Source organism: Scomber japonicus, chromosome 13 (genome assembly GCF_027409825.1).
Source record: "Scomber japonicus isolate fScoJap1 chromosome 13, fScoJap1.pri, whole genome shotgun sequence".
Classification (NCBI taxonomy): domain Eukaryota; kingdom Metazoa; phylum Chordata; class Actinopteri; order Scombriformes; family Scombridae; genus Scomber; species Scomber japonicus.
The window spans coordinates 20,080,024-20,207,478 of NC_070590.1; the positions used below are offsets into that span (position 1 = coordinate 20,080,024).

Here is a 127,455-nt window from a genome sequence, read left to right on the forward strand (position 1 = left end):
AGTCTGTGAGACTGTGTAGGCACAGTGGATTGGCACACTTTGAAATGTGTTTGGTAGAGTAGAAAACTCTTTGGTGCATAACAACTGTAGCTGCTCAGAGGTAAATAAAACACACGCAAATGATGTGCTGTGTTAGCTGAACTTTGAAGACTATAATCCATTTGCAGTTTGCATTTGCAGAGTTTAGGATTCAATCATCAGCCTCTCCACCTGTTGCCGCTTCCCCTCTATCACACTGCCTACATCAGCAAAATGTCCCTTTTTGTGTGATAAAAAAAACAACTTTGATTTCAACTTGAATAGCATGAATCTTCCAGTTTGTCTAATGCAGTTTGAAAAGTGAATCATGTAATCAAGATTTCTTGACAGGTAGCAGGGATGTTCTAGACATGGGGCTGCACTGGGTCACTGTTTTTAGGATTTCTTACATACAGTTTCTGTAATCTTCACCTTGAATATTAGTTTCATTCAAAAAACAACAACAAAAAAAACAACAAACAATGACAGCATTACATCTCATCTCAAATACAGTAAATTGTACACCCCATATGCATTTTTACAAGCATACAAAGTACAAAGCAAAGGTCCAATGGCCATGATTAAAATAAAAACATTAATAAATATTGTCATACAGATTATCAAAGAAGGAGTAAATTCAGTCTGAGATACAGCTCATCCCAGGGTCTCTAATAATGATGAATAATGGTCTAATGATGAGGAAATGTTGGTTGACATTTGACTCAAGCACTGCTTCTGACAGCACTGTACCATGATATCCGTCTATAAACATTTCAAACTGTTTATGCCTATATTTTTAGGATTTAACATGTCTGGTCCTCCAGGTATAACTGTACATCTTCTCTGGGTTATTTGAATTCACTGTGTTGAACATGTTAACATAATTTGCAGATGATACAGTAGTTTGTCTATGATCTCACTAGGTCAGCAGTTTTTTTTGCTATCAAGGACTTGATGTTCAAAGAAGAAGCTTTTTAGTCCAGAGAATGTAATCTCAAGCCCACCATTAAAGATTTGGCTGCCAATTTCAAATTATATACACTATTTTAAGATGTGTTGATGAGCTCCCCTTGGTTCAGGACACCTCTGCAAATTCATCCCTTTACTGGATGGTAGCATATAAAGACCTGATTTTTCAATTTAGTCCATGACCTGTAAAGCAATTCATGGTACAACCCTGACTTATTACTGAGTTGTTATGTCCCTGGTGCACCTTGATGGCTCTCAGGTCTTCTCAGCTGGGCCTACTGACTGCTCCAAGGTCCAGTCTTTAAACTAAAGGTAATTCTGAAGTTTGGGCCAAATACAAAGTGTTTCCAGAAATGTCAGACTAACCACAAACAATACATTCTGAGAAACTGCCTTTTTTGTAAAGCATTTTGTGTTATGTAATACACTGCACCCTACTGTATGTTTCAATATACTATGACTTCAGCAAAAAATGTAATACATATATAATTCCAGTTTTTGTAAACAAGGCAAATTTAATGAATACAGGCTTATATCATGTCTCCATTTTCTCCCTGAAGAGATATCTAAAAAACTAATTGAAATCTCATTTTGTTGACTCTTTAATGTAAAGTATTAACATGCACTGTTATACATGGAACTGCCACTCTAGACATATACATCTTGAAAACAACTTTATGGAGAGTGTTGGTGATGGCTTCTTTGGGTTGATATTTTCCTGTCTCAGAATGAGGGTGAGCAGCAGTGTGATGCTGAGAAACACCTGTGAGGGAGAGTGGAAAATGTTAAAGGGTAAACATGCTGTGTATATTTTATTTATTGTAGATTTACTACCAGACTAATCGCCAGTCTCACCTGTTTAAGCATCAATTACATAATTCACCATGCTCTTTAGCCCGACACCCAGCTATGTGTGGTGGTCTTCACCCTCTGGGGAAACCCCTGAGGCCCAGCTGCAGGGTCAAAGTTGAAGTCCAGTGCCCCCCCATCCATGAGGGTTTCATTTAGGACAGACTCCATGTCACATTCAAGCCTCTCAATAGATACGTTATCCAGGTCACTGGGTAGCCGTTCCTGATGATGATGATGATGACCGTGTGGATGAACAAGTTGCCTGTAGCCATTGCTGCTGCTGTAGCCTGCTGTGACATCATTAGTGTGTGCTGGGTGACCATGGGGCAGCTGCATGCATGTCCTCAGGCTGGTCATTCGAGGAAGGGCCCCTGAAAGACTAGTCAGACTGGTCAGGGGGATCATGTTACAGCTATTCAAGTCTCGTGAGGTTGAAGGACCCTGGCTATGAATAACTTGTGGGCTTACATGAGGAACTGTGTGACTCTGAGGAGGATTCATAATTTTTACTCCATTATGTCCACTCACTTGGCTCTGACTGTTGTAGGTGGGCAAGAGACAACTTCCCCTACCAACCTGAGGCACCAGTGAATCCCTGTGGGGCATCATGTCTCTGTTGGCATCTGCATCTGAGGTCAGCAGCTCTTTGAGAAGGCCAGCAGGGGAGATATATTGATTCTCATAAGCCCCATAGCCTGGCTTGCTCTCTGGCAGTGTCTGCATGGGGACAGGGGACAGGGAGTTCATCCTCACCTGGCCATACATGCATTTATGGTAGTCCTGCTGTTGGCGCAGGCTCAAGCTGGTGGGGTTGTAGGGGCTAGTCTGAAGCATGGCAGCATTTGGGGAATGTGAGGAGTCTGAACCAAGTTGGGGGTTCTTAGGAGACAGCAGGTTCAAGTTATCCAACAGGCTCTCCATGACATTCTCTGAGCCGTGTTGGCCCATGGATCCAGCCACCTCAGACAGGCTGGGCAAGGGGGCAGTAATCTTGGTCCCTGCCCCTCCAGGATACATCATGTGGCTGTCAGATTCCCCCAGGTCCTCCTGTTCAGAAGGGAAAGGTGACCGGCGACCACTGAGCGTGCTGGCGTCAGAGCTGGTACGTGTCCTAAAGGAGCTCCAGGCTTCAAAGTCCTCATTACTGTGGGAGTTTGGGCTTCCCAACCAGTTGGAATACTGGGAACCGGGGCTGCCTGCTCCTCTCTCAACCCCTTCCTGTAGAGCCATCTGGGTATAGAACAACATGAAAACCTCATAAATGTTCCTATAAACTATACCAGTGTATTATTAACATAGGCTAAAATTAATCTAGGTTCAGCAGAATTGTGAGAAAAACTATACAACTGAAGTACTTTCAGATAGTTGTTATACAAGTGTTCATTAATGGGGACTGTACCTTTTTCTTTGTGGCTCTTCCTCTGCTCTTGGCAAACTTACTGTTGTTGTCCATGGAGGTGGCTCTACGTCGAGGTGACTTCCCATTTTTCCCTCCCTCTGGGTTCAGCATCCACCACGAGCTTTTCCCTGTTCCCTCGTTCTGTATGCGCACAAAGCGGCTGTGCAGGGACAGATTGTGTCTGATGGAATTCTGGATGTAAAAAGAATCATTTTTAAGTTATCTGAGTGTGTCTAAAAACGCAGCTTGAGGCATCAAAAATAATTAGGCTTTCTGTCCAATTTTTATTTATGTTTTGATGAGATTGGACAATACAGGCAGGAAAGCAATGTTAGGGGGTTATCCCGCTTTTCAGAGGGAGGTTAATGAGAAGGTGTATTAACTTGCATATTTTTACAGAGTGGAAAACATGGGGTTAGTTGGGTGTGATGTCAAAGCCAGCAGATGAAACAGGAAATATGCATACCTCCACAAACATTTTGTCCATTTTTAAGCTTTTTCTAATTTCTCTTAAGGCTCTCCAGCAAAAGACACTGGTCACTTGGGCACAAGGGAGTCAGAGGTGGATGGGACATATGGCGTCATTTCAAAAAATAAATACATGGTACCTTTCTAGCCACATAATATGTATAAGTTTACCATAGTGTGAGACATTTTGTTCTGTCCAAGAGGAAGCAGCTTAGAGTAACAAAAACCCTTCTCATCAACTTTACAGACTGGTCGTAGTTGTTACTAGGCAACAGCGGTTGCAATTACAAAGAAAAATCATGAACAACAATAGCAGCTAGAACAATGTGCTGCTGGTGTACAGCTAGAGGATGGTTTTATGATGGTGAACCAAGTAAAATTTGGTTTCAAACAGAGTGAACTCAAAATGACCTAACTGAGCAGATTTTTTTTTGTATGATCAGAGCTGGAAACTCTTCAGGGTGACACCATTGGAGAGGAATGGAGGACTTGCTGAACCTGCATCAAAAATGTGACTCAAAGGTCATAAAACCTTTCTTTTCATTTAAGTTGTATGACTCTTGCACAAAGTTGGCAGACAAAAATTCATTTTTATTACAGAACCTTTGCATAATCTCTTCTTTGCCTCTCTGCTGTGGTTTTACTTCAAAATCTCAGCTTTTAAGTTCACATTGAAAGGCTTTTGCCATCTTTAAATTGCTTGTAGTCAAAGTTATGAATTATAACTGTCCTTTGAGAAGTGCAACATTCGAGATACATCTAAATGTTATCTATTTTGCTCTCAAGAAATATCAACTCACCTTTCTGAATGTGTATTAGAATGTAAGAATAGCAGAAAATGATAGTTTGAGGCCTCCTTCAGTTACTCAGCTCTGTTAGGGGTTAAAGCCAATGAAGAAAAGTACTTCTAATAATAAAACACTGTCAAACCCAAGCCTGGCCTTCATCCTGACTGAATTTATTAGGGTGGTCATTCTATTCCCTCCTCACAGTGGGTGATAATCATGTTTCCTGTGATTTCCACCTAGTTTTATCTGCACATCTCTATTCCGCCCTTCTACCAGCAGCAGCACTTCTCCATTAAACTGAAAAAATAACACAGAGAAAGCCAGTGAAAGCAAGTAATTCAGAATATATTCAGATTCACAAACATCTCTTGCATCGCTGTGAATACTTTTAGTTATCTGACAATGACATTATAGCTGACAAATACAAATTAGATGGAGGTCTTTGTTTGACAGCTACCCTACAAAAAGAGCAGATTAAATGAAAACGCTCCTGAATAGGACAGACTGTATTACTTTGGGCTTAACCAATGTGATCACTTATTTTTATTTTCTTTGCATGCGGTCACAGTTGTCCTTGAGCTAACATGTATACACCTAAAGCCCCTATTCAGTCTGCTTTCTCTAATGCTATGTTATGTACCCTAAAAAGGACACTGTGGTAATTCTCTCAGGAAGAAAAACAAAGATGGTTGAGGAGCACACAGACGTGCTGTACAGTTTGGTCTCTCTGGACAGAAAAAAATCTCCCTAATATGAAACTCGTTGCTGTGCTGGATGCTGGGTACAATAAAAAAGACCAAAGTGCAACACAAGACATACTAGCAGGGAATTTCCCCCGAATACCCATGTGAACGCAAAAGCAGCTCCCTGCAGTTAGTAAAGCCAGATGTCCCTAACCACAGAATTCAACAGGGATATACAAAGCATGGAGATAAAGACACTCACATTCAAAACAATAGACCGATTGTCTGAGTGAGTCTGAGTGAGTGAAATGTTGGTCTTGGGTTGGGGTTAGGCTTTTTGACGAATGTAATCAGTGCATATTAATCATTGAATTATGATTCCTACTGTCACCTTAAATATGTGTTTGGCAAGTTGAAGAAGCATCTCAATACAATCATCATCGTCATTTTGATTTACTACCCAATTTTTTTATTTGAAAAAAACAAAAAAACAGAAGTAACTATTTCACATTTGAGGTTAGTGTCATAAAGTGGATTAGAAAATGGTTCTTTATTTTATGTGGCAGTGAGTTAGACCAGAATGATACTTCAAATGACAAAAGAAAAAAAAAAAACAGAACAAGCTTTAAACTATTGTTCATATGGGGGCACTGAACCAAAGCAAGCGCAACCTCAAATGGCACATCAACAGTAGCTTTGTGAAGCCTGTTCTTAACAGTGGAGGCAGTGGGCTATGCGAGAATGAGGATTTTTTTTTACTCAAAAAAGAAAGCGAGGGGAGGTTACAGAGTTCGTAGTGAGAACGGGGAGGGTGACATAGTGAGATGTTTTTGCTGTGAGAGCTGGGGTCAATGAGTTCACTGTGTGCTGAACACGAGCTTCTCAGCCGGCGCTGACAGAGACATGCAAACAGGTTGGATGGAGCGCGAACAGGGAGAGAGAGAGAGAGGGAAAAGCATCAGATGTGACGTGCTGGGTCTGACTGTCTGCTTTCTGACTCACCAAAACAGAAACCCCCCAACACACACACACACACATACATACATACACACACACGCCTCTCTTGAACTGCACTCCTCCCTTCTCTTCCACTGACTTTTAAATAAGGCTTCCTGTGTCAGAGGACATCCTGCACATGCAGAGACTGAGGTGGAGTATGCACTCATTGCATGGCCAGAAAATGCAATGTTCCATCTGTCCCTGTTCTTTTAAATCATGACCTTTTCTCTCCTTTTACTCTCGTTTTACGTGATCTCTATCTGTAACCGAAGACAGGAAATGAGTGATTAGTGGTTGACCTGAGATCCGAGCAGTGCTCTGCACAAACTCATTTTGTAAACTAACTTTAATGGCACTATTCAAATGACAATGTCTGACTTGCTTACACACGGCTGAGATCACTGGTGATATGCAAATGTCTGCAGCCTCTGATTAGTGCCCACAATAGATCATGGACTGCATGACTGGGCCCTGGGAAGGGGAATTCTCTGCTCAGCCTGGGATAATCCTTGTCTGAGACAGACCTCACCTCAGCCCAGAGAGAACAAAAGATACTGCCTAACTAATTCAGGAGGTGCCCCTCTCTCACATTATGTCTCTGAAAGCCCGACCCAAGGTGGCCTATATGTTTCATTGTTGCTAAACTTCTTTATAAAACGCATTGTTATGGTCCTCACTTTTGAATGACTTTGAAGTGGTGAAATATGTGCACCTGTAACTGCATGGCACGTTATATGTTATCTGACTGTGTGACATTACGAACTCGATTAACTTTATCAACTTATTTTGGTGACCAGGGGAGTTCCCAGGCTCAGATTACGGAGGCCTTTGAGTGACGTAACTGTTGAAGAGATAAGATCTGTTGACTAATTCAAGCAGCATTTCAACCAAAGTTTGCAAAGGAGTTAAGCTGCATTGCAAAATACTGTAATATATTGTGAATACATTTTGATGTGCTTAAATTTCATTTAATTTTCATAGCCAATTTTGCATCATTCATCACTTTGTAGCAACTAAAAAATGTATTTATATTATTTATATTTGACAAAAACTTGCCCTGAAGTATAGAATAAGTAACACTGGTCCTAGGTCAGCTGGTGCAAGGACACTGACATGGGAAAGGTCTCTTTGCCTCTGACAAAATCTATTTTCAGATGGCCTCAGAAATGCCACATGTTGGGCTGCAAACTGTAAATGCAATACAGCAGAAACCTGTTGCCTCTCTGTAGGCCAAGTGATTGTAAGTCCACCTGCTGCTGGTTTTAAGCAGACCTGCATTAGATTATAGAAAATCCACCACTCCAGTCAAATGATCTCAAAATCATTTATGATCATGAACCACATGAAGTGATCCCAGCAGTCATCTTACAGGGAGGAGGTTTAATTCATCTAAATTTTTTCATTCTCTTCAGAGAACAACTTCGACATCAGACTCCTCCTACTGGACTTCACAACAGTCTCATTGACACAGCTGCTGTTTCTTGTGTAGTGAAGCATGAGGCTTGCAGTAACGGTCGTGGGATAAGTAAATAAACAAGGCCCAGTTGCAGGGACAGGTGCAGACACAGTGAAAGTGGCCTCACTTGCAATTGGTCCAAAGGTTTTACACAGTGCTAGCCAGATGCAACCGCAGACAGGACAGAGGATCCCCCTGGAGACTCACTGCTGGAGACCAGATGCTACTCAAATCAGTAACTGCTTTTATATCAGCGATGAGGCCTGATATACAGTTAGTGATGAAAATCTTTAGGGAAAAAATAATTACTTTAAATTTGCATCAAGTGGCCTCATGTGGCTACAATTCTTTAATTTTACTACAATCTTACAGTGATTTAGTGTGTTGTATAACCTCTTTTATTTCTAATCAGAACTTCATTGACCTCAGCTGCTAGTGCAACCACCCTGCATGCATTGTTTATATGTTGCTTCTGCCCTGAGGTTTTTAAACAAAAGTTGTAGAGAATGAGGAAACACGTGAAACAATTGGTCCATAAATCAAAAATCACACTAACAGTAAAATAAGGAAGTATGCTAATCTCTTTGGCTGGAAAAAAAAAAAGTTCAGCTGTGGAAAAAACTTCTTGACCGGTTTGTTGACCATCCACGTGTTGGCCGAGCCGTGCAGGAAATGAATTAAATGAACGAGCCTTCTGCTATCGGGTTGATTGTGTAGCTCACAATGTCAATGCATATACTTTCCTATTAAAAGTTGCAGTGTGTAGAATTTAGTGGCATCTATTGAAATGGATTTGGCAGAAACATAATATAATATTCAGGGGTATGTTTTAATTATTGTATAATCACCTCAACATAAGACTTGTGCTTCATTACCTCAAATTGAGCCCTTTATATCTACATAAGGAGCAGGTCGTCTTCCACGGAGCCCATCATGTTTCTACAGAAGCCCAGAACGGACAAGTTGAACAGTGGCTCTAGAGCGGACCTTCTGTGTTTTACCTACGTTTTGCGGCCACCGTATTTTTCCTACATTCTCGGGTGTGGGGGTGGGCAGTTCAGTTTGTTGCAATCTGTAACCTCACCACTAGATGCCACTAAATTCTACACCAAACCAGCGTATTTTTTTTTTTTTTTTTGCTATGGGTGTGCAGTGTATTTACACTATGCTACACACACCGGCAGTGTAACGACACGCTGACTGTCTATTCTGTGCGGAGGCCCTGCACGTTTGGAGTTTTTTTCTAGTTGCCAAGAGTTGAAAAATGTCGAACTCTGGGTAGAACGTAATGCCCATCACTGTCACTTTTACCCAGCTGTCCAATCACATTAGGGGAAGGGCAGGACAAATACCACCAAGACCAGTGCTGAACAGTGACAACAATGGACGTTACCCAAGTTAGCAGGTTCTGTCAACTTCAACTCTTGAACCAAATGATGGTGCACCACTCACCAAGATGTTTCCTCACCAACAAAATCTCAAAACCCACACAGACCGGTGGGTCCTCTCTCCCTACATGCTTCATCTAGACTAGAGTAAGTACTCTAACAAGTGCCAACCATTTTTATATTCAGTATTTGTTGATAACACAAACAAGCACTTGCAACACATAAATTAACCGTACTTCCATGGATATTCCGTATCATAGCGACCAAAGCGCCTAAGCTGAAAACAATGCTGCATCTCCAAAGTGCTCTCAAGTGCTCCAAGCTGGAGATGCTGGAGGTGGACATACTTCCTTAACGCCGGATGGTATAGCTCAAATCAGAGTCACAATATGAATGATTCTTTTCCTGGTATCAATATATACCACAATACATCATCAATCTTGTAAAGAATATAAACTAATTAAACTGATGTTCTGTGCTTCTCACTGTTGCCCATCCTACAGAAGTCTTTGCACATGTAAAGCAAAAATGTCAATTAGTAATTTTGTTTTTTCATAATTAAAATATGGTCAGAATAATTTATGTTTTAAACCCATGAAGCATGTTCATATCATGACGGTACAATTCTGCTGAAAGTCAAAACACAATAATGTTTACTTCCTGTCCCTTTCATCTTAAAATGTTAAAATTACCCATTCTGTGACTTTAAGAGTGTACACACTGCTTCTTAAAATGACACTTAATCAGAACTGTTACCTTTAATCACTGCTGTCGTGGCTACCACTACACAGCAATCAGATATCTGGTGTAAAGAAGAAAGTAACAGTGAGCAGCACATGCAGAGATTACAGTAAAATGACAAGCCACTTCCTGACAGTGTCTTCCTGCGTGCACCCCTCCCCAGCTTTCTCTCGCCTGACCCAGGAAACGCATACAGAGTTAAACATGAGAGTGATACAAGAGTTTTCTGTTACGGGGCGTTAAAAAGACGGCTGCAGAAGAAGAGCAATCCAGCTCAATGTGGAGCTTCTCATCCTGTTATGGCTCCAAGCACAATACAGGCTACTTCATTAACACTGAGCATCAAACTGAGTGACCTATTTCTGCAATGGCTTCAAAGTGAGAGCATGAAAAGGAATGGAGAGCTTTGTGTGAGGAGTTCAGCTTTAGATAAACAACTAGGGAGCAAAATGAGGCTGATAGACAGATAGATAGAATTGAACATCCTCCTGTGATGTGCTAATGACTAAATGACATACTAGAATCATACTTAAAATATTCAAGGTGATTAAAAACTTGATTGTTAATCTTTCTAAGCCTAATCTTGAGAGTGACACACATTCTTTACACACTTTACAGGGTAGAAAGGACAACTGTTTTTTACAGGATTGGCCGCTAATCCCAATTACTTTTGATCCCATCCCTCTTTCCTCACACCACAGGCTATTTCTTTGCATCAAGCCTCCCTCAGCACCCATTACCCTTTAAATTTTGCATAATGGATTTGAGGCCAACTTCTTTTTGTGAACATAATATAGAGGGGGGTTATTATCCTGCGCAGACTAGAGGACAATGCAGAAACCCACATGCCACGGATTCCACAGACTCACACATGTGTAGACAGCAGACTGTACACAGGCCTCAACCCACAGACAGCCAGTCAGCTCAGCTGACTGCTCCCCTCCTTCCCTCAAGTCACAGTCGCTCCTCTTAAAAAGCCCCTGCCCCAAGCCTCCCTTTTCTTCATGGGGTTACTGGAAGCTTTCAGTGGGCCTCTTAAGTTCAGGGCAGTCCTCCCTTTTTAACCTTGTGATCCCAAGACAAATAGCTGGCAGTTATTCAGGTTTTTTTTCTCACCACTTTCAGTAGCTGGTGTCTCTTATCATAAAAAAACATGATTAATTTACCACCTACCTAATCCTGAAAATGGAAACTGAAACTAATCTGGTTTAATATGCTAGTTTAAATAAATAGAAATGTTAAAATACATTAAAAGAAAATGGATTTCAAAATGCTTGTAGAGGAAAACAGGAGTTAACAGTCACATTAGCAGCGTAGTGGTTTGAGCTAAATGCTAATGCTGCTCTAATGTTTAACATCTGAATTTGGCCAGTGGCATACTAACATTTGCTAATTAGCGCTAAACACAAAGTACAGCTGAGGCTGATGGGAATATTTTGCAAACCCAGTGACAAATCCAATCCATTATGTGATAATGGCACTTTAAAAAGATATGGAATCATCAAAATCATTATGTCAATCCATCCAAAAGCTGTTGAGATATTTCACTCAAAACTACAAATCTAAACTTCACAGTGGCAGAGGAGGTATCCAGGGATCACTGAAGTCAGTAGGATTCATTGTCACAGAATTATGAGTGTTTGTTCAAAATTTGGTGCCATTCCATTGAGTAGATGTTTAAGTAGATATTTCACTGGACAAGTGAAAACATTGACAGGGTGGTGGCGCTAGAGGAAAATTCAGAGAATTACCAAAGTCTGAAAGATTTATCTTCTGAGGACCACGATGTCTGCAAAAAATCCATTCAATAATTGTTGAGATAGTCCAGTTTGGACCAACGCTGTGGACCACCTGACAGACTGACATTGCCACCACATCACTAACATGGCTAAAATAACAAAAATACTTTCTGTAGCAAAACACTGCTCACTAGTTATCTATAGAGACAATTCAATTATTGGTAGCATTTACCTTCAATCTGCATAATACTTGTATATTCAACTGAAGCCACTGTAGGACAAATGTTACTTAATGGTACTAACGTTTACAACCATTCATATCACCGGAGGCCTGTACTACGAAGCTGGATTAACATACCCAGGATATCTCTCCGTTACCTGGGTTGATTTACCCAGACATTCGCAATCTAGGATAACCGGTACTACGAAGCTGGTTATCAGCTCGGTATTTGAACCCAGGGTTTTCCAATCTGGATCACTGCGCGCTCACATAAAGGGGAGGTGTTTGCAGCGTCTGACCAATCACAAACATGGAGAAACTCTGCAGAGCAGACTACTTTACCATGGAGGAGCAGACAATTATTCTTCATAAATATAAAGAATTCAAACACATCATCCAGGCCAAAAGCAACACTGCTGCTGCAGCAAAAGCCAGGAAGGAATGCTGGCAGACAATAGCTGACTCTGTTAATGTGTAAATTCGTGAGATTTTACAATATTAATAAATTGGACAACATAAACGGACTCTGATCACATAATGTCACTTTATTACGGCACAGACGTTTAGGGCAGAGCGCATCCTCAGTGCCCTTCCTTTCATAGAGACATTAAGTTAGTTTAATATTCAACATTCAAAATACAAACCTATTATGCGCTTCAACCATTTGAGTGAATGATGTCAAACCAACTGTATAACATACAGACTAATATCCCTCATGTGCCTCAAGGATTATTTTTTTAATATATATTTTGGTCAATTAAAAAATTGCATCTATCCCTAAAAACTCTTTCTTTCTTACTAAGCGCTCCTGTCACCAATGTTAACAGGACCTTTTAAGAATGGGTAGGTCATTTTCTAAGAGAACTGATTGGTCAGGAGGTGGTGCTTTTGTACTCATTGATCTTTTATCCAGAACATAACCTGCTCCGGAGCAGGTTAGCCGTTCAGCATAAGTTACCATGGTGATTTACCCCGGTAAGAAGTGAACCAACTTCGTAGTACGGAAAACCCAGGGTTAACCCTGAAGTTATCTCGATAAGAGAAAATCCAGCTTTGTAGTACAGGCCTCGGCACTTAAACTTCAGCAGTGGACTAATGCTTCACAACATCTACTGCACGTATTGTTGCAGGCACCCACCAAAACTGCTTACTCTGGTGCCCTTTAAGCATTTCATAACCTCTAAAATTTTGAAGACACAACAGATAAAATACTTTCTTGCAATTTACATGTTTTAAAATGAGCACCTCAGACCCTGAGTGCCAGTTAAACTCAGGGGTGCTACTTCCTGTTCCATCACAGAAGGTCACAGTTCACTGAGAAAAACAATGGCAGTAGCAGTAAAGTAGTGGTGAAGTACCTTACATGCTGTGCACTGCCAGTCACAGACCCACCAGCATCCCAGGGGAACCAGTCTTCCCAGTTAGTAGGGGCCAAAGACATCTTTATCACCAAGCTGCCACAACATTTTTGGAGGGAAAACAAAAATCTATATGATATGAAGGAGACAGGAAGCTCTGGAGGCAACAGCATCGCCCTTGTCCTGCCCTCCACCCACCTCCACCCACCTCCAGTTTTCTAGGTGGAGCCGTATAATCGCTGAGGTTCAAACTCAACGCCCTCCACCCACCATGAGGTCTGTGCCTCCTCTTTCTATCTGTCATTACAATCAGGGATACTCATGCATGTGGACTATAAAGTAAACACATAAGCCAGGGCATGACAAAAACATAATATCAAGCAGACAGATTTTTTTCAGTCTGAAAAGAAATGGAAATATATGACTTAATGTAGAATTATATGCACAAACATGATCCATATACGCTCTTCCTTCTCCCCTCCTCTTTTTCCAACCCTGACCCTCATGTTTTGCAGGGCGGGGATGTTAACACATGGCACTGTTTTCCATCCACTTGGCAGGAAATGCATCATAGTTCATTGTGGGGGGACTGTCATGTTTTTTTAACAGGAAAGTGTAAAAATAACTGTTACTCGGTGGTTCCAAGGTCCGGCGAGCATGCCAACAATGGAATGCAGAGGTTGAAGTGGAGATGTGTTGATTTTATATTAAAAGGTAAACAGGCTTGACCTGTTGTTTTTGATTAAATGGGTATTTGAATTTTTTTGGGTAGCATTGCACATCCAAGCTACTGTAGGACTGCAGTGAGGTACAGAGTGCCTGCATTATCATTTTCCCTCTAACAAGTGACTAAATTCAAACAAAAAGAATTTTCATCTCAAATATTATAAAATGAAACCCAACATCAGGAGATGTAGGGTCCAAGTTCAACTTCAACAAATCTGCCCTGCGGAATCTTGAGTAAGTCCTGTAAGCACCAAAAGAATTTCATGATTTGCATATCATTGATTGGGATTTATTGGAAGTGAATCAGGGCAAATCTTTTGTCATTTAAGTGCAAAAATACGGGATATTTTTGAAGATATACTGTTGGGGCTCAATGTGCTATGAAGATAAAACAACCAGGCCAATATATAAAATAATGTAACTGTGCTCGGACAGTTTGGGGCCATTGGGGGTTTTGAAAAGTATTTAATTCCCTGCAGGTCATGGAGTCTACATACAGGATTACATGAACCCCACAACTATGGCTGGTCTGTAAATCTTATTTAAAATAAATGATCATTTTACCTCAATAGCAATAAATGTTGCAATGATTGTGTCCTTTGTTGGCTCACTTCTGACAAATTTGTCCTGTTTAATTGCAGTTTACCAAGTTTTGCATAATGCAGCATTAAAATTGATCGTAAAATTAATTAAAGTAAAATAAAAGAAGTAATAAAGTGGTTTAAAATGTATTATATATGTATTATATGTTGAGACTTGAAGGAAAATTGACATGAAAGGTCTGTAACTCTCTGAGCTCCTCTTAAACAAACACCTCCAGCAAAGGCCTGAGAGAGGGCAGAGAAGGAAGTGATGGGATAAAGAGCAGCAATCCCTTTCTCCGAGCCGTAGCATCCGCTGAGGAAATTCTAGAAGACAGGGACACAAAGATATGAGCGCACAGCTCAGGAATGGAGGATGTTTGACGTTGTTCCCAGCATCCCCTTCTCCCAGCCCCTTCCCCTCCGACACACTCCCCAACACTGATTGAGCTGTTTGTGTCGCCTCCTGTTATTGTTGAGGGAGCTGTGCACAGTTTACTCCACGCTAGCAAAAAATGTGTGTGTTCCCACCAACCAGTGCACCTACAGTGTAAGACAGTGTAGGATGGCTGTACTTGAAGAACTGAAGAAAGACTAAGAAAAAGAGGAAAGGGAGGTTTAGCAGTGCAACAATTTATAATACCAGCTATGATCACGCTTCTCAGGCGGGGGTGTTAAAACAATGGAAACTATATTTGATTGAGGTTCACAAAGGCATTTCCTGACATAGCTTCAAAATTACATCTCACAAGAACAGAGGGGTGACGGGAAGGGCTGCAAAGCTGACATATAGATCTGACTCAAATGTTTTGGCGTGTGCGGGTTTGAATCTGCTTCAACTTTTCATCCAAATTTGACATTCTTTGTCTGCTTTTTTTCTCTGTTAATTTCTAACCATTGTGTCTGAGTGATTTCCTCACCTCAATATTAAGACCTGCACAAAGCAAAACATTAACCCGACATCTTTCCAACTTGTCAGCATGAACAATTCTCTTGTACTGAATATTTCCTGTACATTTCCAGGCTTTCAAATTTTAGGACTGTACCAGGTTTTCCATGACTGTGGAAACGCTGCACAGACCATGAGTCAGTATGTTTTGTAGCAACACTGAATAGGCTGTTCCCGCCAAGGAAAGGCATATCTGAAATCTGTGCTGGGCTGTATTACTGCATGGAACTCAGTCAAAGCAGATATGAACCACTACTCAACACTTGCTCTCAGTCAACAAGTTGAAAAGAGTAAAAATAAAGCTTACAGTTGTTCTCTGATGCTTTTTGTTTTCACAGTGCTCTCCTTGAGGGATATTCAGTATTCTCAGTCACATGTGTAGGATGTTTACTGTCACACACGCTGCTTTAGAGCTGTATATTTCCTCCCTGACACAGCAGAGAGGCCGGTCGGCTGGCTGCTACCATTGCCAGAAGAAACTGCTCCAAAACTTCAAAGGTTAGTGCCAAAGTTCATCAGCCCATATCAAGAGTTACTGTTTAACATTTCATGTTCATGGACCACACAAAATCGACAAAAATATTCAACTCTATCTCCCAGATGGGAAAATGGGGAAAAAGGACCCACTATCTATCATAAGATGTGGTAGTAATATTTTTTCTGCATCACTACTTTCTCCACATATGAAATATACTGATGTCATGTGGGATTTAAAGATAAATCTATATACAGGTCGGAAAAGTACTGCTGCTGGTCAGTGATGTCACAGCAGGTATTATGATGTTGGGAGATGAAAAAACGTTGCCATGACATCACTGACTGGGGTGTGGTGTTTAAACTTTGCATAGTAGGAAAAGCACAGGTCTTAATAACAACATTAATAAGGATGGCTCTGTACAGTAAGACGACAGTGATCTAGCATGTACAGTATCAGGGCCCTGAATAGTAAATGTAATTCAGCCATCATTTATGTGACATGTCAAATATTTCTTCAGGGAGAAAAGTCCATTGAACCTCTGTTTGGTATAATACAACTTTTTCAGTATTTGCAGTGAGAGTATTTAAGTAACTTTTTTTTCTGATTTTAAAAAAACAGGACTGCAAAGAAAATGAATCTGCTCCCTACTTCATGTGAAAAAGTGTAAAACGTGCATCAGTGGAAACAGCAGAACATTGGTCTGCTGGGAACCTCACTTTCTGCACAATTAGTAGAGCAGAAGAGTCCAATAACTGCTTTGTGCAGATCTGCTGCTAAATGCATTGAAGAAAACCTTTACACTCAAAGCATATAGTAGGAGTTAGTGTATTCTTTAAAAAGCTGTTGTACCTTCTTGCAGAAAATGTTTTATGTTTATGTTTTCATGAGTGCTCTGCCTTGTTTAATCTCCTAAGATTTAAAGGGGTTAAAAGTTGTGTTACCATCAAACCATCTCAGGTTAATGGATGCTTATGTGCAGGTGACACTCACCTTCCAGCCCGCGGAGCTGTTACTGTCTCCTTTATCCTTGAAGTAAGGCACACTCTTCACCATCCAGTCGTAAATCTGAGACAGTGTCAGCCTCTTCTCAGGTGAGCTCTCTATCGCCTTGGTAATCAGATCAGCGTATGACATGTTCCCCCAGGCGTTACGACGGGACGAGCTGCTTTTCCTCTGGCCAGCGCCACTTAAGGGTGCAACACCAGGAGGAGGCACCTGTTGCTGGGGCGGCAGCTGCTGACCCGAAAGCTGCTGCTGCTGCTGCTGCTGGTGGAGCTGATGATGAGGACGAGGATGATGATGATGATGTTGGTGGTGGTGATGTAGATGCACATTATTTCCTTCCCGACACTGAAAATCAGTGCACGGTAAAGGTGGCTTCTGGTCCGCGTACTCCTCATAGTCTTCCTCTAACAAGCCGAGGTTACTGGTGAAATCGGCGTTTCCTCCCGGCTCCTGCTGGACAGACGGTGCCGGGGAGGATGTGTTAGAGCTGGCGGGGTCGACGAGCTCCGGGCGGGGCAGCGGCCAGGTGCAGGACCGCGGGCGGGAGAGAGGCTCAAAGTCCGGGTCTATTTCGACCGGCTGTCCGTGTGGTGGAGGTACCTCAGCCATGGCAGGGTCAAAGCGGGCTCTCACTGTCACATAGACACTCACATAAACAATATGAATGTTAATTGACGAAAGAAAAGGGTTAAAATGTTGTTTGACGCCAACGACTCCAGTCACCCAGGCCAACAGCAGAAAGTTTTGTAACTATAAAAACAAAGCTGGTTCGTTTAAGATCTACTCTGACGTTCACACCATCCTGCACTGACTCCCCAAACTCTCAAGTCTGCCGCTCTGTCAGTAATACCAGTGCTGAGTCTGATGCTGCATTCAGGGTCCGCTCACAGGCTCCGTCTTTTGGCTCCTCTTAACGACGCATTGAAGTGCAGTTTGGTCGGACATTTGATGAATAAATGTACACTGTTTGAAACAATATCTGCATCATATATAAAACTGACTCATTTAATGCATATTGTTATATTTTCGAAGTTTTGTCATCTTCACATTTGTGAGGAAATTTGAGAGACTAGACTACAATATCACCTAAAGTGGGCAATTTCTTAAAATTGTTTCAAAAGCTTGTTATTCCAACACATATGTCAGCAACTGAAGGCACCATGGAGCAAAGGCGCAGGCATTCATGGACTCCCTCTAGTGTTTAGATTTCTTTTATACAGTCTATGGTTTAGACCCAACCTTAACTTAACATAACAGTGGGAACAGCTTTCATTTGAATGGTCTACCTTGTTCGTTGTGGTTCCCCACCGTAAAACGTATTTACAGGAACACTATTTTTAGAGTTCTGGCATTTGTGTGTGGAGTAGCTAAGCATTTCCCACAAAATTGACAATTTTAATTTTTACAAACAATCCACTGGTAAGTGTTTTTAGCCACTTATTTAGCTTATGATTTTGATATCCCAAGAACTGCCATCATTTACTTACGCTTATAATTGTAATGGCATCACTGTAATTATAGGTTGAGCAGTTATATCCACTTTCCAAAGACATGTAAAAGCAAAGCAGAAGACATTTTTGGTAACGTATGTAGGCCCCAGCCATATTAACTTAGAAATTGAAGTTCTAATTTCCAGTCTGAATAGCGATCGTGCATCGCAGCTGTCAGTAGTGCCATCTAGTGGATTACTTGTATATTCAAAAACAACAAACCGAGCAGTGCCAGGTGTCTGTCCACACGAAAACACTTGCTTTGTCCTTTATGTGGCGCACACACGTATAAGGTGCCAACATCTTATCATGCCAATCACCACTGTGTTTAAGGAAAAGTGAACAAAATGTGGAAATGGCGTGCTTTCAAATGCCAAGCTCTCATTTTCCACGCTTCCCCAAACAATAGATTGCAGAGGGTGTTTATAGACCAGTATGAATCTGTGTGGTGCATTGTTAATATGTTTTTTAACTTTAAAAGCACTTCCCTTGCAAAGGGCACAAGGTTCAAGGTCTAATTAGGCTCCTACTGTGAACCTGATCTGAGGTCCTAAGTGCTGCATTAAAGTCATAGTTTTTAAACCGCCTGCCTGGGAAAACAGCCATTAATCATAATCGCAGCAGTTTGTATTACCTTTGACATAAAATAATACAATAACTGTTTTCATCAACTGCTTCTTTCAATGTGACATACTCCACCAATACATTCAATTTATGTCCACAAATCTAACGCGCCTTTAGATACAAAACTAAACAACTTATATAAATATTTAAATCAAGTTAATCAGTCTAATTTAACAAGTCATTTGTACATCACTTGATACCTTCATTGGTTTTACACATTTATCATAACAAATACGGTGTGTTGACTGTTGCCTTTCATATAATAACTTTATGATCATTATGTCAGACACTGAAATTCATAAATATTAAATGTTTATTTGATTGTATCTTCTAGTCACCTTTTGACTGCATTAGCATTGGACAATGCACATAAAGTGTGAACTAATGAGTGGAAGACTAGTAGCCACTGAAATGAGCAAAGAAATCCATGACAGTACTTTTGCTTACTTTACACTTTTTGTATATTTTGTACAAGCACTTGTATCAGTTTCTCCTCCGTCCTGCAACAAGCCAGTGTTGAAGTGATTAAACATGTCTGATCAACATTTTAAAAACTTAAATCTGTACAATATTTGACACCGGGTCTCCTTGAAGAGTCCAGAAATCCAAGCCTGGTTTCTAATGGAACCTGACAGAGGAAATGGTTCTTGCTGTTAAGTGTCCACTTTCAGTGAATGTTGAAAACATATTTAATCTTCCTAAGTTTAGTTGAGGTAAACATCAGCTTCCTTGAGGACATTCTGTTTTTGATGAAAGTAGTCTCTGAACCAGGAAATGTGCTCTTTCTTTTGCTGGACAGTCACGTAGGGGTTTCTGGACAGACCAGCCACCACAAGCTCCATGAAGTGACGCACTGGTCCCTGACGGGGGAAGCCCTCCTCCAAGTGTTTATCAAGGAAGATGTGCTCATGGAACGGGACACTGGCTTCCTCCTCAAGCCCTGACACAGAGCAAGAAAACACTGTCAGTGTATCCCACATCCAGCCGTTTGTTTATATTCAACAAGAATACAGCATTCATTACTCACCAGCTTCATTGTCAATTGGGTAGTGCCACACTTTTCCCTCTTTGGTCCACTGGATCATTTCCTCAAGCACATTGCGGGGTTTGTGGTTGGGCGCCTGTGACAACTGATGAGCAAAGTCTATGTCCCAAAGAGTGGGCCTCGCTGAAATGCAGCATCATGGGCAAAGGTCAAAGTCAAAACATTTTGCATTGTGATATTAAATTTGTCTAGGAGAGAAAGAAATGTGTTAATGAAGCTCTATTCTCTTTACAATAGTTCATGTTAAAATCACACAAATCAATTTGAGCAAGAATGACTAACTTCTGGAGGACTAAGTGGAAAAGGTAAAAACTTTCATCACTTGAACACAATAGTGAAAGCTACATGAACACTATAAATCCTCCACTGTGGGCAAGCATAGTCATTGAAGTAGGCTAGGCCCAGAACAATCAAAATTAATTATTACCAACTGCTGAGTCAACTCCTTCTTCATCAGTAGGGGGGGAGAAAATGTTGAGTCTTTTCCCCGAGAACAAGTTCCTCCTGAAAAATTAAATCTCAAACATTAGTTTCTCCTCGGCATAAAACACACTGTTAATCAAAGATGTGATGAAATGACATACCTTCTCCGCACACCTTCCAGCTCAGAGATTCCTCTGTCGTGTGTGTATCCTCGCCCGTCCTCGTCAAACCGGATCTGATGAGCTGGCCAAGCTTTGTGTTTGTTGGGGCTCCTTCCTACCTTCATGTCAGCGATAATGTCTCTGAGAAAATATTGTTGTATTAGTGTTTATTAGTATGTTCATTGTTTACATTTTTTGTCTGTGTATATCTGAAATTTGCCGTCTAAAGCTGAATCCAACTACCTTGAGAGTTTAGAAATATTTTGACCCTGTTTGAAATTAATTATAACATCCTAATCACACACTGCAAGATTTATATATATTGAAAGAGCTGAATTTATTAGATGCCATGATGGAACCGAGTTTTCTTGGCACATCTATGGCTTCACCTAACTGCATCAAAAAGACAAACTGTGGACTCATACCCCAGATTGTTCATGTCCCCTTTCTTCTGAGCTACAGTGACAGACTCGTGCTGCCTCAGCTGCATGAGCAGCTCAGACTCAGCCTGGCTGCGGTTAGGCAAAGTGGAAGCAGCGGCAGACGCAGCTGCAACCAGTTCAGGATCCAGACTCTCACTAAAAAAAAAAAGAAGCAGAATAAACAGAATAAAGAAAGGCTGAACTCAACAGATGAAGAGGGACCAAGGCTTCAGATATAGACTGTAAAGGAAGATGTTCACAGGTGCAAACTACAGCTGAAATAATCAAACTTGCAATGGAATCAACTGCAGAGCAATTCAGATAAATGCGATGAATGCTGAGACAAAAGTCACCAACTTAAAGAAATGCAGTCTGGTGAATAACCTTTCCCAGTCCAGACTCACTCTCACCTCTGTGATGAAGCCTCCTCTGTAGCCTTTTGAAACATACTGATGGTGCTCTCCATAGCGGCAGGCTTTGGCTTGGGGGTAGACTCATAAGTCTGCTTCACTTTCAAGTTTTTGAGCTTCCTCTTATTAGTTACTTCCACCTTCATGGCTCCAAGAAGGTCAAGGAGATTCTCCTTCCCACTCTTGGCTGCATCAGTGTTTTCTTGTATTAGCTTTGCTGCATCCTGTCCAGTTATGACATCTGTCTCCACAGATATATCACCACCATCTGTCTTTAACACTACTGGCTCCTCCCTTTGTTCATCCATCTTGATGACTCTGCTATCATCTTCAGCTTTTTGTTTAAAATCAGTTGGAGATTCTGTCTGCTCGCCCTCTTTATCCACATTTGTTTTCTCATTTTGATTAGAGGGGGAAACATCTTTCTTTTCACAGAGTCTGAATGAACTTGTGCTGAGGGCTTTGACTCCACCTTCATTAGCAACCCTATGAAAGGAGAAAAAAAGGTAATCAGAATCTTAGGATCATAGGATTATCATACTACAACAATATTCAATAATAAGACATTGCATTTGATTGTTGGGAGATTTTGTCACGACGCAAATTGAATCCCACATCCACACAAGAGAAAGACACAAAATTAATATAGCTCTATGCCAACCCGTAGAGCACGGTAGCTTTTTAAAATGATAGCAATGTAAAACATGAGTAGGTCAACTGTATATGCATTTCATCTCCAACTTCATACACACGTTACCATGGAAACGACCTACTACCGCTGGAAGCAATGTCAATCAAATCGTCCCTCCCACCGGTGCAGCTTCAGTAAGCTCTCTCAGCTTTTATGGCATCTTTTATGTCATTTTTCAACAATTACAAGTGTACATTGTCAGCGTTTAAATGTAGTATCTCTTTTCAACAGAAACACAGCACTAAACCGCGCAGTGAGGAGCTAACGTTAGGTAACATTCAGACAGAACAAACTCACTTAAAAACTGGAGCCGCAGCAGTGTTGCATTTCGCTGGCAGCAGACGCGACTCACATATAATAACAGAAGAAGTCCGAACCGTGTACACAGTCCGGAATATAAATCTATACATGATTACTTCTTGTCACGTCCTTCCCCCACGCTCCAAACGGTCGTGTCCGTTGCTTCTACATAAGGTCACCCCCCGTAAACTCAAGGATGAAGATGGTTCCGGGGTAGATTTTGGGTAGCTTAGATTAGAGACGGTATTCTCCGTGGAGAAATAATAAATTCAATAATAGTGTAAAATGATTTGATTTAAATATTTGTTATTTTCCCTTGAAAGTACATTTCTTTAATTTATTTTGTACTCGATTAGTTTTGTAATACACTTGAGGCGGTAACGAGCTTGGAGTGTAGTCTCGCGATATCACAGCCGGAACGTGACTCAAAATGGCGACGGAATACAAGCGCTAATTCACGAACGGGGGTTCTAGTTGCGATCCGTGAATTAGTTAGTTATTTATATCGGGAAATGGATATTTATAGAGAGGAGTTAGCTTTGCGAAATAATTATTGTTGCAAATCTCAACATTGACTGTTTTTATTCGTATTAGTTCCTGCTTTACCTCAGAAAGGAGAGGACAACTTCACACAGGTAAAAACGTCAACGGAAGCTAAGTGACTAGCATGCGAGCTAACACATTTCAAATTTAGCTCACTATAAGTTAATATTGAAGAAATATGCAGTCTCCAAGATCCTCTAAATCAACTCCGCTTTTTTTCATTTTGCTGTGGTGATGTTGCACTTGAGTTAATATGCTTTTTTGGTGGCTTGTGGTCCATGTACGGTTGTTGGTTGTTATTCCGTCAGAGTGGTTAACCCGCTTTCCTTGGAGCTCAGTTTGTTTACACACATGAAGTCTAAAAACCCATTTAAAAGTGTTCAGGCCTTCATCTTTCTGTTGTTATATTGTTAAATAACACCTAATTCCAGTGGATGTGAGTCGGATTTTTGACACTGATTACAGAAACCATTTCTTATTGTCATGTGTACAATAAACCTTTATAAACTGATGTATTAAATTCAAGATATCATTTCAAATTATTTTATTTTATTATTGGTCCGTTTTCACATTCATCTCAGAGAAGAGTACATACACTGAGCAAGGTGACATCTTGTGTTCAGCAGTTAAACTTTAAAATAAACAATATTTACATTACAGTATTATGTCATTTTTATTGGGGATAGGTCTTATTTTAATAATTTAAACAACGTAATTAAAGTTTTTTGTGGCGAAAAAACATCAGAGGCAAGTTGTTATTCAGAGTAGAGGATTTTAGACATGCCTGGAGTGGGTCTTAAGATCTTGTTGTGTTGTATGGGGATATTTAACAGCAGCATTCAAGTTCTGCCACAAATACAATTATAGAGTAAAAAGGAATTGTATTTAGGTTGGGATGTAACCACTCCAAGACCTAAACATTATTGTCTTAAACCATTCCTGTATAGCTTGCTAACATACATGTCAAGCATGTTATGGGTTATTTTCCTTGTTGCATTGATCTTACTAATACCTGCAAGTTAGAGAGAATAGTTGCATAGCAAGAGGCTTCGACCACATTATATCATGTTTTGGTTCATGTGTGAGTGAGTGTCTGTATGTGTTTGCTTTTTTGTTTTTGTTTTTTTGGATGAGTGTGTAATTTTGGATCAGACTGTTGAGCTTTCTACGTGTTTCCTCACATACTTACTGTCAGACACAAGCTGGCATATCATTTGTGGCTTTTTCAACAGTGTGTTTTATTTCAGCTGTGGAAACCTGTAGCTCCTTCAGTGTTGTATTTGGCCACATGGTGGCATCCCTCAGTGCTGCCCATTATGCATGAAAAACATCTTTGGTGATGACTTTAGGCAGATACATAGGATACATCTTTACATCTGTTTTAGGCAGAATCATATTGTTTCCATTCTTTTATGGTTGGACTTCCTATACTTGCACTGATGGATATTCAGTGTCTACAAAGGTTGACAAATTCACTAACTAGCTGTTGGATCTTTTTTTAAATAGACATCATTTATTAAATTAGGAACATCCTATATTAAAACTTGGGTCACATTTGGATGTTTTTGATGAATATCTAAATGATAAGAAAATGATCAGATCCAACGAAACTTGCACTCTCTCACGTTAGCATGGGTCATTGGTAGTATGGATAATGCTTTATAAGATTTTGGTGAAATAACAGTGTCTCAAAGAATACGTGGAATACATTTAGGTGAACTTGAGCTTGTGTGTTCATGTGGGATGTTATATTCACAGACCTGTGTACTTTTTGTTTTAGCCATGGCGGAGGAACGACGGCCAAAGCAGTGTTCAGTCGTCCTGCCCACAGAGTCCATGAAGGCCATGGCAGAGTCTATGGGAGTGGGGCAGTTACAGGAGGAGAGCTGCGTAGCCTTAAGTGAAGAAGTCAGCTACAGAATAAAAGAAATTGCGCAGGTAAAGCACAGATGATTGGAGCAGATATTATATGGGTCTGTAAATTATTCTGAAGCCACATGCTTGAATATCTTCATTTATATCATACCTGCTATATTTAAATGTTGTTCTTTCATTTCTCCTTTTTACACAGGATGCTCTCAAATTCATGCATCATGGGAAGAGACGTAAATTAACCACCAATGACATAGATAATGCTCTCAAACTCAAAAATGTAGAGGTAAGGAAGAACTTCCATACATGCTTTATTACTTTAATAAACCTCTTAAAGGATGCAATTTGAAGTAAAACATACAGTGGATCCTCTGCTGTGGTTTCTTTTTAAATTCTGCATTTTAAGTAAATTCCTTTCTTTATAGCCCCTGTATGGATTCCAGTCGCAAGAGTTTATCCCCTTTCGCTTTGCAAGTGGTGGTGGAAGAGAACTTCATTTCTATGAGGAAAAGGAAGTGGACCTCAGTGACATTATTAACACACCACTCCCCAGAGTTCCTCTAGACGTATCACTCAAAGGTACACGAATAATCAGTATAACATGCTGTTATACTCCAGAAGATGGTATTTCAATTTATTTTGACTGTATGATTTTTAAGCTAATACATACATATTTTTATTTTAACCCATAGCTCACTGGTTAAGTATCGAGGGAATGCAGCCTTCTATTCCAGAGAATCCACCACCAGGTAAGCCCTGTTTAAATGGTCTTATCTTAAAACACAAAAAATGTATGGCGGGGAAACTTACTCTAAAGTTTTATTTACTGCTTTTCAGCATCAAAAGAGCAACAAAAAGCTGAATCCACAGAGCCCCTTAAAGTTGTCAAACCTGGTCAGGAGGAGGAAGGTACGATTCAAGGCAAGGGTCAGGGAGCAACACCAGCTGATGGCAAAGGTCTGTAACTTATTTTGTAGAAAAAATATTAATATTATCAGTATTAAAACGTGTATTTTCTCATTCTGTCTCCATACCGTCCTTCCCTAATCCTTTATGTGCATGTTTTACTCTTTTAGGAAAAGAAAAGGGTCTAATAAGGTTGAAGCCACGCAGCACACATGAACTGTCTGTGGAACAGCAGCTCTACTACAAGGAAATAACAGAAGCATGTGTTGGCTCATGTGAAGCAAAAAGAGCTGTAAGTTTTGCCTGTCTCTCTCTATATATGTTTTGTCAATCTCATACATTCTTAGTAATAATGTAATTTTGTGTGTGTGATTTTTTTTTTCCTTTCGTTTTGACATTAAATGAAATAGTGGGGATTTCATTAATAAGCTATACGTAAAGCCCCTGAAAACTTTCAGGTTTTAAGTTTTTTTCTCTGACATTAAGTATTCATAACTAAGTATGCAACAATCAGATTAAAGGTCAGATGTAAACACCCTTAGGTTTTTACATATTTAGGGCCCCATTTTAACGATCTGAAACGTGTGGCGTATCCAAATCCACTTTTGCTATTTTAACGGCGGAAAAATGGCCACTGCACCAGGCGCATGGTCTAAAAGGGTTGGTCTTAAGTCCCCTCATTAATCATAGGCGTGTTTTGGGCGTAACACGTGGTAAACCAATCAGAGTGTCATCTCCCATTCCCTTTAATATCCAGGAGCGCTGTCACTTTGGCGGATTGCTATTATAACAGCACATTTACCCAGCAATGTGTTTCAATAATATAACATGAGTTACTTTTGCTGAACAGAAAGTTGTCTGATGAGCTGCTAACCTCACATTTAATTCATATAAAGGAAGAATATGGAGATATAACCAACCAGTCTGATGAGTGTAGAGGTGTGCAGCAGCCTGGTGTCATCAGCTGATTTAATAAACAGTGATCAGCTGTGCGTAATGGCACTGCGCTCTGTGCAGCATCAGAGGCTACAGACTTTCATAGATTGTTAGGACTGTCTGCTGCAGCACTCTCCATCTTTTTTTACAATACAATTACAATCTCTGAAAAACTCACCAGGACTGTGTAGGTGTGGTTTGATCAGTTTTTAATTGACATTGGTCTGTCAAGCAAAGCATTCAACTACACAACTGTCATTTGATTTTGATTCGAATGTTTTGATTGGTGCACAGAAATATGTCACCTGAGTATAATAATAATAATAAATCACCTTAGCCCCATCCAATTAAAACAGGAGAGACAGAAACAGGGACTTAAAGTAAAAGAATCAAATAACTTTGCAACATGTAGCAGCAAACATGAGATTGACAATGTAATAATACCAGGGTTCTTCCAAAATATGAAATTGTTGTTCTGACCTTGTCATGTCACTTTTTTTTGGATAAAGGATTCCTCTTTTTTTATTCAGGAAGCTTTACAGAGTATTGCTACAGATCCTGGACTCTATCAGATGCTTCCAAGATTCAGCACATTTATTTCTGAAGGAGTAAGCATCTTTTCCAACTTTCCCTTACATTTTGAAGCATGACTTACCTGAGTACCTAATATCCAAGTATATCTCTGCTCAACGCACTGACTTTATGTTCTTCTGAAAGGTTCGTGTGAATGTGGTGCAAAACAACTTGGCTCTACTGATTTACCTCATGCGGATGGTCAAAGCGCTAATGGACAACCCCACCCTGTACTTGGAGAAATATGTGAGTGGAGAAAAAAAAAAGAAATTTGATGATTAAATTATATAACACTTAATTATATAATTAACACTTACTTTTTATTTGATATTTTCTTTTCTGCTTTTCTTTATAGCTGCATGAACTCATCCCGGCTGTGGTGACATGTATTGTGAGTAAACAGCTGTGTTTGAGACCAGATGTTGACAACCACTGGGCTTTACGGGACTTTGCTGCTCGCCTCATGGCACAAAGTTGCAAAACTTTCAGTACTACGACCAACAACATCCAGTCCCGTATTACCAAGACTTTTACTAAGGTGGGTATCTGTCATGCTTTTTTTTGTTGTTCATGAAATAGAGGCTTTAACTAATTCATGTATAATTATAGATGGAGAGAATGAGGTATGACTGGATCCTATTTAAAATAATTCATATTAAACTGTAGGCATTTACTAGGCCAGTATATGTCATCTGTCTGGTCATGTTGTAGATAAATGTTATCCTCCCTGAGTTTGTGTGTAGAAGTACTGTTTGTGTTTTCTCATACTAAACCTGACTTGTTTTCACAGAGTTGGTTGGATGAAAAAACTCAGTGGACGACACGTTACGGCTGCATCGCTGGACTTGCTGAACTAGGACCTGATGTGAGCGTGATTTTGTTTTGTCGGTTGTTTCTTGTTTTCTCTCTGTCCCATTGGCACCAACCTGCTACTTTTGTGCTCTGTAGGTGATCAAGACATTGATCCTTCCTCGGCTTTCTGTAGAGGGTGCTCGCATCAAAGCAGTGATGGAAGGACCGGTGGTCTCAAACATTGACAAAATAGGAGCTGACCATGTTCAAAGTCTCTTACTGGTAAGAAATCCAAGTTCTGTAATGCATTGAAAAGACAGACGATTTCCTACTGAAAGTCGTCAGTAATTGTTTTGTTTTTTTTAATTTGTAGCAGAATTGCGTTTTCATATATACAAAATATGCTTGTTTCATTGCCTTTTCAAAGAAACACTGTGCCAGTGTTATTGCCAAGATACGACCTCAGCCTGACAACGTAGAGCAGTATCGGACAGACTACGGTTATCTCGGGCCCATGCTTTGTTCCCATGTAATGAAGGCCAGGACACAAGCAGCGCTGCAAGCTCAGCAGGTCAACAGAACCACATTAACAATCACACAGGTATATTTAATGTTTATTAAGTATAAGGACATTTTTGATACAACCACAGAATAAATGGCATTTAAATAAAGATGATGTGATGTCATTTATGTCACCTTCTAGCCTCGACCCACCCTCTCAGTCTCGCAAAGTGGGTTAAGTGGATCGACGGGGCCTCGCACTCCCAGCATAATTAAGGTTCCAAGCTCTCTCACCTTGATGTCTCCTCGACCGGGGACCCCATCACAGCCATCTCCCCCGGCAACAAAGTACATTGTCATGACAACCAGTGCAGGAGCTGCTTCAACTCAGCAGGTACTTTGATGTTTTTTGCATTCATTTTTCATCAACATAGTGAAACAATGTATTCCATCTTTTTTTTTTTTTTTTTTTGTAATTCTCTTTTATTAATTGTTTTTCAATACAAACAACTTTATCACATAGGATAAGAAATGTACCATACAAGTGAAATAGCACAAAGACAAAAAAAAGAAACAGACCCTACCAATAAAAGTAAGTTAAAAAAAAAAATACCAAAAACAAATAAATGAATGAAAAATTAAATAAATAAAAGAAAAAGAAGTCAGGGGGTAAGCATTATCATCATCAGAAATCAGCATACAACGTCATTACATCTCCCAATGTATATCACATTATCCTTATAAAGTATTCCATCTTTTTACATGTATTTATTTTCTCTCATCTTCAACTTAGATAGAAAAGATCATTTGTCATGGCCTATCATTGTCTATAGTGGGAAAAGAAGACTGTACAAAGACCTACCTTTGGAAACTACCTGTGACCACTCCAGGGTTGCTGCTCATGAACTCACACTTACCTCTTGGCACCAAAAATTAATGCACTGTTAAGGATAAGACAGAGGCTATTCTTCTTTCCTGTTATCACTAGGTTATGGTTATATAAAGCGATTACATTTTAACTGGATCAGAGAATGTTTGTCCTAAAAGAAATCAGCCCATTCTCAAAGACCCACTACACTGTGGTCTTGCAGATAGGTTTAGGGTTAGCCATACCAGCAGGCAAAGACCGCGCTCTTCTTAGGCTAAGGTGTACATGCAGTTATACCAACTACTGAGGTAGTTATGTTCACATTAGATAGCCTTAGATTGTAGACATTTTTACTTTAACATGCTAGAGCCACACAGGTGTTAAAAAAAGAAAAAAAAAAGAAGCATGAATAGAAGAAGTACCCAGTGCGACACATCACTGAGATCCATGAATTACGCTAATTGAAAGTGAGGTGGAAAACTACTGAAGGGAAAGACCATTGTTTGGGTTAATGTTTGACATCACTAAGTTGACATGGCTTTGTATTGATGATGTGATAAATGATGATATTCACATTTTTAAAGTGGACTTGTAGAAGTGTATTCAAGTGATAATGCTGCAGCGTGTTTAAATGTTTTGACATGTTACGTTCATTTAAAACCTGTCGCAGGATGTGGTGTTTCAGCAGTGACAGTAAAGATGTCATTAATATGCATCTACTGTATTTTTTAATCACTATGCGAAACAAGTGATCAGTTCGGCCCCATTTGATAACTGATGAATGAAAAAGTCACCGTTCTTTGCTTGGAACTGGACAGCTAACAGTAACTGTTATTGAGACCTCAGTTTTCAGATTTAAATTGATGGTACTCTCACACTTACATAAAAAAACTTCACAACTCTTCAGCATTAAATTACATCTGTCTTTTGGTCTTCCTTTCAGGTAATCACCATCAGCTCTTCCCAGTCTGCCTCACCAGTCACTAGCACTGTTCCCAGCGCCACTTCAACCTTGCAGCCCCTGGTTAAACTAGAGTCTGGCAGTGGCCCTGCACTGACAGCATCACGACCTATGCAGAAGTACATAGTGGTATCTCTGCCCTCGTCTGCCTCTTCCTCTTTGGAGAGTAAGAGCTCTGTACTACCAACCTCAATTTCCTCAACTCCTCTAGAAGCAGGGATGAAGCTAGACCGGTCCGAGTCTCCTGGAGCGAGCACACAGTCGCCACACTGAGACTTATAGGTGGTGGAGATTTTTTATCACGTTGCAGCGGCTGAACACACAAGGAGGTTTGTTTGGGCTGAACTTACAGGGGTAAATTCTGGAATGGTTTGAGGGGGGGTTATATGAACCCTTGACTGATGACAAAGAGCAAATGTGACCAGAAATTGTAAATATGTTAATGCCCATGAAAATTGAGGTCAATCTGTGACAACTGTAATGTTTCAGCTTATATTCTAATTGATTTCATGTTCTTTTTTTACTCTAAAATAAATCAGATTTTGTATTAATTCCTTCATGTGGGTGTGCGTCTATATTCCTGTTTTAAGAAAAGTATTATTCTATAGAGTTTGCCATCAGCAACGTTCACTGTTATTTCACTGTTAATATAGTATAATTGTTGTATTTACTATACATATCATGCATTTTCATTTATTGTTACACAGGAATTCACACAAGGGCAGCAATGCAATGCAATCCACATCAATGTGAAGTCGGTACAACAAATGACCTGGAGGTGTGGTCATTTCAGAACTTTTTAATATTTTCAGAGGAAATCTGTGAATAGACATTTTTCAAAACTTGGGCTATTAGTGTAAAAATTGCACCAACAATCTGAATTGTCTACTATATACATTTAACAAATTTTAAGAAGTTATTTTATTTTTTTAAGGATTTATTTTTTACTTTATTTGAAAGTGGGTAGTGGGTACCTGCAGCAAAGGTCCCTTGCTGGAATTGAACCAGGGACACTGCCTTTCTGTGGCATGCACCTTAACCACTCAATTACCAAGGTGTGCCATGAGATTAACATAAATTGCTCAAACAATTATTCTCTGAAACTGGTTTGTAGTCACTGATCTAAATCCCATGAGTGGTGCAAACCAGCAAAGAGAATATTAACACTTAAACTTGAATGTGTGAGTGGCATTTCACTAGTGGAGCATCATATATCGTTGAGTAGTTCAATCAATATTAATGCATCATTTGTTTTATTTATTTATTATGGTGTATTCAATAGGAACAGATACAATATACATAGACAGGCTAGAACAACTGTCTGATGCAAGTATCACAGTGTTTATAGCTAGTGCTAATGTGCAACACCTGTTCCTAGGAGGGCTTTCGTGAAGGTTAGATTCAAGGATTGAACTTGTCATTCAGCCATGTAGGTACATGAAAGAATGAAAAACGGTTACTCATTTCCCGGTGAATTAAATATAATCTATTATGTACACATGCACATTAATATACTAATATAGCAATTGTGTGTGTGCATACATACATATAAATACACACTACATATCTACATACATATACACAAATACGTGATAAAATAAAGAACATCTGTAATAAAAATGAATGTAAGAACAAATTAATTGCACGGTCAGAAAATCTTCACATGCCAAGAGGCATTACCGCAGCAACAATGTAGCTGAAAAGTAACTACCGGTTGTAACTATACAGTATCTGTCAGATAAATGTAAATATATCACTCTAACATGTAAAGGAGTAACAGTATAAAGCAGCATAAACTGGAAATACTGGAGTAAATTAAATACCTCAAGGTCGTACTTCAGTGGATGTAATAATTATAGTAAATTTAAATAAATTTAAATAATAATTGAGTTGCTTGTGCAGAGTTCCTACACCGGAACTCTTTTTTTTCTAGGATACAACCATACACTGTATAGGATACAACGCCCTATGGCAAGCCCAGAGCCGCTCTGGGTAAGCCAATCAGAGGAAGAGTAGGGCGGGACATAGCAAACCTAGGGTTAAAAAAAAAAAAAACTCGACACAGATTTGTACTTTGCCCCTGGGGACAGTAGTCAGTGTAGTGGGCTCACTGTGCTACTTGAAATAAAAGTTCAAACCCTGCTACTGTTGCTTCTGCAGACATGAATTTCAAAGTCCGCCCCGCTGCAGCTGAAGACTGCAAAGACATATCGAGAATGATAATGGTGAGTGAGTAGTGATAATGGAGAGGTGGAGTAGTGGTGTGAAGCTAACGCTAGCTCCTCAAAAAGCGCTCCACAAGGAAAATTGTAATTACTAGTGGACGTGCTTTCAAATATGTTTTAAAGCTGTTATCTCGAGAAAACGAGCTTTGATATCTCAACATAAAGAGATTATCAGCGCCAAAAGGTTGTTTCCTGTTATAACTTTTATAATGTTTATCAGATATCAGCAGTGCCATGCCATAATTAAGTAATGAGGTGAGGAAGCTTTCTGAAACAGTTGTGTTGAAAATGATTCACTGTTTGGAAGCAACAGTCAAAATGGCGACATCTACTGGGCAACGTTGACATTGCTTTTACATGTGATGGTTCAGGGCAAGATCATGGGCAAGATGTCACGAAGCAATCAATATACAACTCACCACTGTTATCACTTTCATGTTTTTGTGCCACATTTTATTCGAAAAAAGTTATAAATTTACCAAAAACTGTCCCAGTTCGTGGATGTACAATTATATGGTGATAATTAGCCTAGTAGTTTGTTAGTAAGCCTCATAGTTACCCCAAATTAATTTTTATAAACTGATAAATTAGTGATGAATCCTCTCTGACAGTCATAAAAGTGATCTTGAAGGCTGATGGTGTGATCAAATGAACCAGATACTCATTTTCAAATTCCCTGTAATTAACTCGTTATCTTGAGAAAACAGAAGTTTATCACCAGAAATCAACCTTTTGTTTTCATAAGATAAAAGAAACCGCTCTTGTGAGAACACAAGCTTTGTTATCTCGAGGTCACGTGTTAATTATCTCACGAGCTCCAGGTGATTTCGCAAGCACAGCCATTCTCGGCTTCCATAACACTTGTTATGTTTCATTGAATTAATGTCCCTTTGGTGCATGTGTCAAATGGGACATAAATACCTTATTGTATCATTTTTTCAGGAGCTGGCAGTTTATGAAAACATGCCTGACCAAGTGAAGATATCCCATAAAGGTAATTTTGATTTATTTGTAGAAAAAAAAAAGAATAGCAGGATTTGTAAATATACAGAGAAATCTTCCTTCAATCTAAGTGTCGTTATTACTGTAATAAATTCTACCAATAATGTCTACTTTGAAAAAGACCTATAGTATCACCATGGCAGTATGTAGAAGCGGTACTGGGTCTGAATGTTTATGTCTAATCCATGTGCAGATAGTACAAGTTGCAATGTGAGATTAGATATTATAGAGTCAGCAGTGCAGCGCAGCCATTGATAATAATAAATAGAGCGTGCTAATGAGTAACAGTGATGAGATTACAGTCACTTTGATAAACAGGAGCACGCACAAATCCAGCAGTGGTAAATCCTCAATATATTGGGATCAGATCCTTTATAGAAAAGATGCAACATTGAGGTTGATGCACCTCAGGAGACTAGGGCAAAAAAAAGTTTTGTCATTTTAAAGTTTTAGGTTTATTTATTATTTTTAAGAGTTAATCTCATTGATTTCTGGCTTCACACATACATCACAGTTCATACATACATGTAGTCTGTTTAAAAGGTGCCTTCCTTGTTGAGTTTTTTGACCACTGGCAGCAAATAGTTTGTCGTGTTGATGTGCACACACACCACACACCACAAATACAAGCATGACCCAGTACACTTTCCTTCTGAGCATAATTCACATCAACAGCTCATGGCAGTAAAATATGCCAATATATGAGAAATGGCATAGAAGAAGACTGCAAGTGGACACAGGTGTGGAAGTTTCAGAATAAGTATTTGCGAATGTATTATAAGGTGGGGAATGCATTTAACATTCTTATGAGCTAACCTAGCCAGAATAAACCCCACAGATTTAGATGGAGATCTTAGAGATGTACAGTAGGAGGATGGGATTCACAGCTGGAGTAATGTAATTGCTTTACCAAGTTGTAAAAACTTTTCAATAATTCAGTAGTTGTCTCAGGTATTTATATTTTTGATGCGTCACTTGGAAGCTGGCAATGGTCACATAATTTTTAGTCATGGAAAGATGAAATGTTCCTTTGTTGATTAATGATCTGTTTTATTTTACTTCAGAATTGGAGCGGGACGGTTTCTGCCAGAATCCCTTCTTTGAATGCCTCGTGGCAGAAGTACCTGAGGAGCATAAATCTAAAGAAGGTGAAGTGTTGATCGGGGCCTGCCTTGTCAGCCAGCTTTGAACTTGTCGGCATGTTATACAGATAATAAAGGAGCTGCGTCCTTGCTATTTAGATATGCTCATGTATTATCCAACAAATCATGATGACTACTCAAGTGCAGCCTCATAAATCATCAGAATAGGTGTTGTTTGATTCCTTTTCACAGCCGATACTAACAATTTTTGAATTACTCTGGTGTTATTCCTGATTTACTTTTTGATTTATGCCCATGTAGGATTCACAGTTGTTGGATACGCCCTTTACTTTTACACTTACAGTACATGGATGGGACGATCAGTATATTTGGAGGACTTGTACGTGATGCCAGAATTCAGAGGTAAAATATGTTAACAAATCTTGTAATGTAATATTTGTTTTTTGTACTTGCTTACGTCTATGGTATCTCCAAATTATAATTTCTCTATATTTACTAAACTTAAAATGTTGTTATATTTATTCTTTTACAAATGAAGTAAGTAGGTCTTATAAAGTAAATATTTTCAACCTCATGTTTTTTCTTAATTCCCTCAACAGGAAATGGCATTGGCAAAGGTTTAATGTGCAAAGTTGCCAAGGTGAGAATGTCTTTGTTGACCATTAAAACAGTTTTCAAGGAAAATAGGATTTTTCACATAGTTGTGCTGTAATTGCTCTTGAGGTGAAACATTTGGTTTTTTTCATTGTGATTTCTGTGAGTAATGTCATTCTGTGTGAGGAATAGGTAGCAGCACATTATTAACTAAAGGACTGTCCTTTTCACTCAGGTGGGAAAAGACAAGCAGTGTGTGCGACTGCAGTTGTCCGTGTTGAACTGGAATACACCTACTCGAGACTTCTATGCTGCTAAAGGAGCTCAAGACCTCACTGAGAGCGAAGGCTGGCATTTTATACGTTTTGACGGACAAAACCTGGACAATTTAGCAAATGACGCTCCTACAAATTAGAAGTTTTATATGAAAGATATGTTCCTTGCTGTGAAAAAGTGGCTGGATTGTTGTCTGCTATAAACATTCACCCTTAATAAGACAAAGTCAAATTAAGCTTCACTCTCCTCGGTTCCTCTTTCCTCTTGTCTTACTCCTGATTTAACAAAATTATATCTTGATAGAAAATCCCTTATTTTTACTTAATTAGAGCAGATGATTTAAATACTCTAATTTCAGTACCTTGAGAGAGAGTACCTTTCAGTTCTTGAGAGGCCACTGCCCTTAAGGAATACTGTTGCCATGAAGGCGTATACATTGTCTGCAATAAGATATATGTTACATGTCATTGCCAGAGCATCACACTGCCTCTGCCGACTTGCGTTCCTCCCATAGTGCATCCTGGTGCCATCTCTTTCCCAGGTAAAAATTATGGACCATAATTCAGCTCACTGTCATGACTTCAGTAGTCGTGGGCATTTCCTACTTTATTTAAAGCAGTCAATGGAGAGGGAGATGTGCCAACAAGCCAAAACTTGATTACTTTTATGAATTGGTCTCATTTTAAGATGAATACATGAACTGAGCAGAAAATGAACGCTTGTCCATCACAGTGCTCAACCATCTTGAACATGACTTGATTGGTATATAACAATTGATATTTTCTGTATACAAACATTAGTGTAAAACAATGTATGTTATTACAGGTGGATCTAATTAAAATTTGTAGCAAATGCAGGATTTTGTAGCAATCTTGTCATCAGTTATGGGTTTATTTATGACAAATACAGTATATTTATTGTCTTAAATTGGCGACATCATAATCCCTCATTGATATAAATCAACATCCAGATTTTTGTTAATCAGTCACTGAAAATGTTTATTTGTATGTAAAACAGAAAACTGCATGAATATATGTAAAATCACAGACAAGAAAACTATTTGATATATCACTTGAAATATAAACATTTGCCAAGAAATGCATAAAACCTAAGGGTTATAAAATCAGTCTACATGTGAACACTAAATAGCAGTGTAAGATGATCTAATGATTAAATAAATCTGTTACTGTATATGTGTTCCTAGTCATAGTAAAAAAGTTAAACAGATGCTTTTGTCTTGAACCTTAAAAAATGATACAGTTGTCAAAGATTTAGAGATCAGAGGACCAGATACACTTTGCATAACTTACTTTCTTGCAACTTTTTTCTCACAATCAAGTAATCCTTTGTTATCAATAAGATAAAAGCATGGAAGAGTAACTAGTGTAAAAGTTTGGTTAAAAGTTATGTATAGTTATTGAAATACTGGGATTCCCAATACAAACTGGACTGGTTACATGTCAATATGTATTTTGTATTGTAATTATTATGTTGCAATTTCTCTTGATACGCCCACAGTAAGTTACTGAGGTACATATATGGTGGGATAGTGAAGCATCTTTTGGATCTCATAAATCTCATATAAAGCAAATATGTCGCACTAAAAGGTTTAGATACAACCAGTTAATCCCCCAAATCGGATCATGATTACTGTTGTACAGTGCATTTTCCAATTGAAATAGTGTCCTCTCATAGAGCATAAACTGTTTCCTCATTGAACATGTAATCAATCCATTGAATTGACTTTTACCCAGTCCGTTTTCCTCTTCACAGTAACCTCTCAGACATATGCATTTCTATCATAGTTGCTTGGGACAGACTGAGACATTGCCACAGTTGACAGCACATGTCCTCTGGAGGAAGGCTGGTATGGATACGGTCTAAAACACAAAAGAAGTGTTGCAGTTAATAAAATATGCCAATTCTACTATATCAAGTGAATTAATATTGGACATTTCAATTGCATACTCACATTTTATCATTGGGTGTATTGATTCTGCAAGCACACAGCAGACATGAACCACTACAGATGGCAAGTGTGGCTGAAGACCAACCGATATACAAGCCCTCTCCGATTTCATACCTGTGATATAGTAACATTTAACATATGTGTTTTCTATGTATTATTATTTAGTTCATGGTAAACAACAACATCACTTTGTGCTATTCAGCTGTTGTTCTGTCTCTCTCAACTCAATGAAATATGGATGCAGTTTGTATTGACTCACTTAGTCCCTGGATAAAACTGGTCAAAGAACTCCTGTGTGATGTTGGCTGCGTACCAAGACACTGCAATCATCGTGCAAATCCCTACAAAAAAAAAAAAAAAAAAAAACATGTTTACTTTTGACAAGTGGTATGTTTTTATAAATGCAAACTTTGCACACATTTAAAAACAGGATAAATAACAACATAACATATAATATTGAAACCTAACATATGAATCCTGGAGTTGTAAAGTTATAGTGATGTAAGAAGTAAAACTGATCTCAATTTAGTTGTAAGGAGTGACTGCTTATTTACAATCAGCTCTCCTCTAATAGAATACTATTACTATGCAAAGAAAATAATAATAAAAGTTATAATACAATTTAAAAGCCTCTCAAATTTGATTAAAATTACACCACTGGTTTAGTATTTGTATTGGGGAGTCTGTGGTTGATAAAAAAGAAGAAAGGTCCAAGTTACTCTTCTGGCAAAAAGTTTAAAAGCCTTCATTTAGATGGCTATATCATGGTCAAATTATTAAAAAAAAAAAAAAAGAAAATACTTGTGCATTATCCTTGTCTTCATTCTATACATTTTATAGAGCCATCTAGTGGTCATACTTTGCACTTGTCACCATTGAGCTCATTGGCTTTCTGTTCAGGTATTTGCAGTTATCTTGTATCCACAAAAGGACAAGATGTGACCCTGAAGAATGCTGTTTGTCCCGGTATAAGTGGGTCTGTTTCAACATGCACAAGTATCTTTTAACTTTTAGGCAGATGAGTGCCTTCTTATAACTTTCTTCTACACTCAGGACCTTTTCTCTCTGTTGTTTTTAGCTGTTTGGCTTTAGGAATGCTGATGTCAATCTATTAGACATTAATCAGCCCCAGTGAGTGAAGCCCAGTTTCTTTGTTGATTCTTTGATCTTTCTAAAACCACCAGAAGATGAAAGTTATTCAGTGAAATATCTTTACTTCTACTTGATGAATTGCCACAATACTTTGTTCAGTCATTCATGGTTCCCAGAGAATGAATCCTACTACCTTTGCTGATCTCCTGAAATTTCCTGAAGTATATCAGCAGGACAACATTTTTAGAGTCAAATTGAATTGCAATGAAATTTGGTACAGATAATCTTTTTTCCCAGAGGACGAATCCTAATGATTGTTGTTGATATGTTTGCATTTATTGGAATGTCTTGATAAAAATGAATTACCCTTAAATTTTGATCAGATGTCCACATGTCATGAATTGAGTTTGATACCTTGAACTTTCATCTTGAACCATCATCAGGTAAAAATTTTTAATGTGGTTTATGACGACATGCCTGCAAAATGAATGAAATTCCCACCAATCTCAGCTATACTATGTATTTATCACTAATAAGCAAATGTTGGTCAAATGGTCAACATAGTAAACATAACTTATTATCTTATCTGTGGACATACCTCTTCCTGATATTACTAGTCTCCTCTCACTATGTAGCTTTTTGTATTTTACGTAGTATGAATTATTCTGGACTTATTGGATAACAATTCATTCCCTTGATAATGACAGGTTTGTTAGAGTAAGGATAACCTTTTGAACTGGTGACCCATTCTCTGATAGCTTGTCTTCTGCAAACAGAGATTGGAGCACTAGACATGTTTGCCTATCCAAGTGTTGTGGGTAATGATGGGGCTTGATTCTCTTTCTTAAATACATTTCTCGTGAGTCTCATGTTTCACAGTACTTCCAGAGACTAAGCTAGTGTCCAGGATCTGGACAATTTCAAGTCTTTTTTAAAACAGTAAGCCTTCCTTCATTGCACACAAGAAATATTAAACTTCTGACGAAACATTTTCTTCATGGTTGTTTTGTTACATTGCTAATTGCATCCAATCCCCTTGTCTTTACCCTGTAGTAAAAAGAACACTCCTCCAATTGCAGCAATTCTCCCCTTCAGGACGTAGTTTTCTCCTCCTATTTTAGAGCACTGCATTCCTGCAAGAGTAGCCACAAGCCCAAATGTCCCAAACACAATGGAAGCAATCATCAGTGCTCGGGAGGCCTGTATGTATCCTGTGCACAAACATAAAAAAATACAATAATGTGTCCCGGTGTTCCATGCAGACATATTATAATGTATTTACAGTGAAAGAATTTAACACATGCAAATGCAAATGTATTATTTACATTAACGTTGTATCTATAGCATGACTATGTTGCAGCGATATGGGTTTGAGCCCTGTAGACTCTCATTAGTACTGATGCTGGTTCTGTGAGCAAAGTCAGAGCCCTGTAACAGGCTCTATCGAACAAAACCTGTACAAAACACTTGAGCCACAATTCTAGAAAAAATATTGAATTCAGTCTATCCAATCATCTAGCATTCACCAAGAGATAAACAGTCACAGTTGTATATACCTCTATAGTTTCAGGACCATAACCTTTTAAATCAACAATGATATGAAATGTAAATATATGTACTATGTTGGGGGTGTGACGAAAAACAAAACAGAATTAGCTCAGTATCCAACCTTGATCATTTCTGAGTACCAACCGAATGAGAATAGTAGCAGACACACTGGCTGAAACTAAGCATGGAGAATTTGCATTTTCCTTGCAGCACAGGTAGTTTTCCCAAAGTGGCTAACAGGTTCAGACAAATAAAGTACAAGTTGGACATAAATATCAGCTCTTAGAAATCAGTTTAAATGACCAATTAATTTATGAGTGTCATTTGGTCTGGGTTCATTGCAGTTGTGCTTGCTTATCCTCCTGTTATATTACCCCTGTTCACAGATTATAGCCAGTACAATATAATATTCCTGATAGATTTTTAAAGGGATACCAAGATGACATTTAGATCAAGAGTACATGGAAAAAAACAATGGCAAGGAAGAATTTCTCTGTTGTGTTGGATACAGTGGTATGCCATTCAGGAGAATTCAGTGTTTGTTGTAAAGGTCAAACAGTTTTTTATTGTACATAACACTGTCAGCCCTTTACACCTTGGACATGAACTAAGCTTTTTTCTTTGTGCTCTGTTGCTACAATAAGTATACACCATTTATACCAAGCTGCTTAATAGTAAAGTTTCTTGTGTAATGATTGTTATACCACTTCTTCAAAATGAGTGGGTGGATTTGGATTTGAGTCTAATAAGTAGTCATCCATACCAATAAAACAGTTGCTGTCAGCCACATACCATTAAGTGCGAGCAAAGATGGAAAATCCCGGCAGTTGTGAACTCCTGTAGAGTCAGTTGCACAGGACATCCATAGGTTTTCATAGATGGTTGATGTGGTAATAACGTTACCATCCACTGTAGAGACTCTCCAGTATCGATTTGGAAGTGCAACGCCAACCATCAGCCAGCCAAGGAAGCCCAGGAAGAAGGCAAAAGCTTCCACTATCGCATTCATATTTCCTTGTTTTATCTATCCAACCCGTGTAGAGTTATCCAGAAAAATGAACACTAAATACCAACGTTGACTCTCCAAGCTATCTTCCTATACACATGTGGATTTGTTTGGCCCAGCAGACTCAGTGTACAAGACCAATTCTCAGCAACCCCTGTGCTAAGATGCTACAGAAAACTACAAATCAATGATTAATTCCCACTTATGAGTTCCCCTATTATTCCCAACTCTATTGAACCTTTTCAAAGACTCCAAATGTTTACCCAACTTAAAAGACAACAGAGAGGTGAAGTCCAACCTTCCAACCTGCTTACAAACGTCTATAGACTTAAAGCTATTTGTCACCTCATGACGTTTGCTTTGAGCACTGTATCAATAACATCAAACCGTTATTGATGGGATTCAACTCACGTTTTGGCTCCTCAGTTCACCCTCTGGATAAGGGATGATGGAAATGTGTGTGGTACATGGGGGTGAGGGTGCATCACCACAAACTGACCCGCAGATGACCAGGTGTTCTGCCCTAAGATAAACTTATTTGCTTGTGTGATAGCTGACCCTAAAACTCTTCATTCATTCATTCATTCATTCATTCATTCAGTAATAAACGTATTTCTGGTTATCAGGCCTGTATCATGACAAGGAAACCACAATTTTACTTGAAATCTGACTTTGTTGTAATGGTTTAGACCTAAACACACCACCAAAAAACAGACTTAATGTGATGTCAACCTCAAAGATATTTTTAAAGACAGGTTTTAGTGATAATACTGGATTACAATATATTTTTAATAACCTATGCTTAAGAATGAACACCACTTCATAACAACTAAGAACAGCAAGACTTAACTCCTTATTGAATACAGCATAACAGTGGTAAAATGGCAGGGGTTATTGAAAGTCCACCTTTCATTGCATTAAATACAGTGGATACAATTAAAAATAGGATAAGCAGTAAAGAAAAATTCAAAATGAAATGTAAAAAGAATCACTCGAACAATGCACTGATAATTTTATAGCCCTATGATAACATTTGTGAGACTTAATGTAATTCAGCACAGCACCAGTACAATGTATAGCATGTAACTGCTTTGTAAATGCTCTCTCTGACACAACCTCATCAAAAATAAACTCAAACTACACAACTTTTTGGATTGAATTAAACAGCTGCCTCTTTTTGTCAGCACAGGAACTGAATTACATAGTATAATCATTTGAACTCTTAAAGTAGTTTATGCCTTCATTTCAGTCAGTATGATGCTATTGGTTAGAAAATGCATACTCAGCTATTACATACAGCTGAATCAGAGAAAAAACTGAAAGCTTAAATGATAATGGGAAAAACATTGCCTAAGCAATGTCTTATTCATTTCCAGTAACTACCACCTTTTTTAACAGGAGATATTACTTTGATTACTTTTCAAAGATCCTACTAGGCTATTAGACAATAGATACATTTACTTTGACTTACCTGGAAGAGCAAAAAGGGATGGAAAGTCACGGCAGTTATATATCCCTGTTGAATCACTTGCACAAGACATCCAGAGATTCTCATAGATTGTGGAGGTTGTAATTACGCTGCCATCTGTGGTGGATTCTTTCCAATACTGATCTTCTAGTGATATGAAAATCATTATCCAGCCAACAAAACCAAGGAAAAGTGCTATAACCTCAATGATCTCTTTCATCTTGAAAGATATTTTCTATTAATAATTAGCAAAACGAGATAGATATTGCCTCTGTAAGGAGCTCTATTCGCAACTTCTGTATCTGATATACATTTTGGGAGTGTGAGAACTGACTCAGGATTTTTTTCTCATGCACTCAAACCTGGACTAATTTGAACATTGATTTGTTGGTGGTGGCTACATTAAGTCTGCTATTCCCGCCCAAAATTGATGACATTTCACTTGCCTGAAATGTTACCATAGAAATGTAAGTACAATGAGCATTGTTTTCCCTTCTTCTGATTGGCAGTGCAGATAATTTAAAATACTTGTCACAGCTTTAAGGCCAGTAATCAAAAAAATCAAAAAGTTTAAATGTACTGGGATCCTTTGGCACTGATGGCTTTAACACGCTTTTTAAAGCTTTTTCAGGAAACTATTTACAATTAATTGTTTTATTTAGTTTATTATATTTTATTTATTTGTAGGATGTGTGTGTGTTTGTGTGTGTGTGTGTGTGTGTGTGTGTGTGTGTGTGTGTGTGTGTGTGTGTGTGTGTGTGTGTGTGTGTGTGTGTGTGTGTGTGTGTGTGTGTGTATGTGTGTGTAAGTGTAAATATATGCTTCACTAAATAAGTTAATCAGAGAAAGGTTTATCTAGTCATAATCTTATGAAGTGATGTTCTTGTCATAATCTAGGTTTACTCTGTGGGTATCATTCTTTTTGTGGTTATTCACATCATCTTGTCTTCTTACCTGCATTCCCTTTTGAGGAATTGGTAGCTTGTGATTTTAGGGAGGTCATTTTAAGCTCCATAAGCAAATACTTATGGGGAAATACTGAATAGAGGGCTGAGCAAATCCTGAAAGCTGTGTAAAAAGCAGTTGGTGGGTGATTTATTGAAGGCAGAAAGTGTATTATTTTAGCACTGGTTAAGCATTAACTAGTCTGAAGCAGGACAAAAGATGCATTCTTGCTCTTTGTAAATACATTTTTTATACTGGAGCATATAGATTTAACAATGATGTCTGTTTAGTTGACATAGTACAGTACAGCTATTCTAACACACCCTTATTATTTATTAGTTGTCTCTATACATTAAGCTACAATTGGAGGTGTGGATTAACAAGATACTACTGATGCATATGCAGTACAATCATGTATTCCCTTTGTATTTACAGCTGGCCAATATTCTGGAGATATTAAAAGCAGAAACTTGCCAGATACAGTCTGTATCTTATCAAACGTGAATTCTCTGCAGCCAACCATTAATCAGAAGCACAGTTCAAAGTTCTGTCATATACTTGTACTGTATACAATATTGAACAGACATTCAGGCTTTAACTCATAATCTTGTGTCTGTTAATATTTTATTTCTTTGCCCTTCCCTCAGTCCGCTGAAATATTTATTTAGTTGTGTCCGCATTGACCTCCTTGCTTAAAGGGAAAGTTCACTCAGAAAAAACCTCACAGGGTTTTTGGTTTCCAGCCTCTGATACTGGCTGTGACCACTAGTTATCACTGGTGATTGAGGTCAGATTGAGGTCACATAACTAGGACCAGATAAATGTTTAAATTGTGAACATGATTATTTCAAGTATTAGTTTTAAGCACTAAGTTAATGCATACAGTACAAGAGAAGCTTAGCAGTCAGTAATTAAAGCTAGATGTCCTCAGGTGGGATGGTGAGTTCCTGTTCTGTGTCCATAGACAGAAATATTTTCTGAATCTTCTTAGATTTTAAGGTTAATCTAATTAGATTAGTAAACTTGTTCTTGTGAGTGAGTGGTCAGTGCTAGTGTCAGGTAAAGGTTCAGAAGTTTTGGAAACTATCATTTTTTTCTTGTAGTTGTGTGCCCCAAATAACTAGAAATGAGAAATCACAAGAAGGGGACAATTCTCAAACTTTTAAATCCATCAGAGACTGCCAGCAGAGATGTGTTGTACCAAAAATAAAACACAAGAGTCTTTCTTTTGAACAAAAACAGATGGCAGATTAAACTAAAACACAAATAAAATTCACAAGGAGGTTCTTGATTTCTGTGTAATAAACTATATAACTACACTGGTTCATCCTATACTCGTCCTATACAGTATGTTGCTGGGCCCGCTTGTTCATCCTTTGATGAAAAGTGAATTCTTCCCAAGCATGAGAGCACATGGCTGCATTGGATTTTTAAATTACATTACATTACATTATCTTATATGACAGAAGCAGCTGCTGTAGTGTTATGATTGAAGTGACACCATGATGCTACACAATATCAGAATCTTATTCTAGTACATTATATCAAGTAGTTATTTTTAGCAGCAAATAACACAAGTTCACTACAGATGAAGTGAGCTCCGGTTGTATATTAGATGACTTTCATCATTTAAAATCTTGAACAGACCTTTGTGCAATTCTACACTGAGCTAAATATTAGATGCTGATTCATGTGCAGATTCAGTTATGTGCTCTCAGAACTATTTAAATAGTGTGATGCTGTTTAACTTTGCACAGTCAGTATTTGTGTACTGTATGTAATAGAGTTTCGGTAAAGTCACTGCCTCAATACATGGAGCAATAAATCAATATGATTGATTGCTGAGATTACAGCTCTCGGTTTCTCTCTCTCTCTCTCTCTCTCTCTCTCTCTCTCTCTCCCTCTCTCTCTCTCTCTCTCTCTCTCTCTCCTTCAAATACACACAGACAGCAAGGGTTTAAAATTCATTGGTTTGAATAACCGACCATTACGTATTTGCTGGTCTGGTGTAAAGCAACATTTGATTAAAAAAAAAGGTTGTTAGACTATTATTTCAGTCATGTTTTTTAGCCAAGCTGGAAGCATGAGTCTATTGCCTTAACACCAGATTTGGTTGGTCCATTAAATACCTTAATGACTATTGGATAAATTGTCATGAGAATTGGTACAGATGTTAATGTTCCCCTCAGGATTAATTGTAATCACTTTGGTGATGGTGACTTTTCCTCAAGCACATTTTGGTCATTACTTAAATAAACAGGTGTGGTGGTGATTTCAGTTATTGTTTGACCACAATAGAAATATAGTATTGCTACATAAAACAGGCCAAGTATCATAGAGAGGACTATCCCATCCCTTTTTAATATGATAAACATGGTATAAAGAATATATATTGGATATACAGTGCTTCAATTTCAACTTCACAAAACACAGATTTTTTTTTTAGTAACATCATGATGAAGATAAATGTTTGTAAGGTGATGCTTAAACTTTAAATTGAATTAGTGGTAAAGTTGGTTTCTTGATGAAGTAGTGATATTAAAAACCTGGACAATAAATACTCACATTTTTGTATAATTTTCAATATAGCTAATAACTTATTTTCTCAATGTATTACCAATGTGGATTACAGAGCCATGGAAAGAGGAACAAACACGTTTATTTGTGATTTTATTGATTGCTTTTAACTCTATCTACAATATTTGCCTCATTAATAACAAGAATAATATTAGTTATATGATAATTAAAGGAATACATAATAATAATGATTATGATAATAATGATTATGATAATAATAATAATAATAATACTATTCTATCAACACTGTATCTTTGGTCCAAATAATATAAACATTGCTTCATTTTTTTTCTATACATTTCTATACATATACAAAGTATTAACATATGCATAGATTACAGCAGCCATTGTTAGTGCAACCATATTTACATTTTCTGTTACACAACATGCATGAGATGAGATGTGTGTGTGTGTGTGTGTGTGTGTGTGTGTGTGTGTGTGTGTGTGTGTGTGTGTGTGTGTGTGTGTGTGTGTGTGTGTGTGTGTGTGTGTGTGTGTGTGTGTGTGTGTGCATACATATGTTCAACAGTAGTACTGTCAGTATTACTATCAGATAATTACAGATTATTGTACAAATTACAGTTTATGAGTAACTGGCACCAAATGAGCAAATATCCAATCTAAATGTGCTAAATTTCAATAGATATGCTTCGTGTAAAATTCTACTGTCTTCCATCCTTCTGCTCAGTTTCTGGCTCCAACTCAAAGAAGTACACATCCTCCACCTTTGACTTCCACATAGTTGGGATCAAGGTCATTGGGTAGTTTGCCATTCTCTCCCCAGATATTCAGCTCCCCAAACACACCTGTCTCAATCATCTCCTCCTGCCATGGGATTGGGACGTTGCCAGAGGCAAAATCATTGAAGAACTCTGTGTCCTTATTATCCATGACCAAACCTTTAATTGTGCTGAAGGCGCCCACATCGTCAATATCTTTAGCATAGACCATCTTAGGATCAGGTACAAATGGTGGAGGTAGCATGCCTTTAGAAGGAACATAGAGAACATCGTCAATTCAAAATGTGGCCTATTTTTGCTGTACTTCGACCCCTTTTTGTGTGATTTTTTTTTTGGTGTTGATGAAGTTGTCGACGTCACCCACCTGCTTCCAGACGGCCCCAGTTAATCTCTTTGAAGAATGGCTGATTCTTGAGCTCAGCGCACTCATTATTTTTGAACCCAAGGCGTTTCTCTGGGTCCTTCGCCATCAGGCCTTCACAAATATCTGTGCACTCTTTGCTAAATTTGGGTGTATATGAAACTGGATCATTCAAGATTCTGCGAGTAACCTCTTCATTCTCAACCTAAAGAAAGAGAACATTTTGCAAATGAACATTGAATGTGAAGTCAGTGACCACAGTGAACCAGCCTGAGACCAAAAACTATTATATTTCGACCCATAAAAGACACCAAATGTGTCTGTTCTACACGTTTTGTACCTTTTGTCCTCGCACTCTAAAGGGCCCTTTAGCTGCAATCATCTCATACACTGTGACTCCCAGAGTAAAATAGTCCACTGAGTAGTCATACTCCTTCTTCTGGAGCAGCTCTGGAGCCATGAAACCTTGATTGATAGACATCACAAATTCATACACAATAACTTGCATGACATACGTGACCATTTCTACTTCATCTTAAAATATTGTTTTGTTCACTTAGGCCTACCTGGAGTTCCTGCATATCCAGAAGTCTTGTCTTCCCCTGGTGGAAGTTCGACAGCCAGACCCAAATCTGACAGGCGAACGTGTCCTGAGTAAGAAAGCATTGATTACTAAAGTGGCATAATGAGACAGTAGATGTCCACTCCAAGCCAACACTAACAGAATGCCCAATTAATCCTTGAGGAATCAATCTGAAACGTCAAGTGTTTCATTTCTTTGCCAGGTGGTTTTCATTAAACTCTTTTTTAACTTTATTAATGTTGCAATATTTTTTGTTTGTAAAATGTTCTATCTATATTCACATTTTCCCCTGACCTCTCTGCTCCTCATGAAGTCAAGGCACTATTTATGTTCATGTTTAGATCTTGTTAATATATGCACATTCTAGTCCAGTCCTCTGAACTAAACCTGCAGCAGAGCAGGTTAGAGGTGCAGCATAGGTTACCATGGTGATTTACATGGGCTTAAAGTAAGCCATTTTCATGAGATAAGCTGCGGTTGAAACCAAAGTTAGGTGGTTTACCTGCTAATCTTGCTTTGTGATAAAGGCCACAAAGAGGTTTAACGAATCAGTGTTTTCAGCTGTTCAAGTGTTTGGTTCAAATGAAAATCTGCATTCACATGGTTAAAGACCAAATATGGATGGGTTTGGACAGATTAGAGCATACATGCTGCAGAGGAAATGGCTCACCTGCATCATCCAGCAGTACATTTTCTGGTTTTAGGTCTCTGTAGATGATCCTGTGCTGGTGAAGGTGCTCCAGTCCACAGATGACCTGAGCTGTATAGAAACATGCTCTCTTCTCATCAAAACCAGGATTTTTTTCATCCACATTATACATATGAAACCTGTGAGAGGGAGGAGGATATTATACAGTATTCTCTAAAGCTTCTGTGACATTAAGAAAAGTAACAGAATAGTCGAAGAAAGAGGAGAGACTAAGGACTCCTTAAGTTGTTCTCTGACTTTAAAGCATGACGCACCTGAGAGATCAGTCAGTATATTAGCTGTGAAGTTTATCTACACCTAGGCTAATTAGTAGAGATGAGTGGAATGACACAAGTTCCCATGTTAGTAACTACAGAAACCAGCATGGAGCATGGCATTGGCAGTGTCAGTCTATGTATATCAGCTGTATTTGCATTTATGTAAAGCACCTGAGGTCTCCACCATTCATGATGGTCATAACTAGGCAGAGGTCAGTCTTGGTCTGGAAGGCATAAGCCAGTGTCACAATGAAGCGACTGTGAACTTTTGCGAGGATGCGCTTCTCCACAATTGCTCCCTAAACACAAATCAGAACATGATTAGTCCAACAAAACTATGAACATACAATATGTTTGAAAGAATTAAAGCCCCCACATGCAGCCACGTGGGGGTTTTCATTTAGTTTGCCTGACTACTGTAGATATGTTTTGAAGGGCATGAACAGACTGTGCTTGATTGACTTGTCAAAGAGTAAACAATTACATTATCATGACATATATTTTGACAATTCAGGAAAAGCACAGGCACCAACTAATCACACATTTATAATGGTTGAAGTCAACTAAGTTGTTAGGTGTTCATGTATACAGTTCCGAGGCCTAGTATTTTGAATGCTGGCTCTCTGGCATGGCTTGTTTGATGGATGGCAATCATTCTGCAGGTTATATTCGATGGCACATGGTCAACCACACCTTATGGATGCTTAGATGGAACTGCCATCATCAATATTATTGTAATATGTCATTTGTGTGCTTTCCCTTCCATAACAAGTTCAAATGTCTGCTGTAAAAAAGATGTACTGTGTATACTGGCTTTCTGACATACACAAATGTAACTACAGTAAGCCATCATTAATGTCATTAGTTACACCTGTGATTTTCCTGCCTCTATAAGTGCCATGAGCAATTGGCCTGTTCTCAGTAGCAGAAAGAGGTTTATAAAGCTGTGTGCAGAGGGCTAATCAGCCATAATAAAAAAACAATGTTTGGGTGTGCAAGGTTGAGGTTGAATCTGTCTGAGAAGGTGGACTAACTTAAAGAACTTGGTGTTCATTATCCACTGATGCTTTTAAAAGCAGTGAGCTTCAGTTCAGTCTCTGTGTCTGGCTCTGAGCTGCTTTGTGAGGTCTTTAAGAGACACACAAGCTTCTTTGCATTGAGCTGTTGTGTTGAAAACTAAACCTTTGCCGCTCACTGGGGAATATTGTCTCCCATTCACTTCTTTCTTATTTCCTACTGGGGGTCGTTGTGAGTTGGTTAAAGATCTTATTTTGTGTTGTAACTCATTTTGATTGACACTACGAATATCTATGAATGGGATATTAAATACTACACCACTGCTTTACCCCATAGCCTTTACGTTTCTTCAGCCTCTTTTTATCCAGCTTTTTATTGGCGTACATTTTGCCTGTTGCCTTAGCCTGGCAAGCAAACACTTCCCCGAAACCTCCTTTACCCAGGACTCTGAAGTCCATGAACCACTCCTCATCAAAAGGCTGGCTCTCCAACCATTTGAACTGAACATAACGCAGGAAGTACATGCTGTTCTTGAAGCCATCTATGGCGTTCTCCAGGTGTTCGAGCAGTTGTTGCTCACTCTCCTTAAACAGGTCACCACGGACATTTTTGAAGTCTTCCTTCACTCGAGTGACGGCCTTCTCCTCCAGGAAGCTGCAAAAATTCTTTGATGCTGAGTCATGGTACTTATTGACGATTTTTTGTGCCTTCTGTACTCTGTCCTTTTCTTGACATACTTTGTAGTCTTCGATGTCTTTCCACAGATCCCCAGCATTCTTATGGATTGTGTCACTCTGCAGAAACTGTTGGAATAGGCGCTTGCCAATTGGCTGTTTGACACACATCATGTCAAAGGTCGTGTCTACAGTCGTCTTCATGTGTTCACAATCTCTGATGTGTGGGAGTTTCAGCCTGGCTCGCATCTTCTTGTCACGCATGGTGGCTGCTGCAGCTCCGTCCACACTACCACGGGCCGAGACATAGGCAGAGTTTGCCACCACCGTCTCCAAACCACCAATGTCCATGGCTGTACCTTTTCCTAGTACACACAAGACCAGTACATACATCATTGAAAGTACTGACATTTCTTTTCATTATTTTGCTCTCAGCAGTTGATTTTACAATGTATCTATGTGTTGTTGCAATATTCATGAATAAACTGATCGGTTCTTCTATTGTTTTTAATCAGCCATGCATCATCTAGTCTATTTGTTCTGATCAATGGATATAATAGATTTTTATGGACACCTGCTCATCCTCTACTAAAGGATGATAACAGAGTCTCTGGGCTAAATTTGCTAACTTATTCTCCCCTTAATGTTGCTTTTGCTTTTTTTTTTACTTTTAAATGCTTTTATGTTCTGTTCCCATACTAGTTGCACCAGCACAATGTTATAATCTGATTCAGTTGTTTTCTATCAGATTATTAAAGCACATGTCACCCTGTGTGAAAAATGCCATAACCCTGCTGACAAAGCCTGATGGGTTACCTTCCAGATTAGATACTGTTTAGGGTGGAAAGAGAATAATGTGATGATATGCTGCACTCTGCTGTTGGAAAGACAAAAGTTACTGAAGAGGGCATTTTATTTCAGATGCTTCAGAGAAGGGATTTAGGGAGCTGCAAGCCCAGGTGGGAGAGTATTAGTTCAGACTAGGCAGCCCACAGCCTGGTTCCTTCCTGTCTTTTCCAACTGTTCAGATTACTCTCTGTAACCACACAATTTTGCATTTCTTTTTTCTGATTCTCTGAAATATATTGTAGTCAGGACAAATGTATTCCCTGTTGTTGGATTCTTATCCACACAGTAATTAAATATAGTTAAATTAATTGTGACGTACAATTTGAGGAATTGCCTGTAGGCTATTGTTTGCATTAGATTTCTTCCTGCACAATTAAACAATGGTGCAAAACAGCAATTTTAGTAGAAAAAGAAAGTTTTTACTGGTAACACGGAGTATAAAGTGGATCATGATATTGCTGTGTTAAATCTTTCTGGTCATTATTTCATGTCATAAGCTGCTCTGTCATTACCTGGTACAGTGATAAAGTGATATTATTGGCTGAGGAAGTGCTTACCTGACTCAACATAATCCAATTAACACTGATTGTTGATACCAGAGATTTATGTGGAGATGATTTATCCCATTGTTAACGAATATGCATTTTTTTACTAGCTTTGAATGAATTGTCTTTAAACAGGTTGAATATGTAAACATAACTTACCACATAAAAAATACAACTCAACAACAATATCAACAAAAATATTTAAAAGGACCTTATTAGCATTAAAATCCACAGTGTGAGGATATTAAGTTGTCAGGATTTAACTACTAATTCTAAAAAGTGAAATATTATGCAATGTTATTGACAGAACATTTAACCAATAAATAATATGATCAATATATAGTTTTCTGGCTTATATTTAATTTAAAAAAGACAATATTTCACTTCCAGATTGATTACATATATAATTCATATTGATGTATAAGCACTCACCAAACTTGTTTGCTGTAGCAGTCAGTCAAAAAAGGACTTGAAGGCAATCGAATAAATCCAACTGGGTACCATCCAATATATAATTTTGTCTCTTGTTATCCTTGTTCTTCATCAACAAATAGAAATCATCTTTGTCCCATCACAGTCTTGAACACACTTACTTTCTTTCTGACTCTCGCCTCTCTCCCCTTGTTCCCCTTGTATTTTGAAGGGGTTGGGGCATTAGGTTGAGGTTGAATCTGCTCCTGAAATCCTACTTGGCAGTTCATTAGCTGTTGAGGATTACACCCTGATTATCAGACGGAGAGACTTGGCAGAAGCTATTAGTGTAACTAGCAGCATGAATGATTACTGATTAGGGAATCATATACAAACTCACTCAATTGACACCATTCAATTGTTCAACACTGAATTCATGCTTGGTTTCAAAAATAACATGTTTTTCATGTTTGATCTATGAGCTTGATAATGAGTGAAAATATTGCTTGCTGCATGTGAATCCAGAACTTTTCAAAAATCTGCAGGAGCTGGAAGAAAGATATTATGTAGGTACATTCCGGGTGAGAGGATTTAGTCTGTGTTTGATCAAATGGAGAAGAGGGATTTAGATCATGCAGCTAAAGACGAGTGAAAGTTTGCCAAACAGTAGATAACCCATGTTAGAGCTGTTTATCCAATTAACTATGAGATGGGAAATTCTCAGATGAATGCCACTGTGTTAAACTGTGGTTTTTCCTCAGCAGCTGAACACATGTTGAGACAGCTAGGAAGTCATGTTTTGATGTGTGCAGTTTTTTTTTAAGAACTTCTGTATTTTTTAAGATATCTGGTCTAAATATGAAAGAAATATTACAGTTATGATGAACACCTGAGATATTTTAACTCTTCATTCTGAGGATCAGGTTTAGATAAGTAAAAGTGTTCAGTATTACAAGACCTTCAGGTTAAAGGTAATTCCACATTTGACTCACCTCATTTGGACGCCTCTAAGAAATGTTTACTGATCCACATCTGTAGCACATTACACTAAATTTAAGTTTTTTAGTTTGTGCTATTGCTACAGTGCAACCTCCAGAAACTGTTAAGAGAGCACTCAGTGGTTTTTTTTTAGCCAGAAAGGACTGCTGTGCAATATTTTGTGCAAAGGAAGACTAACAGATTGAATGAAAGTAGCTCAATAGAGGAGGAAACTTAAGCCTGTTTTAGTCCATTTCATGTACTGTGCAAGAAAAGCCCCTGAGCACAAATCCTATTTAAAGGGGTTATAGGTGATACAGATTATGTATGTTTAAATCTAATCCAGTTTAGTGACGGAGAACAATCCCACCCACCCAGACATTGATTTAGTCTGTTACTGTGAGACAGTGATATCTGAATTGATCTAACCACTGCCCTGTCATCTACCAAGTCAAAGGTGAGAGCACAGAAGTGTCACTGCACCTTTAAACATCTGGGGGAAGAAAATAACTCCTCAGTTTCTCTCAAAAGTAAATTTCAAACATTGTCTGGGCTCTCTTTTCTTCCATTGCACTGCAATTCATCATGTTCTAATAGCTTGACTAAATATTGAGCCGTTGGTGATAAAGGCAGGTGGATAATCCTTACCTGTTTAATTCATTCAGAGCAAAGTAAAAATCCCATTACATCTGTACACGCATTGAGGTTGTCAATATGTGTGATCCTCGAGCAGCTGAGCTGTAGGTGCCCTCCAGCTGATTAAACAGTGTTTGAAAACAGTGCTAGAAGTCACTGTTCTCGCTCTGACAATAATCTCTAATTGAAAGTGATGCTGTCACCCCGGTGACCCAGTATCACCTGAACTCATTTCACTTCACAGAGCAGAATATGAATGGAAATACTGAGGACTGTGTATCTGTTGAAACTCAGTTATCACTGTTGAATGACAATTGCGCAATGCATTCTTAAAGGTTTCATTTTCCATTTTATGTTCATTATACTATGTTATATTGTGTCTTGTACTTTGATACATAAGCCAATATTTTTTACATTTATGAATCCATTTTACAAGCGTATATGCTTATATAAACTGTACAAAAAAATATACTAATACTACTACTAGGCCTACTACTACTACAACTAATAATAACAATATAAGATAATAATAAATAATAATAAATATAATAATAAGAAGAAGAAGAAGAAGAAGAAGAAGAATGAGTGTTTAAACACCATAGTAACGCTTCTCCCATAGTCTACTGAATAGGATCACATGTGGATGTGACTGGTTCCAGTCAAACAGAAGATGATGGAAACCAGTTTCTGGTGATTTGCTGGTTCCACACATAGACTGTGTGGTTCCACACATGGATGTATTAGAGGACTGGATGGGTCGTTTCAATATGGCCGCCCATTCATTTAAAGGTCACTTGCCCAACCAGCACTGTAGGATGAACGCTAACATAAGCAGGGATTGAGGAGATATTTTCATTGGCTGAAAAGACGAGCGTCAAATGTACGTACTATAGGCACTCTAGTACGTACTAACGTCTCCGAGATGAGACGTTCAAGGACACATATGGCAATACTTAATTTTAGCCTGAAATAAAATAATGTTTCTGTGTAATTATTTGTATGCGAGTCTTATTGGACATGCACTTTTATGTCAGTACATGCAAAAAAAAGCGTTTTTCTGTATTTTGAAATACAGTTGTAGGGTAAATTACTGAAAGTCGCATTTGATAGCCTACTTGAGAAGCATGCAGAGGTTTTTTTTATGGTACTCTTTCTGCGAGTTTTTATTCTTAAATATGATTCAGCGAGCGATAGAAGTGATGAAGCTGTAGATTAAGGGAAGCTGGCAATAGCTATAACTGTAAATGTCACATCGAGTGTCAGGGACATTATTATAACTGGGGGCCTATGGAAACGTTCAAATGATGAAACATAGACTTTTGTCTTCTCTGAATTACAAAAATGTTGGTCTTTTTTCAGTATGTCCATCAAGCTACTGTGGATTTAGTAGTAGTATTAATAGTAGTAGTAGTAGTAGTGATAAACCTGTATTTATACTCGAGAGATCACTGAGGGTGACCATCATTTACATGACATCAAGACAAAAAAAGACAGAAAAGGAAAACAATAGCGAAAAATAAAATAAATAAAAGAGGAATAATAATAATAAACATATCAAATAATACAATTATACAAAGCAGTTACAAGTAGATTTTATTAAAAATGGTAGAGATTTTCAAACATGAGATGGACACTTATCTTTCTACAATGGAAAGCAACAAAACACAACTTTTTACACGTATAAAAATGACACAGACCTACATGACAAGAAACTGACTTAATCCATATCTGAATTCATGTGAACTACTCACTCAAGATGTCGTTTATCTGAATTACGACTTTACGAGGAGCACGTGAAGTGCTCTTGTGTCTGCGCACTGATGTCACTGTGGTATGTGTGTGTGTATTATGTGTGTGTGTGACAGCGTACAGTATGTAAGTGTGGGAGGGGAGGAGTAAATGGTGCTGAGCAGAAAGCCTCTGACATGAAGGACAGGTCGTACTGGCAGAGGGCCTGAAGTCCACATCCGTGATGGATTTTGTTCTGAGCGGGTCCGCAGCGTGCGGAGCGTGTCTGTTCACCAACCCGCTGGAGGTGGTCAAAACGCGGATGCAGCTGCAAGGAGAGCTCAAGAGCCGGGGTACCTACCAGATTTACTATCGCAACGTGTTCCACGCTTTTTACACCATCGGGAAGGTGGAGGGACTTTCCGGCTTACAGAAAGGACTGGCACCCGGGTTGGTATATCAGTTTTTTATGAATGGAGTCAGGCTCGGCTCTTACGCCATCATTGAATCCTCTGGCTACATCCACACCAACGGAAGGGTCAGCGCGCTCAAAACCACGATAGCAGGGGCTGTGGCAGGAGTAGTGGGAGCAGTGATGGGCAGTCCTGTATACTTGGTTAGTAGCTGGTTGTATTTTTTTTAATTTTTAATTTCCAAGGTGAGCTTGAGAAAAAGTGAAACCCAGATTGTCTCCATTGACAGGTAAAGACTCATCTGCAGAGTCAGTCTACTCCCTCCATCGCTGTCGGACATCAGTATCAACACCAGGTAACAATGATAACTCAAACTTAAGTGATTGATTTCTCAGTGGTAGGATTCAGCACTTTCCCCTAATGTGTCCCTCCTCTTCCCGTCAGGGGATGACCCAGGCCCTGGCAGCCATCTACAGGCAGCATGGTATTCTGGGATTGTGGAGGGGCTCCAGTGCTGCAGTACCGAGGGTCAGCGTGGGATCAGCTGCTCAACTCTCCACGTTCTCCTCCTCCAAGGAGCTTGTGATTGACCTGCAGGTTAGGATATGTTACAGGGGTGATCTGATGACACATAGGGGCTATCCACCATGTCCGCACATCTTTTCTATGACCACACTGTTCAAGAATGTACACAACTGCTTCTTGAGGGTCTGGTTTAACTCATAGAGAACTGCTACTAACAGAACATGTTCAGGCAGCAAGTTTTAATTTGGGGTCTGGGAATCCATGATAGGCCTTTTTTACTATTAGCTGATATTAACTAGACCAAGAAATCCTTCATATTAATTAAGAAATATAATCAGCACGTTCATTTAGCCTGAAATGTATCATTAGTTGTGGCCTTAAACTGGGAGATGCAGGCTTGAGAGGAGACCACGGTAGTCAGCAGCAATACACAGATTATGAAAGCTGTCATTGTAACACTGACAAAGCTCTAGCTATTACACTCCTCTAAAGGAGAAATTTGACACCTCTCATTGGCCCCCCTGGCTGAAAACATGCAGCTTACGTAACCTGTGTGCTACTTTACAGGGTGCAATTGTGGCTGCTGACCCAGTGCTGGCTAAAAAAAGGCCTTTCATACCAAATACTAGAGCTACACAGATCACTGAACACTCCACCAAAGATGTTCAGAGAAGACTCCTGACATTCTTGTGTGGGGTTAAGGATGAGGGATCTCTGGCATAAGCTGCTGCACTAGTCCAGTGAATTACAGCTGAGTTTTTAATCTCAACAGTTAAAAAAAAAAGAAAGTTAATTAGTTAACGCTGACAACAAGCTACTGTTCCTCAGTATTCAGTAAACCAGGGCAGTCAACATCACTTACAAGTAATAAACTAAGTCGTGTTTAGCTGTTGCCATGTTCTTTGTTTATTGTTTTATTGTTGTGCGGCCAACATTATAAAGCTTTTGTGGGACATAAAGTTGTCTTTTATAGTCTCTTGCGTTGCCAAAGAGCAGGTTTGCATAGATAGCAGCTTTGCCTGTAGCTGCTGGACTACTCTGTCTGTCTGTCTGTCTGTGTGTGTGTGTGTGTGTGTGTGTGTGCGTGTGTGTGCTGCATAGGTTTTAATAATAGAACCATTTTTCCGTTTCACTACACGTGGGAGACCATGACCGGTTAAAATTAGAAATGACTGCACGTATGGGGGTATCCTGATGATGTGATGATGATGATATGCTGCTCTAAATCATTTTCTGGATGAAGTAGAAAGAATGTGCTACATCCTGTCATTTTGACTTCTATCACATATCTCTGTTATCCCATCATTGTTTTGTCTCCTTGCCAAGGTGTTCCCAAAGGACAGCTGGTTGGTGGCCCTGACCGCCGGGATGATCAGCAGCGTGGTGGTGGTGTTGGCCATGACGCCTTTTGACGTAGTGAGCACACGGCTCTACAACCAGCCCGTGGATCCTCTCGGCAAGGTGAGGAGATGATAGAAGACTAAATATGTTTATTATATACGTTATGTTATGCTCAGTTGCATCTGTAACGACAGTGATGTCACAGGATCCTGTCGTATACCTGTGCAATACTACAGCCAGGTGATGAGTCAAAGCACTGGAGTAATGCAGGTGGTGTTCAGTTAATCTTTGAGTTTTACACCTCAAAATCTTCATTATATTGAACACTTTAGAGACCATTTATGAATAATTTGTCAGTAATAGCTATTCAATGTGCATTCTGTAATGGCTTTTATGTGGCAGTTTTTATCGTGACTGGCAGTGTCCACCTGCGCTAAATAATTGTGCACTGATGCACAAGGTTCTTGAAGGAAATGATGTAAATTGCTGACTGCATTAAAAAATATATGAATCAGCTCAAGCCAGAGTTTGATTTAACTGCACTGGCAACAAAGTTGCTCCTCTGTTGCATTTCTGACAGAGTATTTTAGACGTGGTGCAATGATGTACAAAGTAAAATCAGAGATGCAGGCAGACACCAACTTGTTTGAAGTCAAGTCACTCTTATCATCTGTAACATAACCAAATCAAACAAGAAATAAAAAAGAACCAGTATGTAATATATTTACTGTACTGACTCATAAAATGAAAGTCAGAGGGAGACAGCTTTCTCCAGTGTTTTGATTTCAGTGCCCATTTTAAATGCTTGCAATGTCAGTGTTACATATTTCTCCTTTTAAGGATTATAACTTCTAAGTAGAATCACTAATTGGAGTCAGAGATTATCTGTTTAGATCTTGGCTAAATAACATTGTCATTTTCTTATCTTGTAGGGCCAGCTTTATAAAGGATTCACAGACTGCTTCTCTAAGACACTGAGAAAGGAGGGTTTGATGGGACTCTACAAAGGCTTGGGAGCCTCTTATTTCCGGATCGGTCCACACACCATTCTGTCTTTGTTCTTCTGGGATGAACTGCGCAAACTGTACTGGCAGTTAAGATAACACCAGGGACGAAGAAATGGAAAATGGGTAACTCATTAAAGTTTGAGTGCACAGGTTAAATGAGTCTTCATATAATGAATTTACTTTTCATGAGGTAAAAGGACAACCAGGAGATGTTCTCCTTTCTTAAAGCGACTCTTACCTTTCTTGCATTTCACACAGCACTTTGAAAAAACTTGAACAGCAACAACCCCTCCTCCCTCCGCCTTCACCTCTGCAAACGCGCACTATATATGTAGTGTTTTTTTCCCCCTGTGGGAGTGGCTGGAGGTAGAAGCCATCATTCGGACCGAATGATATGATTGGTCAGAGTTTTCACAGAACCATATGAAAATAGAATAATGATGACTTTCTATGTCTGGTGGATCTCTCTAACATTTTAGAGTGCTATTACCTTATTAATAACATTTTAACCTAAACAAAAAAATGTGTAAAAATGTAACAAAGGTAAGAGTAGCTTTAATGGGAAGGAGCAAAGCTAACGTTTTACACTGCAATGACAAAAAAATGGAAATGTCCAGGAAGGAAATGTGTGAACAACTGCTGTTAGGAGGTGTGAATAATTCAGAAAAGATCATAAATGCACATGGATGTGTCTTCATGGCATAACAGATATCATTAACACTTAGAGAATAATGCAATAGACCTTTTATATTCAGCATACAATATGCTTTCTTGGGTAAAAACATCAACCATCATGGCCTCTTAAGGCTTCTATGCTTCTACGTAACCTCCACGCTGTAACTACGCCGGTGTCCCAACGCCGACGCACCTTTCCAAGTTCTGCGTCTCTCCATCATGTTGTGTTTTGTCGCGGTGTCTTTAGTCCCTTCCCAGGTAGCGATGCAGAGAGCTCTGCGTAGGTACGCTGTCGGCTTGACGTCGACCCAACGTAGAAGCATAAATCAGCCTTTAGACCTCTTTACTTATACCTCACTTCGGTTATATATCATTCCGAAAGATATAAAAGTATCTGCACTGGACACAACTTTACCTTCAAATGTCACATCTGATGTGGCTCACAGCATTAGAGTATTATCAGAGCCAACAGCCACAACAGCTGCACTTAACCTCCCAATATTAAAATATATATCTGTTGCCAGAAGGCATCAGCACTCTGTTGCTATTCTTTTTAAAGAAATGCACACATAAAGGTATAAACCAGTGTAATCAAAAGGAAACTGATATGTTTGATAAGGCGAAACAAAAATAATAGTAAGTAGTGCAGTTTTAATCTCATTAGATATGAGTATAGAAGTCGTACTGCAACAGCCTTTTACTAACAGGAGGTGACACAGAGTATAATAGAGCAAAGGAAGTAAGAAGTGTGTGGATTTCCTAGTAGCAACTTTACCTTCAAGGTGTTCAAGTCAGAGAGAACCTGCTGATCAGGTGTCGCTGGAAAATGTCTCCTCACTTACACTAAGTAAGCCAGTCTGTACAAGCAGTGCAGATCTTTATTCTAAAATCTGGGGGACATTTCCAACATTTACCCAATATCATGTTAAGATGGTTTTTGGGAGTTTGTGTCAAATAATGCAGAAAATGTGTACAGTATTTCTGTCTGATGGAGTGATGCAGCTGCAAAAAGCATGAAGCCTTGTGTTTGATTATTTCAATCAGAGGAGATTAAACAAACTGACACAGAATATACTGTACATTTATAAACATATATAATACTATCAGACTGTGAAATATGATTTTTCTTACATAAAAGTGTGGGTGGTCAAAGAGCTGATTAAGAAAGAATCAGTTTCATGAAGGACCTCTAACATTTCCTGTTTCCTAGGAGAGACCGCTGACCTTAAGACTTTGCATACTTCCCCTAAAAACAGCTGAAGCAGGTTTTAAATATAAGGACATGAATTTCAGACCAATGCTTTGAATAGTTGTGGAGATATTTCAGTCTAGACCAAAGTGGAGGAGAGGTGGACCAACCAACAGACAAAGATTGCCATCCCTACAGCCATGAGGCTAGCATAGCTGAAAATAATTTCAATTAAAAAAGTAAAAAAAATCATAATCATAATTTTAGCACGCCATGCTGGCAGTAAAATGCTTTCTGCTTCAAATGAACAGGATTACATTCAGGTTTTCTAGGATTTTATGAATGTTAATAGTTGATTTGAACTGAGCTATATGCTGATATGCATGTAGAAATAGAATTTAGTGCAACTTCATTGTCAGAATGATTTCTGTTCATTCCTATAGAGACAGATACATAAACCTACAGTTGTCATATTTTATTGCAGCCTAAGCCAGTTTCCTCTGGGTGGACTTTTGTAAAATAGTACATTTAGATGAAAAATACTTAATTAAACCAAAAATATATGATGCTAATTAGATCAAAGTAAGACAAATAAGACAAAAATCTTATCAAATGAAAGGGACAGCTGATCACTCCTGACGATATGTGTGATGACTCCTCAAAAACTTAAAAAACAGTTTTACAGCTCATCAGAGGTTCACTAAGTGCCTTATGAGAGTGTTTTTCTTTATATTATATTAAACAATGAGATCAATTTAACCATTATAACTAAAAAAAGCTCAATTATATCATCTGATTCACAGCTTTAAGTTTATGTATCTCATCTGTGTGCTGCATGGCTTTATCCTATCCATCTGCTTCAAACTTGCTGAACTGTTTTCATTTTGTCTGATTTCTCAACTGCAGCTTTAAGCATTTCTTAAGAGCTGCTAACCCTTCACACAGGATCATATCAGTGAAGGCTTACTACTGGTGTTTAAAAATGTTTAAGTTGACTCATTCATCTACAGTATCAAAATCTAAATCTAAGAAATATATACACTTTTCTAATAAGAAATATATGTTGATGATTATTTTAATATTGGTATACTGTAGCTACAGTATAATGATATAGCTTTAAAAATCTTCTTTTATTGACTCTTTTACTCTTCATGACAATTGTGCCAACAGTCACTAATATTTACTTCAACCTGGAATTGATCATATTTCATGGTTTTGTGACAGCTTTTAAAAAGTACTGAAGAGGAATTTTAAAAATGATGTTCAATTGACTCAAAATCAAAGCCAAACCATTCTTATAGTTTTTGCAACAGTGACTTGTGGTTGTGTGAGGCAGGGCACAAAATCAACACTGACCGCCATCCAAATGCTTGTTAAATATGCAAGTGGCTGGTAGATTTGCTTCACTCACCAGCCAAAAGACAATAGTAATATATTGAGTGGCTGGCAAAATGTAAACTTTAACTAGCTGTTTGGCCAGTGGACAATACAAGTTAATTTTGCACCCTGCTGTGAACACTGTAAAGTTCAGGCCATTAGTCAGATCACTCCGACATGTATACTGTTGTAAATAATGTCAAACCACACAGATAAACACTCCTAAGCCAGATTGAAAGCTTTCTTCATAAAGTGCATAATACTGCAATGTGTCAAGGATTTTATGGGAATAAGAAATAATAAATGTACATATTTGTTCCCTTAATGTTCAGAACAGGACAGAGGAAACACATATTTATACTTGAGTTTATTTTGTATTATGGAGTTGAAGTCTTGTCATTTCTACACGTTTAAAGGAACTCTATGTTCTTGATGTAATGACACTCATTTGTACTGTAAACACTGTATATGGTTTATGAAATATTCTTGTGCTTGTTAAATTAACACATTTTTTTGGATTGAACTTTTAGTTTGAACTGGGCTACAGTAGGTCAATGTATTTAACAGCTGTACTAGCTGTACTGTCTATTTCATTCACTGACTAAAATGACTGAAATGATCACTGAATTACATTTGATTCACATAAAACGAACACATAACAACAATTACAACTGATTCTCAACATGTTATAACTACTCTGTCCACCTTGGTCATGGCCATCTTTGTTAAGACAATGTGTGCCGTGGTCAACAATGACTACACACTGATTTACACTGAGTGATTTGTTTAATCATTTTGTAGCCTGAGAAATTAAAATTTCTTAAATGAAGGCGAGTGCTTCAGGGAGAACTGGTAATAATGTCCAATAAATGCAAAAATACTGAATATAGTATTGATGCTATTGTTTGGAAACTGCTCAACTCTTTCTCAGATGGTCTCAATGTGAAGTCTCTGACTATGGGCCCTATTTTAACGATCTATAGTGCAAGTGCCTTTTGGGGCGTATCCAAATCCACTTTTGCTATTTTAACGGCGGAAAAATGGTCACTGCGCAGGCGGCTACCTCAAGATGGGTCCTATGTGTGTATGATAAAACCTCATGAAAACTGTACAAGAGTTGATACTAATGATGAATGTGACATGCAGCAGATTGTTCCATGAATGTGATGCAAAATGCACTTCCTGATGTTGAGCAGTGGTGAACAGCAAATAAATGATCAGATTTTTATAGACAGACATTTTGGTGTTGCTTGTTTCATTATGTATAGGCTGAATTCAATACTAGAAAAAAACATCACATAATTCAATTTTGCCTTGTGTTGATACTAAATAGGCTTAAAGACATCATTTTTAGGTTGTTTATTTTACATGTCTGTGGTGGTTATGAGGTTCATTTCCTCTGGTTTAAAAGTATTATTTTTCCAAACGCTATATTTAAACCAACTAATGTATTTCCTGAGAACAGAAAGTTCAACACATTTCATCATGAATTTATCAGATGACACAAAATAGTGTCTCAACTCTAAGATTATGAAACCATGAACATTGACCTCAATGCAGACTAATTTGATCGAAATAATCATTTTTCACAGCATTGTATCTTTAAATGACTAATTAATAGAACTATTTGTAAAAAAAAAATACAAAAAGGAGAAAAGAAAAGTCAAAAGATTACCAAAGTTATTACAATTCATCCTGAATGTTTGTACCAAATTTAATGGCAATCCATCCAAGAGCTGTTGAGACATTTCACTGGAACACACAAAGTGACAAATGGTAGTGCAAGAGGAAAAGGTCAACAGCAACGTCATTAAGATGAAGGATGTGTGAAATGTTATGGCCATCCAGTTAAGATATTTCACTAAAAGAGAAACAATGAAAAATGATTGTAGTATTACAGGAAAAAGTCAGGATCATTGGTTCTGACTTAGGCACAAAGTTGTGGCCATTTATTTGAATCTGTATAGCTACTGTATGACATGATGAGTGATCTGTCCTCCACTCATCAAAATATTTGCAGCAACTATATTTAAAAAGATATTCACAGAATCTTTTGTTTCAGCTACTGACCAGTTAACCAGATTTTCATTGTCTAGTGAAAGCAGGGTCATTATGGCACGGCCTCTGGCATGTACATGTCACAGTAAACAGTCTGTGCTGTGCTTTAGATAACCCACAGGGGTCACACAGGTCAAAGTCCACTGGCTGAATACTGAAACACAACAGAATAGGTGTATTGTAACATTGTAACATGACTCCCACAAGGAAACAAGTCAGATTTTGTTATACACACAGATAACATTTGATAACAAGTGAGCCAGGCACCTTGACATGAAGGTGAATGAAGGTGACAGCTTACAGACTCATGTATTCTGTGGCAAAGTTTTATTTTATGAATTGGAGACAGGAAAAAACAAGTCACAGTAAATTAAGGTTAATGTGTTATTGGTGTGTGTGTGCACTTCCCCGAGCAACACTGGACACTTTGTTAATGGTGCTGGAAATACCAGAAGCTCAGAGGCCTCATTCATTACAACGGATCTCACACCCAACATAGATGAAAAAGGTTCAGTTGTTGCTTTTAAAATAATTTACTGGAGCTACTACAGGACTCTCCCTTAATTACCCTAAATGAATACTGTGTTAAAGGTTCATGTCACCATTCAACCCTTCAGGCTGGCGGGAAAAATCGAGGAAATAATTGACCAATATTCTTCCTTAAATACCTTCCACTGAACTGCCCTAAAGCTTCAGTGAGCACAACCTGTGCCAGTCCTGGGCGGCTCCCACGTGCAAATGTTTCTTTGTGCTAATAAGAAACAGAGCGTTGCTGGGGTTTACTCTCTGTAAACAATGGTTCAAAGAAAGAAAAGTGGCTGCTTTAAAAATGGAATGAAAAACCACTTGAAGTTGGTGTACTTAGCATTTAGATTTTCAGCTATTTCAAAATGCAGCAGTGAACACATTAGTGAATTTAGCTTTTTGTCTGACATTATTATTACTATTATTTTAGGCACATTCTACTCGACTGAATATTAACATTATTTGACAGTTTGAGTGCTCAATTAAATGATTAATTATATAATTGGGTTTTAAGATGGACAGTGATTTTGAATTGGATCGGCAAATTAGTGCTGTGGTGAAGTCCAGCTTTTTTCACATTAGACAGCTGGCAAAAGTAAAGCCCTTCCTCACACTACAGCACTTTGAAACAGTAATCCATGCCTTCATCACATTCCAGCTGGATTACTGCAATGCACTTTATTTTGGAGTCAGTCAGTCCTCCCTCGCACGTCTCCAGTTGATGCAAAATGCAGCCGCTCGCCTCTTAACTGGAGTACGTAAGAGGGAGCACATAACGCCCATCCTGGCCTCCCTCCACTGGCTACCTGTGCACTTTAGAGTCCATTTTAAGATTCTTTCATTTGTTTTTAAATCTTTAAATGATCTGCTGCTCCTGGAGGTACCAAGGTCAAAGCGGAAGCTCAGAGGGGATTCTTCTTTTCTGTTGCTGCTCCTAAATTATGGAACAAGCTTCCTTTAAATATTCGACAAGCGTCCTCACTGTCCATTTTTAAAACTCGTCTTAAAACCCATTTTTATTTCTTGGCTTTCAACCCATTATGAGACTCTGCTCCTGTTTTAGTGTTTTATGTTTTGTTTGTTTGTTTTTCAGTTATTGTTTTATTGCTTTCAATTATTTTAGTATTTATTTCCTGTTAATTGTTTTATGTTCCTGTGTTGTTTTATATATTTATGTAGAGCACTCTGTTTCAGCTGTGGTTGTTTTAAAATGCTTTATAAATAAAGTTGAAGTTGAAGTATTAAATAATCAGTCAAAAGCTTTTATTACTCAACAAAATAACTTTGTCATTAATGTCTCTTAATGAGTGGCATGCCATCTCAGGAAGCTCAGTAATATACCTTCTAAACTCAGTCATGGTGTTGCCAGGTATAACTTAGTAATAGCTCTACAACTACACAGATGCATTGTGTCAAACAGTGCTAACAACAGCAACACATATGAATAAATATGTTTAGAAAAAATATGGTTAATGAAGGATAAATAACACATCAAAGCACAATATTCTGGTGAGAATGAGTCATGCTACATAAGGATAATAGAGAAATAAACTCAGATATGGGTTGATCATTTCTACGGCTAGTGGCAACAGGACATCCTGTTGCTATGTCGAACAGCGTGTTACTAGGTCACATTCCTAAGATTCGACACGCCTTTCGTGCACCCCTGTGACACCAATACAGGCCATTCTAGTCTCACCGGCCTAACATCGTGCAGTAACTCAATTGTGATTAAGTCTTTCGTCTGACCAAAATGTTGCGATGAACATGCATCAGAGCTGTATGTGACAAACTGTGTAGGGGGAGTGGACGCTCTGATGAGGGGGGCTGCATATAATGTGATGCCAACTGCAAAAAAACAGAGGTTACCACAAAACAAATCTAATTACCCATCTACAATAGCCATGAGCGGGTTGATATCAAACTATTCCCAGGCTGAAGTGCTACCAGCAAATCAGACATGAATGCATCACAAACAGGATTTTTGTTCAACCACTGAAGATGAACTCATCAAAAATATTAACGTTTGGGAGTTTACATGTGACTGTACGTCTTTCCCAATTTTGAGGCTTGTATACAAGATACTCCTGCATTACAAATCACACAGACTACTGAAACCTGTAAAAATGTTTGTATGTAATTCTCATTTCAGGCACTAGAGGGCAACAAAAGATTTTATTCCCCCTTATTATATTGTGAGACTTCACAAAAGAAATACACAAAACCATTTAACAACACAACACTGAGTTCTCATTTACACAGTTACACAGTACATGACCTGTTTTAGGCATTTAAAAAAAAGACACTGTAAACATTTAACATCTGGCTGAGCATCACATAACATGGTTTGGCCAACAAAAAGGACTTGCATATGATGTGAAGCTTTCACATTGTGGATTGATGCATTGACAATAATAGTCACCTCTAATCACTCTTCTTTTTATTACTGCTCTCGTAGCAGAGGACCTGGGCCAGGAGGACACAGCTGAGACAGGCGGACAGAATGTAAGACAGAGTAGCGAGAGAGCCTCCTTCCTCCTACAAGTAAAGTTTATACAGGCAAAAATAGATTAGAGAATTGAAAAGATGCAGCCCACTATTTTTATGTTTATATTTACGTGTACTTCCTCACTACATACCTGCAGAGACACAAAGGCGAGACCCAAAGACCCTGCGCACGATAAGAATACAGACAGAGAGGACAGCTGGCCTGTGTGACCATTAGAGTAGTTTGCTCTGATCTGGAGAATCTGGAAAAAAGCAAATCCAGCAATGTAATCCACTCTCCTTGCTGAATTCATGTTAACTATACATAATCACAGTTAAAGTTCAATTAAATGATTCATATCACTGCCCATTGAGTTGCTACCTTGCTTGCAATTAAAGTTGGCAGACTGGAAGACTGCATCACTGAGACGACTGCAGTGGTTGCATAGGAGCCCAGGAGGAACATTAAACCACTGTAAGCCAAAAGAAACAGCGCTCCTGACACATAAACAGAAAATAGGATCATCAAAACACACATAGTGAAATGACTTCAATAAAAACCTTTGTTGTAGGCAAGAGTTTTCATGGTTACTCACAATACTGCATATCTAAATGATCATCCTAACCTCTACATTAAAGAAGTTCTCTATCAATGTGTTGGGAAAAAAAATTCATACTAAGACTGAATGACAGTTACAAAAACATTTGAAATATAATGTGTCACATACACTATATTCTGAGGCATTGCAAATGACTGGTGCTTCTGTAGAAAATACATGATAGATTAATTCTGCAAAGCTGCTCATTAGTGTCTAATATTGATTCACAATTCATTTGATTTCTTTTTATCTTTGCTTTGTTGTTTGTAGATTATTACAATTATTTAGTTTTGAAATTAATCTTTTAAACAACCACAATGTATTCAGAGACATAGTCCAATCCACAGCTGGAAAAACTACCCAACAAATGCACCATTGAGTAATATTTGCTAAACACTACAATGACTAGCTGTTTTAGGATCAGGATTACTGATAACATTTATAAAAATGAATCAATATAATATGTTTCCACACTTTAATTGATGCTTCAATTTGCTACTGTAACACTGTACATTTCCCCATCCTGCATGGCTAAAACAGGCTTATCTTATCTTACATATTTATGACCATACAGTACATACAGTAAAAATAGATGTGGGTCACAGACAGGAAAAGGAAGTTAAACATGTTGTTGTGCTTGTCATAGGATTTGTTGATGATAATTAAAAAAATAAAAATTTAAAAAACGTAAAATAACAGCAGCCCTTATCCTTTAAATGTGTACTAACCTGTGAGGGTATCACCATGATAATGCAGGATGAGGAAGATGATCACTGCTGTCTGGGCCAACGTGAGGAGCCTCTCACTCCAGGCACTGTGGAGCAGTTCAGGTAAAATACATGTATTATAAGAGATAACATATTGTCAGCTTGAAAACAGAACAAATACTCTTAACTCAGATCGTCTCAAATATTAGCAGTGTTTGGACACTAGTGGAGCCACAGTCTGATTGAGCATGTGATGAGGTGAAGGCTGCAATTTTAAGACATTGAATGGATGTACATGGATGTCTTGTACAAACAGCTTAATTCTACAGCCAGTATGTGCAAACAACAGGTAACATATGTGATTTAAGCTTGTTGCAGTTTCTGGCATTATAGAAATAGACACAATTCTGGGACTCCAAGTGTGTGTTTCCACACTTTCTATATGTCAAATCAGTAAACTAGGAGAGGACTGCATCATGTGTGAAACAAAACATGTGACACTAATATCCCCCTGTGCCTAATGTCAGTGAATCAGACAGGAACTATTTTTCTCACTGTGTCAAACAGGGGTTGAACATGTGGTTTACATTGAGAAATCAACCACTATACATAGTGCATGACACAGTCTGTGACTTGTAAACCACCTAGTTATTAAGCACTCACAAGAGTGGGAAGCTGTTGGTCACCGCATACACAACAGGACATGAGAAGGCATAAAGCTGCAGCAGGACGGAGAATAGACTCAGGCCTTCTGCACTTCCTCTCCAGAGTATCTTCAGCAACTGAAGCAGCTGCACTGTAGGGAGATGACAGACAAGGACATGAAAAATCACTGATTCTTAGGACTGAAGACCACCAACTTGTAGATTTGGTGTAGAGCTGCAACAAGTGAATTCATCAAAATTGAAATGATGTGCCATTTTTTCACAAATTTGACACATTTCATTGATTAAATGATAAATCAGTGTATTCGTTGATTGTTAAAATAAGCATTAGTTGTATCCCTAATTAGCTAGTTGTCCAAGTTAGTAATGAATATGTAAATCATATTCATATAAAAAAAGATATTGGTGAGCATGAGTCAATGGGCTCAGCTGCTCATTGACTTACTTACAGAGGCTGACACACTGAAACCAGGTCTGATTGCTTCTTCTCACCATTATTATTAGTATGTGTATGCAAAAATATCTTGATATCTATATAAAATTATATTGTCCATTTAACTGTGTTATGGTATGATTCAGTTTCCTGCTGGCTTGTGAGAAAATGTTTGCATGAATGACAAGTTAATGTTGTGGTTTTGTGATAACTTCCTGATGTTGTCATGGTTATCTGTCTACTGTTAAGCACAGTAAATACTGCATTGTAGTCTGTAGGATGTTTATCAGAGCACTTCAAGGAATTTGGATTCTTACTTGATCATTGTGTTGAGAAGAGATCTAAACAATAATGTCAACCCAGTCTCACCACAGTTAGTGAGAAAGTCACGAAATGTAATCTATTTGTTGATAATCGATTCGTGTATATGGACACAAATTGCCCTATTCTTGCTAGTGCATTTTAGTTGGAAGTATATTTTGTGCCTACACCACACTGATTGAATTTAAAGTTTAATTTTCCATGATTGTCCATGTAAACAAATGTATGGATTTCACAAGACTAATGACATTGAAATAGTTGGAGTGGTGCTAGGTTTTAGGGTTGTTTAGGGTTGTCCTTCTACCTGTGAGTGTGTCAGGCTTAAACTGATACATAACTAGATGGCCGATGATGTCCTGCTGCTATCATCTGATTAAATCAGGGAGGCTAGGGTTGAGGAGAACTCTTACCCAGAAATGTGTCCAGGAGGATCCAAATTCCAGCAATTTTCTTCAGGACAAACTTAAGACACGGCACTGCGACAAAGATGAAAAATGTTAAATGCAGATGTTGTGAGCGGTGAACCTTTGCAGCTGGATAACACGGAATGAATCCCCAAAACAACGTGAAGAATATACGCTTAACACAATGTCACCGTTTTTGTTTACCCAAAGAAGTTTACATTGTTGACGCGAAACATCTGCCATAACACGCCTCTCGCACATCTGGAACATGATGTCGCAACTTTTCTACAGTTTGATCGCAAATCATTCACTCACCGTGCAAGTGAAAGTTGACAAAAAGCTCCTCGTAACATTTAGTTGGCATAAAATATGTAACCAGGAACTCTTTGACGGGAGACGTGGCCATGGTCGGTCAGTTAGTACTACTCCACAGTAACGGAGGGAGGGGTCCAAAAGTTCCCCAATATTTACAGCCAAACAGGACACCTTTAAATGCTCTCACCAGGGATATTTGTAGTCCGGAAGTCCACGATAAAACAGTCCCATTTTTTTAAGGCGACCACCAGTGTCCTCATTGACTCTGGAGGCCTTTGATTCTGTTGTAAAAGGGCCACAGTGCTGATTGAGCAGCACAAGACAAGCTGAGTGACACATAAAGCTACTCTGCTTTAAAGTATGAATTTTTAATGTGATTTTTCCACAAATAGCCTACTGTGAATGACCTTGTTACCATTGTCACTATTTTAGTACAGGCTGATGGAGATGCCATTCGTTTAGCCGGTAGAAACTAAAGTATTAATTGGACTAAGCTTTGAGGGCCATATTTTTTATACTGAATATTATAGCACATATTTGACTATTCAAACTGTGTATTGGTCAATCTCAGGTACCTTACTTTAATTTTTTACAAGGTTAATAAGCATTAGATGGATGCATTTTTCTCAGTCCTGTTACCAAAACGTATGTGTCATTTAAAAAGGACATAGGCCTATTTACAAGCATGTAAACCATTCAGATAGATAGATAGCCTTTATTGTCTCATGGGGAAATCGTTTCCCTTTTCCTTTTTTTCCTGACAAAAAGTGTTTGTTTTACAGAAATGGTTGGTTACATGTTCATATAATTGATATTTATGACTAAGAAATCACTATATATGCAAGCCAACTGTATTTTAAAAAAAAAAAAAGGGGGTAACAGGACTGAGTGAAAACCTGGGGAAGTGCCTAAGGAAAAAATAAAATATTTAAAGTATAGCTGGGATGTGGATTCACACAACAATGCAGAAAAAAAAGATTTTAATTATTATATTTCATGATAAAGTGTAGAAACAACAATAAGCATTGCTTTTATTGAGGAACAGAAGCAAATGTTTTTAATTAATTAAAAAGTGACACAATGTTGCAAAGGATTTTTGAGTATACTCAACTAATGGGCAGGGAAGCTGATTACCCTCCCAAAAGTAATCTGGTTAGTTGTAATCTGATTACCCTCCCAAAAGCAATTGCATTACTTGTAGACACACAAGAGTTGTCATATCACATTTGTATAGTTAATGACAACGTTAATCTAATAAAGCCTACAAGTCTCAATAATTGGGGTTCCTCTTAACAGTTTTTGATATTTGCAGTCATGTGATATTAACGCTATTAACCCATTATGAATGCATTATTAACGTGTCATTAACATGTTATTAACGCATTTACTTTGACAACCCATATGTAATATACTGGGGATGGAAATGGAATCCATTCTGCAGATGACCTAGAATGAATGGGTACATGAGTTTTTGGATCAAGTGAAGAAACACATCAACCCCATCAAATTCATGCTGGTGGTCTTGAAATGCTTAACTTCTTTAAAAAAGAGGACTGCACACAGACTTGCCCCTTTCATCACATTCTTCTTTATTCAAACAACATGAATGTCTGTGCCAAATGTCCTGGCAATCGATCCAACAGTCACTGAGCTATTTCACTTAAAATAACATCAACTTTGTGGTGGCACTGGATGAAAAGTCATGAGGTCAGAAGGGACACAGTGTTAAATATCTGTGCAAAATATTTAGTAATTTAATTTAATAGTTTTTATCACAAGATATGATTACCTAGATACCAGCCTCTTACTTCCATATTTATCAAGCTACAATATAAAGTGTTGCAGTGATGTTAGTTGAGTGAACAACTGCAGTCATATTTATTTATCCCACACTCTCTCATCCATGCAAATACATGTCTGTCTTGGGGATGGTTCCAAATTGAAATGTACTTTTCCCTCTAATAACACGTACCAGTAAATGTGAAACCTTGGTGATGTTGCTGGTGAGCAGATATGACTTCAGCACTTTCAGTTAGTAAAATTGAGTGGGTATTTCCCAAAGATACAGTTGATACTACAACAAGTTGTAAATCGTTAACTTCTGCAAATGTTCTAATCACTCACATTTATCATTGTGGCTACAGCATGATTTGCATAACAGTCTGTACTGCAGAGGATAGGCATTGGTGCACAGAAGTAACTTTCAAATGACATAATAATTAACTCATTAAAATCTGTGATAGCCTTGATATGGGACCGTTTAATATGTAATGTGAAGGGCAAAGGGTTAGGAAGCTGCTTTGGTGACAGTCACAGCCAGTTAAACATTTACAGAAAACCTGAGAAGTAGATACATTAGTATGCAGAGGTCTTGTTTTATGGAACAGTAAACAAGATTTGCCAAAGAAGTTATACATAGTTCCATTTTCTCGTGCAGCTTTTCATCCCTATATTGCCAGTAAAGAAGGCAACTTAAATACCCAGTTATTGCATTCATCCAGAACATGTGTTAAAATGCACATGAAGACACCAACAGTACTAAGAGTGCAAAGTATGCTGCATTAAACCATTGCAATATTTATTAATAATCTAATTACACCTCCCCATCATTAATAATACATAGCTGCCACATAGTGTAAATACATTTCACTGTTTGGCTTAGTTTAAAGTGGAAGTCCTCTGAAAACAGGAAGAACATAAACAAAAACATATTGAAGAAGTGGTTATTCAGCAGTTTGCTTTCATCCTGACAACATGTGTACTGGAAAATGCACAGGTTGCATTGGTGTTATTCTGTACCCATTAGTGGTCATATCCATCATCTGTAACATAATGCTGTTCTTTCCTGCCTGGGACATCAAGTATGTCAAAGATGGACATATTACTGTGGAGGTGAAATACTTGGGAGGACTCCTTGGAGGGGGGTTGATGGTGAGTTGTCTTTCCAGTAGCCTTTGGCTTTGGCCTACAAGCTGCTGCATATTCCTCTTTAAAATATAAAGATGAAAAATTCCTAATTAAGGCAAAGTTTCAAGGTTCTAATGATGAGTTTGGCACAGAGTTAGAGGAATTCTTCATATCATGACTGAAAACTGACCCCTGCTAAATGTATGAACTGTTAACTATATGTTATACACTGATGCTGCATGGTTCTCCCTGTTAACCCCATGTGCACCACCACAGGTGTTGATCCCAGCAATTTACATCCACATGACTGAAGTAGACAGATGCTGTGGAAACCGCTGCGGGGTGAGTCAGTCAAAACTATCAGTTAGATGTTTCAAGCATTCAGAAAAAGTGAAAGGAAAAAGGTAAGCAAGCTATTAACAGGACCTCATGTTAAATATGAAATAATTACCAAATTAAACCAAATTATAAAGTGTTTAATGGAGGCCAGGCTGGGAATGACTCAGTAAAAAAAAAAAAGAAATTGACTTGCATGGTGCTGCATCATCATTGCACAGCATTCAGGTCCTCTTTAGACTGAACAGATAACATAACCACAGTACATTTGTGTTTGTTTCAAAAAAGAGCATTAAGTTGGCCCGTGTTATGTCCTGTTGACGTTGGGAAAACAAAATGCAAGTAATGTAGGAGAATAACAGAAAAACAAGCATGAGAAAATAATTCAGTTTGAACATATTATGTTTTACACTGCATTAAAAATGTTTGGGCCCTTTGGTTATTGTTCAACTTCTGCAGATGTTCTTATCGATCCCGTTTGCTGCAGTGGCTTTGCTTGGGGCCATGTACAGTTTCGCTGTAGCCACGCTCGCTTTGCATAACGGGCCACTCTGCAAAAATGAGACATGGACAACACCTTTTAATGACACGTGAGACACGGAAGCAAATTTCTGATGACATTTGTTAACATTATGAAGTCCTGGTCATTCACAAACTTCTTCTTTTACATAGGAATTTCAAGTACCTGACTAAATACAAGTCATGGGGAGATTGCACCGAGCCTAAGAACATTGTGCTGTTCAACACTATATTGTTCGTCATTCTGCTGGTCACAAGCTGTTTCCAGGGGCTGCTCTGCACCATCCAGATGATCATCGGCCTAATTGGGTGCGTGTGTGGAGTCTTCTTCAACAAAGAGGTAATCGAAGATGTCACAGCATCAATTGTCCATAATGTTAATACATCTCATTTCTCACATAAGACATATCATTTGAGAGAATTTTAACCTAAATTTTCTTTTTTTACTTACAGGAACCATGAGGCTTATCTGGACCATGGGTACTCAGTACTGTGTCTGGTTGACTGGTGCTACCTGCTGAAACACTGGAATAGTGTTCGTGGCTGAATTTTGTTGCTACAGGCTTTTATTGTTTTTGTTCTTAATGATGCTTCATACTGTTGCAATGTATTTGGGTATGCTGTGAAACTGGCAGTGTTCAACCTAATGCATGCAAATTGTTATTTGGGCAATTTTAAATAAACCTTTTATAAACTGATCTGTGTTGTATTTCATAATATTGAACATTTCACAATAACATGAACTTTTTGGCTTATTGTGCGTTACAATCAAAATAATAATTGGCTGTGTGCACACATGGTTCTTCTCAATGCCACATTTAATACAGTGGTGGAAAAAAGTTTTTGGACAACCTTAAAAGTTTACACAATCTCAAATATTATCATGAAATGTTTGTGGAAAAATCTTTTTTGTCTTTCAAAAGGTGTCGCTGCATTAGACAGACACAAACAAATACAAATTATATATATTTTTTGTTTATTGTATTGAAAAACTAACAAAACTACACATGCGGATCAGGATGCGGTCATTTCTTGCTGAAGAAACCCTTGGACGCCCAGATCTTGGTTTGTCTTCCAAGCTGTTGGTTTGTCTATATTTCTGCAGAGTATATCCAACTGCTGAAGGACTGCATCTGCACTTCCTGGCTATCTGGCGGCAGCTGTATCCTTCCTGGCTGATAATTTGTGTTAGGTTCCTTGTTTTAGCCATTTTTGTCTCAGATGAACTTTCAAATGTGCTGGCTTTATATAGACACAGAGCATGGCAACAAAAATTGTGTCTTTTTATAAAAAGCATGACCTTCATTAGTGGATCACTGGTACCAAAATGACCCGATATTCAAAATGTATTTTTATGGAACCAATCAATTTTAAGTTTTTAATGGATTTTTAAAGATTTGATTAGTATTTTGGCTGTGACTGTACTAAAATAAATTGCACTTGAAGACCTAAGAGTGATTCTTAATGCAATATTTCACAAATGCATGGGATGTCCGAAAACTTTTTTCCACCACTGTATGTGTACAATGAATATTACATAATACTGCATGAGGATATATATCCAAATATTTGACTGTCATCTCAAGTTGTTAACTCATAAACTTACACAGCACAGATGGAGCATTGTTGTATGAGACGGTTACATCATATACTCACCAGTTTATCATAGAGCGAAGCTAACCCAAACCTTTACTGGTCCTCCTCACTCTCCACATTTCACATAGATTTGTGCTGTTTCACTGTGACATTGTGGTTGTCAGGACTGAACAGGTTTAAGCCTTATTTACCTCCCCCTCAAAAAACTAATCCCTTATGTTGCAACATGGACCATGGAAGACAACAGCAGCACATCCAAGTCTAGCTTTATTATTTGTTTATTTTTTTATTTCCTATATTTCATTTCATATCATTTCAATAAGTAACATGGCTGTTTTTTCTCACAAAGAAAGGAGGAAGTAACAGAATGAATGAGTTTTGGCTAAACATGTGATTAAATACACACTGTATACACTATGCACATAGGATGTTGGGGAGGTGAAATTAAGTATTTTAGATTTAGATTTTTTTTTTTTTTGCAATGTCCTATGGAAAACATCATGTCTTGTGCCGGTTCCCAAAGTAGTCACGTCACACATCAAGAAGATCCTGGAGGGGCTGCTTCTCTTTCTCGGCTGGATAAGTACCCCCAGGGGTCCCTGGGCACTGACACCCATGGACCCCCCACACCGTCTGGCCACATCACGTCCATCCAATGTTACCCCCCCCCCCCCCCCCCTCCGGCTATTAAAATCCACCTTAATTATTTTGAGTCAATCTGACATACCAAATCACACACCTGTTGGTCAAAAGGTGAATATGTAGTTTAGCTGGGCTGTGAGCAGGTCTGCCTATACTTCAGTAAACCAAGTGCTGAAATATTGTAATTTCACTCACAAATCAGTGTATGGCTCAAGATGATAATGATAATATTGGTGTTCTTTGAAAACCATCCAACCATACAACACAACAGTATGAGTGACTGAATATACAACAATGCCATCCTGAGGCACACAAAGCACAGCTGATTGCAGATTTCAAAGTAAGAGTCACTAAGTGAGCAACGCGATTTCTCACTGTAAAAATCAACATCTAATGAACTTGACAGATCAACTCCCACAGACAGGCCTATATAGCAGCATCACACCAAAGTGATGCAAAACACGTTAAGCAAACAGCTTATCAAATAAACTCATCCAAATATATATATATATGCTCATCTGGATGTACCAGGAAGTTATGTAAGGATTCTTTTCTTTGACTTTACAAGTGCATTTAGTACTATGCGCAACCCTCTTTATTGAGAGACCAGTTTGAGGTGATAGGGTGGATCCTACAATCACAACCTGGATTACTGACTATCTGACTGGACTACCACAGTATGTCCACCAGGAGGACATGTGTCTCCGGGATGGTGATGAGCAGCACTGGGGCTCCTCAGGGAACGGTCCTTGCTCCGTACACACATTTCTGTTAAATTAAAGAAAAATGAGCTAAATGTGAGAAAAGTGGGCTAAATATTCAGCTATAAAACTGTATCCGAAGTTTTACAGTCGGCACCCCATAGTTTAGGAGGTCCTTTGTACTTGTAGCCATCAGACTTCACAATGATAACATCATAAAATGGTCACTGCAATAATCGCCTCGTTTTATAATTTTTAGGTGTTTGTGTATATTATTTGATCTATCTATCTATCTATCTATCTATCTATCTATCTATCTATCTATCTATCTATCTATCTATCTATCTATCTATCTATCTATCTATCTATCTATCTATCTGATCCATCTATCTATCCATCTATCCATCTAATCTAATTATAGTATCATTGTGAGCTGTGTAATGTTGTTGGGTGGCCCTCACTCTCTCTAAGGGGTGATAAACACTGGGTTTTATTTATTTATAAAGCCCTTACTTGTTTTGTACCTCCTTGTCTTTTAACATGGTTTTTATGATCATAAACGCTGGAGTGATTGGATTATGTTCTGTTTTTACTGAACCTGGACAATCCATCTTCATCTTATTATATTTCCAGCTGCTCTTGTGTTAGCTGACTCTCTTTGCTATATTTTAAGAGGCTAAATAAAGGTTAAAATGAAACTTGTTTATGGATGTCATGAGTGATGGTGGTGTGTGTGTTGCATTACATAAATAATGAAAACAATGCAATCCTTTAGTGCAGAAACTCCAGTTGACCAACATACTTCCCATACTTACAACTCTTATCACTAATGAGTAATACTGCCGCGCCCAACTGCTGCTTGGAGACAACACCACCTGTTTATGGAAACTCATTTTTAATCATATAAATTGTCTTAATTTAACTGTAGTAAATATTCACTTTTTAACTTTTTTTTATTCCATTTGTTTTTCCTCTGTTGGTAATTATCACACCTGAGCAGTCACCAACCAAATAAACTGAAACATGTAGCCCGTCCAGTCAGTGTCTCATAGCCAACAGTGTGATCATTTATCAATGTTTTGCTGTAGGAGTCAATGACACATTGTTCTTGCTCCACTTAATTTGCTGCCAGAGGTCTAAAGTCCAAAGCTTTCAACCCTGCAGGCTCAATGTCAATATGCACCTGAATACTGTAGGTGGAGCTGAAACATGTCTCTTAATGGAAATCTGTTTCCTCAGTGTTTCCAAAACAAGTAATATTAGTATATTACTGCAACATACAAGAAACTCAGATTTACAAAAAACATTTGGAAGGATTTACCATCAACAAGCCTGACTCAGACAACCTGAATGTTTAAAAGAAATGCAAGAAATGTGCATCTGCATATAATCTATCTCAACAAAACAAAAGATTCAGTTGATTGAATCACAACTGACACAATCTATCTTATCGACTTGCACGTACACCTCCCACATTAGTCATTGCATTCAATGTCAACCAGGCCAACTTGTGCAAATACACTTCCCTCTCTCTGGGACCGTTTCAAGTGGGACTTCCCACTAAGTATTTCAGCAGGAAACGTAGTGAACGAGAGGCAAGTTCATTCTTTATCCTGACAACATGTGTACTGGAAAATGTTCCCGTTGCATTGCTGTTACTCTGTACCCATTAGCACTCATATCCATCATCTGTAACATAGTGCTGTTCTTTCCTGGTGGGGAAATCAAGTACGCCAAAGATGGACATATTACTGAGGAGGTGAAATACATGGGAGGACTCATTGGAGGGGGGTTGATGGTGAGTTGTCTTCTTGCATATCACTCTGGACTATAACCTGCTGAAAAATTCCTTTCTGAAATACGACATACAGTCTCAGAATTGTTTGCTACCTTAATGTGTAAAATTAAAAAATATGTATATACTGGATTTGTACCATCTCCCAAACACATTGTCAAGATTAAGAGAAAATTATGAAATATTTTGGCTATTTTACACTGAATGTAAATTATAGTCAACTTATCCTCCTGCCGCAGGTGTTGCTGCCAGCACTTTATATCCACATGACTGGAGAGAAGGGCTGCTGTGGGAATCGCTGCGGGGTGAGCCAGTCAGTCTAGCTGTGGGTGTTAGACGTTTCAGATGAACAATGAAAAATAAAAATGATTCATATAAACAGCAAATAAGAACATGAGTTCCACAGAGACATGTTTTGGAAGTGATTAATGCACATAATTAATTAATTATGTGCATAATTAATAAAGACCTCAAAATTGTTTTTTGTGGCTGAATCGCTCAACTTTTTGCTACAAAGTAACACTTAACCTTGAGCTTGTGACATACTACATGGTCACTAAATCATTGCACAAGATTATGGTCTTTTTCAGATAGATAACGCACTGAAATAAATTAGCAGTTTGTTAAATTATAACGAAGAAACCTAAAACTGTAAATATGATTTTTTAAATTTTTTTTATAAATATGATCATAACAGGAATTGTATTTCTTTGGCCCACTTTTTCTCAACTTGTTAAGAAATATAACACTGCTGTCTTGTGGCATGTATAGTTGCTGGATGCAATAGAGGTAGTAAAGTAAATACACTTGTAAACCTTCTAACAGGCTGATACAAAACACATTTCAGTATTTCAGTGTGTTGTTAGTTTATCTTATTAAGTGAGAGGGAAAAAAACAGAGAGAGATAAGTGAGGTATGTGATAAGTGAAACAAATGTCAGTGGACAACCTGTTCCTCTCTATATACAAAAATAGATAGTTTGGAAAAACAATGTCTGGTAGAGGAGAGGTAGGGTAAACACGGGCTAGCATTCAGGAGTATTCAATTGAGTTACAAACTGCACCAAAAACATTTCTGACATTTTCTTGTACTACTGCAGATGTTCTTATCAATTGCATTCGCTGCAGTGGGTGTGGCTGGTGCCTTGTACAGCTTAATTGTGGCAGTGCTCGGTTTGCATAACGGGCCCCTCTGCAAAAATGTACTGATCTGGACTACACCTTTTAAGAACAGGTGACACACATGAATCTCTCTCTGGTGGCACTTGCTCAGTTTTCTAATTGTTGGTCATTCATAAATCTTTTTTTCTTCATTGCATAGTGACCCAAGTTACCTGACTGACAGTTCAGGATGGTGGAAATGCACAGAGCCTAGTAACATTGTGCACTTTAACATTGGGTTGTTTGGTACTCTGCTGGCCACAAGCTGCCTGCAGGTGGTTCTCTGTGGCATTCAGATGATCAACGGCCTTTTTGGCTGCCTGTGTGGAACCTGCACCGAAAAAGGGGTGAGCTGAAGCAGGAACTTTAGAACACAAATGGGAGTCTCACTGTCAGTGTTTTTCTATTGCTATGCAGTCTGAACCCAAACATTTCTTTCTTTCTGTTTTTAAAATTGCAGCCACTGTAAGTTCCTGATCAGGAAGCTTCTCATCATCTGCACTAATCTGAGTTTTCTGGCGCCCCCTGCTGGAAGGCTAACAGTACTGCTGCATCTGCATTAAATATATTCAATGTTGGGGGTTTTTGCAACAGATTTTTATATTTCTGTCTACTTTTTGATGCTTCATACTTAATGAACAAACAGAAATCCGAAATGTTTTGAAATGTATTAAGTTGTGTTGTGAAGATGACACAGTATTAATGGTAATTCACATTATAATTCATGGTATAATTTAATTAAACTTATATATTGCTACAGTTTGGTGTTACATTTCATTATGTCTAGCATAACAATGATACATGTTACCTTCTGACTTGTTGTGTTTCAGTCAAAATAATAAAGAAGTCCTGCAAAACTTTAGGGTGACTTGGACCCCTTTTCTGGAGTATTATAAGAGCTTACAAACACCATTAAATGAGGAATAAGATACCAGTATTAGAGTGAGGTGAGGTGAGGTGAGGTGACGTGAGGCACCCCCCCCCCCCCCCCCCAACCGTGTGAATATTTTTGTTTTCAATATATGCTGCATGGAACTAATGGAAAAATCAAAAATTATTGAAGATAAAATAGATAAAGAAGTCAAATAAAATACAGGGCAAGATCCTACTGACAATGACACCTTTAATGTGGATTATATTACTACATTATAACATTGTATTACTATACCAATACACCACCTGATACAGCATCATATGAAATTGTTAGCACTTTCTGAAAACACTATATTTCTCAATTAAAATGAATATGACTGAGAATTCTGAATTGCCAACGACATCACAGGAACGAACCTGCACGTGCAATACAGAGTGCAAATGGTACATTAGATGAGGCAGTAGATATCTGTCATTGTCTAATACATTACAATAAAGGTTAGACAACAAAAAAAGGCAAAATATAGCGATTTAAAAGGCAAATACTGGGACCCAAAGGAGTGAAGACTTAATAATAAGGACAACAGGAGTGGAAAAGAATGTCAGAACAACGCCGTCAGTTTATGATTAACACAAGAGCACTGGCTTTTCTTTCGGTCTGTGCTCATTATTTGGCCAGTGAGATTAGAACCTTAATCCCAAATTGTAATTTTAATCTTATATTTAAAACCCTTGTTGTATGTGTGTTGTGTTTCTTTCAAAGCAGATGAAACCTGTAACACTTCACTCAAGTAAGTTTGAGTTCATCTTTTTGCATAATTATTGCCAGAGTTGCATTTTTGTCACCAAAACACACCAAACTGATTACATAATTGATAACACAAGTTATTAAAACACATTTTAAGCAACTTAAAGAAATTAGTATATGCCACATTTTCAAATAAAATCTTCATACACTGAGCTCAGGTTAAGTTTTAAGATTTTGTGCCTTAAGATAAACCAACGGAGTGCTTGTCTTTGTTTGCATTCGTATGGCATACAGCTGGCTGAGTAAAGAATGATTTGGAATGGCTGGCAGAGAAACATTGTTGTGTGCGTCTGTTGAGGTAGACATAAAACAGTAAAATGGAGTGTTGATGACTCCTCATAAAGAGGCTGGTTAAAGTCGTTAAATACTGTAGTATTTTTGGAGTGTAAAGAACTAACTCTATTAAGATCTAAAAACAAAAATATTAATATCAGTTTTAAGAAGTTAACACTGTGTCCTCACTGTGTGTTTTTCAGTAAGTTCAGAAGAGATGGAGTGTGGCAGTTTCAGTTAAGAGAGAGAGAGAGAGAGAAAAAAAAAAAGCAATTGTCAAAAACTAAATTCCACACACTATCAACTTCATAGCTTCAATTGTTTTGATGAGGTTATATGGCTGTAATCTCGGAACCCACCAGCTATCTTTTTGATGATGATACAGCCTCTGGGAGCGATGACTCCATAGTAACAAGCAGATATCTAGGCACAGACTTCCTCTTCCATGCAGCAATTGTTTTTTACAGTTTAGATATTTTATGCATAGAAATGCAAATAAAAAGCTAAATCATCAACAGATGATAGGCAATGGGATCCGAGATTGTCTTTCCGCCAAAGCACAGCGCCTCTTTGCTCTCCACATGGTCAGTTTACCTGCATGCAACCAAACCCTACTGACACGTGATTGGTCTATACTACTCAGACTACAAACGGACTACAAATGGAAACCAGAACGCTTCTGGTACCAAAATCTTGTTCCGTTGCCCACAGATTCTGCATTCAAATGTTAACAGGGATTAATATGGCTGTAATACTTCACTTCCAGTTCCTTATATGCACATTTTAGCTGTCAAACTGCTTCATCATGACTTTACGGCTGGCCTCGTAACCCAGGAACAGTGCTCCATTAGCAGGAAATGTGCGGACCATGGTGGGGGTGAGACCAGAGTAGAGTGCTCTCACACCTGAACACAAAAAACAGAAAAGGTGACATTCTGACAGACAAAGAAAACTTTCACCAGCAAATCTGTGCACCAAACATCCCAGTTAAGATGACAGAAAGAAAGCAAACATCAAACTCCACTTCTGCCTACCTTCAGTGCGTGCGATGGTCATGAAGGTTTTGAAAAAGCCTGACTGTTTTCCTGTCATAGACATGACCTGGATCCGAGACTTGACACAGTCCATAGGATAGACGACGAGCCACAGGCACGCCCCTCCAAACCCACCGCTGAACACGATCGGAGCCACACCTGCAATACACACAGTAACGCCTGTTAGTTAGTAACTCATTTCAGTAGTATAGATTTTTAGTTATAATTGCAATATATGTTGTACGTAGGTTGTATGTTTATAACACATTATAATGTAGTTACAAACAAATATAAGCATATTTTAACTGCTTATTAATGTTCAGTGCCAGTCCACAATAATAACTTATCCCCAGAAGGCAAATTCTATAACTGTGTTTTGCAATACTATATATTTTCTGAGCTGTTGTATTGCAGGCAGATCATACTGCTGGTACCTATGTCATCTTTGTCACACTTCATGTGGTCAGCGAAGGTGGTGCGGCAGAGCTCATAGGCACCGAAGAAGCAGAAGTACCCAGGGACCTCTCTGGCTATGGTGGTGGTCAGGCCTTGGAAGAAGCCCTGTGGTCCCTCGTTCCTCATGATTGATTTCACCACCGACCACACTGTGCTTCAGACAGAGCAGAGAGAGGTACGGCTTAGTCAGTGCACGCAGCCACACACACACACTAAATGTGTACACACTGTCTAATTTTTCCAGAAAAACAAACAAAAACTTATCAGCATTAATGAAACACTTACTCGTAACAATATTAGCATGTAACCTCTCCAATTTTACAGACAACTGAAAAAAAAGCACTGTAGGCGATCACAGTATCTCTGGATCAAAATCATTGATTGGGCTGCTTGTGAATTATAAAATCACCTCAATCACTCATTTATTCCAAAGAATTTGAATACTAAACAAATTCATTGATAATGGTTTTGTCGGGCATGTAAAAGTTAAGTGATGGAGATACACGGACTAGATATAAGATCTGGCTCTTGCGCCCAAACTAAAAAACCCTGAATTCACTACAGATTACACTGTACACTGTGTTCAAGCTGTAAAAAACAAAATCCTGATAAATTAAGCACCACATCTCTGAATCTATTAGCTCTTGTGTCTTTTTCATAAGTAAATAAATATACTATTTGAATTTGGATGGTGGTAACCTATTTCTATTATCTATTATTATTCTGCATTTAGAGCAGGTCATTTTTCAGCACTTCTTCTACTCATAATACACTTAATATAAACTAATATGTAATAATTAATATTGCGTAATGTGAAATTAAAGGACCAATACAATATACTTACTTCTGGCTCTTAGCGATCTTGCCTGATGCCTCCATTTCATACATGGCTTGCAGGCGACACTTGACAAGCTCAGTGGGGCAGAGTACCAGCGAGGAGAAAATGGATGCTACAGAGCCGGCGCAGGCTTTCTGCATGTCACTAACAGAGAGGAAAGGATAAAGAGAAGACAGTGAAGAGATCTTACATGTACCTGCAGAGTAAAGAAGAAAGATGGCCTGTGTGAGATCCCCCTCCCTACCTCAGCACAGCTTCACTGTGCAGTCCGGATGTGAAGCGGACCACCTGCTGGCAGAAGCCATAGCTCATGAAGAGCACAGAGTTCTCAGCGATGTTGGCCATCAGTGCCGGCGTGGTGCCTTGGTAGAGACCGCGCAGGCCCACTTGTTTGTAGGTGGACATGATGCAGTGGAGGAAACCACGGTACAACTTGGGAAAGGTCTGCATCTTGACCTTTGTTGTGTCCAGAGGCTGCCCACTAAAGACACATGCAGCTCCCCCTTGTAGGAAGAAGGTGAAAAAACAGTCAACAGATGTGATCCATACACAGCCAGGGTAAAGAATCACAGACTGTAGCTGATATACAATCTACAGGAAAATCAAAGATTGAGCATATGCACTGTAAAGAGATAAGAATCAGATAGGGCTTTTCAGAGGGTTGCACTCCACTGAACAATCATTGGAAACACAGAGAGAAATCAACTGGAAAAAGGCAGGAGTCATCAAAATGCTTGGCCACAGCAACCACAGCTAGTTAGTCCTATGATCAAGCAGTGGACAGCAGGAGTGAGTTGGACTTCATGAAAAGGAAATATTGTGCATGCTGTATAATAGTGCTGTGGTTACCAATGGCTCCTGCAGAGAGGTCAATGACGGCCTGGACCACCGGATGTGGGGCCATGGTGTCCAAGAAGTTGTCAGAAGAGGTTTCACCTTCTCTCAGCTATCTAAAAAAAAAAAAGAAAGACATTTTACTTTCTACTCCGCACACCACACAAGCTACAACCCTGCATTTATTACAGGGCTTTCTTACTATAAAACATACACATAACAGATTTATTATTATTTGTTTCTTCCAACTAATCCTCCAGAGAGCATTTCCTCGTTTTTGAGGCGGATTCAAAGAATGTCGATCAAATGCTTCTGTACGCTACTGGACAAACTTACAGCCAATCATATCAACGATACACGATGACGTATCCAGAGCCTGTAGGGAGCCGCGTGAACACTTCCTGTTTATGAAGGAAAAATCATTCAGCGCAAGTTTTTGTTCTATTTTCAAAATGAACTTGACTTCCAATTTATTTAGCACACAATCTACTGCTGCTTTGAACGGTTGCTGCACCTCCGTGGCCGCCATACTGGATGTAAACAGAGTCGCTCTACGGTCGTCATCGCCTTGAGCCCGCCTCCCTGTTCTGTGATTGGTTCCCTATCTCAAGCGAAAATATTGCCTTGTATTGGTGGCCATGCTAACTTTCTGAGCGAAGTAGAATCTCGCTGGAAAGAGAGCATGGGTTTACCCAGGCTACCAAAGACTGGGAGTAAGTGCACATTTTCATCAGCAGGAACCCAGGATCAGAGTCCGGGACAGGCAGCAGCTGGGTTATACACATGCACTACAATAAAACATGCCGGTGTTTCTGTCTCCATACAAACCCCATTCACATGTTTTATTGTAGTGCATACAAGTGCACTACAATAAAACATGTCCTTGGCTGTGGTAGGAGTGATTACAATAAGAATGGGGTTTGTATGGAGACAGAAAAACCCGCTTGCTTATAGAATATAGGTGTAGAAGTAACATCACTACACAACCATCAAGTACAAATATACAATCGACAACAATTAGCCAACTATGAAGTGTTTCTGAAGAGCATAATCTGTTATTTACAGTAGATTTATAGAGTGACCTGCTGTCCTCTCAGCTTTTCGACACCTTTACAAATAAATGTTCTCCTGTGTAAAGGCTCGGGACATTTTAAGTGTGTAATTATGAACATTTAACAAATGTGTTTTTACTTCTACTAAAGCACAGAGCATACCAGTGACAGTATGTTTACTTTAAATGACCTTGTACTGCTCCTTAAACTGCAACACTGGGTTACACTAGTTATGTGTAAGGTCTCTCCTAAGTTAAAAGTCGACACTGGAGGTTTATTAGTTTGTAACTAAATCAGCTACCAGAAACTGATTGCAGCATGATTACTAGTAGGCTATAGGCACAACCTAACTTGTTTATGTAAAGAACTAATAGACAATCAGCGAGCCACTTGACATCCTAACATATGCTGCGATATCATATCAGTAAGTCTCTATTGGATTACTGTGTTGCAGCAGTAAAGGAAAATATGTCGCTGCGTGACAGAAAATCTGCTGTTTTACCATTAGTGAGTATAATTCTGTGATATTTTATGATGAATAGTCCCTCACAGTTATATTATGATAATTTATCCCCGCATGATGCAACAACTTGAAGGCCTTTCTCAGTTTAACAGCATTTACCAGCAGATGGTGGCAAAGTTTGTTATCTATGCCAAAAAGAAACGTATTTTAAGTATTGTTCTAAAATTGGCAGAAGGACACGTAGGTACGTCTTTTACAACGACTTTACGGGAGAAAACTGAAAGTAAAGAGTGAAACAACATATCACTTTAAAGAAGATACGTAGCAACCACCCCAGCACGTACACACCATTACCGTGAGCAAAAAGCAGGATGAAAGTAACTGTTTCCTAGTGAGCATACGTTTCTTTAACATATAAACGGATAATAATGATAATAACCTCAAGATACAGACCTTAATGTTTACAGGAGAGCGACCAGTTCACCATCGGAGCATCACAGTGTCGTGGCTAGAGTCTGATAGAAGGGGTAACCGAGTGGGCTGCTGTCTGAAGAGAGCATCGTCCACCGGTGACTGCATGCTAACATCAACAACACCAACCTAAACATGCACCGTTTTATTTCACTGTTATCTCATTCACAACAATTGCCCCCGTGATCACACACTGGAGTCAATGAATGGGTCGACCATCGATCGTGAATAGAGGTGATGATATCAAAGAGCGGAGAGGACGAGAACTCCCACTCTGCTCAATCTTTCGGGTACCAATCTATTCATTCTGCTTGAATAAACTGTACATTGCAACTCTGAGTGCTGGAAAGTAACTGAGTACATTTACTCAAGTAGGTTACTGTAGCCTACTTGTGGGCATTTTGGAGGTGCCTGTACTTTACCTGAGTATTTCCATTTAAGCTACTTTACTTCCATTTCACTACATTTTAGAGGAACATTTTGTACTTTCCGGACACAGTGAAGATTTTTCATGATGGATAATATAACAAGCTTTTAAAATATAACCCATTGTTAAAGGTGGAACCAGTGGTTTTCAACCTTTTTGACCTTTGAAATCTTACAAAGTGCAGTGTGGAGTCACATTTTAGAAGTCTTATGATTTGTTAACAGCCCCATCACATAGTGATTTTTCCCTCTATTCTCACATGGTGTCAATTCAATAAATGTTCAAATTATCCAATATTTGAGCAAAAATCAAAGATTAGAGAAAAAGTCCAAAAACTGAAAACAGATTTGTATTTCACAACTGTTTTTTCTCCCATTAATCATGAGAGGATTAATGGAAAGAAGAGACAATTTGGAGGGGCCTGACTAATAGGTTAGGAATCACTGGCATAAACTAGCTAACTGTATATAAAGTAGTATAAACTAGCTAACTGTATATAAAGTAGTGTAAACTAGCTAACTGTATATAAAGTAGTATAAACTAGCTAACTGTATATAAAGTAGTGTAAACTAGCTCCACCTCCAGCAGCTACAACAGTAACATGCTGCTCTAACACTGATGCTTCACTATTAATAATCTAATGATGTTGTAAATTATAATATATCAATCAGAGAGACCACTAACACAACTACATTTTGATGCTATAACTATGCACTTTTACTTAAGTAGGATTTTTCATGCAGGACTTTCACTGTGAACACAATTAGATTCTTGAATAGTTGAATAACTGCATGTAAAATGACACATTTATTATAACATCCTATTATTTTGAAATAATTGCAGCCATTACACGTTATTCTCATTTTACCTGAATTTAATAATAGTGTAGTGTCTGTTGCATAAAATATAAGCTACAGACACAAAGATCAGATATATTGACAGGATTGCTCTTCTGAATGTACGATCTATGATAGGAGGAGTCAGAAATGGTGAAGCTTCCGGTTCCTGTTTTGGACTCTGTAATATGGTGCGGCGTCTATGTGGTGGGGCACCTCCTGCTGGTTATTTCTTGTTTCTGAAAAAACCTGTTATTCCATTGTTGTGACTCGTGTTTAATTTGTTTGGCTTAAATATTTTTTTCAACAATTTTTCAACAAAGCTGCTACAACTATCTTTACCAGTTCAGTCTTTGGTACATAGATTTGGATGAGCCACCAGATAGTCAGCATGATTGTCTACAGTGGTATTTAAAATCCTAATTAATTAAAAGCATAGAAGTATTAACAGCTACATTTACTTCGTTTTTGAAGATAATTAGGCTGTGACTGATATATTACATTGAACAAAGTCCATTATTAATGATTAGTCACTCAGTGTATAAACAGCATTTTAGTGTGGTATCTGCTACAGGTGGAGCCAGTTTGAACTGCTTTTTATGCTGTGTCATGAAATCATTCGGAGGGGTCATGATAGATTGGGAAGGAAAGATGAGAAAGCATAGTTGTGCTACATACATTTGTAATATTTTTTCTGAACTTTTCTTTAATCTTTGCATTTTTGTGATATAGGCTAGTGAAGAGCTTCAACTCTTTGGGTCTCAAACTTATTTGAGTTGAGTTGTTTGCACAGGTTCAGAGACACCTGAAACTTCACAGAGACACAAAAACACACACTGAGTCTTTTGTAAGAGACCACAAGCCAAACAGTTAGGTAACCATTGGTTTAATCTTTTACAATTGAGTGTAATTTATAAGCGTATTATTGTGTTATTTTATGTAAACATTTTATTAGAAAAGTAATTAAGATGTTAAATAAATGTATTGGAGTAAAAAGTACAACATTTACCTCTGAAATATAGCGTAGAAGTATCAAGTAGCATGAAATGAATATACTCAAGTAAAGTACACATATCTGAAAAGTATACAGTACTTGACTGAATGTGCTTTGTTACTTTCCACCACTGATTATCCATCATTATGTGCATTGTGCTGTAGATTCACAGGAAAATAAAACATTTAAAACATTTTCTTTTATGAAACTAACACAGTGTGTTACTTAGCAACAATCAGATGTGAAAACAAACTCTGCATTTGGTTAATTCAAACTTCCAACAGGAACAACAGGCTCAACAACAGGTAACTTACTTCAACTGTCAAAAACATTGATAATTTACTGCTCACCAGATTTCAAATATACAAAACATCTCTGTTGATGAATTTACATAGTCTCTAGGCATTAAAAGAGAGAATAAATTGTATTAAGTACCTCTAACAGGTAATGTGAGATGAAGTCCTGGGGATATTTTGGGCATTTGCTCTCTACCTTTAGGTTCATCTTCGCCACACAAAAGATCAGAAACCCTGTTTAATATTTACAAAAAACCAGGCAGTAGCACTTGTGAAATATTTAGCCAACAAGTACATCAGACATCATCCAAACATCTAATTTGTATAAATAGAAGAACTTGTCAGAATGTGCTGTTCTCGATCAGCGCTGCCCTGGGAGCGCTGCGCTCTCAACTTCACACTCGGCTTTGTGCATAATTACCCTACCTACTGTATCATTAGCGTTGTCTGAAAGTACTTTCCCTTCCCTCCCACCTGCAGAACAGCACAGAGCTGCCATTAAACTGAAGCCTGCCTGTGCTCAGACAGTCACAATGTGGTTAAAAGTCTTCCCTGAAACAGTGCAGGAGTACATTCATGAAACCTCCTGTATCTCGATGCATATACAGGTACCTGCTTTATCAAACACACAAATGTAACAATGTAGCATGATTTTGCACATGTTGCCTAAAGGTTAGGCATCTGGTAAATTAGACAGTCAACCCTATAAATGATGTCAATAGATAAGGTAATACAGGCAGTGTCTTCACTACAGATTGTAAAATAAGTAAAAAATAAATATTCTTATTTTTTAGTCTAGATATAAGGCCTCAAAAATATACGGTTGATTAAAAAGAGGTTTGATGACATGATGATGTTCATTCAAACCTGGTCAGTTTTTAACCTTACTTGCTGTGGTGGTTTTGTGAAAATCAACCTTGTTTAATGTGTTCTGTAGCTGGCTGTGAATACAGTTACACTGTGTCATCTATTGCTAACTAATCCAGATGAAACATTTTGAAAAACAAGAATTGCTTATGGTCTACTGATGATTTTCACCAGTGCATGTCTCCTCTCAATCTGTTTATTTGCAGTTGTTCTTAAATAAGTAATGAGTTATTGTCATGATATAGTTAAATAGTAATAGCAAGCTATGGCCATGTGTACAGGTGTTTTTCCAAGGTGGACCCTATACTACCAAGAATCATCTAAGATGAAGCAGAAAATTAGGCTGGAACTAACATTATTTTCATTGTATTATTAATCTTATCTATTAATTCATTCACTGTTTGTTCTATGAAATGTGATGAGAAATATCGATCCCAGTTTCCCAAAGCCCAACATGACCTCCTCAAATGTCTTCTATTGTCCCAATCAATAGTCTGCAAAATTACAAACCACATAATATTCACATTTTAGAAGTCTGAATAAGAGAAATTGGATATTTCTTTTTTTTTAAATGACTCAAAATGATTAATTGATTATCTTCTCAGTTGGAAATAAATATTCTGTCAATTGACTAATCGATGAATTGACTAATAGTTGCAACTCTACAGAAAATATTGAGCAGTTTATTCAAAGATGCTAGCAGTAAAAGGTCTTTTTCACAGCAGACATTTTGACTCATTGCAATAGGAAAAACACTGATTTTGCTAATGGTACTAACAATGGCTCCAAGAAATTTAAGTGTCTCAGTAAGCCATGACAGTTAAATGGAGCTTAATGGAATTCAGCCATTGTTCATTTTATTATTTAGATATGCTTTTTCCTGCTGTGACATGTCAAAATGTCTTCTGAGGGAAAGCTGTGCTGATAACAAAGTTTGAACCTTGCAGTAACTTGAATAAATAATGGCGTGTTTGATTAATAATGCACTTCTTATTTTAACCTATTGTTGTTTTTTTATTATAAAACCTTCAGAGAAGAAACTGTCACATGAAGAATATCAAAAACAACAGCAGCTTGTGTAATGTGAATGATGTGGCTACCAAAGGTCAAAACAGCTAATCAATAAAAGATTTTTTTCTCTCTTGATGTGGCTGTTTACCTCTTCTATATTATTGACATGAATTGCCTGTGGAGTCCTGGTATTAAATACCATGTATTGGATATTTACTGTCTCTAACCAATGTTACATTGGTTGAAAATTATTAAATCATTCTTTTGTCCCTGTGTTTGTAAGAAAAGCAAAGACACCAGGGAGGAGCAAGTGTTGAGCTTTAGAAAAACAGTACTGAATCCTTCCAGTTGCATTGATTTAATGGTAATAAGTCTAGCTGTCCTTCCCTCCTTGTGTATCTTCACCATCATAGAGTGGTTAAAAAGGAAAATCTGCAGACTACACACACCTCACATTGTTGTCCACCATTGAACTTAAAGCGATGGTTTGGCGTAATTGTGACCTCGTGTCAAATACACCATGAGGTCTATCTAAACACCACCTCAGCCGTTCATTTTCATTTGGTCGGAAAATAGTGGAGTTAGAGCCATCAGCTGAAAGACTTAGTACAGACGCTAACGAGGCCACCAGTGTATCTGGTAAATGACCTCACTAATAATGCCTGGATTGCTATCAAACTTCTACAGTAGTACAAATAGGGTCTTTACTCATAAATCCATGCATTGGAAAGTTTGTAAGTACACCAGGAGTTTATTAATATAAACACTTACCTGATGGCTTTTACTCTGCTGCTACTGCTAAAGCTGGAAACATTGTCGAAATATGCATGGATTTATGAGTAAAGACCCTATGTGTACTACTGTAGAAGTTTGATAGCAATCCAGGCATTATTAGTGGGGTAATTTACGAGATACACTGGTGGCCCTGTTAGCACCTGTACTAAGTCTTTCAGCTGATGGCTCTAACTCCACTATTTTCCGACCAAATGAAAATGAACAGCTGAGGTGGTGTTTAGATAGACCTCATGGTGCATATAAATACCATCTGTTTAAACAGAGAAGGCTGGGATTAAATACATGTACCCTCTGTCCACAGGCTTATCCTTAAAAACTCAGACCAGTGATGGCTTACAACAGTCTAGACTCACTGAAATACACCTTGATCGAGTCAGACTTTTTAGTTTGACAGTCAGTCAATAAAAGACACACGTTCCTTTTTTTTGTATCACTTTGCCTTTTATCCAAAAAAAACAAAACAAACATTGACGTTGTCTACATCACAGACAAGAATCATCAATATTCTGTTTTAAACAATTTGCCATGAACAGAATGAACCCCATGCCCAACCCTCCCCTGGAGCAAACTCCTCTATACACAGTATACTTTACAGACCTATAGTTCCTGTTCAGTCTTTTTACATTTTACATCATTATCAAAGTAGTATCAATAGCTTTAAAATACATACAATGCTCTTTCCATTGTAATTATAATCGCTATCCTGATTGTACATACAGTATCATTTCCCACAGTTAGAGTCTGATGAGCAATTTTCAACCCCTTGCTCCAAAATATTCTCAAGAGACAACACGAGACTTCAAATCTCACCAAACGAAAATACTTTACAGGATTGTGATGGTTGACAGATGAGAAGCATTTTCATTCTACCACCACATGTCATGAGAGTGGCAACGCTGCAGAGAGCCTAGTAATTTTGAATAAACAATACACTGTGTGATATTCACTTGAAATTTTTCCTCCTTTTTGACGTCAGTAATATCCTGAACCCTTCTCAGACTCTCAGGGGCTTTACTACCAACTGTTACGTCTGCTTGGATTGAGATTATGAGGTACAGTCAGAGAATCTTGTTAATCCCCAATTAGAAGAGTTACACTGAATGAATAACAAAGAGATTATAAAAGAACAACACAAGTGTACCAGAAGTTATAAAAGTGGAACTAGTCCATGTATTTGTATGGATTTGTTATATGAGAATTTGGCTATAAAGTTATCAGATTTGAGCACAGACTGATGGTAGTGGTGGGCTCAATTATGATACAGTACCAGTCAAAGGTTTGGCACCACCTTCCCATTCTCTTCAATGAGAAAGTGTGCCCAAACTTTTGACTGGTACATTTTTTCATCTCATAGGATTCAGATGCGACTGAAGTGCCCTACAAATACTGCTCCAGCATAATATGATTTAAACTGTCTGATAAGTAGAATTAAAAGATGTTTTGGTTCGACAGTAAAAGAACGAATAGACCAGATTTTTTTAAACTGAAGCCTTGTTTTGGTTCGGTGTCAGAGGTCATATGTCTCAAGACTGGAGCTCAGTTCAGTCAATTACAATTCACCCAGAAAACATAATGAGGGGAATGTCACCCAGGTGTTGTACATCTCTGAATACTAAATAAATGTGTGGAAGACTTGGTTTTCCAGGAGCTGGTTTGAATTTCTCTCCATCTACTTTATCTTTGAGATAACTGAAAAGAAAGAACATAATTGATGAATAACCATACACCGGTAATCACAGCCAGGCACTTGAGTGTCCTTTCAGATTCGAGTTGAGGGCTGGATTTTGATTATAAATCTGTCAGTCAGTGGAGCACATGTTGTCGCAGAGTGAGGAAAATATTAACTGAGCAAGTATCTGTACCTTTTTTTACCTCTATGATTAAAATACTCAAATCAGTTTTTATGTGTAACAGCGTTCAGGTGCAGTTATGTATATAATATCTACACCCAGGCCAAAATGATTTGGTTAGCGAGCCTCGTGACAAGTAAAAGATTCAATCTAAATGTGGGAAAAGCTACCAGTGTCAAAAACACATCAAGAAAGCCTTCTTCATTTGTACCCTGTATACACACAGCCAGAGCCCTGGATTAAAAGAGTTTGTTTATCGCAATTAGTGAAGTGTTTGGCATCAACACACAATTTTTTAAGCTTCCACCTCCAGCTGATTCAATGTACATCTTTACTAATGTCACAAACTGGCCAAACTCCTCCTGTGGCTCTGGATACAGTACTCAACCAGTCATAAACTATAAGTCACATTACCATAAGAAAAACACAGTTTGCTTAAAAAACGTTTGACTCCATTGAAATTTTCAAAACATATCTTTTGGCCCAGTGGCTATCAAGTGAAAAAGGGATTTTTTTTCTTCTTCTTTTAAATCAGATCTATGACTTTGATTACGTGTGTCTACTCTTTATAAATTATCTTTAGAGCAGATCTTTGAATTGTTGTCAGACTTTGTTTCTTTCTTCTTCTTTTTGGCAATTTGTGTGACAGCAGCAGATAAATGGTATAAATGGAAGCAATGAGAAAATAACAAGTGGGTTGTGAGCAGGAATGGCACCGTCTCGTAGTTTAGACCGATTAACACGTTTGAGTGCGGACAGAAAAAGAGAGAGAGAGTGTGAGAAAGAGGAAAAATAATATTCACACCTTCTGGGAGCTGGATCCAAGTCCAGATTATCCACATCCTAATAAAAATAATAGCAATAAACAGTGTGTTAATACTGTTTTAGCAGAAAGCCACCAGTGCTGGCTGCTCTGAGGAGTTCAAAAGACCTCCACTCATGCTTGTTTTGAGGTTCCAAATATACTGCAAACCTAAATTGGTGCAGATATTTGAATTTCTGTCCAATACAAGGTAGGATCTTATTAGTAGATATTTTTTTATATACAGGAGACTGATATGTCTTCTTAATGTAAAAACAGGGATTGTTAATATAGAGCAAATCACTAAAAAGATAAAAGATGATTTTTTATTTCAAAAAAGGACAGTAAGGTCTGGTGTAGATGCATCCCAGGGCATGAAACTACAGAGAGAGAGAAAAACAGAGAGTGAGAGAGAGAGAGAGAGAGAGAGAGAGAGAGAGAGAGAGAGAGTTAGAGAGAGAGAGAGAGAGAGGGGGGGAAAGAGATGGTCTTTTTGTGTGTGTGTGTGTGTGTGTGTGTGTGTGTGTGTGTGTGTGTGTGTGTGTGTGTGTGTGTGTGTGTGTCTGTGTGTGTGTGTGTGTGTTTTGGCTGAACCTCAGCTTGACGAAGCCAACTAAAAGAGTGAGGGAGTGCTTACATTGTGGCTGAAGTGTTAGGCACCGCAAAAAAGTTAATGAGATATTTTTTTCATGTTTCTGATAAACACAGTAAGGCAATTTGATTATGATTTACTGATAGCAATATACCATCTGTCTTCTGAAAAGTTAAAACATATTCACAATTTAGACTCGGGAGAGAAACTACCCATTTTAAGATTACCTGTGTAAAAACAGCTACAATCAAAAATGAGGCACTTTATAAAAGAGTATATAGATATCTAGGCTATATAGTATTAATCATTATATGTATACTGTATATCTTATATACCATAGTAATGTGTCACTTTATATTAGAATTGTGTTAACTGTTATGCAAATGAGGAAAACAAACTACAGTATGTACTATAGTTAATGTTGTTCTACTTGTATACTATAGTATATACTATAGTATAATATACAGTTATAATAGAAAAGCACAGTTGCCAAAAAAGTATTAACACCTTGACTTTTTGCACATTTCCTTGCGCTCCACATTCACACCATAATGCATTCAATCTTATTCAGTTGTAATTAACTCAAGTAAAATTCATGTGAATATTTAAAATTCAAATAGATAAAAAAATATTAAATTAAATTAAAATTACTTTCTTTTCAAAACTGCACTATTGTGTTTCCTTCACAAGTATTTTATCATTATCCCAGCGAGGACATTTACATACATACAATCTAATTATTGTTGTTACTGTGTTATTAATTATTACCAATTTGATTAAGTTGTTATGATGCATAGCAGAAAAATGTTGTGTTCATTTGGCCATTTTAATACAACGTTACATTATTATTGAATGAATGCACTGGGTCTATGTCACATCAATCATTTGGCTACACTTCTGTCATGCCGCATAAAAGCTGTGGCTTTAATGTGCCTTTATCTTTGTTTCTTAGCTACAGTTGGCACATACTAAATGTTTGAAGTGTTAATGTATAAATATATATATTTATCAGGCTGAAGTTGACCAAATTATTTAAAAAAGGATAAAAGAGCAATATATGGGAATACTGTATAAGCCAAATATTCTAAAATACTGCTGAGATGGTTTGACTAGACCTTCATACTGACACCATTTGACAATCAGCCACAGGACATGACAAGACATGCTTAGTTTATGCATAATCAAAGCTGGGCTGTATAAGCATGTATCTGGTGAAAATAGCTTTAGGGATGAAACTTAATTGTGTGTGAAAACCACAGAATTACAGCATGACAATTTTGAAAGGATAAAAAGAAAACTGTTGTTTTGTCAGTTAAAACTTAAAGATCTGAGTTGAGGGGCATCAAGCACAATGTGAAAATGCATGTAATCATATAATGTCCTGTTATAATGTCCTGTTACACACTCCTATGGATTTCACAAAGAATGCATAAGCTTTGTGGGATTTTTACACTTGTGTGGAAAACCTGACAAGAAACATAAAACATTATATCTAGATTTAATTTATTTAACATGAATTCACTGCCAAAGTAGTGTACTATATTACACCTCAGAAATTAAGGATTTTTTATAGCAGTAGCACAAGAAAAGTGGTCAAGAAGTATAAAAGCCTTTTTTTGGCAACTGTGTATAATAAATCAAATATGTTTACAGTGACAAATAGTATCAGTGTGTGAAACCTCTCCCAAGCTGTATTTCCTTCTTATTTTGAATCAAAGTGACACCTGATGATCATTTAACTTAGAATATGGACAAAAGGCTGATGATACAAAAAAATAAACCTTCTGGATTGAAGGAATTCAAAGTACTTCAAAACGCAGCTGAGCTTGCATCAATGTAGTAGCTGCCATTTTGAGCCTTGAGTTACACTTCAATAGATTTGCTCATGTACCAATCACACTAATTTAAACTGTTCTTAGAGAAGATGTGGCACCGTTAAACATTAAGTCTGGATACAAAATCTTGTGTGATTCCCTGAAAGCCTGTGAATTGTTTGAGTGATTACGTCGAATTGTCTTTGTTTATCCATATTACAAGTTAAAAGATGGTCAAATGTCATTTTTATTCAAGACAAGGCAAAAAGCAAAACCTTTTCCTTACCCTGTGTCTGTGTGTGTGTGTGTGTGTGTGTGTGTGTGTGTGTGTGTGTGTGTGTGTGTGTGTGTTTGGCACACATTTGGTTGACAGAAAACAGCAGACGGGTTGGGGATGAGTTTTCCAGGTTTCCAGTGTTCAGACTCCAATGTACAGTTCTGTTGTGGCAACAGATCGGGCTGCCGACCGTCCCCTCGCAGACTGAGTGTGGAACTGTCTCACCAGCGTCACGCTCAGATCCAAGACAAGCACGGAAATCAAGAATCTGGAAGAAAAGAATCACAAGCAGGCATTACATTTTTTTTAATGTAATTGGTGTTTAGTGTTTATCCATTATTATACCACAAAATATTACAGGTGACACAGTCTAGACTAGATTATATATTCTCCAAAACATATTGGTTTTGTTGAATTTAGAGCTCCTGCTGGCTGCCTAGGTAAATATCACATGACGCAGGATATCTTTCTGAAAGGATTTGCTGATTTGAGTCTCATGCACACTGTTGCAGATGTCAATATTATGTGTCTTATCTTTGTGTCAGTTCCAGGGATTTTGAACCGTTTCTTCTTTTTTAATGAACCACCCAAACACAAAAGCTACGTCAGCAAAATAAAGGCAGTGGCAGCAAGCAAATATCTGAGCATTATAATTATCTGCTTGCAATTACAATTTTTTTTTCTCTTATGGTTTACCCAGAAGCGCAGTTACTGTATAAAATAACTATTAAAGAATAACTTCCCCAAGCAACCACAAATACGCTCCAGCTGTGTAAAAGAGAAATTACCTGCACTATTTCCTGGTTTTCCAAAAGGCTGAAGAAGATAAGTTCACCTGTATATATTTTTGTATTCTTTGTTTGAACACTAGATATCGGATATAAAGGTCCACCCACTATGTTTTTCAGTGCAGGTATTTATCATTACTATTTAACTTTTTCTGGTTAATATTCAACAGCTCTGGAACAAAGTAGGCGGTAGTGTTTTTCATTAATAAGTAGTCATATTGATGTAAGTAGATTTAATAAAGATAGTAATTGCAATGAACCAGACTTTGCGTCTCTCTTCCGAATATGTCAGACGTTAAACTGACAAACTTTTAAGTGTCTATAGAACCACAAAGTCTTCAGTTCTGAAAACACTTTGCTCATAATGCTGCTTTGGCAATACTACAATTAAAACATGGGGACCAGATTAACACCTTAATTTAATTATGATTTTTTTAATAAACATTCAATTTGAAAGTCTAATTAAATTGTAATTAAAAACAGGTGCAGTGATGTGATATTAGCAGTATTATTTGAGTGTTGATTGGACATGAGAAAGACAAAACAAGCCTGTGTATTTGAAGTTTTATAAACTGCAGTGTATGACAAAAACAGCTTGCACAGTTTTGACATTCACCATCCTCCATACATCCAGGCTTAATATATTGAGTGCCATGATTAGAATATGGCTGCACTTCATGAAAGCGGGATAAACAGTTTGTAGCTTATGGGGGAAGAGGCACATTCAATCATTAATCGCAGTGTCATGAAAATGACATGAAAAAGTAATTTACAGAATATTACTGGGGCCTTCGTTTCCTTGCTATGCATGTTAAATGTATAAATAAACTATCCCCAATTACAATAATTAGGCAATTATTATGATTACACATGCACACACGTAGAGACTGAATAGTATTAGATAAATCAATCATGCAAATGTTGTAGCTACTCTGAATAAATAGGATGCACAAGTTGTTTGTTTCATTTCCATTTACTCTGATTTATATTAACCTTTACCTGTATATCTATATTTTAATGTAAGCATGCCTCTCAGAGCTTTTTCTTTCATGTCTTGAAAATGTAAAAGCAATAAATCTCTAATGTACGTCAGTGTACATCAATCAAAAATATACTTAGCATTCACCATGAAATAATTTTCATCTGTGCACAATGTGAGGGAAACCTCAGAGCTGCCATGAGAAATCCTGCAGCCGATAGCACACCCACACATAAACATAAACACCTGGTCCATGTTCTGTCCCCTCTTCCTCCATTTATATGAAATGGCTCATTACCAGCAGACAAATCAATTGGCTTTGCTCTCTGAACACCCACTTGTGATAATAAGAGACTCTACAGACAACCCACAGCCTGGAAACACAGTGCTGCCCACCAGCTTGAAGCAAAGGTACACATCAGTAAAGGATGAAAAGGGAAGGAGTGACTAAGAGCCAGACATGAGTTCTGTCTGTGGATTATGCACATCACATAAAATGGTTACATCCAGCCAGACAAATATTACCAAGAATCAAATACTTTTTTTCACCTTTTTGGAAATATTTCTTTCACTTTAATTTGTTCTTAACCCTTAATGACAATGCATTTAATTTGGCTGTCATAAACCAGTTTTGCAATGAATACATTAAACACACTAATAAAAAGGAGTTTTTTCTACATTTTCTTTCTTCTTCTTCTTCTTTGATTGACTGAAGAGGAGACATATGGTAAAAGACACTGATTTCTTTTTTAAGGTAATTGACTAATGCATGTTTCCTCCTAATGTAACTATTCAATTTTCAGTTTCAGAAATCATATCAGAAACCTTTTTGTGGTTGTTTTTAAGTAATGTATTTTATTGTCCTATAATTTATTGATGCAACTACTATATTAATTAGTATGATTGATTATTCAACACTCTCTTGTTTGCTTCAGTAACCACTTTGTCTTTTGGTTGTGAGGCCAGAACTGAACCTATAAACCTGATTGTCTACAAGCAGAACAAATGAAGATGGCACTAAAGACAATCTTATGCAAGGTGCCTCACACTATAATATCATAAAAGATTATGTATATGAATGTAGCGCAGTTGCAGAATATCTCAACCTTGTCTGAACATAAAATTCACCTTAGATGTTATGATAGATGAAGATTTTTCTCTATACATCCAAATAAATAGATGTTTAAAATGAGATAGTTTTGCAGTCCTTGTAGTGCTTACCTAGACCATCGTTTCTACTATTCTGGTGTGCTCTCAGTTCTTCTGACTTATAGAAATCAATACTGGCATAAGTGTTGAGGCTGGAGCCAGCACTGCTACCCATAACACTTCCTCCAATGTTGTAGGCAGCAGAGGTACGTTCCACTCCAGCTTGAGGGCTCTCCTTAATGGCCAAGTCAAGGTCAATATAGTTAAGGCCTTGTTCAGAAGATGAGGTGGAGGCTTGTGGTGGAGGTGTGGCAGACAAACTAGCTGCCTGCACGTTCTCCCACAGTGAGCAGTCCAAACCATGCCGATGGCTCGCTGCCTGGCTGCCCTCTGGGAAGAGGGAGGTAGAAGACGGTGGGTGGCGTGCTAGACGGGGAGGTGAGTTAAACGTCTCTGAACGGTGGCTCCGCCGTCCCTGCGGGTCACCTCGGACCAGCCTGCTGCTTCGCTCAGGAGACTGAAAGGACTTGACTGGGGAAAAGCCCAAACCTGGCTCCTGTTCCATGGATACGGGTTGACCAGAGTGGATGGCAGGTCTTGCTGAAATGCTGGGATCTGAACTTTTGTCGTCTGTAAATGGTATAGGAACGTCTGTTGGCATTTCTGCCATCTTTCCTTTTGATCGGTACCCAGCGATGCCCTCTGCAGCCAAAGGAGAGGACGTACCGTGTTCATGTCGTGCCTTGGAAGCAACAGCTGGTGGGCCCTGTTGGGTGCTGAATGTGGACCTAGCAGGAGTCAGGGGGGTTGAGCACTTCCCTAAATCCATGCTTACATATTCAGCAGAGGTGGACAACGGAGCAGAAAAGCTGCGGGGAAGGTTGGCAGGATTATCGTGGCACAGGAGTGGTTGATTCACGGGCCTTAGGGTTCCATGGATCACAGGTTGCCTTCGTTCTGATCCTGCACGTCTTCCTCCATTATTGTCTTCCTTGAATACAATACTGACATACTCACCAACGTTCTGAGACACCAGTGGTGGCAGATTCTCCTTCACTCTGGGCAAGGTGTTTGCTTTAGTAATGTCTGAAGACACACTGAGTGGACGGCCCCTCCTTTGTTGCTTTGGGCTCTTACTACTTGATCCACGTTTTTGGTGGTGACGACCATCTTTTGTGCATGTTCCTGCACTCTTGCATTCTGCTCCAGTTCTTAATAAACTTAACCCTCTCCCTGCTGATATGGACTTGTCTTCTAGACTTTCACTACTGGCTGAGCTGGAGGAGAAAGAAGAGGAAGACATGGAGAGTTGGCAGCCTCCTGCAGAGCCCACTGTTATTTTGTTTCTCTTGCTGTATCCTACTCCCCCTCCCCTTCCAGCACCATCATTCCCACTGCTGTCCTTTTTTCCCTCCCCTTTGTTTAAATCCTCCTCAAAGCGAGTATAGAGAGTATGTTGATAAGCTCGTGGAAGGGAGAAGTAGGAATTGAACATTTTTGGTTGCAGTTGGTGCTGCTCAGGGTGGGAAGGCGGTGTGCTGCAGGCAGAGCGGCTACTGACAGGTGAGATGTTCATGTAGTCACTGACAACCCGGCTCTCCATGCTCGCCCTGCTATCCCACATGCCCAGTCCGTGCAAGTCTGTGGAGCTGCTACTATTGGGGGACATAACCATGTAGCCCTCTGAGCTGGGCTGGTGGATGTGCTGAGGGGGGGATACACTGTTGTTTGGGGTCATGGCCATGTACTCATCATCTGCCCCAGGTTTAGCGCTGGCGTCAGACATACCTATTGAGAGAGAAAGTGAAACAGGAGGAGATGTCACTCCAGGCAGCATTGACATATAGCCACTATCCACCACTGCTCCTGCATTCACTTGTCTCCTGCTTTTGTCAGGCCTCTTTCTATTCTCCCCTACCACATCAAGCTGCCCACCCTCTACTGCCAGAGCACCTGAGCCATGGTGCAAATCAGGTCTCTCTAGGTTAGCACTCTGCGACATGATGGCATATTCTTCATCATCCTCGTCATCTTCATCTTTTCTATGTGGAATCAGTCGTTCATGGGCTGCCAAAGGCAGGGAAGCCCTCTTACTTAGCAGTCTGCGTTCCGCTTCAGATTCACGACTAGATGAGCGCCGCAGAATCCGTCGGCCTTTGGAGCGATGATGGGAACCAAGGAGACCTTCTCGCTGTCCCATGACTATATAGCTGGAGGAGCCTTCTCCATGTACATGATGTCCAGACAGACTAGGCACAAGCAGAGAGTGTTCCCCTGGACTGGAGCCATATTCATCTGAGGAGCCATAGTCACTTGGTGATCCCGAAACAGAAACTCTCTGAGAAACACGAGGGTAGGAGCAGATTGTCATGCCTCCCACTGCTGCCCCCACCAGGCCACACTCTGAGCCATGACCAGAACTGGAGGACAGACTTGGGGCAGGAGAGGGAGCAGGGTTCGGTGTGTAACGTGCAAGACTGAGGGTAATCTTAGCAGGGGTTGGGGCTCTGGTGGGCTTGGGCCTCAGTGTTGGCGTAGTTGAGCAGGAACCATTAAGACTTGGACTGGAGCTGGCCCATGTTCCTTTGGCACTTGCTCCACCCTCCTCTGACCTGGCCCCAATGCTGGCAGTTCGTGCCCTTGGGAATCCATGGCGTGACGTAGGTGATGTGCTGGTGCTGCTGCCTCCTGTCCCGGGGGTCTCCGTTCGGGCTCGTCTGGAGAAGCCCACCTGGCTGGGTGGCAGATTTGGATGATGACGACGGCTTGGGACACTGATGGGGTTTGAAGCAGTGCCACCTCCACACGATGTTCCCACAGATTGGGATTTACTTCGCTGACGAAACTCTTCACTTAGAGCCTTCATGGCCTCCAGCAGAGTCTCATGCATGTTCTGAGCCACCACAGAGTCATCCACCTGCATCCAAAACTCTCCAGGGCCAGTAATCGCTGAACGACCCACTTCAATGAAGAAAAAATTCTCTGAATGGCCACACCTGCGAACATTCATCAGCTGCAACACCACAGCGGCCACATCAGAGTTGAGTTTGACAAAGTTGACTGTCTTGTCTGTTAGGCACAGCCGGTAGATTCCCACTAAGTTCCTGGCATGTCCAAGACCTTTAGGCCAAACCTTAACCTGCCATACTTCTTTGAAGGTTGGAACAGGAGAGGGAGAGCTACACTCTCCACTACTGCCGTAGTCCTCAGGAGTTTTACCTAGGAAAAAATAAAATAAAATCACAAAATGAATAAAAACATAATTTATACATACAAATTGTTATTATTATTATTATTATTGTTATTATTACTATACATTTTGTGAAATGCCCTTTTAAAAAAAAAAAGATTTGTATGAAACCTGTTGAACTTTTGATCAGAGACAAAATGACTAACATAGATGACACTAATAGGTCATTAGTAATATTTTTTCTCTAAATCATTAGTAAATTGTTAAATGCAAAGATGTCTACTCTTGTAGCAAGCAGTTGTGCTGCAGCAAATTCATCACCTTTACTTTTAGGGTACAGCTCTATAATTAATTACAGTAAGTCTTAAGAGGTATAGAATACATGAAAAGCCTGATTGTGCAATAAAGCACTGTAGATTAGTTCAATGCCAATCACATAAGAAATTACTGAATTATAATTTTGTTTTCTTGCCACACAGCAGTCACTGTTATCTTCACTGTGCAACTGACAGTTACACTGGTGTGCTCCCATCCTGAAGAAAAATATTTAATTTAGCCTATTATATTTGATTCTGATCGAAATCATTATTAGTATTACTATGTGGTACTCTCCGCTGTACGTTTGTATGCACATTATGAACAGGTATGCACTACAAATTAAATGAACAAAAGTGTTTTATTGTGGCTTGTCCCTGAGTCATAATCTTAACAAAATGGGGGTCTGTACTCCAATGTGCATTTATTAATAAACGTTGGTTTCCCCAGCATTAATCAACATTCGAGCTTGGGCAAGCCCATCGGTGACTGAAATGCAAAGAATAACAGGGAGGGTGGATGGTGGTGTTCGGCTCCTGCATACGGATAACAACGTAAACACGAGGATAACCAACAGAAACACATTTTCCAGCGAGAGCGCACTGACGATGCCATCTCCTCCCTACCAGCAGCACCGTGCAACAGAAATGTAGGTTAGGCGAACGGCAGTCAGAGCTGTGCAGAAAAACAAAAACACAGGCACCAGCGGAGAGCACCACGATAGGCTACTACTATATGATGCATCCCTTGGATGGTTGCTATATGCCCACTGCGCCATGCAAAAATACACCGTCGTATGAAAAGGGCTGCATTTCATTCAGAAAGGCGATCATCTGAATATTACTACATGTCGATGCTATTCTATGCATCATATTTCATTATGCTGACATTAAATAATCCGGAGGTTATAACTGTATTAAACCAATGCTTATTGATGTGCTGCACAAACACAGCACATGCCGCCCATAACGTGTTGGTCTAACCCGTTCAGTCGGATACACCTGCCTCTTGGTGAAAACACACCATTCAAATTGCATTATTCAGAATCATTTATTCCCATTAAATGACTAAACTGGACCCGCAGCAAAATATATCCAAACCATCCGAGCCAGTGATCTGCAACGAACAATCAGGAATGGCCGAGCCAAATAGTGTATGGAGAACAAACAGCCTACGGCAGGATAGGCCTGATGCAGAAACAGACAGTAGAAATCACATCACACTTTTCATATCTTACAGTTGCACTGAAGATCCAGCATTGCTTGGTACCACTCATTTTGGACCTCCTCGGTGTCTGCAGCGATGGCAAAGCTCTCGCTGCGGGTATAAAGGACTATCATGTGCTTGTTCTTGGAATCTGCCCGCTTGTTGATGTTGAAGCAAGTCTCCAGGTTCAGGACTTTTTTGGGCACAGGTGATTTACTGCGGAATTTTTTCTCGTTCTCGTAATACTCAAGCCGAGCAGGACCATGCTCCGAGGCCGCCCTCAGCACGAAGAATCGCCGGTGCATTGATTTATGCTTGCGGAGATAGCCGCTTTTCTGTACATCTTCATAATTCTGTTGCTCGGCTGCTTGGTTCTCCATGGCCAAGGCAGGGTGATAAATATTATAAACCAATAATCTCAGGGAAAAAATCGAAGTCTATGTGTATTCCTCATTAATCCATTGCAACTACATCCCTCGTCCTCATCCCCATGTCCACATTTAAGTGTCCAGCATGTGTGCGAAGGCTCAGGATGGGAAAAACAGCCACAGCATGTTTTGGATCTGGTATCATACTGTGAATCCAGCCGCTGCAGGAGGATCCGTGCACCGAGCGTGCACAGCGTGCACCGCTGCTCGTCCTGCAGCCCAGCCCAGTCCTGCCCGACCAAGTCCAACCACGGTGCATTCAGCTGCTTGAGGACGTCTCCTCCACCTGTCTGAGGTTGCCCAGTCTATACCCACAGATGTCAAGTCAGGCGTAATGAAAACAGAACTTCCGGTAGATATTTCCCAAATAAAATCCCGTCTGCTTTTTAATCCATCATGAGTTTAATCTGTTATCCTGGTCAAAGACAAGGTTCAAAACAGCACGCAGGATATGCTTATTTTGATTATTGTCAATTTTATTTATTTGAATATCCAAATTTAAACAATTAATTGTCGATTTTAGACAGATCCCATAGAACATGTTGTCTTCCAAATAGTAGGCTATGGGATATAGCCTAATCACAGAGATTACCTTCTTCAAACCTGACTCTTTCTTATTGACTCTTTTGACTCTTTCTTTATCTTGACTGTTTCTTTATGCTCCACAGCCGGTCAGTGAAAGCCCGAAACAGTGAATATCTATTCAAACATTATTGAACTGTGACAGAAGAATCTCAGTTTTTTGTATGATCAACAAATCACAACAAGGGCGTCAATGAGCATTTTAAACCCATAAGCAAATTCTCATTGCTGCCCTGACATACATCCTCCACCTGCCTCTAAAATTCATTGTTGTAAAATCTGCTATCTGTCTCAGAGGTATTTTTTTTTGTGCTTTATGTTTTATCATATGCATTTTAGATTTTAATTTATCCATTATTATTATTATTATTATTATCATCAATCTATTTGTGTAGTATTTCACAATTATATATTTGTGTTACCATCTTTTATTGTCTTCTCATTCAATTTACCTTTTTTTTCTTTTACTTTTTTCATTGCTTTGGTGTACATTAGTCACACTTTGAATTGTATTTTGATTTGTTTGAAAAGTGACTTTTTTTAGATATTCATATTCATATTTGTTGTCAGGTCAAATTTTAATTTTATTTTTTATCTTTGTCATTAACAGTGTTTTTTGTTTTTATCTCTTGTGTGTACCTGACCTGGGTGGTGAGCTGCTGTTTGGATAAATAAACTAGTGTAAACTGTTATTTCTGAATAAAAGTTATTCTAACAACCCCAATAGTGTCTTCATATCAACTACAGCTTTATGAGGCAACCATTTAAAAAGCCTGTGATGTCGCTACCACAAACAACTTAAACATATTTTTATTATGAAAACCAGCCTGCTGTGTTTCCCTCTCTCTCTGGCTCCCTCTGGCTGACTTTACGCAGCTTCTGCCAGACTGGCACCTCCAAGCCGGTGCCAGTCAAAAGCCAGGGGTGCTTTAGGACTGATGATGTGCGCAGAGGAACACGATGTTCAGCCGGGAAAGACTTCGTTCATCATTATGTGGACGAACAGACAGCTGAGTGCGTTCACTTATTATTTGGGGGATTTTTTAACCCGCTGAAAAAAGACGGGGGCCAAACAACTGTATATCATGCTGTTAGAGAGGTCAGGGGCTGATGCAGCTGAAATAAAGGAGGCCCCATATACTTGTGGGGTAGAACTGTTGAATCTCATACAGCCATTATGTGTGTGAAAAAAGTATAGCCCTGGAACCTGTGATAGTGATGGTGAAGTCACTCCTATAGAAATATATATATATATATATATATATATATATATATATAATGTTCAGTCCTGATATTAATCTAAATGAAATCTGAACATATTTCAGCAATAACTTGGACTGCTGAAATATGCTGATTTGACCATCAGTTGTAGGAAATTCCAGTCTGAGTCAAATCCAGTTAACTTTGTTATGATACGAGTCTGGGTAAATAGTCATTTTTAATGGGTTTACCTTGATGGTTTGGAGCACCAGCAACAAGGGCCCGGGTTGCCCTAACCAGAATTCCCAGAGCCCACAATATTGCAGGTGTTGACTGTGGACTTTTTTTTTAAATGTCTGTTCCTGTTGTGACCCATAGGCTACATAAACATACACCACTGAATGGAATAACACCACATATCACTGCATTTATGGTTTGAACTAATGTATGTCATATGCAGCCAAAAACTACTTCACACAGACTAAGAGTTCAGAGGAAAGTCTGTTATACTGTATACAATACTGTCTGTGGTTAAATCCAACATTGCAACCTGTCAGACTGATCAAATTGTCCACATAGAAAATCCTTTTGAGCTTATATTGTCCCCAGGACACTGATATCGATTGTAGATATTCCTGGTAGTGGTACATGATCTGTATAGACTCTGATTTAGATATTAACACTGCAGTCATTTCACAAATTCAGCCTTCAAAAAAGTTATGATGCATTGTATGGAAGGAGACATTTGTGAGGGCAAGTTCTTTTAAGATCTTGTGACCCTAAAGCAACACTGCAAAAAAAACCAATAAACTAAAATGATATATATATATATGTGTTTGTTCATTTCTAAACGTATGGGACAAACCTTTATTTTGATCTAAAATCTATAAAGTTGTGTTTCAGCAGGAAATCCACTTGATAAACATCACACATTGAATAATTTAGATTGTTTAATTGAAGTCTGTGACATAAAGACTTAATTTTTTACTTCATGCAGCATATTGCACAGGAGTTGCATTATGTAAAGCCATCCTTGCACTTTCATTGGATTGTTTCACTACAGAATAAAGCAGAGTCACACCAGCCCAAAGCTTGTTAGAATAACTAACTTCCTTAGGGATTCATGGTGAAATGATGAGGTAAGACTTTCATTGCGTTACTGTCTCTTCTTTATAATTGAGAGCCCATTTTCAACTCTGCTATTTTAAAACCTATAAATCTTGTTCTATTCAAAAGGATTCAATCAGATTTGATTGATAAAAGCCATTTATTAGACTATAAATGGCTGATCTGTCATTTATCAATATGTATTTATTTACCGCCCTTTATTGAGTTTATGATTTATTAGTCCTCTTGTTGGAAATCTTTGGAAATCAAATAGATCATATATCAACCCAAAAACAGACAGTAAGACAAACATATGAAAACACAGCCTTCACTAAAACCATCATTTATTTACAGACACACATTGAGATCACTTTCAAAATGAACAACACAGTTCATTTAATTTTGATAAGATCTACCTATTTGGCAAATTGATTAAAAGTCTAGAAAGAGAAAAAGTCCTAGCTATACTGTATGTAATAAGATAACTCATTTTGTTCTTTGGATACCCATCAGAGAGAAGGATTCACACAGCTTCTCCCCATGTTCTTCATCTTGACTCAGAATCCTGCATTTCTGCTTCCTTGGGGGGTTAATCATGCTTGAAGAGACAGTTGTAAACACTAAATGATGTGAAAGACTACACCACAAGCAACCTGATAATCAAGTCATCAGATGTCCGTCCTTTATCTATACACTGAGCTACTGTGACAAGTCGCCGTGTGTTAGAAGTGGTCAGCAGTGAGCTCCAAAAGAAAATACACATCCGTAGCATGAAACTTTTGTCATATCTTGACATTGTCTGCGTATCGTTGCCTCAATATCAGAGCTACAATTCACAATTAGCAAGCCAACAGAGAGTAAATGAACAATGTGATTGCTTGCTTTTTGAATGCACTGTGATTGTGTCAGGGGTTTAGGGAACCCAAGTAGGACAAAAAAGCTCCACTAAAAAAGTCCCTAACCCTGCAGGATGCAAAGACAAGCTAACTATGTACAAATTTACAGTATGTACACATCCCCAGGCCAAAGATAAGTGACTCAGAAGACTCAGTCCTCCCTTTTCATTGATGCCCCCCCCCCCCCCCCACATATGTTCTGTAAAATTAAACTAGAGTCCCCTGGGGTGGGCACGGGAGAGGGACTTGTTCTCAGAGGACCTTCAAATACAGCCGCTGTTTGGGGTCCCGGAGAGCCCAAACAGAATATAATAGCTGAAAAAAGACTCAGACACAGACAGACATTTTCCTCTGGAAGATGGCGATGCACATGAAAAGGCTCAATCTGCTGAAGCACATTATTGGAGATGATTGTTTCAGTCAATTGACTCAGACATTCTGCGTATCAGTGCAGAGCACATCCACTGTATGTTGTAGAAATTAGGTCTTCCTATTGCTACCCTATTAAGACCCTGTTGAACACACAGTATGCTGTACAGCCATGCATGCAGCACATTTCAGTAATAGGCTACAAGTACATGAAACTACAGTCAAACTGTTTTGTTGTTAGTGAGCAATAGTTTGGATCTTGTTTTGCATGTATGCCTTCTACAGTATGTTTTGGTAGAAAATGACAGTATAATGTTTAAAGCAATACACACATCATTAAAAAAAACAATACATACGGTTGTATCTTAACATCATTAGTGAGAGAGAAACATACTGTAGATGCACATTAGAAGTGAATCTTTTAACTAATATCAGTGTTTGTTGACATGAGGTTCATTTAAAAAAAACTTGAATATGTATGTATGTACTCATTGTTTTACGGCATTGCATATGTTTCATGGTTGATCCGTACTAGCTTTTGAAGCACATTTTATCTCAAGATAAACATTTACTGTAGACACATTTGATGGAGCTGATAAGTATCTATCAGTCAAATCAACTCAAATAAGCTCATTAAAGTCATGGCATAAAATGTTGAATGGTGTTATAGAAAATAATCCAAGAGTCACAAATATATTTCTTAGTTTTTCATCTATATTAATAATGGAGTCTAGTATTAAATAATCAGTTGCTTTGTTTGACCATTTTGGTACAATATGGCTTCATTCATGAAATGTGTGAATAATCCCAGTAATGCTGCTACAAAACCAAAATCAAAGCTATCGCTGACCTGAGCTCTCAAGTCTTATTGGTCTATCCAGTACTTTTCAGCTGTGAAAATGTATTAATTATGTGTAGTTTTTAAAGGCTAATGCCTCTAAAGTGAGTACAACACAGACTCTATTATACCCATGATACCAAATGAATAGTCAAGCAGTAATAGCTTCCACCCTTGAGGTGTTCATGAAAAAATCTCTACAGAGTACAGTGATCCATTTTTGTAGACGCAATCCTCTCTTCTGTCCTTTAAACTAATTGAACATTGATTTACATGTTGTGCTATTATGTATTATGACTCTATTTTCATTATACAATCCACTGTTGAACAAATACAATATGGACAGCTGCCTCTTTTTTTGTTCATTTTTGCATGTTGGGGCCTGGGTTTATTATAACAAGCAATATTCTCCAAGAAAGAATATGTTAGTATTGAGAGTGATTTTTGCAAATCCAAAAAGTGTGAATGGCCATGTCACAGGTGCAGGATTTCATTTTGAATGTAGGACAAATTACAGAAGGTAGTGGCTGATAATTTAAAAATGCTTCACTTCACTGAAAGTTGTTTGAGTATATATCACTTCCAATCAATTTTTTTGGATCAGTCAACAAAATCCGGCTAGCCCATCTTCTTCTGTCGATCCAGGAATTGTTGTCTTCTGTCCACAGGTAGCTCCTCTACACTGATACCATGATTGGTTCCCCTGCAAATGGAAATACAGCTTTGTATGTAGTGTAACCAGCACAAACTGCAGTCACCCCACTCATACAAATTCGTTCTTTGATTACATCAAGCTGTTCTGCATTAATCTAGAATTATACAATACAAATGTGCTGTGAAGATAAAATTAGGCAAATCACATCTATGTGTTTGTGGAGAAGTAAACTAAACTATGGTCTTACCCTAGAGTGTCTGGTGGAATGGGCAGAGGTTTGGTGAAATCCTCCTTCCCAACCAACCAGTACGTGTTTTCAATCCCTTTTCCCTGGAAGCAAATCATTTGTAGCGTTCATGAGACACTATTACCAGGCTAGATATGCAAATCTTCAGTGGACATTACAAACATTTTTATGTACCTTTAGCTCTGTCAGACCTCTGCAGTCAATTTTGTATCCCATGTTCAAGCTGTTGAGGATCTCAACTGTCCTCCTGTTGACATGGATTCTGTATACTGTGACAGCAAACACAGAGACGTCCTGAACATTTGCATTTGCAAACTGAAACTACTTTAACCTCAAGTAGACATGTCAAATCAGCACTGGCCTCTGAAATTATTTTATATGAGACATTAACACAGTCAGGCTGTCATGTCTGTATTGAGCCACTTGGTGGCAGTTGACAACCCATTATTTCTTTGCTCCTAATAGCAAACACACAGATTCATGAATACATGTATAATTGTTATTTTAAATATAACAAATTAGACTCACCTGAAAGTGCACATGGCTATACTATGTTTATTAAAATATGATCCTCTGAATGATCCATTAAATGTTTTATTTAGAGTCACTGAACATGAAAAAAAGTGTATTTTAAGGAGTTAATACTTAGTTTGTACATCATGCAGAGGGTAGCCAAGGCAACTGTGTCACTGACGACATTTACACTGAAACTTCAAATTGGCCTCTAATTCTGCTGATAGTCTTAAAGGATTAGTACAGACTGCTCTCTTAAAGCCCTCTTTAGCCTCAAGCAACATGCACTTGTACAACTGTGGAACACCTGTCCTTTTCACAGCTCTGTCAATTAAAAAAAAAAAAAAACAGGAAGAAGAATGTATATAGTGTATATGGTAATATATGAAACACTCACTCAATGATGTGGACTCCATTCGAGATGCTGTGTTGACTGTGTCTCCAAACAGACAGTACCGAGGCATTGTAAGGCCCACTACTCCTGCTACAACTGGGCCTGCAATCATAGCATAAAAATGCACACGTGCGCGCATCACACACGCACGCACACACACACACACACGCACGCACACACACACACACACACACACACACACACACACACACACACACACACACACACACACACACACACACACGCACACACACACACACACACACAGGTTAAGGGGCTTTCAACAGGATATCTATCATTGGCAAGCAATATCCTATATTAAACATTTTTACATTGTGGCCTGTAACCATAACTCTGAAAGTTCAGTTTTACATTTTTTGACCCCACTCTCTCAGGAAGCCTCCTGGTGTCTATCTTAGCAATTTATTTAAAAAAAAGATATAATTCTTTTCTCAATATGTGACATTAAAGCTGTACACTGTCACCATAAATTCATGGAATAGAGTTAGAAATCCAAAGTATACAGTGTGTTAATTGGATGACAGCACTAAGTGGATAGTGTTTCACTCTTCCAGGAATAAGTTTCAGACGAGGATAAAGGATGTAAAAATACCTCCTTGCCTGAGCGGCTTGGGTTGCTGAATTCTTACTTCTGTACGACAATTTAGCTTTTAGACACTCTGAAATAGAGTTTTTATTAATTTCACATGCATTCCAAAGGCTTGAGCATAGTTTACCACAGCACAGAAAGGATGCAAATATTCCTCACCAGAGTGCAGGCCAACACGTATCCTGACTTTTACGTCAGGCATATGCCTCATCCTAAAGGTCCCAATGCAATGGAGGATGTCAAGAGACATGTTGGCCATCTCAGCTGCATGACGGTTGCCGTTCCTGTTGGGAACTCCTGAAGCTACCATGTAAGCATCCCCGATAGTTTCAACCTAAATACCATAGAAATAAGAGTTGGAGACATACCAACTGCTGTTAGACTTGCAGAGGGAACAAGACAGACATTTAATGGGTTTTGCAAAAGAGGGTAATACTGCAAAATTTGAAAGTACTGGCCACCACCAGAAGGTCCTGGCTGATATGAACATTAACTGGTTAACTAACACTGATTATTTAAAAATTGTCTACAATGAATTCAATCTCACACAGTTTATTTCTTCCCGTACTTGGCTAGATCCAAAGATGCAGAAAAGGCAATATATCTAGGTGTTATTTTAACCAACAGACCTCAATATTATACATCTAGTGTTTTTCCAGTGCCCAATAGCAGGCATCAGTGACACAAAATTACAAGGATCCAAACCAAATATCACTGTTAAAAAGGAATTTTAAACACTTTTCTGAGTAGGTATTTCTGTTTGATTAGTACTACAGTGATATTAGGTTTCCCATGGAAATTCCTAATCCAGACTTGGCCTTAGACTATTTTATAAAAACATTTAATTCCATTGAAGATAAGTATGCACCAGGAACTATTTTTGTTCAGAAATTGCTTAAATATTTTTTGAAAGGGATGCTGCCTTGTGCAGAGCGTCAACAACTAAATCATCCTCTGATGGGTAATATTTTCTTAAACAACGTAATAGGTGTTTCACTGTCAAATGATCATGTTATGTCTCTGCACTATCTGAAAGTAAAGGAAACCCAGCACACTTTTGGAAAATGCTCAAATAATTATTAATAATTATCCTTACCTAATGAAATTGTTCAGTGTATCACCACTATCTTAGTTGGAAAGAAAATATGTGATAAATTCAATCAACATTTTAGTTCATCAAGTTATTTATTTGAAAATGCTGAGTTTCCAATGAGCTAAATTATTGTCCAACCTCTAAACTACCATGTCTAGCGAAAGTACTAAAGTGTTAAAGAAGCTGGTAAATGATCAGCTGAGAACATTTTTATTTCAATGCTCCATTTTAAAATTGTATCAATCAGGATTTAGAGCTGGGTGTAGTACTGTGATGGCTGCACTTGAAGTCTTGAATGATGTTATTAGTGCATTAGATAACAAGCAAGATTGTGTTGCCCATTTCACTGATTTATCTGAGGCTTTAAATACTGTTGATCATCAAATACATTTTGATCTCTTTTTAAGCTCTTTTGTGCCATTTTATATTTTTTATATGCAATTGTATTGCTTCTAATGTTCTTATAGGCCGTCCTTATAGAAGAGAGCTTGTTCTCAATTGCCTTCCCTGTAAAAGTTATAGTAATAATAATAAAGATTTCCCCTAAATAAATTCTGGACACAACAATGAGTAGCTCTAGATCAGATTCAGGAATAACTGCAACAGTTTTTCAATATATATATAATAACAATACACTGAATTCTAGATCACATTTTTATTGGAAATTTTGACATGAAGAATAAGAAAAAAATAACTTTTAATGAGGCCATAAAACCAAACCAAAAAGAAATTATTTAAGATTTCACCTAAATATTAAAAATAGAATAATTTTATAAAATTGTTTATGGTTTGGATTACACCAAAACTGATATGTCCTGCAAAAATCTGTTCTTGTCATTATGTTTAAGATATTGAAAGATATTTGAAGATACCACTAATATCAGAAACACCAAAACAAAAAGGGTTTAAAGCGAAAATACAAAAGCTAAGTATTCATAATGCATAATGTGCACAGATTGACAAAATACCTCTTAGTACTCACCTTGTACACATCATGCAACCCAATGATAGCATCAAAGAGTGTGTAGAGGTCATTGAGTAAGTCGACCACCTCGATGGGCTCGCTAAGAGCTGAGATTGTGGTGAAGCCCACAATGTCACTGAAATACAGGGTGACTTCGCTGAAATGCTCGGGTTTCACAGGCTTCCCTGTCTTCAGCGCCTGGGCCACAGACCTGAAAGAGGAAGATGATGAGTGAAGGACACTCTGAGGTACACAGAAATATTTTTGTCATAAGAGTGTGAAACTGCTGAAAGTAATTTTACACTTTCATGGATTTCACTTTTTAGCTCACACAGACTACAGACACAACTATCAGTACTGATCACTGCATATAGGTACAGAAGCATCTATAAAAACATGACTGAGATGCATAGATATGTAGCCTTTAATGTGTGAACTCAGTGCAGCAACATCATGACTAATTCCTTCTTAGACTGATCTGATTCAGAATGAATCTCAACATCATGCAGTTGGGGACTGAAAACAGGAAAGCCACTTCTCTTTGATAGATCAAGGGACTGCAATCATTTTTATTTGATCTAATTCAATAAAGATTCACTAAGACGTCATTAGGCCAATTTCAATGCTATGAGAAGCACAATTTAGTTTGTTAAGAAGGATTTTTTTGGTGCTTAGTTGCACTACACATTGCAAAAGGAAACAAAACTAAAGTGGCAGATCTATTTTAGATCATGTTCCATGGAAAAATCTGTTTTTCGGAGTCCTGATGACATACTAACCTTTTATTGATTCCTTTTTTTTTTAAACAAATTGCAAAGTAAACATACTACTACCTACTGTCTGTCAGGGAGCGGTCACCCTGCTGAACTGAATCCATACCAGGGATGCTGTCTCTCTCTGATCTATGACCTCGACTTCCCTTAACTTGATCACTTAAATATAACATTACTATTGTAATGGTGCTCATGCTCTACAGACCTCCAAAGCTTGTTTCTCATCAACCTCTTTAGCTGTGCTGTAGACTTTGAGCATGACACCACAGTTTTAGCATGACTTTCATATGTTAATGAAAGCAGTTAAAGGCTTACTTGGGCAACATCTGAGCCACCAGATTGTCAGTCTTCTGTCTCTCCACCTCCAGCTCCTCCGTCCTCTCTCTAATCAGATCCTCCAAATTAGAGGAGTACTGCTCCAACATGCGCAGCATGGAGTCGATTATGTTGGTCTTCTTTCCCTTGGTGAGGTTCTTGAACTGTCACAAAGGGGGGGGGGGGGGGGCATTGGTGTGATCTCCAGTTTTTGCACAGAGCAACAAATAGGTATAGATCAACATGTTTTCAATGTGTTCATTCATTCATTCACCTGTTTGAAGATCTCCTCAAAGGTCAGCCTCTTCTCTGGGTCTTCACTCCAGGCCTGTTTCATAATCTGTATCACTTCCAACGGAGCCTCATCCAGTGACATGACAGGCCGGCACAAAGGAGGAGGCTCTTTCACTTTGCTGATAATTTCTGTCAAAACAAATGCAACACATAGACAGGCACACACAGAAATGCAGTTTCGTCAATTAACGTTTTCAGCAACAATTCTTCTTTCCAACTCAGTATGAACAGTATTGTGCGTAAAGTAGTTGTTTGATATTGTCATCCTATGGGTTTACAAAGGCCGTATCACTCACCCTTGGGAGGCATGTCCAGCATGCAGAAAGGTGCAGAGCGGGAAATGATCTCTTGTGCAATAATGGAGAAGCTGTAGACATCTCCCCGGAAAGTGCCCCTTTTTCTCAAACTAGAACTTCGCAGCAACTCAGGGGACGTCCAGAGCAGATCTTTTTTTATTGACAAAAGATGAAAAAACAAAAAAACAAAAACAAAAAAATTATAAATAAAAAAAGAAAAATAATATGCACAAGCAAACTCACTAAACTGGTCTGAGGATGCACATGAACTCACTCTCTGGCTTGTCATCGTCAGTGTCCATGCTTTGGGAAGTCAAAATTTCATTGAACCCATAATCTGTCACCTTCAACACAAAGCGCCCATCTACCACACAGTTGCGGGATTTGAGCCGTCCATGCACGATGCCACGGTTGTGCAGGTACTTCATCCCCTGATAATGTTTGGAACAAAATGTTTGAGTGATAAAAAGACATGCTGAGGTGGGAAATGAAACATGAGTAGGTGATTATGTCTCTCTTACCCGAATCAGATCCATTAACAGGGAAGACTTGAACATCCAGTCAAGACGCACTTCCTCATTGCTGAGTAAGTCCTCCAAGCTGCCCCTGGAGCAGTGTTCTGTCACAATGCCAAAGATCCCAGAGTCATAGAACAGTCCCAGGAACAGATTGAGGTTCTCATGCCTCATGTCTCTGAGCTGAGAGGAAGACAATGGAAACATCAAACCTATGGACTGTCAAGTTTGTTCCTTGGATCGAATCATGTTTCAAGGGGTTTGATTTTTTTAAAGGCCAGGGCCAGTGAAATCAGTTGTTTTTTCAACATTTGTTTCTTCAGATTGAATTTCAGATGACCAATTATATCCTCTTGTCCAGAGGATTTACAAATTTGAGTTTTACAATAAATCACTGCATAATCACAGAACCGGCTTCTGGCTACAATTGGCCATGCAATTGGCCAAGAAAATCAACAGAAATTCAGTAGAGCTTCCATCCCATCCACTCACACATTCACTGACCTTGACAAAGACAAATTCAGTGTTGCTGTTGACACTTGATACTCCATTGGGGGTTTTCTTCAACCAAACCCAGTCACCCTGGAATGTACACAAAACAACACAGTCTTTGTGAAAATACTTCCAAAAACAGCCACAGGAATAAGCACCATAATGGTAAACATGAGCTTATTAAATCTATCACAACTTGTCTCACCTCAAACACAGCAACATTCGAGCTGTCTGGCGCGCAGGCCAAGTAGCTTCGACCAGACACAGAGTGATGAGGCGTCTTCATATCCAGCTGGCTTTTCATAATGCTGTCGTCATTGAGCTTCTGCTCACACACACAGTTCAGAGGGGACAGGGTCAGCTTAGAGCAGATCATCTTTTACAGGTAAACAACTTTCATACATCACATATTTGCACCACATAGAGAAGCAAAGTACAGCTGAGTACAGCACAGAACTGACCCGTTTGCTGATTTGAGTGTTGATGAAGACCAGGTCATCCAAGGTCAGGACCACCTTTGTTGATCCACCGCCACCTCCAACACCCCCGAAGCTGAACCCAACTTTGCCGCTTTTTCTGAACAGACAAAAAACACAACAAAGACAATTTTTATATTTTCCAAAAAGCACACAAAACTACACTGAATGAGATATCATTGGTTGACATTCGGCTGTACATACTTGAATTGAAGAAAGAAGATTATTCCAAATCCAAGCAAAAAGATGAACCCCAGAAAAAGGAAGAAGTGAGTGACTGAATCCAGTCCTTTAGGAAGAGAAAAACAGAGGTTTGAATGCACAACAGTGCAACAACAACAACAGTTCAGCAACATACACCACGTTAACTTATATTTATATCTTGTGATGACACTATGAGGGCACTCACCTCCAGTGCAGGCAAAATATGGACTAAACCAGCAACCTGAGTCTCTGTAGGGCGTACTTCCTGCAAAATGGATTGACCGTCCAAGGTATTTCAAACTCCCGGTCTTGCCATCTGTATTTTGAGCTTCCAGAGCGTGAGTGGAGTAGAGAGTGTTGCCTATGCCACTGTAGTCCAGCACTACATAGCGGGCCTGCATGCCTTCACCATTCCTACCAGCCCACAAGGGCTGATTGAAGCCTGCATATTCAAAGCCGCCCTCGCTTTCACCCAGGATCTCACCTGTTACCCAGCGGCCTTTTTTGGCACGGACCTGCTCAACAGCCATAGCTATGTAGTACATCATGTTGTAGATGGTACCAAAGAATGGGGAAACCTAGCAGAGGAGACAGTGGTGATTGCTGATGTGACAGGACAGTACAGCAGTGTTTAAATGTATTCTAAAAAACTATGGTTTTGATTCAAATATGTTCCATTTTTAAGAATGTTGTAATTAGTGTCATATATATATTTGGTTGCGAGGTATTGCTCTGTCCAGATTTTTTTATGTCAGTATTTAATTATCATAATACACAACAGAGAGTCTCACCTGCTCTGGTGGGGTGCTGCTACGGATTTCATAGCTGTTCTGAGCATGTTTGAAGGCCTCATGGAAATTGAGTTCTCCCGAGTCCATAGTGATGGTGAGAACCCCATCATAGGCTTTCCGTAGTTTGGTGTCATTGCCTAGCAAATAGTATGGTGCATTGGTGTAGGGTAGTGCGTAGAGCAGGGTGTCATAGGGGATGAACACATAGCCACGGTCGATCATACGCATGGCCAAGGCTGTGGTAAGAAGTTGGTACTGGGCTTGGCCACCAATTAGGACAGAGGGCATGCACATAATGATCACTGAAAGGAGAGGAGAGAGGTGTTTAAAAGTTCATTATTTGCACGATTTGTATGGATTAAATGTGGTGTTACTTGTTTTTTGCTCTACATGTGCAGCTCACCTCTGACCCGGTCAGTTTCCCGCACTTTTGTCAAGGCCCTCCGAGGCCCGTCCTTATCGCCCTCCATGGTGACCACAGGATTGACCGGCAGACCGAGGGCCCTCAGTGACGAGGCCAGCTGCTGTCCAGTGGCTTCCCACAAATCTGTCTCCTCTGATATTATAGCCACATGGGCCCAATGAAAGAAGCGCAACACAGAGAAAAGTACATTGGAGGAGAGTGGCAGCGGGCGCAGGAAGGTGGGATATGTGTCTCCATTTTCCATGTCTGGTTTGAGGCAACCCCAGGATGCAATCCCCAGGTCCCACTCTTTTGCATACAAAGCAGCTGAGGAGCAGTAGCCTGGATTGGCTGGGCCCAAGAAAGCAGCACCATAGCCATCCAGTCCAGTAAAGCGAGCAAGGGCACGGGATGACTTGCAATCCTCATTGATCAGCGTGTAGTCATACCAGTAGCCTTTGTTGAGGTAAGGGTCCTTATTAATGCGGCTGGTGGCAAGACGGGCTGCCAAGTCAGGCAAGGCTTTGGAATATAAGAGGTCACAAGTCCAGGGTCCAACCAGTGCCACCTTGAAAGTGGTTGCCCAGGCTTGACAGGGCAGAAAAGTGAGCATGAAAAAGGGCAGAAGAAGCCAGTTCCCCCACCAGCTCTTAGAGGATTGCACAGGGGATGATGGCTGCTTTAGTTTTGATGATAATGACCTTGATGATGATGATGATGATGATGATAATGATTCAAACAAACTATACTCACTGCAACTGTTTGCAGCTACTGTCTGCATGTGTCTTTTCCTTTTTACTTTCATTGAGTCATGCTGCCATCGGGGATGGTAGGACAGGTTGTGCAGAAAGCGAGGGTCTCTGTGACTTGCCATTTCCTCAGACAGCTATTCTGATGCACAGACACAGAAGACGAGTGAATGGTGGTTAGTGTGACAGTGAATGTGTCTTTATGGATGGGAATGTCTCCCTTGGCACTCAGCGGGCCTCTAGTCCAAAACTGGACAGACGACACGACCCCAAGTCATCACTGCCTCCTAAAAGTAAGAAAAATGAGTTAGAAAGTTGCAGCCTAACATAACACAGTGTTTTTGCTTTTTATGTTCTGTGCAACTTCCAGGGAATAAGCCTGAACCTGAACTTGCTTATCTGTTTTATTTAATAGAATGTTATGCTGACTCTTATCAGCATCCATCCGTCTCACGAGGGCATGGTGCCAGAGTGTCAATGCTGTACATCGTAGAATTAATGGCATGAAGCTGATTGGCTCTGCTCGGGTCACAGAGTTTAAATTCAAATGTCAGGAATGTGAAGCCAAATCTGGTCTTGATAGCTATCCTTGGTCATGTATCTCTTTTTCCTTGTAGAGTCAATCTCTTGAAATCTGCTCAGCCATTAATTTAAGGATGATCCCAGCTATTGATCCTTTTTTCCAGTGCAAAAGGTAGGTTGATAGAGCTTACACTGGTGTGTGAAACAACGGTCAGGCTCTCTGAATCGTCATTACCTTAACTCATCTCAGAGCCATTATTCTATACAATAAACTGAAAAAACCCCAATTTGTTGCATTGGTTGCATATAAATCCATTTTAACTAGTGTCTATTCTCTCCTGAACAAACCTTTAAGACATTACTCGCTTAGCTGCTATGACTGCAGTCTTCTGACTACCACACTTAATGATTTTCATGACCTTTTTCAAACCGGTCCATTTACAGGATTTTATTTTTTGAAAAGCTGCTTGTAAAATAATTTTTACAACATATGAATAAACACAGCTCATGCTTCATTCTGTGTTCTAATGCACACTCAATATGGCTGCCATGTCCAAAGTAGCTGAGCAAAAGGTCAACCTGTGATGAAAGAAGTTCATTTGTAGCTAATTATAAACTTCAAAGTATGACATATGCAGACAAATATTTAATTACTTTTATACTGTTTTTACCAGTTCCATACTTACTCTGCTGTTGTTTTAACTATTTCAAATTGCAGTCAACACTTAGCTATGCAGGCTCAGGGACTTTATTGCATAAATGTTAGGGTTTCTTGTATAAGGTGTTATTTATTTTGCACCTTTATCCCAGAAAAAAACACTCTCTCATTCTGCTGCACAGAGATGTGTGGTAAAATGATGTAGATTAGAATAGATTTGGTTTGGTTTGTTAGGAAAGTTTAAAAAAAAATAAAAAATTCTGGCTTCAAATATGAACAATTATCAAATTAAATGGGGTCTGATCTGGGTTAAATCGTACACATGGACCTTTGGCTTTCTTTGGCTTGAAATATTACTTGCCTGATTTCTTACCTTTCACTTAAGCTAAAGTGCAGCAAGCAAGTAGTGAGCACCAAGCCTCCTAAAGTGGCTAATACTGACATTGGCTTATCAGTCGCTAATAGGTTAAGAGGAGCACTGACTAGAATATTCCAGCCTTGTTCTACAGTGCAACTAAAATAAGAAATAGGACAAAGGACGATAAACCCCCAAACCCCACTTTTTTTAACATTTCTTGTGTTGATTAATTTCTAAAATGCTATAAGAAATTTATGAAGAGATTAGTCAGGCGGTGTTGTTTCAACAGCCTCACCTTTAAATGAGTAGCTCTGCTGCAAAAACATCTGAATGACACTGCAATCACACGGTGTGATAAATAAATTGTTTACATTAACAAAAAATAACCTTAATATGTGTAAATCAAAGGTGAAACATTCCAATAAAACAGATTTAATTAAAGATGATTCTGACCTGGAGCAGGTTTTCTACATGGGAGCCATGTCAGTGTTACCCTTCAACGTTGAATAGCACCATCTGAATTCCAGGTGGATTAAGTATAGGGAAGTATACTTCACGAACTGTTATCTTTGGTCCTTTCTTGTGAAAAAATACCATATGTAATCCAAATGCCATGAAAAGTAAAAAAAATACAAATAAAAAATAAAAATCACATTATCTCCTTTTGAATCCAATTCTGGTCAATACAAAAAAATTAAAAATCTCCATATTTCCAGTAGTTTGGTATTGCTTCAGTCCTTGTTGTCTCTGTTTTGGACTGGGATCTACCCCAAACCGTAAAACAAGGGACAATGCGTGAAAAGATGTGCAGCCCTCTTCCAGACTTCAAATTGGCAGAGAGGTTACAGGTAAAAGAAAGGGAAGCGTGGAGAGGCCTGGCAAGCTTTGACTTCTCAGTCTTCTTTAGCTTTTAATCCATACTAGTCTGTGTGTGTGTGTGTGTGTGTGTGGGAGGGGGATGGCCAAAGGAGAAGCGAAAGAAGGTGAAAGTAAAGGAAAAGAGACTCTTTATTCTCACCACAGTATGCGAAACAATTTAAAAAGAACTGAAAACAAACCTAGAGCACATTCTGTAAAACTGTAACATAAAACCAAAACTTCTACAGAGGAAAACATGAAGGCATAATGTGTTTCATTGCATTTGTTGGAAAAGATCAGTTCCCACTTTTCTTTTAAACAAACTGTTTCTTTAAAACTCAAATCAAAATCAATAAACATTGCCTTTGCATGACAGGTTGGTTCACCTTCAATCCAGACTACCTCACTGGTTGTTCCTCTTTAATTCTCTCTGCTATAAATGTGCCAGAAGCAAAAACTACATTACTTCATACGTTTCCTTGTACAAAGCAGATCAAAGAAAACCTTTCCAGTGGAAATAATTGCATACTCATCACCGATGGCCATCTTAAATAACAGAATTGCATGTAATCACCTGTGGGCTTTACTCCTACGTTGGTAGCCTCATATAACCCTGCTCCTGCAATTCAAATCCCTCACTCATGCTCTCTGTGTTCCACTGTCTCACTACAATAGCTAAAGATGCTAACTGAAACTGAACAGGGCTAAAACTCTCCCCACATTACTATGCATTTTTGAACAAGGCAAGTTCATTTCTACAACACAAAATACACAAGGAGGGTTCAAAGTGTTTTACATATGCACTAAAACATAAAAAAATTCCCAAAAGTCACCCCTGCTAAAATATCTGAAAATACAGCTTTATAGCTTCGTTGTCCATCTTGTGAAACAACATTTAATATAATTGAATTACTTTTTTTTATTTTTGATATAAACTCAGATTACCTCAGGCTTCATGCCCCTACTGACATTTTAGTAGCCTCCTGCCCTTCCAGAGGTTTGAGTATTTAAGACTGTACCAACACTGGACATGGTATCAAAGGTCATGAGCATCTTACCTACAGGGTACAGTGCTAAATATGGCTCAAGAAGTATGTGAGCTGCGGCTGAAGGCTGAAAATATCTTGAGGTAATCTACTGAAAATCTGCTGTTGCTCTTTTGACCTGGCAGAATGCACAGTACATTGAAGCACTGCAGCTGGAATTGAAGCCTTTTGGGGGGAAGGGAACTTACATTTTTGAAAAGAAGAAAGATGCTCACAGCTATACAGCTTCAATTACTTCTGCTGAGACTTTTGACTATGAAGACATTCTCCTACTTATGGAAGTGTGAGAATGAGTTTGTTCTCGTTTGTTCTGTCTTGTACATTGATGGCAACTTTGTTAAAGTAATCAGATTAGTCAGGCGAGGCTGTGCTTAACTGATCTGCTGCATGCAAGCCTCTTAGGGACATGGCTAACAGTGACAGGGATCACTTCAAAGCAAGGTCAGCCCCAGCTTGGCCTACTGCAGCGATAGCAACACTGCACGGTACTGACAGCAGGATATCAGCATTTTTGACCTGTAATTTGCTCATTATGGTTATTCACATATATCTTAAACATAAAGCTGCATTCAGAGTTTGTTTAAATATGACTGTGTTTTATTCAGTAAACTAATTCAGGCCATTGAATTAGGCCTCAAATGTGTTCTTTTTTAAAACTTGAATGGTCACTTGACTTGCAAAGCTATGATGGGATTTGTTGATTTATTAGGACATATGATATGATAGAGGGACTTAATATGTCCTCCTCAGGTGGTAACGCCATGTCAGTCCTTCCAGGATCACAGCGTCAGGGCTGTAAGAAAGTGAAAAGTGACACACTCAGTACTGAAAAGTGCTGAGTGTGTTTATTTAATGTCTGTTAGGTAAATAGGACATTCCTGATACTAGTCTTAGACACAGGAATGTTTGGTGACTGCATGCTGCCCCTAAATAATTTAGGAAAAGACAAATGATGCAGAACAGAGATCCATGAAGTGTCAACCAAAAACAAGAAATCAAACAATATATATATATATATAATAAGTGGAAATAATTCAAAAGAGAACCAGGACTGATAAAGATTTCCTGTACATTGACTTTCAGGATGAACAACATGACTGACGAAATAACAGTAATACAATCATACAGACAGATATTGATATCTTACTGAAGAAAGAAGTAGATAAAACAGAAGGGTCACTAACACATCACCAACCTATTCAACCCTGGCTCTCTGAGACACTTAAGGAGGAAATCCCACAGTAAGACGTCCCCTACTGCTGTGACTCCTCAGTTCTTAAAATGTCTTAACTCCGTCACACAGTCCACACTGAAGTTTAACTTCACGGTATCTTAGAAGTCAAGTTGTGTTTTCAATTTACCATTGCAATGCATTTTCCCCTCAACCTTTTGATATTGAAATATGGATGAACTAAAAAATATTTTTGTCATGCAGACATAAATTTGCAATTTCAAATCAAATTACCAGGTGAAACTGAGGTCCAGTTGTGCCCTGTTAAGACACTGCAGCACCCTCTGGTGTTTCATAGTAGACTCCTAAAACTGATATGTCAATTAGAAAGGTTCCTAAACGACTAAAGTGAAAAACAGTTTGCTGTAAATTATTATCGGGGTAAAACATCCTCATCCTCATTTAAGTAAATCTCTTTTGTGAGTGTAATTTAGGTAAAGGAACTTTTTGACATTTGACATCAAGGTTGAACAACATTTTTCTTGACCTCCTGCAACCCTGCATCCCCATATGGGGACATTACATTTTGGGTTTGCTGGACCTTATACTCCATTCTGCTGAACTTTGACCTGTTGTCCTCATTCATACATGTTTTTTTGTGCCACCTAGTGGTATTAAATGCGCATTACAGTGTAAAAATCAGGGGGGAAAGTCAATCAGGTCCAAAACCTCATCAGATTTTATGGTTGAAACTTATTCATGTATGCTTAATAACATTTGTAGTTTGATGTTATACAAATTTGACTAATTTTAGCAATAGTAACAAACTACAACACTGCTAATTGGTGCAAAGGGAAGGTGTAAATGATTCATTAATTTTGTTATACAGTAAAATAAACCCATTGTCACCCATATGAGGAAATTATTTATTTCAAAAACTGCTTCCTGTTCAAAGACAATGCTTTGTTTTTGTATTTATCAGGTCCCACTAATCTCAAATATCTAAGAGAAATCAAAAATGCAGAACAAACAAAAGCTTGGGTCTCAGGGGGTTAAATTGTTGTAGGTACACTTATAGAAAGGCTTCACTATGGGCACTCTGAGGTGGTGGAGTATATTGTAGGCTAGCTGAGAAAGGAGAAAAAATGTTTCTTTGTTATATTTGTATCAGAAAAACACAGTTGATGGACAATTCTCCCACAGTCACTCCTATTAAAATACTGCCTTTAAATATTATAATTTCATGTAACAACTAAAGTATTGTGTAGTAAAAATGGGCTCACTTAAGACTGAATATGAATAAAAGTCTGATAGCTCTGTGTAGAAAAATTAGAAGCCATTGTGTATATGTGTTGTACATTTTCATCCCAGCTTGACTCATTATTTATCTAAACAGTATATGCTCCAATTTACTTCTGTGTAAATCTACAAACAAACGTCTCAACTCTCACTATATTCACTCAGCACAGTGTGTTCATCACCATGAAATGAAATAACATTTTAACTTCGAAGTAAAGGTTTAACTGCAGTAGTAGAACAGTATTTTTACCAAATATGTGATTGCAGCTCAAATAAAGCTTCCTTATACTCCACAGTGACTGAGCAGTTTATCTGAGAAAAACAATAAAGTGTTTGTCTTTAAATGATAACAAGCCTTTTCTCATCATTTGGATAGGACCATGTATGTATGTACAATTGGAATGTCTGGACTATCAGAAATATTATCTCTCACAATCACAAACATTTTCAGTTTATCAATGTACAGACGCTGATTTTACATGAATGGGTAGGACTGTTTCTTCAGATTGTAACTGTAGCGAAGGCTTATCAGCTGTCACAAAAAGTGTGACACATCCATCAACTACGTTCTTGTTCTTATCTCTTAGACTCTAGAGGAGTCTCAGTTTTGTTTTGGGCTTTTGTGATTAGATGAAAGCCCTACCCACGTAATGAAGAGAGGTTGCTATACTGAATGCGCTGTTGCGACCCCGTGCTACGTCCTACAGTGTATTAAAGGGACAAT

The 127,455-nt window shown here is 38.6% G+C and overlaps 13 protein-coding genes across 14 annotated transcripts; 5 read left to right on the forward strand and 8 right to left on the reverse strand.

Moving 5' to 3' along the window:
• Positions 1 to 1,041: 1,041 nt before the first annotated feature.
• Positions 1,042 to 17,574, reverse strand: LOC128371232 (forkhead box protein O1-A-like). Its single transcript, XM_053331495.1, has 4 exons — positions 16,803 to 17,574; positions 3,239 to 3,430; positions 1,843 to 3,069; positions 1,042 to 1,750 (listed from the first exon to the last, which is right to left on the reverse strand). Exons 1-3 carry the CDS (start codon positions 17,424 to 17,426, stop codon positions 1,879 to 1,881), a joined length of 2,007 nt encoding a protein of 668 aa, XP_053187470.1. The 5' UTR covers positions 17,427 to 17,574; the 3' UTR covers positions 1,042 to 1,750; positions 1,843 to 1,878.
• Positions 17,575 to 19,255: 1,681 nt separating this feature from the next.
• mrps31 (mitochondrial ribosomal protein S31) lies at positions 19,256 to 22,551 on the reverse strand. Its single transcript, XM_053331660.1, has 7 exons — positions 22,381 to 22,551; positions 21,393 to 21,878; positions 20,986 to 21,138; positions 20,561 to 20,701; positions 20,404 to 20,480; positions 19,959 to 20,099; positions 19,256 to 19,871 (listed from the first exon to the last, which is right to left on the reverse strand). The coding sequence occupies exons 1-7, from the start codon at positions 22,491 to 22,493 to the stop codon at positions 19,636 to 19,638; spliced, it is 1,347 nt and encodes a 448-aa protein (XP_053187635.1). The 5' UTR covers positions 22,494 to 22,551; the 3' UTR covers positions 19,256 to 19,635.
• A 275-nt stretch (positions 22,552 to 22,826) lies between these two features.
• taf6 (TAF6 RNA polymerase II, TATA box binding protein (TBP)-associated factor) lies at positions 22,827 to 30,887 on the forward strand. Its single transcript, XM_053331554.1, has 15 exons — positions 22,827 to 23,018; positions 24,707 to 24,864; positions 24,998 to 25,084; positions 25,224 to 25,377; positions 25,491 to 25,547; positions 25,636 to 25,755; positions 25,875 to 25,996; positions 27,171 to 27,248; positions 27,358 to 27,459; positions 27,569 to 27,751; positions 28,004 to 28,078; positions 28,162 to 28,287; positions 28,433 to 28,606; positions 28,709 to 28,900; positions 30,318 to 30,887. The coding sequence occupies exons 2-15, from the start codon at positions 24,709 to 24,711 to the stop codon at positions 30,606 to 30,608; spliced, it is 1,917 nt and encodes a 638-aa protein (XP_053187529.1). The 5' UTR covers positions 22,827 to 23,018; positions 24,707 to 24,708; the 3' UTR covers positions 30,609 to 30,887.
• Positions 30,888 to 32,413: 1,526 nt separating this feature from the next.
• On the forward strand, positions 32,414 to 36,296 carry sat2b (spermidine/spermine N1-acetyltransferase family member 2b). Its single transcript, XM_053331914.1, has 6 exons — positions 32,414 to 32,560; positions 33,503 to 33,554; positions 34,627 to 34,710; positions 34,966 to 35,067; positions 35,265 to 35,305; positions 35,495 to 36,296. The coding sequence occupies exons 1-6, from the start codon at positions 32,498 to 32,500 to the stop codon at positions 35,672 to 35,674; spliced, it is 522 nt and encodes a 173-aa protein (XP_053187889.1). The 5' UTR covers positions 32,414 to 32,497; the 3' UTR covers positions 35,675 to 36,296.
• A 1,005-nt stretch (positions 36,297 to 37,301) lies between these two features.
• On the reverse strand, positions 37,302 to 41,153 carry LOC128371562 (claudin-15-like). The gene is made up of 5 exons (XM_053331913.1): positions 40,937 to 41,153; positions 39,643 to 39,807; positions 37,764 to 37,845; positions 37,508 to 37,618; positions 37,302 to 37,415 (listed from the first exon to the last, which is right to left on the reverse strand). The coding sequence occupies exons 1-5, from the start codon at positions 41,151 to 41,153 to the stop codon at positions 37,316 to 37,318; spliced, it is 675 nt and encodes a 224-aa protein (XP_053187888.1). The 3' UTR covers positions 37,302 to 37,315.
• Positions 41,154 to 46,842: 5,689 nt separating this feature from the next.
• On the reverse strand, positions 46,843 to 50,832 carry grk1b (G protein-coupled receptor kinase 1 b). Its single transcript, XM_053331448.1, has 7 exons — positions 50,137 to 50,832; positions 48,962 to 49,089; positions 48,495 to 48,652; positions 47,808 to 47,891; positions 47,582 to 47,706; positions 47,245 to 47,446; positions 46,843 to 47,126 (listed from the first exon to the last, which is right to left on the reverse strand). Exons 1-7 carry the CDS (start codon positions 50,830 to 50,832, stop codon positions 46,843 to 46,845), a joined length of 1,677 nt encoding a protein of 558 aa, XP_053187423.1.
• A 4,956-nt stretch (positions 50,833 to 55,788) lies between these two features.
• On the forward strand, positions 55,789 to 59,010 carry slc25a35 (solute carrier family 25 member 35). The gene is made up of 5 exons (XM_053331829.1): positions 55,789 to 56,244; positions 56,331 to 56,396; positions 56,486 to 56,638; positions 57,893 to 58,027; positions 58,840 to 59,010. Exons 1-5 carry the CDS (start codon positions 55,873 to 55,875, stop codon positions 59,008 to 59,010), a joined length of 897 nt encoding a protein of 298 aa, XP_053187804.1. The 5' UTR covers positions 55,789 to 55,872.
• Positions 59,011 to 66,073: 7,063 nt separating this feature from the next.
• On the reverse strand, positions 66,074 to 70,762 carry LOC128371392 (mannose-P-dolichol utilization defect 1 protein-like). Its single transcript, XM_053331705.1, has 7 exons — positions 70,670 to 70,762; positions 70,361 to 70,426; positions 69,195 to 69,327; positions 68,553 to 68,638; positions 67,608 to 67,723; positions 67,378 to 67,488; positions 66,074 to 67,276 (listed from the first exon to the last, which is right to left on the reverse strand). The coding sequence occupies exons 1-7, from the start codon at positions 70,758 to 70,760 to the stop codon at positions 67,163 to 67,165; spliced, it is 717 nt and encodes a 238-aa protein (XP_053187680.1). The 5' UTR covers positions 70,761 to 70,762; the 3' UTR covers positions 66,074 to 67,162.
• Positions 70,763 to 73,403: 2,641 nt separating this feature from the next.
• Positions 73,404 to 74,974, forward strand: LOC128371467 (transmembrane 4 L6 family member 4-like). Its single transcript, XM_053331795.1, has 5 exons — positions 73,404 to 73,600; positions 73,853 to 73,918; positions 74,372 to 74,502; positions 74,585 to 74,771; positions 74,885 to 74,974. Exons 1-5 carry the CDS (start codon positions 73,424 to 73,426, stop codon positions 74,891 to 74,893), a joined length of 570 nt encoding a protein of 189 aa, XP_053187770.1. The 5' UTR covers positions 73,404 to 73,423; the 3' UTR covers positions 74,894 to 74,974.
• A 3,921-nt stretch (positions 74,975 to 78,895) lies between these two features.
• Positions 78,896 to 81,445, forward strand: tm4sf21a (transmembrane 4 L six family member 21a). Of its 2 annotated transcripts, XR_008322791.1 has the most exons (6): positions 78,896 to 79,168; positions 79,405 to 79,470; positions 80,265 to 80,398; positions 80,486 to 80,672; positions 80,786 to 81,154; positions 81,389 to 81,445. XR_008322791.1 is itself a non-coding variant. In XM_053331335.1 (5 exons), the coding sequence occupies exons 1-5, from the start codon at positions 78,992 to 78,994 to the stop codon at positions 80,792 to 80,794; spliced, it is 573 nt and encodes a 190-aa protein (XP_053187310.1). In that variant the 5' UTR covers positions 78,896 to 78,991; the 3' UTR covers positions 80,795 to 81,187. The 2 variants fall into 2 exon arrangements, 1 of the variants encoding a protein (XP_053187310.1); XM_053331335.1 differs by lacking the exon at positions 81,389 to 81,445 and having other exon boundaries at positions 80,786 to 81,187.
• Positions 81,446 to 82,991: 1,546 nt separating this feature from the next.
• On the reverse strand, positions 82,992 to 87,602 carry slc25a15b (solute carrier family 25 member 15b). The gene is made up of 7 exons (XM_053331334.1): positions 87,410 to 87,602; positions 85,457 to 85,557; positions 84,852 to 85,110; positions 84,614 to 84,751; positions 83,748 to 83,923; positions 83,314 to 83,472; positions 82,992 to 83,184 (listed from the first exon to the last, which is right to left on the reverse strand). The coding sequence occupies exons 2-7, from the start codon at positions 85,509 to 85,511 to the stop codon at positions 83,063 to 83,065; spliced, it is 909 nt and encodes a 302-aa protein (XP_053187309.1). The 5' UTR covers positions 85,512 to 85,557; positions 87,410 to 87,602; the 3' UTR covers positions 82,992 to 83,062.
• Positions 87,603 to 98,129: 10,527 nt separating this feature from the next.
• si:ch211-284e13.4 (insulin receptor substrate 1-B) lies at positions 98,130 to 105,995 on the reverse strand. Its single transcript, XM_053331110.1, has 4 exons — positions 105,647 to 105,995; positions 100,977 to 104,123; positions 99,942 to 99,963; positions 98,130 to 98,256 (listed from the first exon to the last, which is right to left on the reverse strand). The coding sequence occupies exons 1-4, from the start codon at positions 105,993 to 105,995 to the stop codon at positions 98,130 to 98,132; spliced, it is 3,645 nt and encodes a 1,214-aa protein (XP_053187085.1).
• Positions 105,996 to 111,653: 5,658 nt separating this feature from the next.
• Positions 111,654 to 120,944, reverse strand: gucy2d (guanylate cyclase 2D, retinal). Its single transcript, XM_053331333.1, has 18 exons — positions 120,071 to 120,944; positions 119,668 to 119,969; positions 119,082 to 119,454; positions 118,877 to 118,961; positions 118,658 to 118,772; positions 118,402 to 118,521; positions 118,209 to 118,286; positions 117,711 to 117,887; positions 117,464 to 117,620; positions 117,190 to 117,339; positions 116,874 to 117,022; positions 116,600 to 116,763; positions 115,530 to 115,722; positions 113,614 to 113,788; positions 112,848 to 112,946; positions 112,112 to 112,206; positions 111,938 to 112,020; positions 111,654 to 111,738 (listed from the first exon to the last, which is right to left on the reverse strand). Exons 1-18 carry the CDS (start codon positions 120,942 to 120,944, stop codon positions 111,654 to 111,656), a joined length of 3,474 nt encoding a protein of 1,157 aa, XP_053187308.1.
• Between the last annotated feature and the right edge of the window lie 6,511 nt (positions 120,945 to 127,455).

What these genes read in the sequence shown, in the direction of transcription:
- LOC128371232 (XM_053331495.1), bottom strand. Translation starts at nt 17,426, where the DNA reads ATGGCTGAGGTACCTCCACCACACGGACAGCCGGTCGAAATAGACCCG. An exon ending in ACAGCTCCGCGGGCTGGAAG is followed by an intron (nt 3,431 to 16,802) that starts GTGAGTGTCACC and finishes TTTTACATCCAG; the next exon opens with AATTCCATCAGACACAATCT. An exon ending in GAAGAGCCACAAAGAAAAAG is followed by an intron (nt 3,070 to 3,238) that starts GTACAGTCCCCA and finishes TTCTATACCCAG; the next exon opens with ATGGCTCTACAGGAAGGGGT.
- mrps31 (XM_053331660.1), bottom strand. Translation starts at nt 22,493, where the DNA reads ATGTATAGATTTATATTCCGGACTGTGTACACGGTTCGGACTTCTTCT. An exon ending in CTGGAAGGTGTGCGGAGAAG is followed by an intron (nt 20,481 to 20,560) that starts GTATGTCATTTC and finishes TTAATTTTTCAG; the next exon opens with GAGGAACTTGTTCTCGGGGA. An exon ending in AGGAGTTGACTCAGCAGTTG is followed by an intron (nt 20,100 to 20,403) that starts GTAATAATTAAT and finishes GCTGCATTTCAG; the next exon opens with CGAGGCCCACTCTTTGGGAC.
- taf6 (XM_053331554.1), top strand. Translation starts at nt 24,709, where the DNA reads ATGGCGGAGGAACGACGGCCAAAGCAGTGTTCAGTCGTCCTGCCCACA. An exon ending in GCACATTTATTTCTGAAGGA is followed by an intron (nt 27,249 to 27,357) that starts GTAAGCATCTTT and finishes TTCTTCTGAAAG; the next exon opens with GTTCGTGTGAATGTGGTGCA. An exon ending in GAGCTGCTTCAACTCAGCAG is followed by an intron (nt 28,901 to 30,317) that starts GTACTTTGATGT and finishes TCTTCCTTTCAG; the next exon opens with GTAATCACCATCAGCTCTTC.
- sat2b (XM_053331914.1), top strand. Translation starts at nt 32,498, where the DNA reads ATGAATTTCAAAGTCCGCCCCGCTGCAGCTGAAGACTGCAAAGACATA. An exon ending in AGTGAAGATATCCCATAAAG is followed by an intron (nt 33,555 to 34,626) that starts GTAATTTTGATT and finishes ATTTTACTTCAG; the next exon opens with AATTGGAGCGGGACGGTTTC. An exon ending in CGTGATGCCAGAATTCAGAG is followed by an intron (nt 35,068 to 35,264) that starts GTAAAATATGTT and finishes TTCCCTCAACAG; the next exon opens with GAAATGGCATTGGCAAAGGT.
- LOC128371562 (XM_053331913.1), bottom strand. Translation starts at nt 41,153, where the DNA reads ATGAATGCGATAGTGGAAGCTTTTGCCTTCTTCCTGGGCTTCCTTGGC. An exon ending in AGTGTTCTTTTTACTACAGG is followed by an intron (nt 37,846 to 39,642) that starts GTAAAGACAAGG and finishes TTTTTTTTGTAG; the next exon opens with GGATTTGCACGATGATTGCA. An exon ending in CAGTTTTATCCAGGGACTAA is followed by an intron (nt 37,619 to 37,763) that starts GTGAGTCAATAC and finishes ACTATATCACAG; the next exon opens with GTATGAAATCGGAGAGGGCT.
- grk1b (XM_053331448.1), bottom strand. Translation starts at nt 50,832, where the DNA reads ATGGACATTGGTGGTTTGGAGACGGTGGTGGCAAACTCTGCCTATGTC. An exon ending in AGAAACGTAAAGGCTATGGG is followed by an intron (nt 49,090 to 50,136) that starts GTAAAGCAGTGG and finishes ATTTGTGTTTAG; the next exon opens with GGAGCAATTGTGGAGAAGCG. An exon ending in TGGATATGCAGGAACTCCAG is followed by an intron (nt 47,707 to 47,807) that starts GTAGGCCTAAGT and finishes CTATCAATCAAG; the next exon opens with GTTTCATGGCTCCAGAGCTG.
- slc25a35 (XM_053331829.1), top strand. Translation starts at nt 55,873, where the DNA reads ATGGATTTTGTTCTGAGCGGGTCCGCAGCGTGCGGAGCGTGTCTGTTC. An exon ending in TGGGCAGTCCTGTATACTTG is followed by an intron (nt 56,245 to 56,330) that starts GTTAGTAGCTGG and finishes CTCCATTGACAG; the next exon opens with GTAAAGACTCATCTGCAGAG. An exon ending in GACATCAGTATCAACACCAG is followed by an intron (nt 56,397 to 56,485) that starts GTAACAATGATA and finishes TCTTCCCGTCAG; the next exon opens with GGGATGACCCAGGCCCTGGC.
- LOC128371392 (XM_053331705.1), bottom strand. Translation starts at nt 70,760, where the DNA reads ATGGCCACGTCTCCCGTCAAAGAGTTCCTGGTTACATATTTTATGCCA. An exon ending in TGTCAACTTTCACTTGCACG is followed by an intron (nt 70,427 to 70,669) that starts GTGAGTGAATGA and finishes TCTTTGTCGCAG; the next exon opens with TGCCGTGTCTTAAGTTTGTC. An exon ending in ACCAACAGCTTCCCACTCTT is followed by an intron (nt 68,639 to 69,194) that starts GTGAGTGCTTAA and finishes ACTGCTCCACAG; the next exon opens with TGCCTGGAGTGAGAGGCTCC.
- LOC128371467 (XM_053331795.1), top strand. Translation starts at nt 73,424, where the DNA reads ATGTGTACTGGAAAATGCACAGGTTGCATTGGTGTTATTCTGTACCCA. An exon ending in GCTGTGGAAACCGCTGCGGG is followed by an intron (nt 73,919 to 74,371) that starts GTGAGTCAGTCA and finishes CAACTTCTGCAG; the next exon opens with ATGTTCTTATCGATCCCGTT. An exon ending in ACAACACCTTTTAATGACAC is followed by an intron (nt 74,503 to 74,584) that starts GTGAGACACGGA and finishes TCTTTTACATAG; the next exon opens with GAATTTCAAGTACCTGACTA.
- tm4sf21a (XM_053331335.1), top strand. Translation starts at nt 78,992, where the DNA reads ATGTGTACTGGAAAATGTTCCCGTTGCATTGCTGTTACTCTGTACCCA. An exon ending in GCTGTGGGAATCGCTGCGGG is followed by an intron (nt 79,471 to 80,264) that starts GTGAGCCAGTCA and finishes GTACTACTGCAG; the next exon opens with ATGTTCTTATCAATTGCATT. An exon ending in ACTACACCTTTTAAGAACAG is followed by an intron (nt 80,399 to 80,485) that starts GTGACACACATG and finishes TTCATTGCATAG; the next exon opens with TGACCCAAGTTACCTGACTG.
- slc25a15b (XM_053331334.1), bottom strand. Translation starts at nt 85,511, where the DNA reads ATGGCCCCACATCCGGTGGTCCAGGCCGTCATTGACCTCTCTGCAGGA. An exon ending in CACAGTGAAGCTGTGCTGAG is followed by an intron (nt 84,752 to 84,851) that starts GTAGGGAGGGGG and finishes CCTCTCTGTTAG; the next exon opens with TGACATGCAGAAAGCCTGCG. An exon ending in GACCATCGCACGCACTGAAG is followed by an intron (nt 83,185 to 83,313) that starts GTAGGCAGAAGT and finishes TTTTGTGTTCAG; the next exon opens with GTGTGAGAGCACTCTACTCT.
- si:ch211-284e13.4 (XM_053331110.1), bottom strand. Translation starts at nt 105,995, where the DNA reads ATGGAGAACCAAGCAGCCGAGCAACAGAATTATGAAGATGTACAGAAA. An exon ending in GCTGGATCTTCAGTGCAACT is followed by an intron (nt 104,124 to 105,646) that starts GTAAGATATGAA and finishes ATTTTTTCCTAG; the next exon opens with GTAAAACTCCTGAGGACTAC. An exon ending in TTTCTCATGGCAGCTCTGAG is followed by an intron (nt 98,257 to 99,941) that starts GTTTCCCTCACA and finishes CTTTTCTTCCAG; the next exon opens with ATTCTTGATTTCCGTGCTTG.
- gucy2d (XM_053331333.1), bottom strand. Translation starts at nt 120,944, where the DNA reads ATGGCAAGTCACAGAGACCCTCGCTTTCTGCACAACCTGTCCTACCAT. An exon ending in ATATTTTGCCTGCACTGGAG is followed by an intron (nt 118,962 to 119,081) that starts GTGAGTGCCCTC and finishes CTCTTCCTAAAG; the next exon opens with GACTGGATTCAGTCACTCAC. An exon ending in CTGAATTTGTCTTTGTCAAG is followed by an intron (nt 117,888 to 118,208) that starts GTCAGTGAATGT and finishes TCTTCCTCTCAG; the next exon opens with CTCAGAGACATGAGGCATGA.